At 39.3% G+C, this 130,084-nt stretch overlaps 4 protein-coding genes across 7 annotated transcripts; all 4 read left to right on the plus strand.

Moving 5' to 3' along the window:
• Positions 1-1,971: 1,971 nt before the first annotated feature.
• Positions 1,972-22,443, plus strand: LOC121901798 (neuronal acetylcholine receptor subunit beta-2-like). Its single transcript, XM_042418786.1, has 6 exons — positions 1,972-2,376; positions 13,732-13,877; positions 14,083-14,127; positions 14,498-14,607; positions 18,779-19,769; positions 20,843-22,443. The coding sequence occupies exons 1-6, from the start codon at positions 2,325-2,327 to the stop codon at positions 20,996-20,998; spliced, it is 1,500 nt and encodes a 499-aa protein (XP_042274720.1). The 5' UTR covers positions 1,972-2,324; the 3' UTR covers positions 20,999-22,443.
• Positions 22,444-33,269: 10,826 nt separating this feature from the next.
• Positions 33,270-48,907, plus strand: LOC121901681 (neuronal acetylcholine receptor subunit alpha-3-like). Of its 2 annotated transcripts, XR_006097353.1 has the most exons (8): positions 33,270-33,517; positions 43,948-44,087; positions 44,229-44,273; positions 44,369-44,478; positions 45,067-45,274; positions 45,542-46,552; positions 46,891-47,033; positions 47,839-47,917. XR_006097353.1 is itself a non-coding variant. In XM_042418588.1 (7 exons), exons 1-7 carry the CDS (start codon positions 33,460-33,462, stop codon positions 47,962-47,964), a joined length of 1,698 nt encoding a protein of 565 aa, XP_042274522.1. In that variant the 5' UTR covers positions 33,270-33,459; the 3' UTR covers positions 47,965-48,907. The 2 variants fall into 2 exon arrangements, 1 of the variants encoding a protein (XP_042274522.1); XM_042418588.1 differs by lacking the exon at positions 46,891-47,033 and having other exon boundaries at positions 47,839-48,907.
• Positions 48,908-60,397: 11,490 nt separating this feature from the next.
• Positions 60,398-69,452, plus strand: LOC121901683 (neuronal acetylcholine receptor subunit non-alpha-2-like). 2 transcript variants are annotated; one of them, XM_042418592.1, is made up of 6 exons: positions 60,398-60,689; positions 62,864-63,015; positions 65,458-65,502; positions 66,138-66,247; positions 66,520-67,435; positions 68,158-69,452. In XM_042418592.1, the coding sequence occupies exons 1-6, from the start codon at positions 60,614-60,616 to the stop codon at positions 68,320-68,322; spliced, it is 1,464 nt and encodes a 487-aa protein (XP_042274526.1). In that variant the 5' UTR covers positions 60,398-60,613; the 3' UTR covers positions 68,323-69,452. The 2 variants fall into 2 exon arrangements, with proteins under 2 accessions (XP_042274526.1, XP_042274527.1); XM_042418593.1 differs by lacking the exon at positions 62,864-63,015.
• An 8,082-nt stretch (positions 69,453-77,534) lies between these two features.
• LOC121901682 (neuronal acetylcholine receptor subunit alpha-7-like) lies at positions 77,535-116,533 on the plus strand. Of its 2 annotated transcripts, none has more exons than XM_042418590.1 (10): positions 77,535-77,584; positions 77,996-78,165; positions 94,398-94,537; positions 98,073-98,117; positions 99,221-99,330; positions 109,750-109,997; positions 110,845-111,039; positions 111,654-111,740; positions 114,064-114,173; positions 114,299-116,533. In XM_042418590.1, the coding sequence occupies exons 2-10, from the start codon at positions 78,096-78,098 to the stop codon at positions 114,920-114,922; spliced, it is 1,629 nt and encodes a 542-aa protein (XP_042274524.1). In that variant the 5' UTR covers positions 77,535-77,584; positions 77,996-78,095; the 3' UTR covers positions 114,923-116,533. The 2 variants fall into 2 exon arrangements, with proteins under 2 accessions (XP_042274524.1, XP_042274523.1); XM_042418589.1 differs by having other exon boundaries at positions 77,536-77,620.
• The last annotated feature ends 13,551 nt before the right edge of the window (positions 116,534-130,084 follow it).

The following is a 130,084-nucleotide window of genomic DNA, read 5'->3' on the forward strand; positions in this document are numbered from 1 at the left end:
ACGTCTCCAAAAGCTCCAGCAGTATAGAGCAGCTAATATTTTGATGAACACTGTCTTACTTAGGATTTATAGCCATGACTGATGCTTAAAGGAAATGGTTGACATTTTGGGAAATACGCTTATTTGCTTTCTTGGCAAGAGTTAGTTGGATGAGATTCATGTCTGTACGGTAAATATGAAGCTCCCAGCTGCCAGCAGAGGAGAGCTTCATATTTACCGTATGAAGCAACGGGGAAACAGCAAACCTGTTATTGTCCCAATTAAGGTAACAAAATCCCCCTACCAGCACCTCTACTGCTCATGAATTAACACATCACACTGTTGTTTTACAGTACATTATGTGCTGGACTATTTCTTGGTTGGGAGCAGTAACTTTGTGGAGTCTCAACAACCTCGTGGAGACAACAAGGTTACAGAAAGTCACTGCTGACTGATGAAACCAACTGTGAGCTTTAGAGGTGCCAGTGGGCAGAGACCTTTAGACAGAGTCAGGCTAGCTGTTTCCTGTTCCTACTCCTGTAACAGTCTCCGCACCTTTTTCTCCACAATGAATATATTCGAAAAACAACCTCCCCCTTCTCTTCTTCACAATCTGTAATAGACAACCTATTTTTTTTGACTCTTTATACTCCCCCCCCTCATTTGCTTCCTCCTCCTCTTCTCGCCTCTGTCCACTCTGCGAAATAAGTAGCCGGAAATCCTTTTGTGAAGCACATTTAAGGCCACGTCTTCCTCTTGCCCTTTCCTCTCCTCACATCACTGAAGGGACCTCTGGGGCAGTTATACCGCACTGAAGTGTGCAGACTAAGGGAGCCTGCAGCCTTTACACACACACACACACACAGACAGACCCATGACCCACCAGCTGTGGCTGCCTCACCACATCAGTGTGCAAGAAAAAGTATTGCCCATCATGGTCACCCTTGTTGATCTAGTGTTATACAACAAAGGCTTCAGCATGTGGTTTCTACACACTTTGACTCTCTGTAACCTGACATGAAGCTCATATGAGAGAAGAGGCTGAATCTATTTTGACTGGGAAAGGCAAATTTGACGAACAATAATTTGGGTTTGTTCTTGCAGTGCTGTCTTTGTGTTTGTGATGAATTTAAACAATTGTTTAGATGAACTGATAATGATTTCAGCCATCAGCTTTCCTACCTCATGATGATTACAAGACTGTCTTTACTTCTCAGTGTCTCTGTCTATGTTGTCCTGTAGCAGACCCTGACCTCTGACCTCCCTGTGGAGAGGAGGACAATTGCCCCACAGCGATCAATAAAATATCACATTTGCTGCATTCTTTTTATTTCAAATGGCTGCCAAGACCTAAAGGTTTTCACACGTCATGACCCCCTCACCGCTCCCACACCCTGACCAGCCTCTTTGAGGGAAGGACTCCTTGCCACAACTGCAACCACAATGTGCTTAATGCAAATAAGGCCTTTACTGAAGACCTGCTTCCACACAGCTTCAGTCTTTTCATTTATTTTCTCATAATTTAACAGATTACAGAACCTAAAGAGAAAGTTTTCTTGTTTGTGGTTTTAGCCACAGCTTAAACAAAACTTCAATTTCCTGTAGCTGCTCCCTTCTGAGCGCCTTTAAAGTGCGTTTTAATTAACTTAAAGTGCATTTTCAATGAAGGCATTCGTTTGATTGGAGAAGATAAAGTCGGTTTCAGTGGCTGATGGGTATTAAGTGCCTTCCCTGAGGGGGATTTCTAACTGTTATCGCATCCTGTTTGTTGTCACAGATGTCAAACTCTGTCGATCAAGACGGCAGAGAATGAAACTGACGCCCGACTGGGGAGCGCACTGTGCGGGCAGGGCAGTGTGAGGACCGGGGCGCTTAAATCTTTTATCTGAAGAATGGCCGCTTCGGCGATAACAGGACTGGCGTATCCTCACTAGCTCCTGACCCCGTATTCCCGAAGAAAACGTCGTTTGCATCGCTCAAGAAGAAGAGGAAGAAGAAGAAGTAAGGGCGACTGTGTTCTCTGCAGCCGGTTTCCGCTGCGCACAATCACAGCTCCAGGACCAGCGGTGGAGTCGGTGCGCTCTGGCAGAAAGCATCCTTCCTCCTCATCTCTCTCGGCTCAGACAGCAGTCAGAGCTCCTCTCCATGCCTCCAAGCCGCAGCTACCGGTCGTTATCTGAGGAATCCCTTGCAATGAAACCGCTATAACCAACCTCTTTTTTTCTTTTTATTTCACTCTTTACTTACTTACTTCACACACAAAGCAGAAAAGAAAGAAACGCAAGCAAGAAAGACTCTTCATCTGCAAGTTTTCGTGTGTTTGTCGCACTGGAGGGGAGGAAGCGATGGCAGCCCCGGTGAAAGCAGCGTTGGCTCTTCTGGTTCTCACCGTGGCAAGTGAGTAATCCTTTCAAATCCTCCCGGAACGGGACGGGACAGTGGGGCTTGTACTTTGCGTATGGAGCTTCAGCCAAAGATAGGATCACATTGTTTTGAGGCGTCTGTTGTGAAATAGCACTACCTAAATGGGCTACCCATGCCAATTAATAGTACAGTGGAGTCTATCTTGAAATGAAATATCAGAAATCTAATTTAATATGACATGTGACATTTGCAACTCAGTGCCACTCCTTTAGGCAGAAGCTTAATCTCCTCTGTCAATATCTTTAATTGAATTTTGGGAAATGTTTTAGCTTAACACGGGATACCGGAAAACAGGCCAGTGGGGAAAAGTAGTGGCGTTTCCGTGCGTCAGATTGCTTTGGCACGTGATTTTTCAGCACGCCTCAATTACTAACTTGCCTGTCTTTGCACAACAAACCCACGAAGTCATAATGACATTGGTTTAAATGCACACGAGTGTGAGATTTGAGAAGTTTGCCTGTCATTTAAACAACAAATTCATTAACTATGTAATTTTAAACCATTTAGGACTGTGGTCTTCTCATGACTCACCGAGCTCTAAATGCGGACACACATGGGCGTTTAAATCTACTTGATGAAATCTCATAATGGTATTCTGTGGCCCACATCGTGCCTAATGACCTGCAGGATGTGCCAAGGCCCTCTGATGTTAATTACAGTCGGAGCTAAATGGACTGAATCCTTTCAGAAAACCATAACTTCTATCAGAAGATGTGGGAGCCTTTTTCTCTTTTGTTTCCATTAAATGAAGCAGTTTAATATATGAAGAGCTGTCCGTGGTCCTGAACCAGGCTCAGAATCAGGCACTGGAGGGGCATCCCACTCAGGAGCTGTCCATGGTGCTGTAATGGGATCTCACTGTGTCAGTGCATGATCTGCTGTGGCACTCAACAGGGCAAACCCAGGACCCAATGTCACTGCTTCCTTCAGTGAAAATAAATAGATTTTAGAAAGTTTTTCTCTGCCATAGCAAATCTGGACATACAACAGAAACGTGATCATTAGTCCTATTTAGGTTTAATGAACTCAGGTTGTTCCAATTAGCCAGTAGACAATTAAAAAGATTACAGTATGAGGAAAACAAAAACCTTTGCAAAATTGCCCTACAGGCCGTCAGTTCAAAACAAACTCTATTTAACACTACAATTGAACACAATTTTATCTAGTTCAGTATAGATCAAAGCACTGATACTTGTATCCCCAGCAGCCTAACCTGGACATGTTTCCATTAGAAATAAAGACATGTTGTGTGCAGATAATAGAAATATGGTTCTAGTAAAAACTTCCAGGATAAAATGACCCAGTCAGTTCAAAAGAAAGTCAGCCTCATTTTTGGAGTATTTTATGCAGCTTTGTTGCTTTCAAAAAGAGAAAAAAAGTAATTTATCTGTAACTATAAAACAAAGCGGGTAATTATTAATTAAACATGTTTTATTATAATAGAGCAGGCATAAACATTGGGAGTGAGAGGTGGTGTTATGCAGATGAAGGTCAGTTTTTACTTGTATTTGTTTTCCTGCAGTGCAATGCAGTATACTCCCAGAGACTTTTATTAATAAAATCCAAAACAAACACTTTATGAGCAACTTTGAGCACATTTGCTCTCAACATCAAGTACTCCAGTGTGAGTCTTCTTCCTATTGTCCCCACTACCTCCTTCCTTCCTTGCTACCCCTTTCCTTGACCCCTTTATGCCACTTTTTGCCTAACAGATCCAGAATAGAGGCATTGCATGACTGTAGTTCTGTCACTCCTATCAAACGTCACCCTGGCTGCTACAGTAAAAATCCAGGCAGCCACTTTGCTTGCATGTATTCTTTCAGTATCAGCTGCATGCCGTATAAATGCGTTAATGTGTACTACAGCTATCCCAGATTAGATGTTTTGCTCATTAAACACTTACACAATGCCTAGGAGTGCAAGAGGGGGGTGGGTGGGGGTGAGGGGGTGTCACATGCTATCTGCATTTAGCATGTTGCACGAAACCCTCACACAGCCCTGACTCTGCGACTCTGTTGCCCCTGGGTGAAACTTTCTGTGTGGGTGGGCGGAAATCTGCGGTTCTAAGTGTTAGCCTGGTGTTATTCTCAGGCTACTGCTGTTTGGTCTCACAAGTTTAAAACCAGCTTTCTCAGAACTGCACATGTGTGTTCAGTCAAGAAAGCATGTCATCAGTGAGTCAGCCCATCATAGTAAACTATTATTCACTGGGCTGGCGCACTTGATTGGATGTTGCTGCTCTTCGAGTGAGAGACAGACAGACGCAGATGAAGAGAAGAATGCAAGAGTGGGATGCATCAGGTGTACATTTACTTAGAGGAAACTGGTGCACTCTAAGTGGTTAAACATAAGAGTGGCACAGAGGGAAGCCATTTGCCATTGTTTTTCTTCTGTTCTCATCCTGCACATGTTCCTGTCACTAGTGAGAAGAAAGGAGCAAAGCGGGACAGAAAGACACGAGGGAGGGGTTGTGACAGATAAAAGAATGGTTGATTTTATCCTCACAGACATAAGGATTATCTGTGAAGATAAAAAGTTAGAGCCAAACAACCAACACAAACCCCGTGAGACACCAAACAGCACAAAAACTCTCAGATGCATATCTACTGCCTGAAAGTTTTTGTGAACAATGCCAAATATTTAGACGGAGCTTGACCATGTGGCTGTGAATGTATATGAATGGCATGTGGGTGTCTTTAAAACATGACTGACTTGGGCAGTATACTGAGCAAAGTCAAAGACAGCTGAAGCCTAAATTGTTTTGGCCTCAGAAAGGACACCCCAGATGGTAAGACACTGAATAATTTACTTTGTGAACCTCACTACCCTAAAAAACAACCTACAGGATGCAGATTTTGGGTGCATTTTCTCTCCGTACTCTGCACTGATGGCACAGCCTGTCCATTCATCCGCATCACCCAAACAATGAGAGTTTTTTTGTTGTTGTTGTTTTACACATTCTGTATGTTGTGATGGAGACTATGTGTTGATTTCAACTGGCCGAGAAAGACTAGGAGAATAATCTTCGATTGTGTTTGAGTCTCTGTGCTTGTGAGATGATGGCATTTTTATTTTAGCGGCAATGAATTATTGAGGTGTGGAGAGTGCAGTGAGGCGGACACGAGTGTGTATGTGTGTGTGTGTGCATACATGTGTGATGAGACCTGCTGGTAGACTCCCTAATGCTCCGTCTCTACTTACATCAACCTCATACACATCTCATTTTAGCCTCATCTACTGTTTTAGCGTTTTCTCTCAAACCCAGTACCTCACATCACTTTATACAGTCCATACTGTGCTTCTTCATCATCCTCGGGCCTCTCCACTAGTCACATGAAGTCATTTGTCTTTCACAGTTTATTCATTTTTTTGTGCTGGTTTTATTTTTATGCTTCCCTCTGTACATTTATAAGGCAATATGACGTCTCTTATTTCTTGTAGAGCAAACAGAGAAAAGCAAAGGGTGAAGCTGCGTCAGCAGCAACTTTTAAAAATGTGTGTTTCAAATGTTAACTTGATTTATTCAGCCACCAAACAGCAATCATTTCATAGATTTTGCGCAAAACTCTTCTTTCTGTGCATGTGTACAGTACATATGTGCATGTTGAATCTTTGTCTACAGCTAATGACATCTTCAGTTTTACTCTTTCAGCTAATTGCCACTAATTGTTCTATAGTTCAAGAATGTTCTGAATGTAATAAAATGTTTAATAACAAAAGGAGTGTTAAAACTGCTCAGGGGTTAGAGAAACAAACATTTCAGTCCAGCTCAGTATGATTTGAGAACAATTATAATAAAAATATCACTGTTTGTGAAGTTAGCCAAAATTAAGCAGTGGCCAGTTTAGTAGCAGAATGTGTTTTTCTGAGGAACATTATCATGCTGAGATCTTGGGTTGAAGGTGTTTTTGATATGTTATAATTTGAAATGCTATACTGGATGTGATTTAGTTTTTCTTAATAAAAACCAAACAATTGAAGCCATGACAACATCATCAAGATTATTTTCTCAGAAGACATCAGACAACTGTTTTCACAGGCTGAGCAGTGCTCCTCATGACAAGTAAATTGACCTTTATATGAGAAATCAGTGTATTGCTCCCTTAATTATAGTGTAATGAGAGTATATTTTCCCACTGATTCCTTTTGTTTCATTTTAGCAGCACAGATAATGATTATAGTTCAATAACTTCTTCAACAGGTTCCTCAGAATCCTCTACGTGTTATGGCCCCTCATCTGTTTATGACTCTGCTCCTTGGTGTAACAGCTCTTGCTTTTTAACAAAGCCTTAATCCAATTAACCAAAGCACAATGACAAATAAAAAGCTGAAAGGAACACAAAGAGGAAACCCAACAGGATTTATAGAAAGTGTGGTCTCAACTCCCAGGAAGCCAAAATCTCAAAACCACACCAGTTGCTTTTAATTAGTAGAAGAATAATGCATGCCATTATGCAGCAATTTGCACCCTTATTGCATATAAACGACTTATTATTGCCAGGCTGTGATCCCATGAATCACTGTGGCTCCCCAATCACTACCGTAATACGGCATGATCCGCCTTCATTTTATCAGATGATTATAGTAATCTGGGAATTGTTCTGTCTCACACTCCTTGATGTTGCTGTTGTTTGTTTTTGTGATGTGCGTGTGCGCTCTATTGTCCTCTTCACCTCTCATGTGTCTCTGTCTCTCCTCTTGGTCTAATCCTGACAGACAGAGCTCTGTGTCTCTCAGGACATTTACCCTCAGGGTTTAGTGTCATGTCATGGTTGCTCAGATGTTGGACACTTCTCCCGTCTCTTCCTCAGATGGAGGCCTGCTGGAGGTTAATGCAGAGTGACCAAGTGTAGCACATACCTCTTGAAAGTACAGTGCCTCTTCTTTTCAGGTTGATCCTGACATATATCAGAAAACATTTTTATCACGAGTATATATTGATACCACAGATGGCACCGCTGCTACAAAACAGTGTAAATAAAGTGCCAGAATAAATACTGAGACAATATTCACAGTTGTCCAAAGCTGCTAACTGCACAGTTTTCAGATGTCAGGACACATGTACATTGCTGATGTCAGATCAAAAGTGTTGGCAGAGCTGTATGAGTATGTTTGACTTTGCACAAAATTCTGGGTTTGGACAGTGTCAAACTCTCCAGCTTAAAGACCTGAAGGCAGTTCGAGGATGCAGACTATTACATCCAAACATATCAACCAGCAACATCTTTCTTTTCACTGAAGATGAACTGTCTATGGGCAGATTTCTCAGAACCAGAGCACCTCCAAAATCTAATTAGGTTTTTGCCGGTTCAAAACAAATAACTAGAAGCAGACATCACCGGCTGCACAGTTGATGAATAACAGTTTTCTCCATCACTGAGAGGTCAGCATGAACTCTTCCTACACCACACTGGATGAACGCTCCATTCGCTGAGTCGTCACTTCACTTCAGAATCACGAATGTTTGTCTCCAGCTGTAAATCTCATCGCTAAAAGCAAGCTTGCAAGATGAAGTCTGTCAGTTTGAGGCTTAAACTGTACACAAAACTTCATGAAAACATTTTGAAGATACAGTATGTTCCTGACAGATGTTTAGACAAAACATCAAGGTCAATCCTGATCTCTTTGGTGAGTGGATGAATATCTAGTGAATCATCTGTGAAGATTCTTCTCAATAATTCAGGTGGTTGGATGTATGGAGAAAGCTAAAACTAAAATTTTAGTTCTTAACTGAAGGAGCCTTTTGGATGAACAGCAAAACATTGCGAAACATCATTTAAAATTGTGGCTCTAATCCCTGAGTGATGATGATGTATTTTGGTGTTTGTTACTGATATTTGGAACAACTCAGGTAAGCAGGGTGCAGACTCAAAGCAAAGTTAACTGGCTCTTTGATTTAAGTCAAATTTGGTATCAGACAGACAGTCAGAACAGGCAAACATGTCCAAAGAGGCATAAACAGGCAAGCAAAGGTCCAAAAGGGTAAAAGGGCAAGTGTAAAAAAAAAAAGAAAACAAGGCAGCCACAGAGCAGATAACAGGAGAGCGTACTGGTCCAAAATGGCAGGTATGCACACTGTACATTCCGGAGCTGATGACTAATTGGGCAACATGGTTAACACTGTTGCTTCACAGCAAGAAGGTCCTGGGTTCGAACCTTGGCTGTCCCAGGTCCTTTCTGTGTGGATTTTGCATGTTCTCCCCATGTTTGTGTGGGTTTCCGCAGGGTGCTCTGGTTTCCTCCCATCATCAAAGACATGTATGTAAGGGTTAATACTCTTGTCAGTGCCCCTGACCAGGGAGTTGGTCCACGGGCACTGCACTGCGGCTGCCCACTGCTACTAGTGTGTGTGTATAGGATTGATCAAATGCTGAAGATGGGAGCAGATGTGGGAGCAGAGGGGATGTGGAGCTCAGGTGATAAAAACTGACAGGAATACACTGGAGGGTATGAAATGACAGGAAATGTTAATGACTATAAGACTGACAACACAGGGAAAAAAAAGAAAAAATATTAATTGGCTGCTGCCATGACAGATGTAAAGTAAATGAGCTGCATTTATGTAGCTCCTTTCTAGTCTTCCGACCACTTAAAGTGCTTTACACTACATGCTAACATTCACCCATTCACACACACATACACTGATAGCAGAGGCTGCCATGCGAAGTGCCAACCTGCTCATCAAGAGTTCTAATGTACATACACATGCACACTCACACACCGATAGCACAGCCTTCAGGAGCAATTTGGGGTTCAGTATCTGGCCCAAGGACACTTCGACATGCGGACTGGAGGACCTGCTCTACCTCTTGAGCCACAGTGTTAAAGATAAAAGCAGAACTTAAGTTATATTACTAAAGATCAGTAAGATAACTTAAATAACATACTTTTTGAAGATGGAGGCTTAGTACTTTTGGTCGAGATATACACAGTGTTGACCTCTTATCTGTCTTTTCCTTACTGTTATCATCATCCTCCGGTTCATACTGTCCTACATGCTGGAAAGCCACAGCCAACAGTCATGCCAAGAAAGGTTTATTTATTTCAAAAAAGGCTGTCACAAAATGCCTTCCAGAAATCCAGGGACATAAAAACAAATAAAACAAAACATTACAAAAACAGAATAGAACGGAACAAAAGGCTTTTCCATTTACCGAATGTTCACCCTCTCAGAGAGACAGTAAATATTCAGTCATCCTTAAGAACCCTCCCTCTATAGAGAGCAAACATGGCTGTGAAGAGCCTTTGATGTTTAGTGTCAGTTGTCCTGCCGACTGTTTTAAATGAAAGTTTTAATTGGCCAAAAGAAGGGACTTTTTTTCACAAGTTTAAAATGTATGAAAGGCTGGCAGAGTGTTTTAAACCCACTATCACTGAAGCTCTGTGACCCAGTCAGACATTGTTCTGTGTTGATTAGTGAAATCAGCCCTGCGGTGACTCTTTGTGTGTGTGTGTGTGTGTATGTGTGTGTCTGCTCAAATGTGACTCATTATCGTCATATGAACTGGATATCGCGTGCATTGTCAACATGTAATATATTCATTGTATAGGAACAAACAGTGTGTGTGTCTACTAGTGAGCCTGGCTTTGAAGTAGGTAGGTATACCATATTTGTGTGTGTATTTATGTGTTGGACTGTTGCTAAGTACGCAATTACATCTGATCTGTTTGTGAGCATGCATACACACACACACGCATACTCTCATTACTCTCATTACACACTCATTACATCTGAGCATGTGCAGCATGCTACATTGCAGTACCAATTTGGTGAGACCTTATAGCACGAGATTTAAACATCGCTTCACCAACTTACTGCTGCTCTGGGCATGTGTGTGTGCCTCTGTTAATGTGTTTGTTTTCCCATTATGATCTCATTCAACTATACTGATAATCCAGAGTAGGTCTGCAGTGATCAGGAAGCTGGCAAAGTAGCCGGTTGAGTCTGTTTTTGTTTCATTTCCTCTATTGATTTCTGCAAGAGCTCTGAATTACCATACAGGCCACAACAAGGACATGAAGAGGATGTTAGAGGGGCAGGTGCCCAAATTCTTAAAAGGCGATTTTTTGCAAATAATTACATATGTATATGCCTGGAATGACTACTTTTGCAACACTGTTAAAGAGATATTGAAATGTATGTATTTAAAACAAACCCAGGACTGAGATTGGTTCAAACACTGCTACATGACAGTTAATTAATGATACATTCAAAGAAATTAAGTGTATTTTCAGTAAATTCTCCTCACATGTTAACCAGCCCAACTCTTACCTACTGTAGCCCTCTGACTGACATCCTCACTTGCAGAAGCTCTACTGCTGACGAAGATGCACTTCCTCTGGCTGCATGGCTGCCTCTCTCGCCTCTTACTACCTCTCCACAGAAGGCGTAACTACTTCAATAATAACAGACAATAAGAGGATGCTGATATTGTATGGCTAAGATACTATTTCTATGTGCCAACAAATTTGTTTAATATATTTCACATAACATATCATAATACTGAGGCTTGGAAGACATCATGCATTTAAGCCACAGTTCTAAAAAGCAACACATAAGCTTTAGATGAGGTGTATTAGAAACTGGTTTATAAAAGATTTTAACAGTTAACATTCTTTCATCCTTTCTGTCTCTCCCTCCAAAAATACTGAAAAAATACTAAAAAAAAGTGCTTAACTATTTGCTTAAATATATAATGACATTTAGTGCACAGTTAACATTCATTTACTGTCCTTGTACAAATATTCACCTGTTGAGCAAACATAAGACAAAGATAAGATAAAATACAAAGAAAGGAAAATGTATGCTTACTGTACATATAATCATATATTAGACGTTACTTTAATGTCTGACATTAGCAACACAAACACAATGACAACATCACTGCTGACTATAGTTAATGCAGATCAATTTGACACTAAAAACTCAGATTGACACTGAATGCACCTCATTGGCTGCTTGTTGCAGAAGGAGGGAAACATCCTTAATTTCGTCATATTTCTTATGTGTATCATATCGTTGATATCTTGTAGCTCGTGGTGGATAAAGATGCATACATTTTTCACAACTTTATACCTAACTTAAACAACTTGGAGAAATGTGTTGCATGACAGGATCCATACCCGCTTTGCATCAGATGTGCAATGACAATAATAGTATATAGTACATAATATAAGAGTATGCAGTATATAGTATATACTAATAGTATAATACCCCCTGAACATTAGTTCCACGCTACTGAGTTCTGTCAACTACAGTCATTTTACCTTGTGGTAAACTATACTAACATATACTTATATAAATTCTCTGTCAGTTACACTCAGAAACAAGATGAGGTACTGAATATATTGTTGTGTCACGCTGGATGTAAAAGGAATTTATTTATTGATTTATTAAAAATACCCCAGAAACCCCAGAAAAAGGGCACTTTCTCTCTAGGGGCCAAACGGGCAGGCGCTCGAGCCCCCTTTGAGGTCTATCTGTGCACATGCCTAGGCAACAAAGTACGATGTAATGCTCAAAATAAGGTTAATGAAGTTAATAAGATTCTCTAGCTACACCAAACTTTAACTTCTGTTTGCAAGTGCAGATTAAATGCCAACATGCATCTTTTGGCGCTGCACAAACCTTCCAATGGTTCTCTAGTCCTTGTCAAGCCTTAAGGTGTTCACACACTATTTAATTGTGCAATTATTTTTGACATTTTTGACATGTTAACTTTTTCAACTGCACTCAAACATACAGTACGGTATCTAAAATTGTAAAATTGTGATACCTCCTTCAGATATGATCCATCCCATCAGACTGTAAAGCTGGAAAGTTGAACACAAGGTCACAACTGATTTATAAACAGCTGCTCTGACATGGACTTCTACCTACGCACATCTGTACGATCAAATTGAGTCAGTGGGAGACCTCCCTTTTCATGTGGCCCCAGGTGTTTAGTCACCATATCTAATCATTTGAGACACACACATTATGCAATGTGAGGTACCCTCAACACCCCATGTTAGTCTGATACGAGTGCATCGTCTCAACACTCACTCCACTGAGATGATGAAATTAAGGAAGTCAAAATCAGAGAGCTGGAATATTTTTTTACAGGCTGTGGTTTGACATTTTTGGTATGGCGTCCAACAGAATGAGATTACATAACAGCCAGAGGATATTTTGGCCTTATGAAATAGAATAAGTTGGATTTACTGTATGAGATCTCCATGAGGCTTTGACAGTGGAGATGGGAGAGATGTGGGATATGTTGCTGTTTGATGCTAACAAAGTAGTGGTTTTTTGTTGTTTTCAGATTTTAAAATGAAGCAGTAGATGCTCATTTAGCCTAAAATATGGACACACAGTCTCACAAACATTTTCCAGTTTTAAGGCCTTAAGGTGATGTGCTAATAGAACAGACGGGAGTAGGAGATTGGCTTTTTATAGCACACACAGCATCTCACCTGTGCAATGTCACATTGTGTGAATTGGACACATTTATTGCTTTAGGAAGCACTTCAGGAAGGGGAAAAAACAAGGGAACATTTAATATGCTAATGATAGTATGTTAACATGTTAATTGTGAAATGCTAATGTTTAAGATTAAGTGTTTAGTACTTTAATATGCCTCAGGTTAGCAAGATAATATATTTAGCGTGTTACTGTTAGTGGAACATAATATAATGTAACATCATTATGTTAGGATGCTAATTTCCTTTTAGATGTACTATATCATGAACTGTGATGGACGAGTGAAAAATTTGGCCCATCCTCAAGTTTCAAACATCCATCCATGGTCACGTCAAGATAAATGCATTCATGTGGTGTCAGCATTTGGGATGATTGAGTAATGCTTTTGTTATTGCATTCTAAGATTGTTTCCCCCATTGCTATCCTTAAATGAAAATTAAGCCTAAATTAGTTATTTTAAGGTGTTACATATTTTTGGTGCTTCATTAACAAGCTCCTAATTATTGTCTGTCGATATGCAATAACAATGTCAATAACGTGAATCTCATTGGACAGAAGTGTTGGACATAGGCTAGCCAAACATTTGCCACGGAGAAACAACAGGTTTTCATTCCAACAGGCAGGCTCTCCATGGTACATCCCCCCCCCCCCACCCCCGTCACGTGTTGGCCCAATGTACATTGTTGGTGTGGTTACAAAAAAAAGAGTGTAAAACTGAAATCTGTCTCAAGCTTTTGCAAGAACCATATCTCATCTTGTCTGCATTATCTCACTTGACCACACCAAGGACATAAAGTACATGTTACTGGTCCTGGTCCATTGTGCGTAGCTGGTTTCTTACTCTGTATTATTCTGTATGTGTGCAGCTGCCTTGTGTGCAGAGGTGGAGGAGCGGCTGGTGAGTCACCTATTGTCATCAGAGCGCTACAACAAGCTGATCAGACCAGCTGTCAACAACAGCCAGCAGGTCACCATTTACATCCAGGTGTCCCTCGCCCAGCTGATCAACGTGGTGAGGAAACGCATACACACACAAGTCCAAATCCACGTTCAGACTCATAGAGGCATATTCTACTAATTTAAGATAATTCAAGAACACAGATGGTGGAGATTATTTCTACTGACAGGAGTGAGTTCAGCCGCTGCCTAAATACTGGAGCCATCTTTTAGCCATCCACATCCTGTATGTATAAACCTTCTGTCTGTGTGTGTTTCAGAATGAGAGGGAGCAGATCATGACCACCAACTGTTGGCTCACTCAGGTTTGTGTCCCTGCTTGACCTTTTGTTCTTCTTTCGATGTGTGTTTATGTTTGTGAGGTCAGGCCATGTCAAAACACAACCTCTTAGTGGCTCAATAAGTGTCTGACTCGTATTAATCATTAGTGCACACACACAAAAATATATAAAGATACACCATCATGTATCTGCGTCTTTTTGAGGGACAGGTTGAATATGCAGAGGTTTTGGTGAAAATGTTGCTGGTTCGCTGATGCGTTTAGCTCATGGCATGTAGAACAAATATGTCAGCGAACAGCTGGTTCGTATCTGTGCGTGCAATTTTGTGTGTATTCTTCATATCAGCTTTGGTGATTTTTGATGCATGTATTGTATTTTCATTTATCCTCATCAGGTATGGAATGACTACAGATTAATGTGGGACCCTGATGAGTACGAGGGAATCAAGAAAATCCGCCTCCCGTCACAACACATCTGGCTCCCAGACATTGTCCTCTACAACAAGTAAGGCTGCTTATGTGTGTGTGTGCATGTATAGCTGTAAAACTAAGTGATTAAAAGAGGATCAGACAACAAAGAGCAACTTATTCAAATAGTTACAAAAGCCCATTTTTCTAAAATGTTTTTCATATCCTCTTACGCTTCCTATCCTCTTATCTCTCCTTTTTATCCCACTTGTCACCTTTTTTAGAAAATTGAATACAATAAAAAAACAATGTTAACACTGTTAGAGGTGTCTGCAGATAGTCTCATGATGATGAGTGGTCTTTTAAGGGATGAGAGATTACAGAGAAAAAGAGATGGGGAGAGACTGAATTAATGATGAAGTCTGCAGGTAAGGCAAAAGAAACAGGGTGATTGTAGATCCATTATGAAGGATTTGACTTTTTTTTGAATGACTTCTTTTTAGGGAATTTGGTCACCTTTTAGGACTGAAAATACTTATTCACAGAAACTCTATAATCTTTAGCTTTCCATTTCAGTTTATAATAAATCTGACCAAAATGAGGCTACCAGTGAACATTTATTATGCAGCTGTGATTAGATTTCTTCCATATCTGTTGGGTTTTCTTCCTCTTCACACCTTACACTTGAACATTTGAGCACATACAAGCTACATAGACAGTAAAAATGTTTCAGTTTCTGACACAGTTCAGCTGCATTTCACACTATAGAGCTGGATATGTACATTAAAATAATACAGTCACATTACAGCCTTAACTATTGATCTTTTTTAATAGAAGTCAATGCACTATAATACCCCGACTGCACGCTCAATCTTAAAAGCACTGTTACATTGGACAACAGGACAACGTCCCTGCACATTATTGTGTGTTTTTGCATATTGAGCACAAATGCTTAAATCACTGATCTGAGAAGACCTTCACTTTGTGTAAACATCAAAAATCATCTTGCAGCTGTATAAAATGCCTGCCAGTGAAAATCAATACATGAGAATCCCAATGCTGTAATACGTTCATTCAAGGGGAAATTAGCCCTGCTGCCACTGAAGTGTTAGCTGACAGACATGAAGGCTTTTGGGCCTCACCTCATCTGTCGCCCATATAGGTCAACACCTGGGTCTCCTTTCCATCTGCTAGTTTCTTTAAGGTGAATTGTATACAATAACTGGAGGCAATTTAGTTCCATGGGACTAATGAGTATATCACCTTGTGTCATGGTTGTTAACTGTTGCTATTTTATTTACCCCTCAGTAAACAAAGCAAAGACACAACGCAAGATCTAATGCAAAAACATGACATTTAGAATAAAATCAGCGCTAGAATACTGAGACAATTTTAAGCTGTGATTATGCAAAATTTGTATACATGGTGCTTTGATTTGTCAGTTTATAATGAGGGAAAGTCAGCCATCAATTACTCTAATTAATATGAACAGCCACTTTCAAAATGTAAAGATTAGAGATATCACAGTTCTGTGCAAGCAAGGAAAAAGCCTAAAAAAGCCTGTAGCAGCTGGACTATTAACTGGTACAAATTAAAGCAAGACCCATATAGTAGCTTTTTTGGAGTGTTCAATCATATCACATGATCTTCATCAGCAGTCTACAAAAACACTCAAATAATCCACAATGGCTAATATATTTCAAGAAACTCAACTTCTCACAATTTATGGTATTAACATTTTCCAAATGCATTTATATATATATGATACAATCAGACAAACATCTAATCTTCATCTTCCCAAACATCTGACAACCAGAGGTCAATTTTCAATCAGATCCAGGGTCCAAATTTGACCCTATTATCTGGGAAGGCTGAGAAGTCCTTAAAGTGCCCAGAAAAGGGAAAGATCTACAATTCCAAGGTAACTTATCAAACTCCATTTGCTGATGAAGACGATGTGATATGATCAAAAGCTGCAGAACAGCCACTAAATTAAACTGGTGGTGTGATTGTTATTTCCATGGTCAGGAATGAACTTTAAACCTGACTGAGATGGTTTAACAGCCACAGATGTGCAGACACGCAACATTTTTGTTTTGGTCAGCAGTGTTACCCCACCGTTTATACAGGGTTTGTAGGCATTAAACTTTTACGAACACAGATTGCTGGTCAGCTAAAGACCGCTTAAAGACCTTACTGGCTTAAAAAGCAAATTGATACGAGATGATCAGCATTACTTTATGACTTCATGTCAAGGTCTCTGGCACAGTCAGAAGCAGGTGGGGCCTCTGCATTTTTAATTAGTCTGCATATTCACGCCAGCCCCAAAGCATTAGAGACTGAGTGTGATGGCTGGATTCCTGACCTACTTTATAATTGATAGGCCACTTATGTATAATGCATCACCTGCAGCCTTCGTGAGATAAAGAAAAAAAGTCAGTCTCAGCAACATTTTGGGGGGGTGGACAGTTGTTGCCATGTTGCTAGGAGTACAATACAGAGCTTTTCCTTAGGGATGATAAACACATCCTGTAACTTTCAATACATATAACTGTTGCATGTGTCACCTCTGCAGACACACATGTCATGAAAGCAAATTCTCAACATGCCATCAGTTAGACTCAAATAAATGTTTTCTTTTGATGACAGTGCTGCAAAACAGATTCAATCCATGCTCAGTTGCACTAAGATGATGAACTAGCTCAAGATTGTAATGGATTTGACAAATTATTACATATATTTTAAGAAGTGACATACAGTACAGAGCCTGTTGGGGCGTTTTCAGACCTGCACTGGTTAGTTCAGTTGAATTGGATGAATGTGGACCAAAACAATTGTACCGAGACCCTTTGTGGATGTAGTCTTGGTCAAGGTGTACCAGGCATACTGTGAAGGTTGAGCTAAATGGCTCCCATAGCAGAGTGCACTGGATAATTGAAATCATCAGTTGCTAGCAGCAAACCAGAGAGTGAATGACGGTCCGATTGGGTCCAACCTGGACTAGAGCTAATTATGTTCTTTCTCCTGCCCCAGGCAGATCTGACCTATGAGAGGATTGATCATTCTCATATGGCTTGTAGTGATGCATTTTGATTTGCTTGGATTTGTGTGAGAAGAAAGTGAACCACAGAGAAAACGTGCCAAATTTTCCAACTCATCCACTGATTCGAACCAGAACGAAGTATAGTTTCAGAAATGCCCTTAGTGAGCAGTGTAATGGTTACATAGTTCAAGCAGAACACTGAAATCGTGCTTGCATTGGCTGATTGGCGCCAGCTGCTTCATTCATGCTTCACGATCGCTGGTTCATTCTCCAGCTGCTTGGCTACCAGCTGACAAGTGATGCCCAATCATATTCATGTAAGTGTACAGCAAGTGTATTACCCTGCTAATACGCATGTGCCAATGCTGTTTGCTACTGCAGCACCCTCTGCCACCCCAGCCACTTTGTATCGTTAATTTGTTGAAGTTTTTATGTATGTTTATTCTCTCAGGAGAATCCTCATCACTGCTTAGATTATCTGAGAGCTCCCTCAAAGAGAAGAGCCTTTTACACCAAATCTAACTGCATAACCATTTACTATAAATGGTCAATTCCTCAATATTCCTCAACAGTTCCTCTGACTGAACTATAAATATTTTTGTTTTAACAATGTTTTTTTTTTCTTTAAAAAAAAACAACCAAAAAAACTTCCATCCATGGTAGCAGGCTAAATAAAGTAGGTCAGACACTCTTCTTCCCAGTCATGTCCATCAGCTACTCCTGAAAGAACCCTGAGGTGTTCCCAGGCCAGATGGGATATATAATCCCTCCAGTGTGTTCTGGGCCTGCCCCAGGGTCTCTTCTCAGTTGGATGTGCCTGTAATACTGTTCCTCCACAGGGAAGGATTAAGGAGTCATCCTAAACTGATGCCCAAACTACCTTCTTTCAATGCAAAGGAGCGGTAGTTCTAGTCAGAGCTCCTGTTGGGTCTCTGTAAATGAAAGAGTACGGTCTAGACCTGCTCTCTGTGAAAAGTGCCCCGAAATAACTTATGTTGTGATTTGGCGCCATATAAATAAAACTGGCTTGACTTGACTTCCAGATGTTTGAGCTCCTCACCCAGTCCCTGTAGAGTTACTGCATTTCTAAATATTATGTGGAAGATGATAATGATGTGTATTTCAATGAGTGAGAGATCTTTGAATAAGATTTGTCAAAATCTTTACAGTTATCATTTATCTTTCTTCTTTCTTTTGCTTTTCTCCCACCTTTTCCTGCTCTTAGTGCTGATGGGACCTATGAAGTCTCCTTCTACTCCAATGCTGTGGTCTCCAACAATGGTGAGGTGGCCTGGCTTCCACCAGCTATCTATAAGTCAGCCTGCAAAATCGAAGTCCGTGACTTTCCCTTTGACCAGCAGAACTGCACCCTCAAGTTCCGCTCCTGGACCTACGACCACACTGAAATTGATCTCATCCTCCTCAGTGATTTTGCCAGTCGTGATGACTTCAAACCCAGCGGTGAGTGGGATATTGTTTCACTGCCTGGACGCAAGAATGAAGACCCTGATGACATCAGATACCTGGATATCACCTATGACTTTATTATCAAGAGAAAACCTCTGTTCTACACCATCAACCTGATCATCCCTTGTATCCTGATCACCTCTCTGGCTATTCTGGTGTTCTACCTCCCATCAGACTGTGGCGAGAAGATGACCCTCTGCATCTCTGTCCTCCTGGCCCTTACTGTGTTTTTACTCCTTATCTCAAAGATTGTGCCACCTACGTCTTTAGCAGTGCCTCTGATTGGGAAGTACCTGATGTTTACGATGGTGCTGGTCACCTTCTCCATCGTCACCAGCGTTTGTGTCCTTAATGTGCACCATCGGTCCCCCAGTACACACACCATGCCTCCTTGGGTTAAGCGCATCTTCTTGTACCGACTCCCTTCCTACCTCTTCATGCGGAGACCTGGTAGCTCCAACATCCGTGAGAAATTTCGAAAAAAACACCAGCAGCGATCGTACTCTGACCAGAAGCTGCGTGGAGCGGATGGGGGGACTGGAGGCTCTGCAGGAATGGCTGATTCCTCCTCATCCTTCTTTGTCAATGAGGAGTCGGCCAAACGCTATGGCTGGAAGATCAGCGACATGTCAGAGAACACAGAGTTCAGGAAGAGGATGACGCTCAAGTGCAACATTGATGTGGAGGATGCAGTGGATGGCGTGCGCTACATTGCTGAGAAGATGAAGACTGAGGATGATGATGAAGGGGTAGGTGTTTCACAAAAGTGACTGAATGTGTGCACTGAAGTGTGTATGAGTCAAAACATAACATACTGATTGCCATGAAATTTGCTGCTGTTGTCCATGGTTCCCAGAGGAAGAATTCTCATGACTTTGTCTATCCCTTGAATTCCCATCTCTTACCACAATTATGTAAAATTATACATTTACTTGATGGATTGGCATAAATTCACACATTCATGGCTCCAGACAATGTATCCTAAACCACAGATTTCTCCTTTAGCGCCACCAAAAGGTTCAAATTTATGGTTCAGAGTGAAATGTCTCAACAAATATTGGATGGATAGCCTTAAAATTTGGTACAAAGCATGCTAACATGCTAAACAAAGATACTGAAGTTGATAAACTGTATACCCTCTAAATGTCAGAATGTTAGCATGGTCATTGCAAGCATGTTAACATGCTAACTTTGCATTTAACTCAAAGAACTGTTGTGCCTAAGAACAGCCTCACAGAGCTGCTAGCATCTCAGTAGACTGTCACAGTGGAATCTGTGCATATCTGATTGTGTACATATTGTTAATTATTTGTGTTTCAAATGTTTGTTTTCTAGCCACCTATGTTATGTGATGGGTTTCATTATGTAATTATATCATAAGTGTTTGGTGAATTATGAAATTGTTTTTGGAGTGAGAGCATTCTTGTCTGTATCACATTCAGTCACTTTGTCTTTATGCATATTTTTAAATATTACACAAGATTGTCATTTGTACTAAGTTCTCAAATTAACTTTGATTTCTGCATTTGATTAGATGCAAAATTTGTCACAGCATGAGGAAAAAACAAACCCAGCTCTGATACATTGTGCCTGCCCTCAGAGCAAAACCTTTAATTCAGTGACTTGAATTTCTTGAATTCATACTCCTTAGTATTATGTCACTGCTGTTTCAGCCACTAAATAAAAAGTACCAAAGATGAGAATTCATATAAAAAACAACTTTGAAACCAGATTGAATTGAATTCAGTTCACTTTAGTTCAGGAAGGTAAACACAACAATGGTAATATTTAACATCAAACTTCTCTCTCTTTCTCCCTGCAGATCATTGAAGACTGGAAGTACGTAGCCATGGTGATCGACCGTCTCTTCCTGTGGATCTTTGTGTGTGTATGTGTGGTCGGGACAGTCGGTCTCTTCATGCAGCCTCTGTTCCAGAGTTACAACACCCCCATTATTGATGACATGGACCATAACTGAAACCCGATTCCTGAACTTTGATCTCAACATGACCCAGAAATCAACTTTGAGTCCCCCCAGAAACAGAGCTCTGATAACATTTTAACACATGAACTCACACGTCCGCCTCGCACTGCACTCTCACTGGGAAATGATAATAATGCACTTTAGCCCTCTTCCAATACTTGCTCCCCTCCTTACTTCCATTACCTGCCCTTTTCATCCTCCACTTAACCTGCCATCCTCTGCTCATCTGTCGCCCACAGAAGAACCAGGATCCATTCGCTTTTGGTGAACTTATAGGATAATTCTGGTGTATTTCAAATTTAGTCTAATTTTTGTAATTTTGGCCATGATTCTGGTCAGTTGTAACACTGTATTCACCAAGAGATCTGGGAGTGTGGCAACATTGCTGTCTCTAAACCTTCAGGTTAGCCAAACATATTGTATAAGATTATTGCCAAACTATCTGTTGTAAACATCCATCACAGTTAAGGTGCTGTTCCTACAGTATTACTTTGACCTAGGTTCTTACCATAGTTTTCCAACATTCACTTTATTCAGAGATAAATAGATAATCTAGTTTAAATAGATAATCTAGTTTAAATACATAATCTAGTTGTACTGTTGGCTGGTTGGATGTTGTTGTAGCAGTGCTAATGAGTCTCTAGAACTTAGCAAATATATGGCCAAAAATACAATAATACAGCAAGTCCCAATTTGTAATAAACCAGAATTTTATTTTAATTCAAAACGTGAAGTGAAAAGCACCATTTAGTAATCATGCTCTGTCTTGGTTATCAATATAGCCCTGCAGTTCACCAAGAATAGAAATGTAGCAATTTTTAAAGAGATTTCTTTACCTGAAATGGTTGAATTGAAATTGTATTGTCTCCTTGTCACTGTTCACAAAAGGTTTACCCAACTATCAGCAACTCAGGACATGATTTTTTCTTTCTGTTTAGGCAAGACTCAATTTCACGCTTTTCTACCATACTCCCATATCTCTCTGTCGTAATCGCATCTTGATGGCCCCGATAAGACATTATGGAGGCTAGCATGCATAAAACAAGGCTCTTTACCTCAAAGAGAGAAATAGCCCAAAGATGAACAAAACCACACATAAGCAGACAAGCACATTCTGCAGATAAGGGCCTCACACTAACAGCACACCCCTGATGAAAAGATGATTCCCTTCTGTGTAGAGACATAGAAGATGATCACCTCCCTGTGTCCTCACACATACTGTACAATTCTAATATTTGCCTTGAACATGAGAGCGAGAGGGGACACAAAACAGCTTGTGTTCTAATTGTTGTATTGTACAAACGATGGATGAGGGGTGTGGAAGGTACCCAGCCTGTTTTTACCCTCACACACTCTGGCCTGACTGGATTGACTGATCAAATCTACGACAAGCTGCTGTTGTGATGTTATTATACAGCTGTGTTTTGAATGAGGGAAGGACGCAGCAATATAGTGCTTAAAAAATACAAAACTTAAAACCAATGACCATATGGCTGTTGTTGCTCACCGTGCTTCTTTTAAAAAGGTACAGTACGCTGGTTTCATCAAAGCAGTGCTCATCAGCATCCATCACCAAGGAAACCAGCAGCAATAATATTGTACAGTATTTTATACGCACTGACCTGGAGGAACAGTCTGGCTCTTCACTTGCTTTATCTTCCATCATATTGTATGCTTGATTACTGCAGTCTACTCTCAGAGACATTACTTTAATCTGTGTCCAGCAATTATTTCTAAGAGGAATTATAACCTTTCACTGTCATAACACACTCATCCGTCACCGCTACCAATGTTAGCCAAGGAAAAAGTGTACTGTACTAATCCAGCTGTATTGATTTCTTTCATCTCAAATACTTTGTTTTCTTGGTGGATGGGATGAAACATGCTTTTTTGTTCTTCCCACTGGCCAGTCATGTTGCGTGACTTGTTGAGTTTTGTCTGTCTAGACAATAAACGCTGCGAATTACAGGAAGGGACTGTGATGGGACCTGACCTTTGTAACTGGATCAATAAAGGGAAATGAATGCAACATGGTAAATGGTAAATGGGCTGCATTTATATAGTGCCTTTTGAGTCTTCCGCCCATTCAAAGCACTTAACACTACATACCAACATTCACCCATTCATACACACACACATTCATACACTGATGGCAGAGGCTGCCATGCAAGGTGCCAACCTGCTCATCAGGAGTTCTAACGCCTCGACATGTGGACTGGGGGAACTGGGGATCAATCCGCTGATCTTCCAATTAGTGGATGACCTGCACTACCTCTGAGCCACAGCTGCCCCAACAAGCAGATCTGATGAATCACATGCACATTAATTGGTCATTTTATGCTGCAATCTTTCATTCAACATTATAAACATTTTCTGTATTAAGCTCCCTTTGAGGCATTTCGTTGTCTCCTCTGCCTCTCTTATTTGATATGTGTTTGAGGTGATTTGACAAACACCCTGTTCAGGAGCTGACAAAGTAAAAGCTCAAACATCCTCCAGGCTCATTTCTCGCACCTCACACATTTTTCAGCCACGTTGAGATGATTCAAAACTAAGCATAGTCTGCGGGCATTTGGCATTTTGGACAGAAGTTTCTGGAGTGCATGTGTATGCACTCTCTCTATATGTGTGAGAACTATCCGGGGCCAGGGATAAATGTTAGTCAGCTGACTTAGGCTTCATTAGATAGTCTTGTATCCCCGGGGTTTGTAACTTCGCCTTCTGTTAGTTTAAGACGGCAGTGAGGCGGTATGACTGCTAAAGGGACACAGCATGTGAACACACACATGCACATGATCATAAATCTGGAAAATCGTATGTGTTATGATGCTTCCTCACTCTTTATCAGTTGGCAGCTGCTTCCTAAAATGTGACATGGGCCTAAAAAGGAGCCAGAAGCATCACATAAAGCTGGCTATTTGTTGGTCACATGCCATTGCTGATCAAATTTCACTCACTCTAACTTCTTTTAAGTTAAAGTTTGCGGCATATTTATTGTAGCAGTATTAGTATTATTCATAATTGGATTATCAGCAGCATTAGCTAAGATTTTAAAATGGAAAATTTCCAAATTAGATGTAATTTCAGTTTCTGTTGGCGTCTGCATGGATGTTACAAGATCCCTGATGATTTGTTTTTCCAGAACCAACAAGAACATGAGCTGCTGTTTTCCAGTAATGGCTGATACTTCCAGAAACAATACTACTGCATCTTAATTTTCTAGCAAACACAACATCATGTCAGTCACACACACGCACACACTCAAGAGTCAAAATGTGACATAATCCTACAGATGTAGTGACAGCCATTGAATTGGAGTTGGGTTTGGCAATTATTACTCATATTTGTACCCCCGTCCTCCTCTGTACATGTTCGTACGACTCATAAATTAGATTCTTGACATCTGTATCAATTTCCATTAGGAGAATGACCATATGAGGGTTTGGAGGGTTAGATAGCTTGTGTTTTGGTAGTGTGGAGGGTGGCAGAGTGAACCACATTTTTCTGTTCTCTAAACATCACACAACTTTTATTTGTATTGTTCTCTGTTGGGTTATTTTTCAGACTTATCTTTTGCATTAATGGACATTTATCCTTTATTCCTTTCAAAATTATACTTTTTTTGTATTTTTCCTTATTCTTCCAAATGTTTAATGTTGCTTTTAATGCTTCTAACTAAGAGGGTGTAGACTCCCATGCATCTTTCCCAACACCCATGAAGTCATCAGGTGCAGCCAGCAAGAAGCTTCGGTTCACACACTTTGCCTATTGCTTATCAATGGGAGGGCTTCAAATTGAAGCCAATATCTACATCCTCAAGGAATGCAAACACAAAGACACAAAGACACTCCATCCTTTTCCCCTTCAGCATATTGGTTCATTTAATGTTACATTTTAGAAGGTAGCTGACATCACTGCTGGCAAACATAATGAAAACCAAGAGATATTACCCAACCAGGGGGCCAACTTTTTAAAGGTTTTTTCAGAGAAGTATAGAGTAGGAGTGAAACTGAATTTTATTGGCAGAAAAAGAAATCTGATTGATTTGGTTTTTACAATTGCTCAGCTGTTGCCAGCTTCTCTTAGACAACAACTTTGTTGAGGTGTAAGAAAGATGGATTTCAGCAGCACTAAAATTGCCTACCTGTCTCTCTGATGTCATACTGTAGAGTCAGCGACCAACCCAGATGCCATTTAAATACAATCAAGGCGTGTATGTGTGTGTGACATCCTTTAATCAGTGAAGATGGCTGCACCACTAGGTCTATGCAGGCAGAGTTGGTGTTATGGTCTCCAAGCAGGTCTGATCATGGGGCATGAAAGAAGGGATAAAACTGGATGGATGGAAAGAGAGGGAGTGAGGGTCACAAGCTGGGTGGGAAAGGAAGAGAAAGAGAGGTATGATAGAGGGAGACAGAGATACTAAAGGTCGGTCATAAACAAGAGACACAAGACTTCTGCAGTCTGCTGGCCTGACAGAGGAGCCCACATTAAAGACCTCTTCACGCTGTACTGAAAGATCAATAAGCATTTATTCTTCTCAGCAGAACGACCCCACATACAGTACATACAGACATTCAATATGCATAAATGCATGCATATAGGCAAACAGCAAGGCGTGCTGAACATGAAGGTTTTTGAATAACACTTTTTCAGGATTACATGCATTTTTTGTTTTGTTTTGTTTTTTGATCTTGGATACCAGAATGAGAAACTTTGGAAGATAATTAATGTAAGAAATGTTTGAAAAGTTGTATTGCATGCATGTAGTACACTGGCTATTTGGAGAGAGGTGTAGAAGTTAAGCAGTACTGTAGAGAGCAGAAGGTTTTGAGGCATTCAGATATGCACAAACACACACAAACTACAACTCTGCCTACACTGAAACATTTCTATTCTATTCTGTTCCTCAACCTGCTGTAATCAGACCCTTGTACCTCACATGCAGCATGGTGGGTGTCAGCAGTTTGATGTGTATCCTGTAGTCGGCTGTTGCCCTCAATGCCCCATTATCCTCCACAGGACATTCCTTTAGGATTTATACCTGCCATTTTAACTCTGTGATCGATATTTATGAACTACATTACTGCATTACAGAATGCGTAGCTGCTGTGCAGTTGAGTCAGGGGGCCATCGATCCTCCCCTCTGAGCTGGTGAGCACTGAGATGAGGGGGACAGACGCAGAGACCTGGTCCAAACGCTTTACAGGGTTTTAAACTGGGCTCAGGGGTTGCTCTGATATGTCCCTGCTGGAGCAATATATTTCTCCTCAAGTCTGTTACCTGCTGACAGCTCAGGGTGCCTGCTGCTGCTCACTAGTGGTCGTATGAGACACTGCAGAGCTCAATGTTATGCTTAGAGTCTGTACTAGTAAGAAAAACAGTCCTGTCATTATTTTACTACTACATCTTACCATATAAAATAAGCATGGGTCCTTATTTATAATTTATTTGGTATGGCACTGCAGTAAATGCACACATTTCAAGTACATCCTGGTAATAATCAGTTGTTGTGTGTGTTTAAGTAACAACACATCACATATGTATGACTAGGTCAGAGTCTAGATCAGTGGTTCCCAACCTAGGTGTTGGGACCCCCACAAAGGTCACAACATACATCTGAGGGGATGTGAGATTATTAACAGAATAAGACCTTTTATTCTCCTGCTACACAAAGTTGTGTTAATCTTTTCTTTAATCTTTTCTTTTACTTGATCACTTTCAGGACAATCATTCAAATAACACAAGGAAAAAAATATTCTTTAGTTTAGCTGGTCATAACTGGTAGATCTATGCATCTGGTGGCAAGGGGTCACACCAATACATTGCTTTGATTTTAAAGGTCACAAGTCAAAAAGATTGGAAACCACTGGTCTAGATCCTCATTTAGATTGTTTTTGGCACAATGTCATATCATCTTGGTGAATGTGCCCATAGCCACATGTTCAATCATTATTTTCTAAAATGAATCAGATTTAAATTTCAATGCCAGAGGAGAACTTTGTTGAACACAAAGGTCACATAAACACATATTCATCTTATTTGTATAACAGTTTGTGACATAAATGTTACCATATTTTGCAATATTATAAGAAAGGGATTAAATACTCCAGTTTGACACTTGCCCCTGAGGCCACCAACTAGGATTGCCAAGACTATTAATGAAATGTTCCTAACACATTTCAAACTGATTAAAAATCACTTGGAGCCATGATGAGCACATCTGCTTTGATGGCAAAAGGAGGCCCAGACAATTGTTCAGATTTCATCTTAGGACAAACGTGAGTGGACCAGATAATGAGTAAGCGTTGCGTGTCTGTGTTTGACCCCTTAGGCTGCAGCCATTTAATCGAAAATGACACCACTGGTCATCCAGAGAGCAAGATGGACAGCGAGGGCAAAAACAGGAAACAGAATGGAGTTGTAAGCTTGATTGTAAACAAATTGTCACGATGTATTGTATGTGTGTTGACTGTGAGCGTATGTGAAAGAACAAGAGAGGGAGGAGGGGAGGGGTTTATGGGGAAAAAAAGAGAAACATGGTGCAGAGAGATGGCAGTTTAATTAACAGCAAAGGGCTTTAATCAGATAACTGTGATTCGAGCAGTGAAGGGACTTTAATTAGTTGCTGGTGGCTGCAACAGGCCAAAGCATGACCAAGCAGACAGCATATAGTGAGAACTGGATGAATGGAAAGTAGGAAGTGGTGTTAATGGGTCTGAGAGAGAGAAGATGGAGCAATGAGCGCAGGCCTGGAAGGGTTGGGGAGGGAGGGATGGGTTTGAGGACGGGAGTGCTGGAGGGTTGAGTGGGGTCACAGAGTGTAGCGTGACTGGCAGAACAGGACAAGCTGTGGGAGGAAAGGAGACGCTGAGGGCCTTTAAAACGGGTGGTGACCATGGAGTAGTAGGATTAGAAAGCGCAGAAGGAAGAAGGGGATCATGGGAAGAAGGGTAAACTGTTTAGATGGGGTTAAAGGGTAAGTTGGTCAGATGCAAGGAAAGAAAGATGGTGAGAGGTCAGTTATGAACTTTGAGATTAAATTTTAGTCATCTCTATGAGAAAAAATAAAATGCCTGTCAAATGTTCAATATTTGTTTAGCTGCAACTGGATTTTCTATAATGTTTGAAATGTTTTGGTGGGGATATCTTTTTATATGAAAAATAATAGCAAAAAGAATGGTGGACAGCATTAACCCTTAAACCTCACTGATCGCTGGTAAGTCAGTTATTACAAACTCATGCTCTGCAGTCAAACATCGTTCAAACCCACAGAATTTTATTCAAAGTTTAGCAGAGATCTCAACGTTTCCAAAGTTTCTAAATAGGTAAGGCTGAATTTTGCAGAAATATATATAAAACTATACACAAGAATCTACAATATTTTCATTTAATAGCACAGTCCAAACATGCAATCTTGTGTATGCATATTTTACTAGCTTTAATGAAGAGCTGGGACAAGCTGTTTCAAAACATATTACAGTCAAACAGCATAGAATAAAATAATTTCTTTAAGCTACCTACTGTAAGGGTAAAAAAGTGGACAATTTGAATGTTAAAGGGGACGTATGTATGTATGACGTCATGTATGTTTTCAGACTATATTTTTATTCTGGGGCTATACTGGTATATCTTTGCATGATTTACAGCTCAAAATATTACCTATTTATCTTATACTGGCCCTTTATGCAGCCCCTCAGTTTAGCCTCTGTCTGAAATAGACTGTTTTAGCTTCTGTCTCTTTAAGGCTGCCCTCCTGATGAGCCTATTCTGTCCTGATTGGTCAGCTTCTGGAAGCTGACACTCTTCCACCTGTACGTAAACAAACAATAGCAGAGGGATGTCACTTATTTTTCTCGGTCTTTATGTTCTTTCGTTTTCAAATACAGCCACACATGTTCGAACCGAAATCTGAAATATGCGAGTGAACAATGCAAACAACCCGTGGAACAACCTTACCAACCACCAAGGCTACCAGCGGACAGCCGTTTGTAGCCATGTGCAAACAATCTGATGTCAATTTAATGGGGAAGTAGAGGTAACTTTGCAAACAGAGCGTTTAGAGCAGGCTGAATCCTGGGCTTTTGACTATCAGGCAGCATTTTTACATACCTCATGTTTTGGAACTGATTATGTTTAACATAGACATCTGACATAATAACAGGGTATAAATGACAGAAAATCACAAAAAAAGCATGTTATGTCACTTTAAGGATTGAAGCTGAGGCCACATTTGACCTCTCCAATAATACAGGTTACAGATCAGACTGTTGCAACTTCAGATTGCAGGTTGTTTAAAGGCAGATATCTCATCCGTGTGAGTGATAAGTAATTAAATAAGACAGTGAGCAGCTGAGAGGAAGAATAAAATAACTAAGAATGCAGGAAAAGCACAAATGGAACTAATAACATTAATGATCTGCAATGCAGCAATTAGTGATGTTATTAGTTACAGCTGTGTTTCACAAGTCATGTTTCCTGCTGTAAAAAAAGGTCTATTATGGAAAGTCAAACATGAAAACTTTACTTATTTCAACAGAAGTGGGATGTCCCCAAACCTTTAGTCAGGGGAAAGAAGTAAAAATGAGAGGATAATATGATGTATGAAATAAGAGATGTAGAGGAGGATGGCAAGAGATAAAACCCAAATAGACTCAGTTAAGGAGAGAAGAAAAAGTGTGCAAGGTTGACGCGGATGAGCCAGGACAGTCTTGTCTGACACACACTGTTGTAACTACACTTGCCCTTTTCCTTTTCCTCCTTTGTCTCTGTTAGGCCCTCGAGGTCCTTCTGCTTTGTCTGAGCTGTCTAACCAGATGCCTGCTGTTATTTAACAGTGCGTCCAGCTGTGTGATTGCACAGAGGCAGAGACAGGACAAAGCAAGAGAAGAAGAAACAAAGTGATAAAAAGGACAACTCATTGTTTTGTACTTTTTGTGTGCTCTATTGGAGCAGTTTTGGGACGTCATCTTGGCTGGAGACTGTCCTGAAACACCAGTCGGTTGAACTATGATGCTGTGGGGCAATAGTCTCCTCCTGTGAACCTGACTAATTCCTGCATCGCTGAAGCGGCTCTGCCCCTTTTCTCTTCTTCTTTCTCTGGATCTGAGTGTGTTTACATACTGTATAGTCTACACAACTTGCAATCTTATGAGGAATTATGAGTATATTTGAGTATCTTATACTACTGTTTAAATTACGGTTTTATTTTTTATATAAGTATGTTGTCTGATTTAATACACTTTGGTTTAAATACAGAGGAGAAACACATAAATAAAGATTATATTCATTCTTACAAACAAAAGACACTTGAAGGGTCATGTTAAATTTTTATCCAGTGATGTCATTGTTGTTTTCTAAATCACACATGAAAGTCATTGTGTGTAATGGCACATTATATCATGTTACACAATACACTATATCAGTTTACACTCTCCATTATAAACACTGATAAGGACTGTTGATCCAGGTAAAGCTATTATCGCTTCTTACTTCACTAATTAGATTGAAATAAATCACCAACAAAGAAACAGAGATAAGAGGCAAATACGAAATGCTTTAAATTGAGATTGAGACAGTTGAGATGTGGATTGAGTAAAAAGGGGCCGAACTTCAACAAGAAATAAGAGGTGAAAACAATTTTGTACATTTTGTGCACAACATCTCCTTCTGGACATGATGTCAGAAAGTCAAACATTTACATTTCCCTTTGTATAATATCCAAAAAACCAATTATAGATCTAAAACTATGAGGCTTTAAAATCAATGCAGGCAAATATACACCTCGGTCACTCCATCTCTTAAAACATATAAGGTCAAGTAATTACTAGCAAAAATATTCAATAAATGGAAAAAGTCACATATTGATCTTTTAGCTTTAAAGTTTAATGCCATGGGAAAGACCTCCAAATGTTTGTTTTTTAAATGTCAAGTATGCCTCTTTAAATGTCCATCACTATCTAGAGTGCAGTATATCTCTCCCTGTGTCACTGGGAATGGAAATATTGTTATTAAGGTGGCAGTAACAAAGTGAAAGGAGACACAAACAACTTAAGAAAGAAAAAAAAATGTAAAATTGGTGGCAAAAAATCAGGGAAAGGGAGAAAAAAATAACAGAGTGAAGGAGGATGTCCTGTTTCTCTCCAGTCTGGGCCAGTGGGTGGAGACTCTTTCTCAGCTTTTCTCTGCATCTTGCTGAATCAAAAAATAATATTCTGCAAATAGATTCACTAGCTCTGTCACGCTGAGGCACATCAAGCAGCAAAAACTGGTCCTAGTTTCCCTTCTCTTCTCTTCTCTTCTCTTCTCTTCTCTTCTCTTCTCTTCTCTTCTCTTCTCTTCTCTTCTCTTCTTTTCTCTCATACGTTTCTGGTTGACGTCTATTCTGGAGCTTTTTAACATTTCATGGTCAGCTGATCGGAGTGTATATCTCTCTCACGCCCTCCCTGCACCTCTCTCTCCCATCAAACCTTTCTTTATATACTCTGTATTTTGCTGTCTTCCTTCTTTTCTCAGTCTTTTATTCTTTTCAGGGCTCCTACTGGCCAATGTGAGTCATTGTAACCACTGCAACTTCCACCCTCCAAGCCTCAACAACCTTGGTTGACTTCACTCCCCAATGACAAAACTAATTGAGCTTAAAATTGAGGACTGAGCAGTTCCACTTGTCTTCAGCCTCTTGGCTTCTGACCTGCCAGCTGCAAACATGCATGGGACTTTGTACTGTTTCAAGAAGCAGCACTGTTGCAGCGCACTCAGACCCACTGGTCCATTACACTGCTGTTAAACAGATTTTTTGTTTGATGTGGCAGGAGAACGTACAATAAACTCTGTCAAGCATAATAAAAAATCTATATAATGTTGACTTTATGTGAATATTTATAAAATGGCAGGACATGTGGGGATCTAGACAATCTAATGGACTGTTTTCCATGTACATTAATGCATGTCCACACAGATATGTGTGTGTATGTGTGAGTGTGTGTGTACATGTGCATATATGACCTCTTCTAGCAGATCTGTGCAAGGTAAGTGGGTTAAGACGAGTGAATACATGTCAGAGTACATATAAATACATCTTTTGCTGCTGGATACTAAAACACATAGTACACATGCACATACTGTACACTCCCCCATGTTCATATGTTCCACACACACACACACAGTTTCATGAAATATTGAGGGACAAATCAACTAAAAGCTATTTGTTCATCCAGTTATTTGTTGGCTTATAAAACATCACTACTGTGCACATGTAACTAAGTTTTACAAAAGATGAGGTTAAGGAATTTGGACAAACAAACAGAAGAAACCTCAGATGTTAGTTGTTTTCAACAATAGGATAAACGTCCTATGTTTTGAAGGTTTTTAGGATGTATTTCACTCCACAAACTCAGAGCAAAAATACAGATTACAGACCTTTCAGTCAGATTAAATTAATTCTGATGTTTACTTCAGTATCAGGAATTTAAAACCCACTTTAATTGCATTTTTTTTTTCCTTTATAGAGGATATATAGTTCAGTCTGGACTTGCTTGTGGAGAATAATTTCAGTTCCAATTCCATGCAATAGATCTATACATTAATAACTTCCCATTATTTGAATTGGGCAGACTCTGCAGCCTTCAAGACTCAGATTACAGCAGCTAATGCTTTAAGCTGCCTGAACATTGTTATGCGTACAAAATCAATTAAGTGACTAAATAGGTCATTTACAACTCAGCAGTGAAAATATGTGATCTTATTGTGTGTGTGTGTGTGTGTGTGTGTGTGTGTGTGTGTGTGTGTGTGTAGGTGTGTGTACTAGCATCTTCCTCTGGAGCTACAGTAGCCTATATTAAATGTGGTGATTGGATTAGAGATATTTAACTATAACTTTATATCGATTTAAATTTCTTTTTAAAGATAGATAGATAGATAGATAGACAGATAGATAGATAGATAGATAGATAGATAGATAGATAGATAGATAGATAGATAGATGGATAGATAGATTAGAATATTAATAACTCTCTTAAACAATTAAAAACATTGAAAACCTGCAATCGACCCAATTATTTTAGGAAATAAGCAGCTTGCAGGATTGAATATGAAAATGGATGCACATTTTTGCAAAACCCTGGAGCCATATTTGTAAACCATTTCACTATTCCAAACTTATCACCTCTGAATCACAGTGGTGAGTCAGGTCGCGAGGTTTGGCCCGTGGGTGAGTGGGTGGGTGAGTGTAACGCAGGGACGAAGGGAGGGAGGGGGAAGGCGGGACGTGCTGAAGTTATCCATGTCGGGAGAGCGCACCGCGAGTCCAACCTCTCCACGCTCGGGAGCGCAAAGGAAAATGTTGCACTAATCTATTCTTGAGGCTCCACAGACGTCTTTAGTAGGTTATCGACAAGATCTCATTCACTGTCATCCTCTTTTATCCACAGAAAGCATCGCCAAGCGCCGATGCATCGATGATTTTCCCCGGGAAACTAACAAACGTCCTCCTGCTGGTGCTCCTGGCAGCGCAAGGTAAGACACAGCGCGCCGTGGATCGGTGCTGGACTCACAAAGCAAAAAAGTGGCATTATACTCGTTACTATAGGTGTGACATCACTTTGAATTTATAGGTCAAGTGAACGGTTTGTTCGTTACATATGTTTTAAGTTATCTTTAGTCGTGTTACCTCCTAAAATCAGGGAAAATAATCCGTGTGTATTCCCAACCCAGAGAATGAAAAGCTTGGTAAAAACTGTGCGGATGATTTAATCTGCAGAAAACAGGCTAAACTTCACTTCAGTTTATTAACCAAGCTGGATGACATGGTTATAAACGAAACTTGAACGGAACGTGATGGTGACAAATGCAAGCACGTTTAATAGCTGCAGGTGACATATCAGTTTGTGCAATTATTCGACGTTTGCTGCTTCTTGAATATTCTGTCATCGAGAGTTCAAGCGCGCACAACTCCCAGAAAAACAGGAGCTGATGCTGAAAGTGAGAAAAGTCTCCTCCCACATTGTCATTAAGGATAGTGTGCGCGTCCTTGTGCGTGCTGCTGTTCCATCGACAACCTTTCCTATTTATTTCAGACGGACGGAGACAACTTCGTCTTCTCCATCATGAGTATTTGTTCTTATCTGAGAAAAGCCACTCGTTCCAGCAAAATATTATATCCTAAATGCTCTCAAAACTTGTAGAGTCACTGTCATATAGCAGAGAGTCCACTTACAGGACGCACGGAGTCATTTAAACAATATATTCTCACATGCACCCTGGTATCAGTTTTCTCTGGAGATGATGATCTGCGATCGTGACAAGTCACATTATAGCCGATACCTCAGGCCCTGGAGCGACTGTGAAGCACCCATCCATGCACGAAACGAGCTAACACATGCATGACATACTATATGTCTCTCCAGCTGCAGCCCAATGAGTGTCAATGCTGATTTCATCCCTGTATCTCCCAGATGTGCAGGGGATGTCCCCTTCACACACAGAGGTCAGAGGTCATTGTTAGGTGCAGGAAGGAAGAACCTGGAGCTGCTGGGATTTGTGTCGTGTTCATAAGCACTTCAGCAGGGCAGATGCTTGCCAGTAGTAGTTAGCATGTAAACTCATCCTGATGCCACATCAAATTTTAAGTCCAAAGTATAAGTAAAACTGTATGATTTCCTTGGTGGTTTAATTTAATATCAGCTAAATCGCAGCTCTGGCAAGTTATCTTTTTGTTTTTCTCTCTGTGTGTGATCCTTTTCTTTCTTTCCTCTTCCTCTTCCAAAAAAATCACCTCCATGCATTTTTTCTAGTTTCTAACTTCTTTTGTTCATGTAAGGCTGCCAGTCTCCTATAAGCTTTAAAACAGCTAGTTTTGAAGTGAGGTCCTTGAGTATGTCCCATGGGAGCTCAAGCAGAACAAATAATAGTTTAATGCTTTAAAGCTAAACTTTTGAGCTGCGTTCACATGTAACTGAATGGTTATTTTAATCTGGAATTTCATCTCATTCACATCCGCAAAGAGTACGTAGGTTCCTTGGGAGATTGTCTGTACCATTGGGAGCACCAAGTGTAATGGGAATCCACGTGGAGGATAAAATAACTCTCTTTAAAATGGTAATATGTCTTTGGCAGCACTTTTGTTCTAAGTTCTAGCTGTTGCTTCTGCACTTTCCTAGGCTGTCAGTCAAACAGTGTGGGATGTACTGAAGCGTGTTTTTCTGTTGTTGATGTTTGAGTTTCTATAGGTGCCCCTCTTTTCTCGGTCTGTTCAGGATTGGTGGGTAATGCTGCTCATACTAAATACTTGTGTCTTTTTTAGCTTGCTCCCAAAATGATGAGAAACTTTTCCTGGTAAAGAACCTACCGCTGCGTGCTTTGAGCAGAGAATGTAAGAGCTTTTAATTAATCCGGATATAGGTTGGATCACTGCTGTCTTATATGAGAATGTTGTGATTTTTTACTTTAAAGCCCAGAGTGCAGCAGTGAGTTTGTCCCGGATGTGGTACCCAGAGTCCCTCCCTTGGGAGCAGCACTAAGTGCTTTCGTATCGTCACGCTCCAGTCGTCATGAAAAAGACGCTGGCTTCACACATGCTGTAACCTGACGCAGACTCAGAGCCAAGTGGAAGGGATGTGTCTCCGTGTGACACGTGGGATGGACACCCTCGCTTGTGTCTTTCTCTACTGGAGAGATTTGCCACAGCTGACTGCTTTGTTGCTTTGCCCTTGAATTGGGCGAATTTCAAAAGGAACAAGACAATGTCAATGTGACAATGTCAATACTCTAGCAGAAGAACAGATTTTACTTATGTGAAAGGAAATCCACTCTGTGTCAATACTAGTCCGAGGCAATTCACTCTGCTATTTGGGATAAAACCCAGAGAAATGAAAAGATTCTGCCCTCATCTTCCTCTTTACCCCCATTCTGTCCTCCACCTCTTCTCCCTCCTTCCCTCAATCCCTTATTGGCTGTATGATTCTAAACAGGGCTGTGTATGCAGATAAGTGTCTGAAAAACACACATCGACACACACATGCTCCCAGTGGGGGTCTGATTAGTGAGCTACAGAAGGTATTGTCTCCTGCCATCCAGAATTGGATGATTTGTCCCCATACAGAGGAAATGCTGATCCTGCAGTCCATGGGATTGGGGTCTTTTAGTCCAAAATAGAATCTGGTTTGAGTAGCTTGGAGGTACGAAGTACAGGTTTGTACAGCATGTAGGGTTGTTATTTGGAGTTATGACACAGCCACACAGTCACAGCCTTTGGGATAGATTGTGGTGGACATCAGCATATTTCAGGACTAGACTGGTTTCTTGAGGTTTGGGATTTAGCTATTAAAATCAGTGAAACTGCACAATGCTTTTTTTGCCTGCATTATCTTTAGCAGAAACAGCTAACAGAAATGTCCAGCCATGCCGGCATTATACTGATCTGAGCCGCATTATGTTTCAGGCCTGACCCTTTATCTCACTTTGCTGTGCATTTTAATAGGCTGCAGCTGCGTGTTGACAGCGTAAAGAGGATCTGCCTTTTCCGATAAGTTCTGCAGCAATGAATGCAGGCTGCCAACGATAAAAAAAAATACTCAAAGGAAAGAAAAAGTCACCACAACTGATTGTCTTAAATCAGTGGAGGTTGCGGTGTGTGTGTCTTTTCTTTCAGCAGTATTTGAAATGGTTTATATTAAGCCTCTGTTGCTTTTATCTAAGTCTGCTTGTATGCAGTTGTCTGCTTGCATCACAGCATCATCAAGAATATTTGCTGCTCTGCCCAACTTAAATGCTCTTCTGAGCTTGGAACTACAGAGCAGCTCTCTGATTTCCCTCCCAGAAGCAATATAGTTGCATTAAAGTCTTGACAGGCAATCAGTGTGTATGTGTGTGTTAGTGTTTGTGTGGCTTAAGGACTGTGTGGTGGCTTGAGGATCCTCTTAACACGATTGTCGTGTGATTATTGCAACCGAACCCCCCCTCCCCTTCTCTCGCACACATACTGTGTAACCACCACAGGCAGAGGCCTTATTCCACCCCCTATGGATTGGCTTAAACCATCATACTTCCCCCCGACACCACCACACACACACTTTCTATCTCTTTTCACATACACACAGACATCCTCTTCCAGACAGCCCTGCTCCCTGATTCCTCTGGGACATCTTGGTCTTCAGTGCTGGCAATGAACTGAGTCACGCTTAAGTATGAAGGGAGAGAGTGTGAGATGTGGGTTGAGCAAGACAACATAGGCTTCAGGTGCAGAGAAGGACATTCAAGCATTTCATCCCCTACTTTTTTCCTCCACTTCTCCTTCTGACCCCTGTCCATTTTCTTTTGCCTCTGATCCTCTATTGCTTTGTTGTGTTCTACTCTGTCAAGCTCATAACACACAATGCAGGCTATTACAGGTTGCAGCCTGGTGTGCTGTGGCATTAATCGTCTATTTTATTAATAAATCCTTCAAAATATGCCATAGCTTATATAGTATACTGGTCCAACAGTGTAGTTCTACCTAAGTAAGCCCTCTACTATTACATTTTCCATTACTTATCCATGTCTGAGTCATGGAATAACAGCACAGCTGTTTCCTTCCTTTTGATGGATCCAGAGAAAATCTCTTCAACATGCCCTGGTTCTGCTCCAAGTACTCCTCCCATTTGGTACACCTCCTCCTTCAGAGGCACTCAGCTGGAGTGTTCTCATGCCGCGTTCACATCATATGGGACAGATGATGGAGATGGGAAAGATTCTCATGTTTACTACTCGCTGGCATTCACGTCATCAAGAGTGTTGAATGATTACAGAATCAGTCGTGTGAAGATTCAAATACTGTGCATTGACAAAATAACACCATATCCATTGCATTGAATGTTGGTCTTTGGCTAATGTGCAGAATCCACATTTCTTTGGTTTTCAAGCACTTCCATATTACTAAATGCCACGTCATAATTACGACTTGGATGTTGACTTCTTACCAGCTTGTAATTATGATAACTCTGATACAACTTGAACATGGCATCACCAGGTTGCCTGGTAGATTGCAATTGGCTGTCTATCTGATTATCACAGCACTGGAATTCAAATGTTATGAAGAGTGTCTATCGTTCTGTTGTCCTTATTCTATCTCTGAGCTTTTCTAGGGAAATTTCATTGGAACTTATGTTGACGTCTGAGTTCACTCTTTCTCAATGCCATTACATGTTCATTTCTTTTGATGTTGAGTTACAGACGACTATCACCATGTTGTCTGTTTGATACATGCAACAACATAAGCGTGAATGTGAGGGGTGACATGCTGGAATCAGACTACACATTATTTTTGTCATAGGGTCATGAATACTTGCTGTGACATGTCCAAGAGATATATTCAAGATAATTCATAGCTTATAGATGATCAGGGAAGAGGTGCAAGGGACAGACTTACATCTTGCAGCAACAGTAACATGATTTCTCCTTCGCATGCTCCTTTCATGTGTACAGATGTGCAAAGGAAAAATGTTTTGAGCTCCTGTTGGTTAACATCACAGAACATGTAGTAGAAGTTGTCACACAAAGCAAGAGAAGGCACAAAAATTCTGACATGCTGCTCTTTTTGTCGGGGTGTTGTGAGGCGTCCCGAATGCTGCGACCAGTCTTCCACCATGACAGATAAAACAAACTCGAAGATCATTTTCGTAATCCCTCATGTCTATCAGCCATTATCTGGTTGATATCAGTCAAGTTAAAAATTTCTGACTGATTAAGTTTTGTTCTGAATTTTGAAAATAAACATATTATAGGGGTTATATATATATTTTGGGCTACTTACATGAGCCGTTTCACCATTAGATCACCTTTACATATAGAGAAATGTTTCTCTTTATAAATATGTTTATTCACATATAATATCTTATTCTGACCTCAAAACGCATACACAAGTGCAAAACAGGGACGCAAGAAGCTACTGAATTTCATGCGTCAGTGAAAAAATTCATATGCTGTTCAGAGTGAGTCAAATCAAAGGTGAAAGGACATACTGGACATAAATAGGAACATATGCATATGCAGGCACACACACACACACACACACACACAGTTACATGTATGGTCTTCGTATAGGCAATCCCTCATACATGAAGACACACATAGGTTAAAACATGCAGCATATGCATAATGGGATGGCCACAGCACAGGCAGTAATCACTGTGGATCCTCTAGTGCGTCATTCACCATGTCACAGTCAGGCCATCAAAAACCCTGGAGAGCAGAGACACGCTATCTAGTTTTTCTCTGCTTGTTCTTGCTGTCACTTTCTCCCCTCTATCTCTCCTCTCACACATACTGCCAGCAGCATATTATTGGAGGGTAATTAGTTCCTTCAGAGTGTCCACCACTCGCTCTCGGGCTCATCCTGTTAAGCACATGCCTGATCAAAGAGCTTCCCGCAAGCCACAAGTCTTTCTGCTCAGCTTTAGGCTCCTGTAGTCATGAGAGATGGGAATGGACTCACTGTTTAGCTCGCTAATTCTAAATCAATGTAGCTTTTTAAGGGTGAAATGCGTGACTGCTTGACTTGGCTTCATCCGTGTCAGAACAAAGACTTGTCACTTTGTTGCCACATCACAAAAACTGGGGATGGAAAGAGTCCACGTCTGTTAAAATGAAACACGCCTGTCATGCTGATTTCATTGTTCATCATCAGACACAAATGCGGTCTTGTCTACAGTGATTAACAACTTTGTGTTAAAGCTTTAGACAAGTGAGTTTGTTACATATACACACAGTTATTTTTAGATGTCGTTTGTGGTTTCAGGAGCAACTTTGCCCATTTTTTATATGTGCACTTGCTAGACCTTTAAGCCCTATATGGAAAACATTGTTTGAATGACCTGTCTATACTTCACACTTTACGTAGTATACATTCACTACAGCATGTTACTATGTCATACAGTTGCTATAAAGAATGCATATCTTCTTCATAAAACATCCTAAACCATGAATGTTTTATCACTCACTGCTTGTTCCTCTCACATGCACACTCATAAATACACTCTTGTACCACACAAATTAAATTCCTACATCTAAAACCCTTCGTTAAATACCAGGGAGTGTGGCGAGCAGTAAAAGTATCAACTGAGATGAAAGGGCAAAGGTTACAAATAACTTCCTTTAAGTGAAGGCTACTTAAGATCTCCAGTGGCAGAATAAAGGAAGGGAATTAAGAGAGTGGCTATGCTGACAGAGTGAGAGAGAGAAAAATATTGGCTTAATTTTTTTTGTCACAGTGAACAAAAGGTCCAATTAATTGACTGATTATAATTGCCCTGGTTCCCCCTCACCCAATTAGAGGCTTTAAGAAGGTTGTGGGAATGCAGCGGGCAGTTTTTAAAGCAGGTACCAAGAGCTGAAATTACACAAGTGTCTCGGGAGAGAGGCCTTTTCATTACGCTTTAAGACTCAGCTCGCCTCTGCCAGTGACCTCAGAAAACTTCTTGAGAGTTTTGGAGTTGCTCTATAATGCAACTTCTTACTCATGTAGCATTAAAACCAGAGCTGATGTTTTAATCTTTTTTTGAGTTAATCATCTTCTTACAATACTTGTTAAAATTAAGCAAAGAACTTCACTGAGATATAAGCTTGCCTGAACCTTCTCCCATATATCTACTACTCCAAATGTTATGGCCACATTGCCTTCATCTGGGTGGTGATCCTGATCAGTGCAATGAGTCTGGTGACAGCAATACAGCTGAAAAATGTTTTGAGGAACAAAGATAACAGTGAAAAAGCTGTGTGACCTGATTTTCATTGTGTGTGCTCCATCTGAGTTTGAATTTTATAGGTGCATGTGAGGTGTTTGAAAGTTGCAACTCAGTAAAATTTAGTGGAGGGAGTGATAAAGATTTGAACTCAGATGTATGTGTTTTAATAGATATGGATGAATTAAGTCATTGCATATTCTCCCTTCTGCTGCATCATTCGGTTCATTTTTATGGTGTTAACATTGTCTGGGGTCACATATGTGAGTGTGTTTGGTCGTTGTTTTATGTGCAGCAGATGTTGTGATTATGTAAGTGTTGTGAGGGATTTTTTTTTTAGCTCAGTAAGGTGAGGTTACCACCCCTGAGCTGTGTTAGTCCCCTGTAATGTTAAATCAAAACAGTTGTTAAAATCTCTAAAAGGCCGAAGAAGTGTTTTAATTGTGTTTATCATTTTTAGACTCTAACCTTTACATGCTTCAGATTCACGTTGCCCTCGGTCAGTCAGATACCCCTTCAAATGAACTAATGAGGGATGAGTTTCACTTACCTTGTTATTTCCCTGGCCTTTTCCCTGAACATGAGCAAATGAACAGGTCTCAGGAAATAAGAAACCAGACAGACTGTAATCTGGGAGGTCGGCATGACATCAATATAAGTGTACTCCCAGTGGCAATAAATGGAAGAACTGCTTTATGACTTTATGGACGGTGCATATGAAATATTTGTTCCAGCATATAGATTCTTAAAAAAAGATGTTTTATGAAAGTAACATCCCTATTTCAAGTTCACTTTCAATGTGAATGTGTTTGTTATAGTGTCTTATGGCAGTGGAAAACATGCACATTACTAATATGAAAGTAGAGAACATATCAGAAATAAAAATACAGTTAACACTCTTGGGTAATGGAGAAGGTCCTGTGGGCAAATAAATTCATTATAGTTAATCCTGCTTCTGGTCTCTTCTCATTTTTGAGTCCACAAAAACAACAACCACCTCCTAATTAACTGAGCCTACACTCCATCCATGCTAGCATAGTTCAACTAGTTCAGTAGCTTGCCATCAATCATCAACCATTGCAGTTTATATTTCTAATTATATTTCATCAGTTTTTCAACTGTTACTGTGAAAATATTCTCTCCAAGACACATTTTGGGTACAAAAATATGAATATAACCTGCACAGTACTGCAGTTATTATTCCTCCTTGTACAAGTTTCAGTATTAAGACATGACATACACATTTTTGAGATATGATAATGAAGATGACGAATAAATTGACAGGGGGGAAAAAATGTCAGTGTAAGGTTGTCAATCAGTTGCAAATGCTACTGGTTTGTAGAGAGTTAACTGACTTGCCCTGATAGAAAGTGTCCCATTAAAGGACCATGTTTTATTTAGTTGTTGTCAAGGAAACAAACCTTTTTAGCGAAAGCAAGCGTAGCTATTTGTGTATATATGGGTTGCGCCCCATTTGCCCTTTTGGTGAAGCACATTCTTTTCCATCCATCTAATGGTTCATGCAGCTTGGTAAGTGCAAGTTTTATGGTTTGGGACTAGTGCTGAATGCTGTGTGCATCCTTTCTCAACTTGAAAGCTATGATGGGAGTGGTTGATGTCTAATTTTTAAAAAATGTGTTTTAATTATTGCTTTTTGTCCTCCATATTTGTGCCGTAGCGAAACTGAGCAGTCAGTATTCAAAACAGAGGAGCTGACAATGAATGTTTCCAGGCTTGACATGGACTGGACCAAACTTTGTGTCCATTGTGTTTAGTTAGCAGATGACAGAGGTGACAGGAAATGGAGGCACTTTATATGATGAAAGGAAAAGAGAAAAAAGAGGAACACAATGAAGGAAATATGAGATGAAGAAACTGTGATGAAGATACTGAAGGAGGCAGATAAAGAGAGATTATGTGTGTTTTTATGTTTTTTAGAGGTGTATAAATAGTAGAGAGGATTTGCAGTTTCTTGAAGCCACCAGCATTTCTGAGGTTGTGCTGGTGGTTTGAGTGTGTACTGTCCCAAGTGAGGCAACATTTTCTGCTTGGACAGGCGTGGCGTGGGTCTATGTGCCATCCGAGGCACCAGTGTTACTAGTGGCAGCTTTCCACAATATGACCTTCAGAGCAGCCGTACAAAGTACAGATACACTGCACATACACACACACAAACACACACAAACACACACACACGTCTGCAGACACACTGAGGCCAAAGGCGTAGCATTCTTTTTTTGTCAAAGCATCTTGTGTTTACAGATTTCTTAAAAGCTTTGCCTTCACTGTGTAAACATGCAAGTGCAATGCCTTTTATCACTCAATTCAGTCTGTCACAACCCTCACTCCACCCAGAGCAAAGAGACATTGATTAAACAGTAAAAGGGTAATTTCACCTAAGTCAAACTGAAACAGATTTTCCATTTTACCTCTTACCCTTAGTAGCATCTAGAGATGCAGATAGATTTGGCGTTATGTGCCTAGGATGTAAGCCATCTTTCAATGGAAGTGAAAGGAATTTAGTTTGTGGTGTTCAAAGTAAATAAGATGGTGTTGTGTGTGAAATTTTCCAACGTATTTTTTTTAATGCTTTACAGTAAACACCATAAACAGAATTTAAAGCTGAAGTGCTGGACATTTGTCTCCCCCTCTGGCAGTGAGAGTAATTACAAAAACACTGTCGGCACGTCATAGACTCCGCCTACTCAGTTGCTACTGCTGCGGCTGTAAAACAGTGGATAAATTTAACTATCAGAATTTGATCCATTTGCTCTGATTACATTTGGAAAGTCTAGAAGAGCTGCATAATTATATTATTTTATCCCCATTCAAGTTAGCAGAGGGCTAACCAGAAGTTAGCTGGCTATACCAGCGGAAATCTCTAGTGCGCATGCCCTGCCGATAGAGCATGTGCAGTATGCATTCATCTGGCCAGCGTGGGAATGTTAAACCGGACACCAGATTAAAATCTCTGTAGCTGTACTGTGAAATACAGAGAGATTTATCTGGCGGTGATAGGCTTAATCAGCATTGTGTGAACTTGTTTGGCAAGGGCTTGAATGTAACGGATGTTCATTATGTAAAAGTTCTGCACTGCAGGTTTAATTCAACTCCATTATCACAGGAATAGCACTTGCTAGTGTTAAAAAAGCACTGACTTTGTAGAGCGAAATTGGGACTTTGCTTTGTTCTTATTCTCTTCCCATTTCTTTGTCTCTTGTCTTTCATTAGGCTGTTTTTCATCTAAGGCAGAGGACAGATTATTTCGGAGGTTGTTCCGCAGGTACAACCAGTTCATCCGACCAGTGGAGAATGTATCTGATCCGGTCACAGTGGAGTTCGAGGTGTCCATATCTCAACTAGTCAAAGTGGTAAGGGTTTAGAGAATGAATACAACAACTCATTCTCTCTAAATGAAGAAATCATGTGTATTATTATATTTTTAGAGGCATGTAATTCATCCTCAAGTTCCTCATCTCTTGCCGTCTAATTTGCCTTGTCTGTCGTCACAGGATGAGGTGAATCAAATTATGGAAACCAATCTGTGGCTCAGACATGTAAGTAATGTTCATGTCTCATCCTTCATGGGTTGGCTTCAAATTATGTTTCAGTGAATTATGTAAAGACTTCATTGTTTCCATCTGTTTTTCAGGTCTGGAATGACTACAAACTGAGATGGATCCCTGTTGAGTACGACGGCATTGAGTTCATACGAGTTCCATCCAATAAGATTTGGAGGCCAGACATTGTTTTGTACAACAAGTAAGTCTGAGTACACAAATGTTAAGAGGTGAAAAGCTCTGACAATTTATCATGTAGTTCAGTCCAACCTATGTGTTAATGGATTACATGGATTACAGGACATGAAAATAATGCCACTCCACCAATTAGCTGAGCTTTTGAAAGCAGAAAAATGTTGTCAAATAACACACCTAATCTTTACAAAGAAATGTGTGCAAACTGCTGTCACTGAAATCAACTATGTCATGTGTTCACCCAGTGTGTCACTTTTCTGTGAAAAGCTAGATGATGTGTGCCATGTGTGTCACTTCTGCTCCACTTTTTGGCATTGAGGCTGTCGCAGCTGAATTTAAATAGACATCACCCATCATTAGGCACCCACTTGGCACCCACTTGGTTGTTGTAGCCATCAGTTGGTTCTGATAAATAGCTGGACAGTAGAAACTTTAATAACTTTTTTTCTCAGTCCACATTTCTTTATACTTCTTCTGAAATGCTAATGGTATTTCAGTTATTTATGCTCACCATCTTCTGACCTTTACAGTTAAATGTTGTAATGGCCTTTAAGTGAAATGGCATTTACATCCCCTTGAAAATGCTCTCTCATAGTGCTGTAGGTGATTTCTTAGTGGAAGACAAGACCAAGGCTCTGCTGAAGTTTGATGGCACCATCACCTGGGTTCCTCCAGCTATTTTCAAATCCTCCTGCCCGATGGACATCACCTACTTCCCCTTTGACTACCAGAACTGCTCCATGAAATTTGGCTCCTGGACCTACGACAAGGCCAAGATCGACCTGGTGCTCATTGGCTCAAAGGTCAGAGGAAAAGTCAGACGGCAATTTTATTCTACATGACACATTTGCAACACAATATTCCTTTTGTAATAACTTTGCAATCATAGAAATATTAACAGGAATATTTCAATACTGAGCCACAAATACCTTTTCATGTGATCACATCCTCTAAAGTGGCAATACACTTTAAACTGACTTGATTTTAAATTTTCATACACAGAAACTGTAGGTTAGAAAACAATTTTCCTACAAATAACTTCTATTTACTTCACGTTTACATTTCACCAGGTGAACCTTAAAGACTTCTGGGAAAGTGGAGAGTGGGAGATCATTGATGCACCAGGTTACAAGCATGACATCAAGTACAACTGCTGTGAGGAGATCTACCCGGACATCACCTACTCCTTCTACATCCGCCGGCTGCCACTCTTCTACACCATCAACCTCATCATCCCCTGCCTCCTCATCTCCTTCCTCACAGTGCTGGTCTTCTACCTCCCGTCTGACTGTGGGGAGAAGGTCACCCTGTGTATCTCTGTGCTCCTCTCCCTCACTGTGTTCCTGCTGGTCATCACCGAGACCATCCCTTCAACGTCACTCGTCATCCCTCTGATCGGCGAGTACCTCCTCTTCACCATGATTTTTGTCACGCTCAGTATTGTCATCACTGTCTTTGTGCTGAATGTCCACTACCGCACCCCCATGACTCACACAATGCCAGAGTGGGTGAGGGCGGTGTTCCTTGGGGTGCTGCCCAGAGTGATGCTGATGAGGCGGCCTATATACCAAGGCTGCTCCTCTTCTGCCAGTATCACAGGAGGCACGGGAGGAGCAGGAGGGGGAAGCAGCGGAGGGAACAAGAAGAGAAAGAACAGCCTGGGAGGAGGAAGTGGCACGGGAAGCGTAAGCGTTGGAGGTATCACTGGGGGTGTAGCGTGTCCACCGCTGGATGGTGGTGCAGGTGGAGGAGGGGCCTCCTCAGCTGGCGGCTCCATGAACTGTGTGGAGTATGGTGAAATGAACCGTGACATGAACCGAGATATGAACAGAAGGTGCCCCTACAGAGGCAAGGAGGTACCGACTCCTGTCCCTCCCCCAATGGTGCCCCCTCCTCCTCAGGCACACCAGACCCAGGGGCCCCAGGAGTCGGAGCTGCCCAAAGTACCGAGGCCATTGAGTGCCCCATCGCCGGTGAATGCTGTGGTTGCCTTCTCCGTGGTGTCACCAGAGATCAAGCAGGCCATCGAGAGTGTGAAGTACATTGCCGAAAACATGAGGACTCGCAACAAAGCCAAAGAGGTACCATAATAATATTTCCAGAAACGCAGGATTATTTTTTAAGAAAAATAACATTTAATCCTGAATATGAGATTGATTGGTTTGTTAAAGCCAAAACCTGTATGTTTCTTAATCAATAATAATAATTGATATAATTATATTTATCTGTCTGGCTCTCTATCCTGTCAGTTGATGGTGCTATTGCCCTCTAACTTCATTACTTCACTAATAATAATAATATTTATGTTCATATTTTCATTTCATACTAAGAACATATGAATCAACTTCACAAAGTGACAGTAGTGTGTTTTGTGAATGTTGTATTTTGAATATGTATAAGGTATTGTTTTCTATTTTAGGTTGGAATTTTCTAATTATCTAGGTTGGAAATTTCTAATTTGCCAAAGCTACTAAAACATATTCTGCCTACCAGGACTTAAAGAAGTAAACAAACATAAATAGTTAGCCTTGTGGAGACCAGATTTTTATCCCCAGATTGAAGGTGAGTCCCCATATTTGATGATATGAACATAGTGTCCCCACTATGTACACAGCACTCACAAGACACACATAGGTGCACACACACACACACACACACACACACACACACACACACACACACACACACACGCACACACACACACGCACACACACACAGTGTGTTATCTCTGCTAGTTTATACCTAGCTTGGTAAATGGTGCTGAAACCATTTACACGGAGCTATAAAGGGAGTGTAAAGCTGCTTGTTTGTTGCAGATGGAAGGCTTTGTGTACGCCTTCCTCACACTCTGGATGGTCCTGATATGTTTGTTGCTTCATCTCCATCTCTTCTTAGCAAAGCGCTGCTCTTTCTTTGATGCATGCAGAATAGCCATACTGCCTCTTCGATAGGCACACAATGGCATTATGGCCACTGCAGCCATGATCCATTTGTACACAGCTGACTGATCATGGAATACTTATAAACAGTATACCAAACACACACACTGTCCGTACAAATGAACCCAATAACCACATAGAAACATAGTAGTAAACATTGGTGGTTCTCTCTGCCTGTTTTACACAGAAACACACCTCATAGCCATAAAGCTCTGGTGTTGACACAGTGACAGTGAATGTGAGCATTTGTGTAATTGCTCAAAATTTCACAATTACCATTAAGGAAAGGTCACTTGGAATCTTTTAGGGAGGAGAGAGAGAAAAGTGCTATTGCATATGAGTTTGTGTGCCTTGGATATTTTGTATTTTCTCTCTCTCTCACACACATTTCAGAGAAAGTTCTAAACCATCTCCTTTCCTCTCCTTAGGTGGAAGATGACTGGAAGTACGTCGCCATGGTCATAGATAGGATCTTCCTTTGGGTTTTTGTGACAGTCTGTGTGCTGGGAACTCTGGGACTCTTCCTTCAGCCACTCATCAGCTTCTTAAAATGAGACACTTTGGTCTTTGTCTTCTTTCTCTTTCTCTTTTTGTCTATCTCATCCTGTCTCTGTAACCCACTTGAATTACTGTGGGAATTATCCTTCCTGCAGCTCTCTCACATCAAACACTGGACTCTCTTTATTTCTCCTTTTCTATCTTTTTTGTCCCTCGTCTTTCACTATCTTGTTCTTCTGCGGGACTCTTATCGTCAGCCATCACTTCTTAGCCCTCAGCTGTCTGTTTCCTCACATGACCTACCCAGATTACCCCAATTATCCTTTGCCTTACCCCATCAATGCACATGCAAGGCTGTTATCCAATTTCCTCCTCTACGTCACTATTTTTTCAGACATCTCATCAGACATCACCTTTCCTTTCTTTGTTTTTCTCCTCTCCTGTGCCATGCTATGACCTCCCACTGCCTATAGCTTATAGCTTATTTCTCTCCATCACTCTTATCTTCATCTCACCCACTGTGTCCATTCTACTCACTCTATGTGCTTTACTGAAAATGTCAACTAAGTCGTTGTTATTGTACAGTCTGTACATTTTTTTTATTGTAATTACTATAGAAGGCCCTCTCAGAATGAAAAAACAACAAGAAAGAAAAATCTGAATATAGACATTGAGAGTTTTACAGTAGCACTTTGTCATTGTAAGTCAGTGCAATAAAGACAATACGCTTTGGAGAAATGTGGTACAGTACTTTTTTTTTTCAATACCTGCAATCACCTTTCTTGTGTCTTTGTACAAATCTCTGTAAAATACAAGTGAGTAATGCATGGCCTCTGAGAAGGACACTGGCTATTTCTGTACACACATGATACTATGTTTTCCACATGTGGTCACAATAAGTATAAGTATGCATCGCGCATGAATTCACAACAGTGCAAATGTACAAGGTATAGAGACTCTTTGTATTGCACAATGTAGATTAAATCTGTAAAAAGACTTAAAATGGCCAAACTGTCTCAAGTCATTTCTAATAATAAAGAAGGTCTCAGACTCAAACTGTGTGGAGTTTGCGTGTTCTCCCTGCGTTTGTTTGGGTTTTCTCCAGTGCTCTGTTTCCCTCAAGCAGTCCTAAAACATGCAGGTTAGGTGAAATGGAGACTGCATGCTGGGATTGCCCCCATGAACCTTATCAGCATAAGATGTAGAAAGGAGATGGATGAATGAATGGATGTTGAAAAAAAGAAAAAGGCCATATCAAAAAGGCCAGAATCAAGTATGACAGATCAATTTCACATTAAATACTTATTAAAACAAGATTGCATGTATGTTAATGTCTGCCTGTCTACATGTTGTAGTCCTGCTTGAGAACGAAGGCCCTCTGACCTCATGTGTAATTGCATTAAAGTGTGTATGTACAGATAATGGCAAAGGGTATAAGGAGAGGGAGAGATGATGCAGAAGGAAGAAAGGAATGAGAGAGGGAAAATGGAGAGAAAATATATGAAACCATAGTGTACTTACAGTTACCAGAATAGGTCACTGGAAAGGATCGCTGGTAGCTTATAGGCGAAATGAAACTGTTATTTTCCTTTTGAGGCAAAAAATGTCCAACACAGGATTTAGATAATTGGCATGTTGGTCAACATCATTAACTGCTGTGAACATATAAACATAATAATTATCCAGTTTCCAGTAGATCACTTGCTGCAGTGCTCCTTTTTTTCATTTGCATTTACTATGTTGAGTGACAGCAACTTGCAATAACTAAATAAGAGCACTGACGTTTTAGCAACCGAGTCTTAAGGGTTGACATACAGAGGATATGTGTCGCTTTTTTAAACTCTCAAGTGTCAGATTGCATTAGCATTTCCATATTTATTACAAGAGAGAGATGAAACAACTGTGGTCCTTTTAATATTTCAGTAATAGATGACAACGAAAGCAACTGTGAAGAGTATTGCAACTGATTAAAAGAAGACTTCACAGGACCTTTCTGTTCAGCACCACAACACACAAGCAATAAGATGAGCAATGCAAATGCAGTAACTTGAATTTAATTTTTCCTGTTGTTTAGCAGCTCTGACCGGGTTTGGTTCAATGCATCATTCTTGAGTCAATGGCTGAATATGTCATAATCAGCGTGTGTGTTTTGAGATCCTTGAAAACATTTCCAAATGGATTTTTGATTAAATCATTGGCCATTTATTTAGCTTTTACTGCAGCCATTTGAAATATTTTACAAAAGTAGAATATAATTTTGCATAGTTACAGATTTGTATTGCACTATTGCACAAGTCTTTCACTTTTATCAAGCTGCACTAGAGCCAATGATCTGTCAGTGATACATGGGTGATTCTGATGTTTGTGTTTTTAAATTTTGTCAAAATTTCCCAAAGACCTGTAGCATAGCCTGTATTATTAGTATGTATGTCCATTTAATGAAGAAACCAGTGGAACTAACAGTGATAAACTTGTGACTGGAAAATCCCCTGAGAAATATTTGTGAGAAAGTGAATGGATATTGCTCAGTCATTCACATATAATGCATCTTTGAGCATCAACTTCTGCAGCTGGGTTTCATAATAACAGGACAGTGAGACCAAAAAGGTGCATATTGAGAGGAGGGCACAGATTTGGAGGATTTGACAAATGAGGCAGAAAACACCAAGAGGGAGGAGTGATAAGAGGAAGGGGTGAAGCTGACGAGAAACTCCAAAGGTCCTTGATGACTCTGCAGGGGTCCTAATTTCTATCATCATATAAAAACTCCAAGTGCAGGTACTTTCAAACTAGCATGTAGTGAACAGAACTTACAAGTACCCATGTGTTTGCGTCAAGTTCAGGTTATTTTTATTCTATTTAACATTAGTAAAATGATCAATTTACTTATTCTACTCATCATTTGGTTCATGGCTATGGCTTATTTTTGATTTATTTAATGGTTTATTTTATCAATTGTAGTTTTGGACATTGTAACTGCATATAGTTAAATGCAGTTACAATATCCAAAACTACAATTTGTTCAACAACTGTTATTTTAGTGGACAGTGTCAATTCAGGACAGTGTCAATGTGAAGACACACAGACACACGTATTGATGCACATTGGGTGAAGCGGCCCAAACCCATCTCCAAAGCAAAAAGCACAGCAAAGCATTTTTCTTTGAAGCTTCTCTCTTTTTCTGACTTATCCCTCTCTTGCCTTTCCTCTATCAAAGGTCACGGGTGAGTCTGAATGTGCCTGTCAGCACTGACATACACACACATACACACACACACACACACACACAAACACACACACACACACTGAAATTTCAGGGTGATGTAGGCACATCATGCAACTCTTTCCCCCCTGAAGTCAGATTGGAGTCTGACTCCGTCTTTGAATTGGCCTACCCTGTGGCTCTCTGCAACTCAACCACTCACACTTAATCCCCGCTTGCGTGCACTGAATGAGCGTGTGCACGTTTCATGTGTGTGGGGAAGAGGGGAAGATTACACATGTCACCTGGGGAAGTGAGAGCGAGAGTCTAAGACAGTCTCAGTGTGTGTTTATGTGAGTCCATATGTGCAGCTTGGATCTTCCTACTTGCAGATTATGGAGTGGATTGAATCTAGTTATAAATATGGAGATGCAGCAGCAGCAGAAGTAGCAGCAGCTGTACTACAGATGTACATAGTATCCCATCAGTCTCAGTCTACTGGCTGACAGGGTCACATTAGCGCCTGGCTGCCACAGAATGAAGAGATCAACCAGAGAACCAGCTATTCCAGCTATGTCTGGACAGTATTTGTATGATGCATGCAATTTTCCTAACTGGCTCTCGCCCAACTTTCTGAGATTCTCTTCAAAATTTTAACGAGGAATTAAATAGTCTGACAATGTTATTCTTAACACTTAACACACCACCTGTCCCTCCTAAACAAAGGTCCTGATATTTTTGGCTGTCATAATATTTTCAGAAAGACACACAGGATGGGCTGGGAGTTGCTTTTGAAAGCTACATCCGAATTTGTAATGGTGTAAGTTTCATATTTGAGCGCTGCGCATCTTTCTTGAATGATTGGACTTCAAGTATTTGGTGGCAGTTTGAGCAAAGCAGAGCACAGCAAAGCTCTGGGTGCTAAACTGAGGGATAATACATTATTAAGCCAGCCACATGGATGAATATTTTACACGATTCTTCGCTGTTGATGCCGACTGTTAGCATCAAGCTCCTGGATAGCAGGACTCCAAGATGATGGACTTGTCACAGAGAGTGTGTGTGTGTTTAGGATTTAATTTCACGTTTTTCAAGTTTGCTTCTTATGATTAAGCTTTTGGGAAAAAAATGTATAATTGTGTTACATACTTCACTTGTTTTACATCTTTCATGCACTTTCTAAAAACACCTTGTGTGTGAAATCAAATGGCGTTTTTTTTTGCCCCTTCTGTGTCTCTTCCTCTGTATTTCCCTTTCAGTCTTCCTACAGTAGTTTGGGGGATTGAGGATGTGTTGTGGAGACATCTGCAGTGAACTAGAGCATGCTGGGAAAAGTTGGGGTGGGGTTGGAGGGTGAGATGGGGGCATACTGCAGAAGGGTAGATGGTGAATTAGGGTAGTCTCTTGTGTCATCATGAGCAGAAGGGTACGTGCCTGTGGCCAGTCGACCATGGATAAGTAAAGGAGACTCTCTTCTAAATAATTCATTCCAATGGGAGCCTTCTGAACACACACACACACACACACACACACACACACACACACACACACACACACACACACACATATACAGGGTCCTCTCCCACACATAAATAGTTGCTTCTTGAAGTAGAATATTGCGCGCGCACACTCACTGAACACACACTCACACATGCTCAGAAAGAGCAGGCTTCTAATTTTACTCTCTGATGAATATTTATAGATGGATGAAGAAACATTGTCTTAGAATTTAAAAGAGCATTTTGGTGGAACAAGAGAAAATGCTTCTGGCACCGTGTTGGATTTGAGAGCAAACATCACAGAAATTTAAAGTTATCATCGAGAGAAATGCATACTGTACTTTGATTAAGGGGGAAGTCTGCATGTCTGTGCAGCATGTTATTTTCTTTTTCACATTAGAGAAACCATTTTTTGCCTTGAACTGTGCTGAACAAGAAAGGTGGTAGGGCATATTATTTTTTCCCTTAAATCTTCCCTAAAATGATAATACTGGATGCATTGCTGCTCATTATCACCCTCAGATAACGAATTTATTCTGTTTGTGCTGCTCATGTATTTATTCAGCGCTGTGTAAAAAAAAAAATACATATGAGGTTATGACAACATAAATTAGAGGTAGAAAATTTAAAAAAAAAAACAGTATGAAGAAATGCAACCCACACTAACTTACCATTTTAGGCTACTGTTGCATTGTCAAAAGAGCATGCTAATTCATGCAGAGGTGGGGCCCTCATGTTTGTAAGTACAGAGACTACCTGCTGAGTACTGAGGCAATTAACGATAAATAAACAAATATACACACACCTGTGGGCCAAAACATTTGACACAAAGACAGAAAAATAGAATGAGGAATGAAGAAAGAACCCTTCATTGTTTAAGTACTTTGTTATTTTTTGTGTGTGACAGCATTGAAAACTACCCAAACCCCTAGGACATATGATCCATGTGGTGCTCTATAGGCAGAGGATCAGCACCCTGGACAGCGACAGCAGTGATCAGCCCTGCAGATGCCATTTCAGCACCTTGGACAGCAACTGGAACACAGAACAGAGCAAAACCCTGAAATCCCACATCACCTGAGAGCACCGTGACATAACTTCAGTCAATCAACTTTATAATCCATTATTTGGATTATGAAGGAAGCAGTGAGGCAGTCAAAAAGTCTCCAATTCACACCCTTTTCCTGTATCACCAGAGAGACTTATATTAATACAACTCTGAGTGTTTTTGGAGTCCTTCTTTGTGTGTGTGAGTGAATGTTGTCCCTCTGACAATAAAATAATATCTTTATATTATTACGGTCTCTCACATCTGCTCAAACAGGCTTCCTGAAATGATTTGTGTAGGCTGATATGTCATGCTGTACCCAAAATAGCTGAAATTTTGGGTGATGCTCCATCGAAAATACATCAAAAACTTGAAAGGTGGTTGTAAAAGGTTTGTAGGTTCCGTCTTCATGGAGAAATTGACTGTGGGTCTGCTGAAGTCATGTCAGTTAAAAGGAATCCCAAATGTGTTACAGTTGGCAAAAAACGTCAGCAATAGGTCCTAAGAAACTTCTCAAATCTGTCATGTTACATAATCTACTTCTCGTCTTCCAATTCCTACCCTCAGTATGTTGCAAACACTCAGTTTTGTACAAATGTAGCTATATATGCTACTTCTAGTGGCTTTGAGAAGAACAAGGCCTGAACTGGAAGAGCTTCCATAGATATTAGAGTTTCACATGTACTAAATCTACAATATTTACTTTTAGATTCAGCACAGGGTGATATATGATTTTATTGATGATTATTATTAAGTGTATAGTGCATCATGATTTAACAGAGGGATAACAGATTTTTACAGGATCTGTTGGAGGAAAAAGCGATTGTACATTTCTAAATCCAACATTTTTGGATTAGGAGTATAAACTTGGTACAAATGGGTGGAGATGTTATTGTCCTGCCTACAATAAACAGCAGTTAGACTGATTTTTGGGGGCCACAACAATTGTTCTTGTTACATTATCTGCTAATGTGGTCAGCAGTTTACACATTCAACTTTCCATTTGTATGTTAGGAATCAGGATGAGGATGTAAATACAATGTGAAGTCTTTTGCCAAGAGCTCCAACAAGTCAAGAATTTTCTGATGCCATCGTTACAACTTCATGTGAATGTGACACATTGCATATGTGGGTGCATGACAGAAGGTGCCTCATTATCTGTCTGTCTTGTCCAGAGGCAGATGAAGGTTACACAACATTTCTGTGACTCTAGATGAGAAATGGAGACTAATTTCTCCCGGGACAGCAAGCACTATGAACTCCTCATGGGCACTGACACACAGACAGACAAAGAGAAAAGAAACACACACCCAGCCCATTCCTCACTGCTGACATCCCAGGGTGAAAAGCCCTGAGGAGCAACCACAGCACAAGAACACACATATCGTACATACACATATACATACAGTTGTATAGCTGCACACAGACAGACACACAAATACAGAGCATGCACAGGCAGAAGAAGCACACACAAAATTATGCAAATGCAGATTTACATACATACATATTGGCACACCACACAGGTGGACACACACACACACACACACATGCGTGCACACACACAATTATGCATATGTGCACATCACACATGCACAAATACATACACATGCAGTACATAGAGACACTCATGCATATATGCACAAATACAGATGAGACACACAAAGCACAGCTGACTCACATCTGATGTCACATCTGACAGCATCTTTGGTGTGCCAGAGTTTATTCAATCTCTGCCAACTGGCTCGGGACTGAAGTGTTCTGACAGACACACACATATCCACACACATGCACACGCAGACATACACACACAATGGGGGTGCACAATACAATATTTCAAGATGTGTTGAAATACAAAAATATGAGTATAGTTGTGGAAAAATGGATGGTATATAAATCTTATCGATTATGCCTCCCAAAGGGTCCACAGTTCATACATACAATAAATGCCAGAGGGCTCATTTAAATTACATACATCAACACTGTGACCTGTCAGTGGTTTTGATTGCTCCCTGAAATACTGTTTAGTTTAAAAGTGTGTGGACATTGTCATACCAACAAAGTACAGAGATGTGCTTTGTATCTTACTGTAATAATCTTACTGTACTGTAAATTCTCATCCAAACATCCAAGCAGGCTTCACTTTCATAATAAAAAGATATATTTTTTCATTTAAAAGATTATGTAATTTGTGTTTTGTACTGAAATCTTAGAAATGCAATACAAAAATTAAGAAACTGTTAAATTTGAATACATCATATTTGCACATTTTATGTCTAATAAATAACTGCTGCCATCACTTAGGACTTAGTAGGTCACTGGCTTACGTTAACCACCTGGAGACCCTAATTTAAACCATATCTACTGAATACCTGATCCCAACCCTTACCCATGACTTTAACCTAAAAGTTCATGTCTTTTGTTGCCAAAAGGAATGTGAGTCCTCACAATGTGATTGTGTGAAAAGATTTATATCCACACAACATGAGTTAGACCCAGACACAGACATTGCAATATTATTTTACCTTGTTGTTGCACATGATTGTTGCTCTTCAGCCATTCCTACGTTATCCGAAGGAGACAGTATTGTAATACTGCCTGCCAGGCTTGAGTTTCAAACCATCAGAGGCCTTTTCTTCTCATCTCGTCAGTCAGATGAAAACAAAAGGAAAATCACTGTGAGCCATCTAGATTGAAGTATCATGTTAGTGGTTGATAAATATTTTGTGTGTGTGTGTCTGCTGAGTGAATAAGCTTATTCTGTGACTAACTTTCTCTCCTCTCAATGGTGACTGATGTTGTTATAATTGACATTGGACCCTGAAATTCCTCCATCCAGTACTTTCCCTCTTCTTTCTTGTAACTTTTGACAAAATTTCCAGCGACTTTTTTCCTCTTAGATCTGGTCAGAATCTTTCCATCAAACTTTTGCCACAGATTTTTTTTGGCACTTTAGATGATTGAAATATCAAATAACTCGCATATTATTAATGAGTGGAGATTTTTTGCATCAGATCACTTTAAAGTTCGACTGATTTTGAAAGAAATGTATCCTCTATAAGCTACTTTGAGTTCCACTGATAAAAAAAGCTTTCAAGTTTATCAGGTTATCATTTAAAGTGCTGGTGGTAGCATTAGAGGGCTAATAGTATTAGCATGTGTGAGACCAAAGACTTTGTGTTTTCCTTTGAAGCTTTTGTGAGATTTGACTTCCTTTGCTGTATCCCCATCCTGCTTTTATCACCAGTTATTTAAAATCCTTAAAACAACAAACAGATTAAGATTAAACCTGTGGGCCTTAGGAGACAGGGCTGTTCCTCTTATTTATTCAATATATCTGCACCAAGTCCAATTATGTAGACTTTAATTATGAGCTCAACAACAGCCAGCAGAGGAAACAAAAACAACAGCAACACCACAGCGCACACTCATACACACAAACAAGCTCTAACATTTTGGTAAACACACAGAGATTCAGAAAATGTATTCTCTCACTTTCAGTCTTCTCTCTCTCAGTCACACATTAACTAACACAGACAAATGCACACACACTGTGCAGCTGCCCACAGTCGTCTGGGAAGGGACCGGCAGGTTTCCAGCCCGCGAGAATTTATGTTTCCAAATGATTAGAGGCGAGGCGGACGGGACGATCTCGGAGGCAGCAGCTGCCCGCCCCACGGCTCCAAGTGGAGCAGAAAATCAGGATAATTTCATTGTGATAATCAGCCTCCCGTTATCCCCGTCACTTCAACCCATGGACGAGAGAAGAGGAAGAGCATAGGGGAGAGGGAGTGTATGACAGAGAAAGAGAGAAAAGGAGAGAGAGAGAGAGAGAGAGAGAGAGAGAGAGAGAAGGAATAAAAATACAAAAGAGAAAATGTTTGCTTCATGCCTGGTTAACTACAGAATATATACATGTGAGTGTGTGTTGGAGTCTGCGTTCTTCTATATTTGTATGTTGCATGGTTCTCATAGGGCACTTACATTCATTCCCATATTCCTCATTCTGTCTCTTTAAGAGGTTTAGTTCACTGAAATCACATTTTCTTTTTTGCTGTATTTAGTCAGAATTTAGTGTTGATTTTACTTGCAGAAGTTTTGAGATATTGGTCTTTGATATTTCTGATGACCCAATGACCCTGATGACACCAATGTGTCCACTTTCCAGAAACAAACTGGTGGTTGTGTGGACCTCTAGAGTAAGTCATACATTGTCTCATTGTGAAAGACATGCTTTTGTTTTTTTAATTTATTTATTCACTGCTTTCAGTCCAACAAACAAATTTACTTTTTGCATCAATTTTACTGGGGTGGTGGCACACATGGACGTACGTGTCCATGCGTTTTCCATTTTCTGACACGTTTGTGTCCAGATACTTTTATGGCATATAGTGCAAATACATTACTAGTCAAATCGTAGCCAAACCTTGGATTATTATTTTATAGATCATGTGCTGTGCAGCTCAAAGAGGGTGGGTTTGCATTCCAAAGACAACATCTTATATTATACACGTCTCATATTTGATTTGAATTTGTTACTTGTGTGTGTACTTGTAATTGTGTAAAACAATGCTTTTAATATTTGTTTTATTACAGTAAAGAAGTAGTCAAGCTTGTAGATACTTAACTAACCTATAAAACTCATCAACAGCGTGTTTCTCACCTCAACTTAACATTTTCCACACTCTCCTGGAAGTGAGTTGGTTGCACAGTACAGATTTCTCAGCACACGTCTTTATCAAATGTGTTGCTATTCTCAGCTGTTATTTATAAAACCACCCCTACCATCGCTATCAGTGTTTGTTTGTGTGGGGGGATGTTAATGAGTTTATGTTTCCCTCTAATGATTTTGTCCTCGCCACAATCTATGTCTTTTTCTTGCTCTCATTCTTTTTAAAATTCTCTCTCTCTTTATTTGTCCTTTACACAGGTGGCTAACTGCAGTGTCACTCATAAACATCTGTTTGTTTGTGTCCTCCTAAAATTCACAATGTGATCAAAACATTACATAATTGATTAATTATGTAAGCTAATATCATAATTAATCTTTCCTCCTTCTCTCTGTCAGCACCAGTGACACAACATTTGGTCATTCAATCTGCTGCATTGAATCCAATACCTCACACACGCACGCACACACTGGTCTCTGGTGATGTTCCCATGAGTCTGAGTGTGAGTACTTTCACACTTGTTCTGTCTATAGGTGCGTTATTGTAGATGATCACACACAGAAACGTATCCTTGAGAGACAATATATTTCTGGCTGACACTTGAAACATCTGTGACACAAGATAGTGTGTGTGCTGGCTGAGTCTCCAGGAGTCCGTTCAGAATCAGAAACTGTCTCTCATAGCAACTGATTCACTGATACGACACAACAGACTTCACAACATGGAAAACATCTACACAGATTGTTTGTGTGTGTGTGTCTGCATGTGTGAGTGTTTCATCCTTGTGAGGGCATGTGCAAGGTGAATGCTTTTTTATATTTAAGTGTTTGAATTCTGTAGTTGTGATCCAGCCTCCACCTTCCCCATCTGTGTGTGTACAAGCTTTGAAGGGGGTGGCAGTATTTATGCTTTGATTGATGTGAGGTTTTGAATGTCATTTTTTTTATACTGAAGCAGGTGGCTTCATATGTTTTGTTCCAGAATTTCATATCCATTAAACCACTTTAATTAAATATTCTGACTTTTCTCTTATTTACATCAGCAGCATTTTGACACTGTAAAACTGAAAAGAATGGATAATTTCATGTGTCAGTGATATATGCATAGAAAATAAACTTTCATTCCTGGTTGTATTGTTGTATGTAATAGGTAGAGAACATCACCTACCTGTGAGTATCAGTAACAGCAGATGAATAAAATCAGTTTCAGGAATTCAAAACTAAATCCCACTGTAGTACGAAGTCTATAATATTGAAATTAAAACACACAAATCGTGATAATGTCACCACAAACATGATGACACTTGAGCACAAACATGCTCTGATGGGAATTTTACAGAGGTTTTTCACTACTTTCCTCTTCTCTAAACCTGTGACCATGAATAAAATCGCAGCTTTAGACCATTATCTATTTGGCTATTCGTTTCCTGTTGACTTTCCAGAAAAAGGGTCTCATATGATATCACCTCTGAGTGCTCACTGATGTGATGACCTGGTTTGCTCCTATTAGCGCTCTCCAGTGGACACGCGACGCCAGTGACATGAACATCCATCACTGATTTTGATGTCACAACATCTGCCAATTAGACTATGTCCTATTACTCTATTGCTGGGGGCAATACCGTCTACGGGGAATTAAGTACTTTATATGTCGCATGATCCTCGAGTCTTAAGCCACACGCCACTACAATTACAACTCCTCCCCACTAATATTCAACATTTCTAAAAGGAAACATTACAAAAGTCTTTTTTCGCATTTTTCGCAGGATGATACAGGACTATTGTAAAACACGCGTATGAAATTTAAAGCACAAGATCACAATGAGGTTAAGTTTCCTTCCAAGTCCAGAAATGATAACAGTATTTTTATACACTTTATGTTGTGAAAAAAAAACAGTTTATATGCTGGACAGCAGCACTACAGAGATAAAGATAGAAAGATGTTTTATGGTTTAGAGCGGCTTTTAAACTCCACCCGTGCTCCTCCTCTCCTCCTCCTCCTCCTCCTCTTCCAGAGAGCCGCCCCCCGTCCCGCTGACCGCCGCCCCCCTTGACGCCCCGACCGGAGTCACAACATACGGACACCGGCCACATGCGCCTTCACACCGGGTCCCTGCCCTCTGTAAAACGACGGCAGAGGTCTTCTTTTCCGCATGGTTTCCAGTACCTGCTACTGATGGGAAACCTCGATGTCTTTTCCATCTCGGTGTGTGTGTAGTTCTCTCCAGCAGAACAGCCGTCAGTAACGGGAGGCTGCACCAGCTGAGCTCAGTCGGACCAGGACATCATCATGAAGTTGGCGGTCCTCCTCCTCTTCCTCCTCCTCCTGTCGGTGTCCTGCCCGCTGTCCCTCGCCAACATCGCCGGTAAGCAAACTTTGACAAAAATACACGTTATTGAGTATTTTTAGGCGACAAGATCATAATCGACAAAGCATGTGGTGCAACGTTTTTTTTAAAGACTTATAAAGATTTAAATCAACTCCGCATAACCTTTGATGACCTTATCACCCATAACCTACTCTCGCTCAATACTTAGAGCAGGTTATTGCTACTTTGCAGCATTTTCTTACTTTGTTACTTTCACCATATGTCCTTTTTATGTTATTATTCTTCATTTTGCTCCTTAAAATCAAAGAGAGTGGGCTGTTTGTACTTGGAGAGAACATTTCTCTTTCCTTTAGACACAATATAAGGACAGAAATTGAAATTGTTCAGTATGCCCCTCAACTTTTGTCTGACAGATAGAGGGAGTGCTGACAAAGTCATACTGTTTCTGGATGTTTAGTTGTAGGACGTGGCAATACTGGATTTGTTTTGTTACTCTGATTACTAGTACTGAGCAAGAGTTATCATCCCACGCCCCTCTGCACTCCTGCATCAATCCTATGAGCTTTTAAGCAGTATATCAGCTCCACAATAATGTGTTAGGGCCCAGCTTTGTCTCTGTCCTTTGATCTGTCATCAGACCTACGGAAACAGGTGTCAGATATCAGTGTCCAGCACTCAGCAGCCCTCACTGAGTCCTTGAAGCCAGAGACAGAGGTGATCCAATGGGGGTGAAAACTCCTACAGTCGTTGGTTTTATCTTCATATGGTGTATACTTTACATTTATTCACCCATGAATCCAGCCAGATGATGTCAGCCAGACAGAGGTGAAACCAGCATCTCTCTTCTACCACCACTCTTCCTCCCTCACCCTCACCACACACATGCACTTGACGTCCCCTGTGTCTGACATTATAGCTGTCGCTTGTGAATGTTACTGTCTTTGTCCCCCCGGAGACATCATATTGCCTGAGGCTGACTGATGTGCTGACTGCCCAGCTTCTGGACGCAGTTATTCTATCTCTGTCTCCTCCCCCTCCGTTTGTAACTCTATACAGAGCTGTATCATTCACTCTTCATCCTCTTTTGTGGTCTGATATATCCACAATACCTTCCTGTACACGAGGCTTGAGGACTGAAGTTCTGACTGCTGTGATTTGACGGGGGAGAGGTCATACTTTATGTCTATTTAGGGATGAAGATTACCTGGATTTGGAATGAAATGACTGGTTTTATACTTTTTCTTCTGTTGAGTGACATAATTATACACAAATAAGTATTTACAAATGAGATTAATTTGCTCAATTTGTTCATTTACACCCAGCATAACACTGTCTACAAGTATGACAATAAATCCATTAGATGAATTTCTTTTGTAAAACTGCAAATTCATTTTCCTCAGCTGTCTTTCCTATTTCCAGTTAATACATGTCCAACAAGACTTGTGCTCAGTGAGAGGACTGTAAATGTTTAAACCAATTACAAATGCGCTTGTGCTGTTGGGCTAAACTTTTAATTAGCAGCCAAACACGTCATTTAACATCAAACAGAAGTTAATGAGCACAGCCACAGACATGGGTGAAAAGAATACTAATAGAAGTGCTGTTTGTTGACTTGACTCAAGAGTATCACAAGATCAACAAGAACATTACTGAAGAACAAATACCAATAAAAAAAAACAACTCTCAAGACTACACTAAACTACACAGTTTTTACTACACAGAATTAGCATATGTAAAGGCCAATAAGCACGATCAATCAATACCAATCCAATTAACTGGTGTTGTCCAAAGTTGTAACCATCATCAGCACTTTGAAAGGTCACCGAATGAGGGAGATGTTCAAGGTGAACTTACTTTGAATGTCTAAATGATGCTTCTGCCAACTAGGAATGAAACTAATGATTGTTTTCATTACTGAATAATCTGTTGATTATTTTCAATCAATTGTTTCGTCTAAAAAATTCTTCTAAGGTAGTTGATACAGAGCTTCTCAACTGGCAGTAGTGTTACTGATTTTATGATGTTTCTAGAAAATTATAAAACAGGTACTCAAATACAGCAAGTACCAGCAAGCATTTAATTCACTGTAATTGTCTGTTTTCACCCCTGTCACTGAAATGGCAGAAGCAGGGTAGTGATGGTGGAGGACAGTAATAACAGCAATGTAATAATGAGCAGTTGTTAATCCACCTCACTCCTCTTCGTTGAAGCTCCAAGTGAGTTTGTATCCTTGGCGGAGATGGAGGATGCCCTGCTGAAGAACCTTTTCCAAGGCTACCAGCGCTGGGTCAGGCCAATTCAACGCGCCAATGACACTGTTAAAGTACGCTTCGGACTCAAGATCTCCCAGCTGGTTGATGTGGTGAGGATGAATGCACATCCACATACAATAACATACCCACGCTCTTCTGTGAGGATATTTAGTGTCTTCATGCATTCCCAACCCCTTACTCTAATAGCACATACACAACTGAGACTTAATCCTTACCTTTAGGTAAACCAAACCCTAACAATGTCTTAAACTAATGGCCCCGCCAGTGGATGCATCACTACAAATATATGTTGCACAGCTGAATCTTCCACCAAACCCTCACAAACCTTCACAAATTGAGATAGAGGTAGGTAAGGTAGACTTCTAGACTTATTAATGAGGCCAATCACATAAAAATGTGTATTTAAGTACTTAATGTCATTGTGGTTTGAATATTTTGTTGAATGTAAGCATTTTATATCATCAGTGACCAGATGTAGAACATGACATACACCATGGAAAGTTATGATTTTTCTAATTTTGAAGCAACTTAAGGGGAAATATAGTTGGAGATTAAAAGGTTAAACCCAACTTCTAACCCCAACAAACCTAATCATGGCTCGGATGTTAAATGGTAAGTCTGGTGATACTCTATATTTTATGTGTTGTCTGTCACACAAAAATACCAAAACCAACAATTAATTATTATTTTAGCTTAATTATAGCTTATTCCTCTGTCCCACAGACCTTCAAACTATTAAATCACATATTGCATAGTTTATTCTGAGTCACTCCCACATACACTGCTGCTGTAATTACTGCTATCTCACCAAATCTGTGGCTGAAAATAGTCCCCATTAAATGCACCATTTACTTCTGTTTGGCTTAAGTTCGCTAAAGTGCCCAGCTGCTTTTGGAAATCACTTAGCCTTTAAAAAAATTACAATATGTACTTGTAACATGTTTTTAAATATTTAAATCTTCAGTAAGAAAAAACAGGCTTGGGGCTGAGAGTCGCAGACTGGGTGATGAAGTACTGAGAGGTGGACTAACGCATTGTTGATTTTGGTCTTTTCATGGGATTTGTTGACAATAACAAAAGAGATGAGGACTGAAAAAAATACACAAAAGAAGATAAAAGGAAAACCACTCAAATGCATCAATCAAATGGTAAAAAAATGAACAGTTTCTCTTTATAATTGAGAACAAAGGTTAGGTGTGGTAGGTTCCCATTTGATTCTAATGTATGAGCAGTGTTACTGTCCATGGTGCTGAAACCAAACAGACCACTGGCCGCGTCACTATGTGGAGCTTTCCATGGTCCTGAAATAGATCTGGAACACTCTCTTCACATCTACAACCACACAGTCTCTCTCTGGAGTGTTCCTTTAATATTTCAAAGGCTGGCTCTGATAGGTTGAGATGGTTTAGGTGTTCAAGAGGAGAAAATGGAAGATGCTAATGGAGGAGCCACGCTTCTCGGCTTGAAATATTCATCTCAACCAGTTTAGATTGAACTCTTCATCCATCCAACTAACACATATGCCGGGCAAAGACAACCAATGATGAATTAAACAAAAGTCCTTCATGGCAAAAAAGGTTTAGGTTGATGATTTGCTGGATTTTAGTAAAAATAGAGGGACAGAGAGCTAACTGCTAACAGCTACAGTAGGGTACACTTTGTACTGCATTGTCCCCAGTGTTCCTGGGCTGCTGCATGGCTCTGTATTAGATTATGGTTCACCTCTGCTCTATGTGATCACCAAAACATCCAACTCAGTCTGACAGCTGAGGCCTGGTCCGGATACACTGAGCAGCTAAACCACTCCCTGTCTCTCTGTTCACCTATGTCTTTGTATATCTTTGTATCACCTTTGCAAGATTTATTTTTCTCTAAGTCTCTCCCCAACGTCTCAAACTTGTCTCCAGTGATGTGGAAGCAAGCCCATGTTCGCTACTCTCTTTCTCTGTCTCTCTCTATTTACCTTTCACTGTACCTATATTTTCTCAGCTTGGTCCACTGCACCCACCTCTGGTGTTATATTTCCTTTTTCTTGTTTGCTAAGGAAGTGGCATAGACAGGTAAATTGAATTCCGGCTGATTTCATGGAAATGAAAAAATATGATTTATTTATTTTCGACCAAGCTTCTGATCTAGTCCACTAATCTAATCTAATGTCATGATGGAACACTCAGATCACCCATGCTTAGTGCTGTAAATAAGTTACATACATATAATCCAATCATACATATAATATAACATACATATAATTCATCTGAGCATCACTGATATACAGTTTAGTACTACTAATATATGTGTGGTTGCCATCTGTGTTGATATCTGATTTTTTTAGCCGAAGTGGGAGATATCAGAGCCTTAAAAACCAAACTTGTTGAATTTGACGGCTGACATTAGCAGTCTTTCTCACTTTTACTTTGACATTTACAAATATTACTCAGATTTAGTGTTTGTCTTGTATTTAAAGACTTGTTTGGAGAATTTTCTACTTTTCAAATATCCTTCTTTTGTCTGTTGTCTTTGTCCATTTTTAGGATGAGAAGAACCAGCTAATGACAACTAATGTTTGGCTGTGTCAGGTAAGCAAGAGACAAAAATAAACTGAGTCTACATGGTTGAACAACAAATCAATAAGATGACACATGCTAATATTTGTTTAACAGAGCAAGAAAAGGTATTTTTTGCCTTTATGATCTAGTTTCATTATTATTATCAAACTAGATAACATCAGGTCTTGGCCAATATAAAGAGAATAACAATGTGCTGATCTAAGAGAATTTTGCAATTCAAAATTTTATTGCGGCTCAATGGCTGATACAGACACATACAGCAATCGTCTGTTGAACAGGGGAACTGACTGGTGTTCTTTACAAAAATACAGAAAATCTAAATACTAAATTCAACACTACATTTTGAGAGCACCTATTGTATCATCTGATAAATTTAAAAACTATTGTTTGTATAGCAAATTTTGACCCACTTTTCACAGCATACTCTGACTAAAAGTAATTTTCTTTATAGAAAAAAAATCAAACAATCAATGTAATAATATATACAGCCTATATACAGGTGACAGATTGGGGAGACGCATGAATCTCTGGTGGATGTGATCCAAGTGTTGATGCTTATGCATTAAAAATAACATTGGTATTGTTTAGTGTTGTGTATAGGCTTAATAATATAGCACCTTGTGTCCTTTGTTTATGCTGAGCAGGAGTGGATTGATTACAAGCTGCGATGGAATCCAGACAAGTATGGAGGAATCACTTCCATCAGAGTTCCTTCTGAAAATATCTGGCTCCCAGACATTGTCCTCTACGAGAAGTAAGACACACTAAACAGGGTCATGTGATACTGAGCTTTGATCAAAAGTGCCATACTCATTCAGTCCATTAATATCACAGTTGATTGTGAGTTATTCTATATAACAATATAAGAAAAATAAATGTATATATCACAATAAAATAAAATAAAATTACAAAGGATAAATTAACATAACCAATATCACTCTCCCCGAACACAGAGGCAGAGATTCTGTGAATATGATTCTAAAGAAAAAAACAGAATTTTTACTGACTTTTGTTTCATTTTGTCAGTGCTGATGGGCGATTTGAAGGCTCCCTGATGACCAAAGCTATTGTCAAGTTCAACGGTGCCATCACCTGGACGCCACCTGCCAGTTATAAGTCCGCTTGCACTATGGACGTCACCTTCTTCCCCTTTGACCGGCAGAACTGCTCCATGAAGTTTGGCTCTTGGACGTACGATGGCAACATGGTGGACTTGGTTCTGATGGACAACCAGGTAGATCGGAAGGACTTCTTCGATAATGGGGAATGGGAGATCCTCAGTGCCACTGGTGCAAGAGGGAACAGGAAGGATGGCTTATATTCTTACCCCTTCATCACGTATTCCTTCATCCTGAAGAGGTTGCCTTTGTTCTACACACTCTTCCTCATTATCCCTTGTTTGGGTTTGTCCTTTCTGACTGTCCTGGTGTTTTACCTTCCCTCAGATGAAGGGGAGAAGCTGTCACTCTCTACCTCCGTCTTAGTGTCACTCACTGTGTTCCTCTTGGTCATAGAAGAGATCATCCCCTCCTCCTCAAAAGTGATTCCGCTTATTGGAGAGTATCTGCTGTTCATCATGATATTTGTCACTCTCTCAATCATCGTCACTGTCTTTGTCATCAACGTGCACCACCGCTCCTCAGCCACCTACCACCCCATGTCACCGTGGGTTCGTAACCTCTTCCTTCAGAAACTTCCTCGGTTGCTGTGCATGCGAGGTCATACCGACCGCTACCACTACCCAGAACTGGCTCCTGAAAGTCCTGAGTTGAAGGCGCGATCTGGAGGTCGGAAAGGAGGCCAGAGAGCGAACAGCGGAGCCCATGGACAGACGACTCCTGAGGGGAAAGAGGAAGAGGCCTGGGCGACCATGTTGGAGAAGGCCATCTATTCAGTGCGCTACATCAGCAGACACATCCGCAAGGAGCACTTCATTCGAGAGGTGTGTTTAGCTGCATTGTATTAAAATAAAGTGTATGTATGATCAAACCAGAAATATAAAGGAATATATAATTTAGGCAAGGCAAGGCAAGGCAAGTTTATTTGTATAGCACATTTCAACAACAAGGCAATTCAAAGTGCTTTACATAAAAGATAAAAGGCATCAAGACAGAATATTGAAGCAACACAAGGCAATATAATAAGACATTTAAATACAATTAAAAAGCTAAAATAGAATAAGGCAGATGAAACAGGAGAATAAAAGTTACAGTGCAGTATGAGATATTAATCAGAAGTCTCAAATTTGATTTAATCAAAGGCAGCAGCAAACAGAAAAGTCTTCAGCCTTGATTTAAAAGAACTGAGAGTTGCAGCAGACCTACAGTTTTCTGGGATTTTGTTCCAGATATGTGGAGCATAAAAACTGAACACTCCTTTTCCATGTTTAGTTTTGACTCGGGACTGGAAGCAGACCTGTCCCAGATGACCTGAGAGGTCTGGATGGTTCATGATGTAGCAGCACCATTCAGTGCTTTATAAACCAACAGCAGTATTTTAAAATCAATTCTTTGACAGACAGGAAGCCAGTGTAAAGATCTGAGAACTGGGGTGATATGATCCACTTTCTTAGTCTTAGTGAAGACTTGAGCAACAACTGCAACTGTCTGCAGATTGCAATTTAAATATTGCTGTCATATCTCTCCATTTTTTTCTTTTTCCAAGGTGGTACAAGACTGGAAGTTTGTGGCCCAGGTGTTAGACAGGATCTTCCTGTGGGCTTTCCTTACTGTCGCAGTACTGGGCACCATCCTCATCTTTACTCCTGCTCTGCAGAAGTTCCTCAAAATCCCACCTCCAACTGCAAGTGAGGATCCACCTTCAAACTAACATCTATAACACATCTCATTTGCAGGCTACTGATGATCCACTTTCAAGATGAGTCTTTAAAATCATTTGAAAGACTGAAGCAAGAGAAAGCAACCACAGGTGCTTATTGAAGAACTTTGACTGTTAGATTTTCTGTTGGTTAGGTTTCGTTCCCAAATCCACTGTGTAAAATGTGCTGTATGTCATTACGTTTCAGTTAGAGACACTATGTATAGAATATTTATGGATATTTTACCATATTTTAAATTATTATGATGCATAATGTTCTGTTGCTGTAGAAAAATAAGACAATCCTGGTGAAGATTGGTGCCAAACAATGTTGATTCATTTAGCCCATTCATTCTCAAATTTTACACATAGCTTCAGCCATAAGACACCTTGGTTTAGATTATACATGCTGACAATGCTAGTAAAGGATTTAAGATTAAATTAAATGAACATTTAAAAACGTGTAGTAAAAACACCAGCTTCAACCAAAATTAAATAAAACTGCTAAACTGCACTACAGGTTCTACTATTGACTTGATCACTGACTTCTTCATTAATGTCTGTCACAAATTTTGAGGTATTCAACAATTTCTTCATGTCATAGATTCATCAGATTCTTCATAAATAACTATTCTGGCACTCGCTCGAGGATCGCTCGAGTTATCACATACCTGAAGCACAACATACCGCTTATGGTAACTTCTGTACTTTGTAATAATGTATATATTTTAAGAAAAATAGATTATTTAATATTGCAAAGTACAAACAACATTTAACTACCTTCACTGGAGATGCAACTTTTATATGCAAATGTTTTGAAGAATCTAGCATTAAGGCTACAGCTAGCAATTATTTTCATTATTGATTAATCCATTGATGAGTGTTTAGAATTATCAAACACATTAGGTCTATAAACTTCCAGAAAAAGTGAAAAATGGCCATCATGATTTCCTAAAGAGTAAGGTGACATCTTCAGATTTTTTGTCCAAAACTTTAAGATATAATTGCTGATTAATTTTGTGTCAATCAACAACTTCAACTGTACTATTTTCTGTTCAATTCTCTCAACGTAACATGAAGTGTGATGAATAAATTAAGACAATTATTCTTTAAATTACACAACTCTCAAATGTACTGCATTTGTACTGTTTAGATGTTCTTTATCACACTAATAAAGTTGTTTTGAATACACAATGCCTTATTTCTCATAACTAACGCCATGTTTATGTCGGTTTATATGAAAATTCCATGTTTATAATATCAGCAAATGTTCAGTTAGAAAATTGCAACACTTCAAGCACTACAAACAAGTCAGGGACAGTTTATTAGCAAACTATGCACACGTCAGGAGAAACTGAGCTACATATAAATAAGATTTATCAAAAAAGGAAAGTAGTAAATGATGGGTGAAATGGGTGAAGTAAGGGGATATCTGCAGTTGAGAGCACCACCCAGTGGTCACGCATACAAACAACACACAATACAAAACACAAACAGGATGTTTTCTCCCCAAAGAATTTTCTGAAAGGAAATATTCTGATGTCTGTAAAGCAAACACAGTTTCTATTTTTCTATTTCTATTCAATTTTTCTCATCTCAGAACAGAAAAGAACAGTTTCTCTCTTTTCTTCTGTCAAAACAAAGCCGAGGCTTGAACTACCAAAAGCACCGCATGAAAGATCTGTTAAGAATGGACATGAAATGTAAAACTTTGCAATTACCTGTTTAAAAAGCGCGGTTTAATTTTATCTATCACATTTCATTGAAGTTAATATTTGATTGCAGGCATCATTGTTCTAAAAGAATCCATACTTTCATAAAAAGCAACATCCAACTAGCAAAAAACAATTCAAAAACTTTTATGACTTTATTCATTTTCACTGATATTATGAGTTGTTATAGAATAAAATGAACAATGGAAGCAGAGCGTTAATATGAGAATTCTTATTTGTTTGATTATTTTCATCTCTCATTTGTACTTAAAACTGCTACATATTGTATTTAATGACAAAACATATACATTCCATTATAAAAGCATGTGGTTGAAGCTCAGAATACATTGAAATGTATTTCCTGTTGACTCTGTAAGTCAAATTAGTATAAGCACGTCTACACTACATTATTTTTGTCTGCAGTGTGATGTCTCATCTCCTCAGTTTTCCTCTTCTTGTTTTCTATTTGCGTTGCCCCGTGTGGCTGTCCAGGTGAGCTCGAGCGTTGCGCAGCATCTCCATGTACATCCTGTTGTTTTCACTGCAACATAGACAGAACCAAAAAAAAAAGAAAGAACATATACATCAACTAAATGTGATTAAAGATGTCACTGGAATAGCATGTTAATAGGGAGTTTTAGCACTCACTCACACACACCATTTAAAGCACAGGGTGATTTGGGCACAAATCACCCCAAATAGCAACTCCAAATGGCAATAGAAGTGACTGTTTAGTCCTTGGTGGACAAAATTAAAAACAGAGCGATTCAATAATGAACTTCAGAGGATGGACATGTGGTAAAATAGGCAGAATATGGCACTTAAATTGTGTTTACCCATACAAAACAAAACTACACTACAAATCTATATTGTAAGGACAATTAGATAAAAAGTGGCACATGCTGTGCTTCTGATTATCTCACTCACTCAGCGACAGAGCGGTCAAACATCAGGTGACCCATGTCCATGTAGTACTGGGCATCTGTTCGAATTGCTGTCCAGTACTCGTTAGCCTGAGGAAGAAAGACACTCTGTCATATAAAGCCTCTTTCATTCAAAGACTTGGATTTTGCATTTACTGGCTATGAATTATGTTCAGACTGGTGTTTGACCATAATTCACACCACAGTGCTGTGTCTGTCACCTGTTCTTGAATGGTGTAACCCCATTGGTTCTGAGAGTGGTTTGGATCCCAATATCCTGACTGTCTCTTCAGCCTGATAAATCGCTTTGCCTGCTCTTCCTTCATGAATGGGGCTGCAAAAACCCCTGAACACAATATTAAAAGCAGGTAAGGAACAAAATACCCTGAACACAAGGGCATTTTCACGGTCGAAGACTAATGAATTATCCTTGTAATGAAGGTTTGATTAAAAAAAAGATCAAGTAATTCTTTGACATTTAAAATAACATTATATCATTTAAAATGTACGTAGAAATCATGTTACAGAATCACACTTAAAGAAATTAAGAAAGAAACGCCACATTTTCACAGAAGAAAATGTGTTTTTAGAAAATGTTTGGACATCTTAAATGGCTGAATGTTAATAGACAATGTAAAGGCAGCATTAATGCAAATTTTTTGGGGTAATCATATCGCATTGCTCAGTCTGAGTACTGAAGTGACTTACACTGCTGCTTAAAGCATAATATTATCATGGACCTAAATCTAAAACAACATGCACCTACATTAACTAAACACACAGACTAAAACATATAATTCATGAAATTGTCTGACTTACCGCTCAGAAGAGCAAACAGAATCACAAACTTCATGTCTGTAAAATGCAAAACAAATGTTATAAAGTCAAAGTACTCATAAAAAAGTCATAAATAATAAAACGCAGAAACACACACACAATATATTCATGCAGTTATTTTGATTAAAATTAACAACTGCTTCATTCTATCTCTTGTTCCTTCATTCCTTCTGTGATGTAAAACTCAGATGTACAAATAAATCAAACGAAGAAAGTAATTTGAATAATAAGGGAAAAAATATTAAGGAAAAAAGATAAGATTTACCTGCAGAGTGACCAGTGAGCTGAATGTGCAAGTCTCTCCAGAGTTCAGAATCTCACAGATGAATGTAAAAGTGAACAAGAGTTTCTTTCACAGGCTTTACCAGCAACCAGAGGAATGAATGAAGTCAAGCATCAGGCAGCCTGTCAAGGTAACCACTTATATGGGTGCCAGAGCTCTAACTGACCATCCAAAACAACACGACACACACACACACACACACACACACACACACACACACACACACACACAAACACACACACACACACACACACACATACACACACACTCACATACTGGTGCTTCCCCCGCAGGAACAAGTCAGGCTCTGAGCTTCAACATAAAGAAGACTCTGTATAGACTACCAGTCTGTCTGTAAACAAATTCATTGCAAAACTCTTGATTTTAGCAAACGCAATTCTCTGTTTTTTTTCCCAGTTGACATTTTTGTTGACGTCTATGGGAGCAATATGGTTTTTCAATAAAAAAAAAAATATTTCAATAAGAACTATCTGAAATAAATAAGGTTTAGTGCACAAAATATGCAAACAAATATATATTTTACATTTAAAAAATATTATATCAGCTTATTTTCAGAAAAGCATTCCAAATGTAAAGATATTGTTATATGTTGTGAAACTTTTCTCACATTATATATTTAAATTGTTCAGTTCTATAGTTTCCACTTTATACTTTGACCCACTGAAACTGTATTCTTGACTTACTCAGATTTTACCATTAAGACAGAAATATGTGGCATTTGAATAAACATAATTAAGACCGACATGATTTTATGGTCATGGAGGTATAATGTGTGCCGTTACAGTAATATAGTTTTGTGTACATCAACATTTCCTCCACTGGGTGGAGTGCTTACCACATTCATGGCTGGTAGACACTTCACTGTTTGAGCACCAGGCATTTAAGCAATGTGTACAATATATATGTATATGTAAAATAAATGGAAAACGATAGATTTTTAATGTGTTGATGGATTTAAAATATCAGATGATGAATTTAAAAAACAGTTGTTCAAATGTAGACCTTTACAAAACAATATGTAAGCAAAGTGCAGTGCAGAAAATTGTGGACAGAAATTCATGAAAAACTTGACAAAAAAACAATTAAAGAAATTAATTAAATTGTGTAACATGTCCAACTTGACTAAACAGGCACACTGAAGCGACACAGTACCTAATGGAGGGGAATTCAAAGCCTGTTTTTCGAGTGAAGAAAGGCTCGCTAAGACCTTCAAAATTTCAAAGCAATTCCCTCAGGTATTAATTTGGGTCTCCTCTCTTTAAGGTGCTGCATGAAATCTCTCATCCTTTAATATATGTGCAGGAGTGTTCCTGTGAATTTCTTTGTGTGATGTAATATTTACACTCTTGCTCGAACAGTGACGCGTCGCACCCACTTATACACAAATGACCACCTAAAAGCTGAAATGAAAATAAGAGTTGCAGTAATTCACCGAGACAACGACTTAAAGTCCAACAGAACAAAACTACATTAATAATTCAAACTACTTCTATTTATGAACCTACGCATCTCTAAGTATGTGTATATAACATATGTGTGGTGTGTGACCATCTTTTTTTTGCATGCATTGTGTGAGGCCTTTGTAGAAGACATAAAGTTCTCTTTGTTTTTTGTACACCCACACAATGCACTCTATATCTCTTTTTATTGTGTTTTGTTGGTGTTTTTCAGACTTTGTGACTCTCCCTCACCATTGTGTGCACCGCTGACCTTTTCTAAAGTGAACTCCTAAGTGTGTGTGAGAGGTCTGACCTTTCTTTGACATCCCAATAATAAACTGAGTAGCCACCTGCACAGTGTCACAGAGACAAATTGCTGGCTGGTGGCAGGGCAACAGAGGAGGAGTTGTTTTAGGAGGACCAAGATGCACTTCATCATGTGGGCAGATATTCACACACACACATAAGATTATGAATTGCACAGAGTATGAGAAAAGTCTCATATTCATTGTTGCTAATCTTATTTTACTAATCATCAACCACTGTATATTTATTCAAACTTCCTTATTGAGTTCCTTGTTGCTCATTCAATCATTTTCCCCAACCATGTGACATGTGCACAAATAAGGAAATGTATGCACAACTGCAGACATAAACATGTAATATGCACACTCACACACATACACACAAATGCATATCAAGATTAAAAACACACACACATACACACACATATGCACGCATGTAAACACACACACACACACACACCTTGGGTAGCTCTGGGACCTGTGTGCTCTCTGCCACAGCAAAAGCTTTGCGTCTTCCACACATCAAAGGTAGCGACTCAGACAAAAACTAAAACTCATCTGACCCCATTCTATCACACACACACACACACATATGCTCACATATGCACCCTGCTGGGACCGGCGAATATTTCACATATTTAATTTAGAAACTTGGAAGGAACGTGAGATGGATGTTTAACAACGTATACTAAAAAAAATCATTCACGCTTTTGTCATTTTAAAAGCGTCGATTAACATAAGAGGACTGTATGTGGCCATTTTGATTTAAGTAGAAGAGGACAAAAGGGGCGAGATAGACAAGGAGACACACAGAGAGAAAGAGGACGAAAGGATGGAATGATAACTCCACAACATTTAAGTCCATTAGCAGAACAGTCCTCATTTATAAAAGATAGAGAATTACTGTAACAGCCCCCTCTGGTCTTTGCACCATTCTCTGCGATTAGTCTTGCCTCTCTGCTATTGTTCACCTCAAGTACAGTAAGTGGATCAGTGCGTTTAAAAATGCCAAACCATGATGCAGATTCCATCACTGTCCTTAATCAGAGAAAGTTGGAGAGATACAGGCTCCACCTCAATATTGAGAGGTTCAAAATCAGCAAATCTCAACAGCTCAGTGTGTTCAGATTCACAGGGACGGGAGGACTTATCATATTCTTTCGCTGATTTTTGATATTTAGATAACACAGTTTGGCTGGCATCTGCACAGGTCCTGTGGGTGCCAAGCATCTATGCTACTGCTGAGACATCTTCTTGCTCTGTTATTTTACCTGATAATTGTCATTTGTTTCAAAAAGAATGAAGGGCTTAGATTTAAGTTAATTAGATTCATTTCAGTATCTCAGCAGAGATATTGAAGGAGGAGGGATGAGGAAAGGGATGGGGCTTTGTTGTGTGTGTGTATACAGTGTGTGTTTGTGCACTTTTTCTCTAGCGTGTTAGTGTTTGCAACCACTCCCCCCAAGGGGCAAAATAATGTAGAGAATGTAGGAGGAGGTAACACATAGGGAGAAAAAATATATTTACCATGCACCAGATTTATAGACTCACTACATAAATACTCACACAAAATGTGTTTGCGAATGCATACCAAAAATATTAATATTGATAGAGAAGTTTCAAGTCATTCTCTCTAATGCGATACTATGTGCCTACAAATGAGACCCATCTTCAATGACAGCAGCTCTTTATATTTCATGCTGTCAGACAAGTACTTGTTGCTTTTGTAGTTCAAAGCCTTTTCGTCAGTTTTGAAATTGATTGAAATTTTTTGTCTTCTCTGTATTCTTATTATACATGTCATTTTGTTTCATGCCAAAACAAATCTGACACTTCTAACTACAAGCTCCTAAATCAGATGGGTCAAAGTTTATAAGTCTGATGCCAGTCTGACAACAGTTAGGAGACGATTGATCTGTACAGATGTTTGATTTCCACATCAGTTTAAAACTTCTGCATATCAGGTGTTGGGTATGTCATGTGAATTTGTCAAGTTGGACAAAATAAATTACGTTTGTCATATTCCTAGTATAATTTCTTTCATACCTGTTGACATCCTTGTATCAATGCTGCTTTCAGCACAACGGACAGCTCAGTAGTGATTTGTAGATATTACACTCACAAAACTTTCAGCTTTTAGTTCACAGTTTGCTCAATATAGTAACCAGAATGAGGTCTCTAAATGAGGATTGGTTTTATGCCACTGCCTTTTCTCTGACTGAAGGTCTGCCCTGTGAGAGCAAGTACAAGGATGAAGGTGGTGATCAGAGGTTTTGCTGTGCCCACTGTGGCTGTTGGCCCACCTACAGTACAGACAGATATTGGATTCTGTACAAAATCACATCTAACAGCATGAATTTCCTCTGATGGGTCTCCACGAGACGGAGACATGTGGGGTATGAAAAATAGCAGGAATGGTCTAATACTACTGGCACAAGACTGCTTCTTAGATGATACGCCCCTGTTCCATTGAGAGGAGGAGAGAGAGAGAGAGAGAAAGGGAGCCATGCAGTGAGAACATTTGGAGAAATGTGCAGTGTTCCCCCTCATCGCCTGTCGGATCCCATTTCCGACTGAAATTATTTATGGACTGGGATAAATAGGTCATTTGATTATGAGCCAGTCTGGCACAAAAAGGAGACAAATATGACAAAAATGCAGTTGATGAACCTCTTTGTATCACCGGGAAGTGGGAAATTGCAGTGTGACACACATCACATCCATAAAAGATAGTCTACAGCTGTGGGAGAAGGAGGGTTGTGTGGTGATCTGTGCCAACTGTATGAGTCTGTGTTTCAGGCCTAGTCCTGTTCAGCACTGAGACAAACAAATGATTCAATATTCAATATTCATTGATTTTTGGTCACTTGAGGAAATGTGTTTACATGTGTTAGGGTTAGGTTACAACAAGCTGTAAACATAACATTGACATATTATCAATTCATAAAGTTGATATGGCAAAGGTGTTGGCCAGCAGTTGATTATTTACACTTTCAGCAGACACAAAAAAACATTAGCATGCATTTGGAGTCGTCTCTTTCTCCACATGATGATCCATTTTGTTCACCAGCTAGTCTCTAACTTTGTTGTTTTAAAAAATATTGAATAGAGCAGCCTTAAGAAATAAGGTTACAGTGATTTTAAAATGCTCAAGGTATTGTTGAGAGGTAAGTCAACAACAAGTCACATAAGGTAGAAAACTGCTGCACTGCTCTGTTTGGCTTGAAACTTACAAGCTGTTTTGTAAGTGTTGTAACATGCTGTTTTCCATGGATCATCCTCCAGACATGTTTAAGACACATAAAGCTACTCTGCTTTGACTAATAATTTGTGTCTGTTTTTTCCAGAAAAAAAGTTAAACTACACTGTTAAAAATCCAGATTCTATGCGAATGTTGTTCATTTCAAAAGTTTACCTAGAAAGGAGGTCAAACACCAAAGTGAAGCAACAAAACAAACAACACAATTTTGAGTGGAGGAGGACTTTAAAGACTTAACCCTTGTTGTTACATAATTGACTGGGGCACAAGACCTACATGCCAAAATATTTGTATAATGCTAATAATAAACCTTTATTTTCAATGATAAATTCATTGCCAGTAAAAGGTTCAGTGTAGTTTGTCAACAGCTAAACAAAGTCAGTTTGGCTCCAGACAGATGGCGCAGCATTATGACACACCCTCTCTGTTTACGTCACACGGTAGACCTGCTGCGTGCCCCCAACTTAAATATAGGTGAACATCGCTAGGACACAGGTGAGAACAGGAGAGTCAAAACAACTGACGTTTGAAGTGAGTCGAGCTCAATTAGACACTAAACTAAGTTGTTACACTTTTAAATAGCCTATGTAGCCTGTCTATAAATTTTAGTGAACCATAGTAAACTAAACATAAACACCGTGAAAACATCGACAACATCGACCATAGAATATTAGCCTACATAAACTTTATTGTCGTCATTATAATGGCTTGGGGATGAACTGTGAAATATTCATCTTGTTCTGGCCAACTCCAGCTCGGACGCGCGCTCCCGTGCAGCGCTGTCTGTTTGTGTGTGTGTGTGTGGGAATGTGATTCTGAAGCAGCGTGAACGCGCCGATCTGAACTCCACACTCATTCAGGTCTGTCAGTCTTTTTTAGTATCTCACACACTCTGTCTCCTTCCAGCCTCATGTTCATACCACCGCCAAGCCGGAGCAGAACCCCGGTCTAGTCGACACTGAGAGCCCGCTGCCGGTGGCGCCGGCGGAGTCTGAGCGGTGCCAGGATGCGGTGCCACAAGTTTTGGGGACCATGTTCGTTTGGATTTTACATGTGGACAGCCATCCTTTTCAGAGGTATGTTTTGGACAAAGTCGCTCTGGAGGTCCGCGTATACTTAAGTTTTCTCCTTTGTTTTGTTTTTAGGCACTTTCTTAATGGAAGATAACTAATGTCCGCGTACGGGTTTAGATGTAATTTGGATATTCAGGAGTGAACTGGCCTTCATCTGTTGTGTGGTAACATTCATATTCGTACTAATTCGCACTAATAACCCTTGATGTGGTTTTTAGAAAGCATTTCTCTAGGATTAAAAACTATTACAAATGAAAGGATTTAATTTTAAAGATTTAAACCTAAATTGTTTTGGTGGCAAATTCATGCAGCTTTGTTTTTCTCATATCATAATTAACAAAATAGACTTTCATGGTTTTCACGGTGGGATGCTCACATTTTAATATTTAATTGTGAGAATGAAGCCCACATAATAACAGCCTAAGGTCTGAATCATTTTAAGTTGTCCCAAATATTCTATTGAATAATAACTGACACTGTGAATTAGTTTTTCCCGCTTCTCTCTGCACCCTGAATGTTTTCTGCACTTTCCAACAGTTTGGTCAACAACACTTTTTTATCATTTGAGAATTTCTCAAGAGGTATTTTTAAACACTGCAGGTGTGCGTGTATTTATGTGTGTGTGAGTGTATGATAAGAGTGTGCACTTTAATGTTTGCTCATTCGTGTGCAATGAGATGTGCATGCATAACTCTAATTCTCTCCTAAGCCCCATCCCATCATCATCATCATCAGCATCATCAGCATCATCATCTGTAACATCTGCGTTGTTTACTTAACAGTTTATGACACAGCGGCTTTGCTTAAGATATGCCCTTAAATTCTGTGTGTGTGTGTGTGTGTGTGCCTACAGTATGTAAGTATGTCCACTGAGGGCAAACCGGCCACCTTCCACTTTCCTCACCTCTCCATACTGATCCAGTCATTGGTCCTCTTGTGGGGACAGAGGGGGGGAGGAGAAATGGCTTTAATGACTGAAACAAAGACTGAAGGGAGAGATAAAGAGGATGGATTACATGCTAAACCATGACAGGAGGCCTCTTATGTCTTTCATGGACAGTGCAGTCACATGGTGGGACAACATTGCTGTCTTGTCTACTGTCAAAGTTGTGAGGCCACTGCAAAAGACATACAATACTGTATAGAAATCTCAACAAACCATGTGAGTTAGCACTGAGAAAACTGACAAAAAAATTATTTTTTCCCCAAAGAACTGATAAAAATCTGCCAGCAAGGTGAGAATGTGTCGGTATTGGAAATTAACCATTTAAAAGAATTTGCTGCATTTTTTTAATCTTGAGGCTGAAATTTAGAGATACATATGTGAAAATGACTGGAAACAATAGCAATAAATAGATAGATAGATAGATAGATAGATAGATAGATAGATAGATACCCCCTACAGTTTGTTTTTTCTACATGTGGAAGAATAGATGAATGTTTATGGATCTCCTCATTATTCAGTGTCATGTTGTGTCACGTTTGACTGTTTGAAGGAGAGTAGGCATGCTCATGAGGATTGGGGCATGGGGATTAAAGAACCAGCTAGCCGCTTGTAGTCCTATGTGAATATTCATTCTGCTATTGATAAGCAGCTTAAGGGGAAACACAAGACAAAAGCCCAACGAGGAGAGACAGGACAATTTAGCTTCCTTGAAATGCAAACATGATTTTGTGACAAGTTGTGCTCCACACAGCAAGACATAATGTGTAGACAGATGATTGAGAGAGGTAGACTACTAAATCCTTAACATCTGCAATTGTTGATTTGAACAGCCTCTTGTTCAGGCATACCCACCAAAAATACAATATGATACCCTCACATGATTTCTTTTCCCCCTGACGCTCACTCAGGATCAGACACTGGTACGAGTGAAGTTGCCTAGCGCAGATGCTGTACTAACATCTGCTTCATTTCAATTCAGTGCCTCATCTCTCCCCTCGTGTCTTCCACTATCTCTTTCACTCTATGTCTTCATCTCTTGCAGACTCTTTCTCAGGCCGTCTGTCTCTTATTTTTTCCATGGTCAGCAAGACTTAACACGTTCGTAGACTCCATGCTCTTTAATCATGGAGTTAATGTAAATTAGACTTTTTATGCCTCGTTCAGAATTTCAATCATGTGTTAAGGTGGTTTAAGTGCTGCTGTTCATTCACTGACAACACTAAAATGAAGTTTGTGCTGCCTTCATGTAACCTCGAAAGTAAAAAACAATGGAACTATATAGTTGCCGTAAACTAACATATAAAAGTTTTGAAACCTTTGTTATTTTTTTGGTGTAGACTCTTTAAAAATGTTCCTCTTTTCATAACAGAGTCTACCAGATGTAATAACATCATTTCAAACATATAGGAGCTTTCTTTGAGCAGTTTTAGTTGTAGAAATATATACAGGACTTTGCAGGAGGTTGTCTTCAACATGGCTACGCACTCAGTGTTGCAGAGGTCTTAGCCCCTGGATTAGGATTAAACATCCAGTGGTTTTAGGGCTTGCTTTGAGCCGTCGACCATAGATTATAAATCTCTCCTATATGAATCCATCCGTCCAAAACTCCATTAACACACAACACCATACGCTCTGATCCCTGCTTGCCACTGTAGCCCGTCACATGTTGCTGGAGATGATGTGTTAATGGTTGAGGCAATGGCTCATCAGTCGCTTTAAGCATCAGTGTTCACACACACACACGAAATGGTAATGAGCACATGTACATCCACATGGAAACCCATACACAGAGACTCAGACTTGCACAAAGAAATGATGAACATCACTAGTAAGGTATAGGAAGTGTAAAGGGTAGCGTTGCTTTTGAAGTCCCTCATGTAAAATTGATCTTTTTCAGTGTTAATTCATCCCTGTGGTCTTCTTTCCCGTCTCTCATCTGTCTCTGTTTCACTCTCCCTCCTGTCTCTTTGACACCCCCTGTTACCCTCATCATTATGGATTTTATACATTACTGCTTTGCAATTGACATGCTGCCCTTCTCTTGTCTTTTTGTCTATTTTAGTTTCTGCAGGTTTAGGATGCCCTAATTTGAATCCTTACAACTTTTGTCTTGTCAAGTGAAATTGGATGGAAGATATAGCAACACAGCATTAACATAGCAAATGAAAAATAAATAAATAAATAATTAAAGGGTACAGAATAATTAAATATTTAAAGACGCAGTACACAGTGTATCTGATATATGAATCCTGTCCTTAATCCTGAAAAAAAAACAACAAAAAAAACCAGACACTACAGCTAGTCTCATTTTCATCATTTAATGAACATACAATAGGTCACAGCACTTGTTTTGCCTTCACAACCCTTCTTCAAGGAAATCTCACAAGATGTAAAACTTTGTTGCATCAAAAGTAAGCGTAATTACAAACCTGTGTAACATGATAAAAGATAGTATATGTATTTCTTTATAGAATTATTCAAGATTTTTAAGGACCCTTGGATTCTCTGGGTGTTCTCACATAGCTGCCCTCCATTGTCATCTTCATCTGACTCAAATTCTCTTTCTTTTCCTTTCTGTCTTCTTTTTACTTTTCTTCTGTCTCCCTTGTTTTGTGCCTCCTGTTATCAACCTGTATCTCTGTCTTTGTTTTTAAACAGGTTAGGTAATAGGCTAGCCACCTGGGTATAGGTTTAAAGCTGCTGAACAGCTGGGATGCTTCACTGCTGACCTCCCCTGACTCACTTATTCTCCTACCAAATGATTGATAGTGAAATAATGAGGTGCTACACCATTGCCAAAGTAGATCAATGCACACTTGGTGAGTTTTAGAGGCAGAACAGTGTGTGGGTTTAACACACATGAATACAGTACAAATCCAAACACAACAACAGAGGAGCCAATACAAGTATCCTCTTTAGTCTCCTGTCTGTTGAAGGACCTGTGTTCCTCACAAGCATGAATACAAGACAATGCACACAGACATAGACACACACTTTGTTGCAGCGCACCAGACATTATAGTGTCAGGGTCTCATTATTTCTTCACCTTGGGGGCTTTCCTTACAGACAGTTAAATGACAGTTGTCAAGGTCCTGGTCATAATCTAAAGGAGAGATAGATGGCCTCTGTTATGGCTGGCATCCATTTACAAGTTTGAGAAGTGAAATTGTCAGAGTACACATTTGGCAGGGTCTTGATGGCACATTACCTTGCAAGGCAGCTGGACTCTCAAGATCACAACATCACGTGAGAATCCATCTTGTCAGGCTTCAAGTTATGCTCTTGTGTCTCAACCACTGGTTGTTCGGACCAATCAGCGTCATGAATCCAGCTGCCTCGCAAGGTAAGACTGTGATAGAGACAGAGCGCCGTTATGTTCCACCCACCCCGGAGGGGAAAACAATTCATTACTCTCCACTGACTTTGTATTGAGTGAAGGTGCCTCCTTGTCATTTCTGTCTGCAAGCAAACAACAGAAAAATGTCTGAAAGCTGCTGTGTGGTGGGATGCACTACCAACAGGCTAAAGAGAGAGTTTTTATAAGCTTCTGAACCAAAAAACTGAAGAAGACAAAAGTGTAAATGTAAAAATAGAACAGTTGTTTCATTGACAGATGTGCAGTCTTTGTAATAGACATTTAAATCACTAGTAGCTAACGCGTATTCAGCTAAAATGCTAACTATAAAAGGAGCCTGAATTGGAAATCATCGCATGTCTGTGTGTGTAATTTCTCCGCCTATGTTTACAAACTGTACTCGCCATATCAGCTGTGAAAAGTGTCATTCAAAAGTGGCATTCATGTATTACATCTTAGCATATACAATGTGACAGGTCTCAGCTTATGCTATTAACTATCTTTTCCTCTCTGGTAGACATATGGTGCTAAAATAATCCTTTGACTTGCTGAAATCTAATGTTTTTAATTAGCTACAGGCATTTTATTAGCGTTTCGGCCCTTCGTTGCATATTACTGCGCCGGTTGTTTTCCCCTCCGGTGGGTGTGGTTTTCAGAGCATGACAAGTTGCACTCTGTCTCTATAGACGGTGATAGACAGATGGTTCATCCATTCACCTGCCAAGTATTTTTTGAAAGTGCCTGCCCTTTCCAAAAAGTTAACAAGGACGACTTCTCATATGGTTCTGTGTAACAAACCATCTGGTGCGTCAGGTTAGATGGTTTCATACATTCATGTGAGGTCGTCCACACTGCTACCGTGGAAGTCCAATTTGTGCTGCATGCTTGATATTTGTAAGACTCATTGCAAACTTCAGCAGTGTCTGTCTTTAGTATGTGATGTACCTGAGTGTTTCTGTTGATATTTCTAATTTAGTCAGAAAGACCAATTAAATGATAGTCATAGCTTTCAGTTTCAGGTTAGTATTGTTTTCTCATGCACCCACTCTGTTTCTCTCTCTCTCTCTGTCTCATGCATGATGTCTTGCTTTTTTTCTAACTGTTTTTGAAACAAAAGTGTATCATGGGTATTTGCAAATGAACTGCATAACTCCCTTAACTATTCCAGCATGTTTATTAGTACAAAAATGTACTTGTAGGAGCTTGGCCTCAGTCATATCAGTCTTTCAATGTCACCATTAGATGGTGTATGTGTAGTACTACTTATTTCTGTTTCTCCACACACTTACACGTAAACTAACACACAATATTTGCATCAGAATGGCTGTAGATGTGTAGCATTTGTCATGGTGTCAAATCTTTGGGGCCTCAGGGAGTGGCAGGCTGTCAGCAGTTTCTTTGTGCAACGCTCTTATCCGTCCAGATTCATAACTGGTTCCACTGTCCCAGAGCATTCTGGGATCAGAGCCCTTTTATGTTCCAGACCAAATAATAGATTTGGCTTTTCACAAGTATGGCACCAGTTTTTGAGGTTTAGCAGGCATGTTTATCATATGAAATAAGATACACTACCACTAATTGAGGAGTGGATTTGTCTCAATAGTAACTTGCTGTCAGCATGTAAATTAATGTCATTCCAAACTGAAATTAAATTAATTAAATGGTGTGTCTTTTCTTCAAGCCACTAACCTTGCTAATCTTTTTTTCTCACCACATTCATCAGGATTCATGTTACATTAATGTGAACCTCAGAGGCCCAAGCTAGAGGCCCCATGTTAAACCTGTCTACAGGGTCTATCTACCAAGTGACAAAGACAATTCAGTTGTACCAAAACATGGACGTAGCATCTTTGATGCGGCCCTTAGATTTCTGAAGGTATGTTTAGAAAGTTGGAGTAAGGAGCCACCAAATAATAGTAATAGGATGAGACACCTGTCAATCAACCAAACATTTTTAGCCCCAACTACAGCAGTTCATTGCTGCCACCATGACAAAAACTATTTGCTCAGTTTCTCATTTTAATGACACTTTGCATGTTATAACAAGATACTTTTTGTGTTATGTAAATATTATTCTATTATTATTATATTATATTATTAGTAGTAGATACCAGATGATTCTGTTTTTACAAGAAATTATTCATGTAATAACAACATCACTTTATCTTGTCATAAAACTATCTTTTTGTTTTACAAAATGAAAGTATCTCATTAAAAAAAAACTTGAGTTTTTCAACATGAGCTGGTAATAAAATTCTATATGTTGTTAAAACAAGAAAAAGATCCAGTCAGTGCCATCTTCTTCATTAAACAATAATTATGTTTCTTTTCTAAGGTGCAATGGAGGGATAGTAACACAAAGATGGAATCTCATAATAAAAGATAAGAAAATATGCACTTGATTTGTCTAACTTAGACTGCTGAAGCCTCATATTAGCTTTGGTTGAATTTGAGAGGATTATTCAATCAGTTATTTCAGAGATTTGTTGACATTATTTCCTCAAATCATGGTGCTTAATTTACCTTGGCAGAAAGAGACTGAGAAACAAAACCATGATCATTCCTCTGCATCATATGTGTCTGCATGTGTGTTGGACAGCGGCTCAGTCTGGATGGATTTAGTCTCATCAGGGGCACTAAAACACCCTGATGTAAGAGGTGGTCATTTAGTGCTCTGCCTAAAATAGCATTCCTGTTTGTTTCTGTGTTTGGGTGTGTGTTTATGAGATGGTGTGTGTGAGAGAAAGAGAGAGGGAGAATGGGTCCCTCAGGCCGTCTGTGTTTGGATAGCCTGTGTCTGATGAGTGTGTTTGGAGGCCTCATCTGAACACATTGACCCAGTAAAAAATATTCAGATGGGACAGATTCACCTAGCTGTCTTTCTCAGTATATGTTAATGTGTGTGTGAGAGTGTGTGACAGAGAAAGAGAGAGAGAGATAGAGAGAGAGAGAATAATAAAGTGCCTGTGTGCACAGTTCTTCTACTTTCAGATGCAACCCCAAACAAAGACCTATATTTTTGACTTTACAGATCACAATGTGGCACATAATTCACTTTCTACTGCTATATTTGGCCACAACTGTCCTCTACCCAAAGTGACATTTTACTAAATTCCCTCCATTCATTTGTAGATGACCCCAACCAATTGGAGACTGTACTGATCATGTTTTTCTGGCTTTTTGTTTATTTCCTCACAAACTAATCTAGAACGCATTCTAATCCACTCTAGAATTCACTCATTCATTACAAATAAAAATAAAAATGTTGACAGAAGAAAAAAACAAGCAAATTCGAGGTAGACTAAAAGACTGAAAGGGAGGACTAGAGGTAACAAGAGATAGGTATATATATAGAGGGAGATCAAAAGAGGGGATATCACAAGATTTGGAAAGGCTTGTAAAGGGATAAAGCATTCATAGAGGAAGAGAGGCACATACAGAATAGAGAGGAACAGAAAAGGTGCAGCAGAATGGGGAGTTTGCAAAAATTGGAGCTTTTATACAGACGGTGTGAGGAATTGAGATTAGTGCTGGTATAAAATGAACGAACAAACCCAAAGTGATGACTCATTTGTGGGTTCAATATGTATTGGGTCTGTACTGGTATGTATTGCCTCTGGGACGTAGCCATATACTCATATACAAGAGCCCTCGCTTTCTCCTGAATACTTTCTGTATATACTGCTTTATATGTCACCAGCCTAGGTGCCAGCGATAAAAATGAAAGCATTACAACCTTAAATTGTGTTAAAACTTACTTGAGTACTGTGTGACAACATTTAGCTTGCTTTAAGCAGTGCAAGTGGTGACTGACTGACACGTTTTGTCCCTCGAGTATTGCTGTAGCTGAATGCGTTCGCCTTGCTGCTGTGCTGAGGCCGCTCAGTACTGAAAACCCGCAAACTCAACTCAACTCAAGTTGACTGCTGTGCTGAGACAGTTCAATACTTAAAACCTGTGTACCAGACTCAACTCGGCTTCTGATACTGATACCAGCTCTCATACAGACTTGCTGCCCTCGACACATCCTATGCTGATCTACTGCCCGTATACTGAAGAATACCGAACACCACCCGAGGCTCACCAGATTCGTTCATTTGTTCCAATGTCAGACAGTTTGTTAGCCTGTTAGCCTGGAGAGAGAGGACTCAGGCCCTGTTCACACCTGGCATTAACATGCGTCTCCACATGCGTCTTGAGTGACCATTTGTGATTGGATCTCACTTCCCCATCCTATATGGAAATAAACATCTACATCATTTCCCATTTCTGTTTGCAAAGACCAAATGTGTTGTTGTTTTTGACTGGCACCTCCTGTGCCTAGTCTGCCAGAAATTAAAAAAAGAAGTCTGTAAAGACTTTTGCGTGCAGGAAGAATCAAAACTCTTTGGCCCAAATGGAAATCAGACAGCATGTTTTGTGTGTACTCCATCCACGAGAATCCATTTTGTCTGTTGTTGAGACTTCTTCTTCTTCTTTTATACTTTAATACTTCTTCTTCTTTTAAAACTTCTCATGCATAGGACATCAGTTGAGTAGGTGGTGTGGCTCAGGACACATTTGCATACACACTGCTAAAAGGATGTGGCCATATGTGGCCCAGACCACCTCCAAATTTGGTCTGAGCGATCGGATCTCAATGCGTCCTCAATGTGTCTTGGGTACATTCACACCTGTACTTAGAGCTGTCCACTTGTGATTGGATCACCCAAGATGCATTTAATGCCAGGTGTGAACAGGGCCACACTGCTTATTAACCTGTGGATACTTCACTGCTTGCAGACTTTTTGAGATACTCTCTGCTGCAGTTTAGTTGATACAGAGTCTAGTTTACATTATTAATTTCCAATTGACATTGTGGGTGTATGTGATGTGCTGTTGTGTGTAACTTTGTATTTTGTATGGTGTGCTCCGTGTGTTTTTGTTGTTGTTTTTTTTGCTTTGTATTGTTTGTTGTTGTGCTGTTGTATGTTTTGATTGTGGGGGGCTCCGATGCTTTAATGTTTAAAACTGCACACTGTCCCAATGATTTATTATCAAATCAATCAAATAGTTAGACTACTTTAGTGGCTGTTAATAATTGTTTTGCATTTTGATTGAAATGTCTTTATTTTCTCCATATAATTTCTTATTTTGTCATGGTACAAATACAAGTCTGTATTTTTCTTTATTTACTGTAAGAATCATACACATGTAGCATCACCACAATTATCACTGTAAGTTAAGTAAAAAAAGAACTGATGTAAAAAAAATTATCAGCTGTATTTAGCATGCAGCCTAATATTATGGGAGGACAATGAAGCATAAATGTATTTGCTACCACTTGATACACCTCTGGTTAGAGTGTCCTGCATTATAGTGGTCCGAGAGTTGAGCAACACCCAGTACTAGAAAACTTGACAGTATGCTAAATACTTGGTACATTTAGATGTCTGTACTGGAGTGTACTGCGACAACTCAAACACTTGAACTTCCCAGCACTGATCTTCTATCTTTACTTATTAGAGCCTCAACTCTATAAGAAACTCTAACAGAATTACAAAATGTTATAAGCATTGCATTATACATAATTGTAAGTCCGGTATCAAATATTAAATGTAAAAAAGCCCTTATGTTTACAAGCATTAACATTTGGGTCAGTGCTTGTAAATTCTGTTTTGCGAGTTTATACATCAAGGCCTCTCTGTCTCTTCGGGTTCACTCTCGCCTGCAGCAAACAGAAAGTTAAGGATACTTAAGCTATCAAATGTGTTGGGGATACACATTGGGTTGAGTTGAAATAGTTGCCTCAGAGCATGTAAAGTTAAACATGCAAACACAGAACTAAATGTACAAACTTGCAAACTCTGCAAAGTTAAGTTTGAAAGACCTTCATGTCTATCATGGCAAAATGGAAGTTTCAAGTTACAAAGTAAATGTAGAAACTTGAAAATTATACTAGCAGGCTGAGTTAAAAAATTCCAAACTAAGTTTACAAGCATGACTTTAAGACAAAAAAATAAATAAGTATGAACAAGTATAAATAAAACAAATTATGCTTTATTTGTAGATTCATGGCTCCAACAGTCCCATCCTGACTCAGGGTAGCAAAGTGGGAGAGGCTGCTTGGTCTGGAAATGTCCTTCCTCCTTTTCCCGTTTTAAATAGTTTTCCTCATTTTTGCTTAACAAAGAAATATGATAGTCTGCCAGATAATGTAATGATCATATAGCTTTACGTCATGACCACCAGAACTAATTATTTCATCTTAATTTCTGGGAAATCATGTTATTATGTCATTTCAGTCGGGCAGTCGGGTCAAAATACTACAATACACATGAGCTTGTGCTGCCGCTGCTATGAAGAAGAAGCCAGTCAGAGATGTGAATCAGAGCATTAGCGAATTAAACGCTTTGTCATAGAATGATTTGAGAACAAAGCATGCTGAGCAGAACATTTGAGGACAAAGTTGCTGAATTAACCGAAAATTGACCTAGAATCCACAAGTAAATTGATTTAAGCTGCAAACTGTATTGCCTGTTTTCTCAATAGCATAACCTTTAGCTTCTGTCCACCATTAGCAGTGCCTGTCACAAATTTCAAGCTCAGTGATTGGATGTTTTTTTCCCGAATTGTACCATGGGACTCATAATTCTTCTTCCTCAAAGTTTTTATGTACACAGGTATTTACATTAGACATTAAGAACCAGAACTAGCTGTTCCTCTATTGCACTGATGATAAAACTCAGTTTTAATGCCAATCCAAGTGCTCCAACTGTGAGTCACATAAAATTTTCTATAGGGAAAATGAAACCAAGGGCGCCTGATATATCTCCTTCCACTTTGCAACATAATTTATGTTGTGGGTGTTATTTTAGTATTTGAACATCTTTAAAATTTAACATTAGGGGCTGGAAAGGCTCTCAGACTGATTGAAAGGCAAAGTGACACATTCTTGGACAGATTATCACACAACCACAGGGCATAAAGCATAGTGCATAAAGATATACAGACCAAATTTACATCTCTACATGTCTCACATTTTCATTTCCTCTTGATTCACCTTCAATAATCTCCTAGAAAGCTCTCATGTCCAATATTCTTCTAATAAATATAGATGTCGAGGAAACGCGTGCACAAAGAAAATTGGCTTGGTCTCAGAGGAGACCTTGTGAATATGTGAAATGCATTAATATTTTGCGGGGTGCTGCCGAGCTGAAATAAAAGCTCCCCCTGGGCGCTGATACCCTTGGGGTCTTGAGGTGCCCAGAAGCAGTTTGGTTCTGCTTATTAAACTTGAACTAATTCTATACGCAGACACGCTGGAGCTCAGGGGCAACCTCAGTGTGCTGGATAACATACACACATCAGTGTACACAGGCTTTGAACACACACACACACACACACAACTGTAACTGTGTAGCCATTTGCTATAAATAATCAATTCCTTGACGTTACTGTCTCTGATTGAAGTAAGACAGGCTTCTACAAATCCTGACCATTTCTTTCAAAGGTGTCTTTCACTCATACTGTACTGACAAGTACAGTTAGCTGTTAACCGAGACAGAACGACTAAGCACTCTGATTTTTTGTAGCAACTTCATAATCCACAGTAACAAAAATAAGTTACACTTATCTGCTGTTTAGGATTGGACTATGGGTTGTGTTCAAATGGCACATTTGTGACCTCATTAAAAGGGGCAGGAATTTATTCTCAGATGACATCACCAGGCTAGACGTCTGAGTTTGCTGCCCTGAACTAAGATGAATGTTTCCTCTTCCTCCAATGACAATACATATAAAATGTTTGACCTTTACATATTGAGATATTTATAAATAATGGATATATTCTCTGTTGTATGTTTTACTGTTAATTGATCATGTAGATAATTCCACTAATGAATGACCTTCTCATAGACCTGAACAGGGCACACTGGTGACCCCTGACATTTCCTGTAATGACCCACATGGTGATAGAGTATTGATCTGCTTTAGTTGCTTATTGTTAGCATGTCTGAGTTTAGCACACACACACACACACTTCTAAACACAGATATACTAATGATGACACTCATCTTTCTTCTCTTTAGCAGGGAAGTAAGGTTAATAGTGCAGGTTGTGTGTGTGTGTGTGTGTGTGTGTATAAAAGAAATTAAAGGTCAGTGCAGCTATAATAAAGTGACATCTAATGACGAAAGAAACAGTGATTTAGTTTAGTGTCAAAAAGGCAACTGGGTCAGAGGACAAATGCAAAAACAAATTGCTTTTTTTAAACATAACTCTCAAAAGTACTTTTTAATATGATACATATTGTATATTTTTCTTCATCTTCTGTTCATCTTCTGTTAAGCCATGGTATTTATTTTGCTTGTGTTTGACAGTCAAAGCTGTCATGAAATGGCTTTAGGTTTAGTAATAACTGTGGGACAAGATAAAGGCGCAAGATGGACCACAATCCTACATTTCTATCCAGTCAATTTGCTTAATGTACATAAACACATAGGTGGTACCAGTAAAGGGTGGAAGAGGGTAATAAAGAAGATTATTTAGAAATAATTAGTAATAGTGCTTACATTAGTTGCATTTGCTCCATAATAGTTGTTTAACTTCTCATCAATGTTTTGTCACATATGTTTAGGTACTTAAACAAGACAGCTTGAAAAGAATTACAGCACTGTGCTACAGTTTGTTATTGGCCTAAATCCATCTAAATCAAAAGATATATTTGATTAACATAAGACTGTTAAAAGTTTTCTTGACAATTGACTTTCTTACCTCCCCATTGAGGAACAGTTCTCCAGAGGGTTTTCTGTCATGCTCTTTAAACAAAAGGACAAAGGTGGAGAACAGGGAGATAAACAGAGAGGGTGCTGAACTAGCGACAAATTGTCCCACTCCCCCGCTCTCATTCCCTCCCTCTGCTGGAGTTTGTTTGATGAGGCTTCTCGCTGCGTTTGGAAAATGATGTCTTCTTGCCAGCTTCTCATATCAGCTTCATTAGTGAGATGATTAAAAAAAGAAAGGCATGGATCTATCCCTTCATCCCTGGTGTACGCTGCACACTGTTTGTGAATTAAAGTTGGCACAGTGGCTTATTTTATTTGATTATTTAATTCCTTCCGAACATGATTTTATGAGACAAGCTTCAACAGAGAATTCAGTTCTTCGTCACTGACTTTATTAGTTTAGTTATGTTTCTTTGGACCTCAGTTCACACATCACAGTGATAAATCACAAACACATAGGATGGAATACATGGTAAAGCAGCTGTAGTTGAGGCTGTATTCAAATTTGTGTGTGTGCATGCACATGTGTATGCTATATTTGTTGTGCATAGATGCACAGATTTATGACTTTTCTGTGCTGTGTATTGATTTATTGAGATTGTGTTTTTGTCTGTGCTGAACCCATGAGCAAAACAGCTATTAGATCACTTGCCTGGGTGTCAATTCAAATATGTTTATAGACTTAACATAGTCAAACTTCCACATGAGGAAGTGGGACCTGGATAGATGGCTGCACGGAAAGGAATGAATAAAGTCTGATCATGTATTAATCAAGATTGGGGTGACTCCTTAGGAGCAGTGAAAGGGATTCTGCTGCGCTGAGCAGCTTCTCGTAGCTCCTCTCTCTCTGACCTCAGGCTCAGTCCTGCCATAACTCTCCTCATTACAGCCTTAATGGGCCAATCAGCACCATGCTGGGCCAAAGGCACACTCCACTCCCCTTCACAGCTTTACAGGGCTGTAGAGCTCTTTCCCTACTTCTCTTTAATCCTCTCTCCTTATTTCTCACCCACACTGCATCTTATTTTTCTCTCTGTCTGTTTTCATATTTCACTTTTGCCCTTCGCTTTCTCACACCGTGTCCAAGTGTACTTGTACTGTATGAGGAGTGATTATACTGTCTGGTCATGGGGTGACCTGCTGAGCACTGTGTCTGCATATCAATGACAGGTTGTGCTCATTCAATATGTTAGAGAGTGAATTATTGTATCATGTTTTTTATGTGTGCCTGTTGTCCGCTACATTTCTTTGTGTCTGTTTATCATGTATCTGTGTACATGGAAAATGTTATGTGAATGCTCTTCCGAATCTATATGCTGTTTATGAGAGTGTGTGTGTATTATGTTTTTTTTTTGTCATCACATGGATCCAGGAAGTCAAAGCTGGATATCATGAGACTCTTTGCTCTGACATCGCAACCACATTTGCCTGAGCTCCCAAATTAGAATTAAAAAAGACAGATTCATGTGATTCTCGTGTGATTTGATCCGCTCATAAAGAAACAAATGTGTCACATATGAAGGGAAAATTTAGATCTGGGCCTCTGCCACCTGCAGTGTGAACATTGTCCATATTACGAGTACAAACTATTGAGCTAACTAATATGTGAATGTTGCAGATTCCTATCTTAGTTCCAATGAACCCAAGATCATGTCATGAATTTATGCTTTTAAGGAATATGCTCTCTTTTGCTTCTCAGAAATAAATAAGGTCTTTGTCATTAGTGCTGGAAAACAAAATCCTGGGACATATTTTTCTTTAATTGCTTTGTTTGTGGTGCAGTCTTATTTGAAGACACTGACACCATTTTCTTGAATATTTTTGGAAAAGTTGAAAAAGGGGAAAAGGAAACTACACCAGAAATAATGCACTTGGGTCTCAGTGCCCCCCCCCCAAAAAATGTCTTTAAGGCTGAATATGAGCCTAAATAACTTGTAAGAGAGAAACTTTTCTTTAGTGCACTGTATTTATTTTATTTCTAAATGTCAATAAAATGTTTTTTGTGTTTGTTTGTGTTTGTATGTGTGTGTGTGTGTGTGTGTGTGTGTGTGTGTGTGTGTGTGTGTGTGTGTGTGTGTGTGTGTGTCTTTATTTTGGGACAAATGGAAAGTACTTGATGTCTGTGGAAGGTGAGGTGGAGAGGATCAATAATGGTGATGAGAGTCAGGCCAACAAACACATCATCCTAATCACCCTGCACCATAGACCACACAAGCTTACTTCTGCCACTCTGCGTTTGTGTGTGTGTGTGTGTGTGTGTGTGTGCATGCTTCAGTCTATGGATGTATGCAGATTTCAGCACATGTGTCAAAATCGTCAGCTCTGCAACTGACTTCCCTCTTTTGCATTGTTCACACCAAAGGTCAGTTTAAAGAATTTACTGTATGAATCAGGGACCATTAGAGCAAATAGGTGCAATATATATTTGAAAGACCACTAGGCAAATTATAATCTGGCCGCAGGCTGGTGCAAGCAAAGCAAGGTTACAAGGTTAAGTAGACTATTAAAGCTACTTTCTGGATTAGATTTCAGCCTCAGTCCACAAGAATATGTGCCAAGGTACAGTTTGCAAAAAAAAGATAGCCTAAGCCAAAACACTGATAGCATTTTAAAAAAAAATCTGCTCCTGAACATAATTATTTCAACACTAGATTTATTGTTTAAAAATGGAAAGAGAAAGACTATGCACATTGTGTCTGTAAATCAAGAAGTGACCTTCCCAGACTGACTGTAGTGACTGGAGGGCTGGCCTTTCAACTCTGAAATATGTGGTAACTGCTGGTGCTTATCTGTGACAAAATAATCTGAAGTCAAAGATCCACTAACCAGCTTTATCTTTGCATTCAACCTCTTCACACAGTATTCGTCATCAAATGGAGCTGGCTTAGGTGTTATCATATGTCATAAATTCCACACCAAAGCTCTCTGGCTTCCCACTGACCAAAATCAACCAGGAGTCAGTGGTTAACTGGAGAAAGTTCAAAGAAGACATTTACAGGGATGCCAAAAACAATCCAGAGACAAGTTTACAACTACTTGTTATCATGTTGCTAAAGATCCACACTTCCACAGAGGTTTTTTTTGAAAATTTTTTAGTGAATATGGTGCTTTTTATTCCAAATAATCACCACACAAACCACTTTTCCTCTTGTTTCTTTTGTTCTCCCAGGGTCCCTGCAGGGTGAACACCAGAGGAGGCTGTACAAAGAGCTTCTGGCTAATTACAACCGGCTGGAGAGACCTGTCGTCAATGACTCAGCCGCCATCCTGGTGGAGCTAGGCCTCACACTGCTGCAGATCATAGATGTGGTGAGGACAACAGTATTTGTTGGTATTAATAACGTGTGTGTGTGTGTGTGTGTGTGTGCATCTGTGTATGACTTTCAGGGACATACACCAGACATAAAAGCAGTTGATTGCGGACAGCTTGAGCAATTGAGGCAGAAGCTGTGTCCCCAATTGGTAAAATGCAGATTTTTGGGTAAGTGGTTAAGGTTAGCGTTAGAGTTAGGTTTAGGCAAGTCGTGGTTGTGGTAAGGGTAAGGGTAAGTCTCCAGGAAATTAATGTAAGTCTATGTAAATAACCCAAAAGTGACTTAAGTAAACTTGTGTGTGTGTGTGTGTGTGTGTGTGTGTGTGTGTGTGTAGGTCTGTCATAGGCTACTTTTGGGGACAGATTTCTGACTAAAGACCAGTTGATTGGGGACGGCCTGTCCAAATTTGAACAACAAAACAACAAAAGCTGTGTCCCCAGTTGTTAAAATACTTATGTTTGGGTCAGTGGTTATGGTTAGGGTAAATCTCCAGGAAATGAATGTAAGTCTATGTAATGTCTCCATAAGTGACCTAGGACAACTTGTGTGTGTGTGACAGAGTATTGGGCGGTGGAAAGTGTACATAGGTGGCAGGTTATGTGGTTTGTGTTATGGTGGGCATGTGTTGTTAAATGGAAACCTCAAGTGTGCTTCCGACTATTGCATAATTTACATTTTAGTTATTTAGCTGATGGACTCTATATGATGGCAACAGGAAAAAAACCATAAACACAATCATCGCAAGTAAGGGTCAGCATCACAGTAATGCATTGGATCGATGAAAACACATTCCATTGTCACTGAATGATGATGTATGGCGGACAACTCTTTAGTAAAGAAGTCCCAGAAAAAGAGATTGAAATGTTTGAAAATGAAAAACTAAAAAAAATATTTAAATGTTTTTAAATCAAATTACATTGTAATGTTTAAAAAAGTTGGATATACAGTATTTTTTGTTAGGTGACAAACTAATATAACAAATAGTTTCTGTGAATGTGTTTTATTCGGATGAGTGTATGTTTGAAGCTGTGAGCATTCATGGAATACGTGACACATTCAGTGGACAGTCTGTGCTTATGAAACAGTAACATTTTGGTGGAAATAATGCACTTCTGCTGTCTGACTTCTATTACATAAAGACCCTCTGGACTGGGACACATGATAATTTTTGCCACACACACAAGCACACTGGGGACTTTGAGATCTTCATACACTGTTTAACTTTATCTCTTTAATGCTCTCTTGCAGACTAAAATCATAACTAAACTGAAATCTTGTATGTCTGATTTCTCTATTAACACTTTTAAATCTATATTAATCCAGGGAAATCTGGCTGAGAATGGTTGCTTTTCTGCAGCGATTCCAAGTCTTCTTTCACTTGGCACTGATTATTTACTTTTCCCATCCACATTTTCACATGTTGTTTAAACTGTAGATCAGAGATGTCAACCTCTGCTCCTCACTGTCCTGACAGTGCATGTGTCTACCTGAGCTTGACACCTTGACACATTCCCAGTTTATGAAAATTACCATCCCTTCCTCTGTCCTTCAACCCATGACCTAGAAATCAATTCAGGTCAGAGGCCAGCAAATCCTTCAACTGGTTGGTAAAATATGTTTTTTACTTTCACGGACGCTTTGAGTGAGATACTTCAGCTGCAGTCAAACCAGCCGTTCAGATGTTTATAATAGTTTATATGAACTGTTTCTGTAACATGACAAGGTAAAAATCACACCCCTCAATTCACTTAAAACATCTTTCATCCCATCTCTCAGCAAATAGCTGAGAGCTGCTCAAAATTAACATGTACGCTGGACTTTTAATGTACAGATGTCATGGGAGCACCGATGGTTCGTTCATCTTATTTATTCATCAGCTTTAAAGAAAACAGTGTTGACTGGCTGGTGTTCACATGTTTTTAGGTCAGTATAGGTAAAATCCTTCATACAGAGACACATAGAAAAAAAAGAAGCACACATGCACACATTTATCTAACAGAAATATAAAAGTAAAGAAGTGTTTGCAGATGGTTCACTGTGATTGTAGAGAACACAAGGTTTTAGTTTCCTTTTTTATGGGTGGAATCCACCCAGGATCAGTTTTTCTGCATTGATAGGCTTTTCATTGCCCATGTATACTGTCAAATAAGTGTTCCTGGAAATGTGGATGAACACTCATGCCTGTATAAGAGTTACAAGCTTGGCCTTTTGATAGTAGAGTGATGGACAATAAATATTTTACTTCAAGTGGATTAAAGAAAGTGAAGTCTGTGTCAGTGTGTATATTGTGTGTATGTTCACCATCAGCAGAATGCTTCAGGCGTTCTAGTATTCTGACCTTGAATAGTGAGGTAAAGTTAATATTTTCAAGTAATAAATTTTACACGACCCACAGTACTATTTTTGTCATTTCAAAAAATTGCAAACACACACACACACACGCAAACCACTGGGGGATTTGAAATCCTTGAGGAGACACGCATTCCAATCATTACCTTCAGCTGTGACTTTTGCACCATCATCTGGGTCATCTGCTTTCAGAAAAGACATTATTAAAGTGGTTTCCATATGTGTCACATTTCCAACTCCAAACTCAGACAAAAGGACTTATAGAGGAGGAACAAAAGATGGATGTACAGCGGATAAACCAATCCAATGCTTTGAAATAGGAAACCTTTTTGATCTCATGCAGCCTTTCTGTTTCTCTTAAGAATCCATGTAGGTATTCATCTTCACACTTTTTTTACTCTGAACTGAGAGATAAAATTCTGATGCTTGCAAAAATGCTAATTTCTTTAAGCTTTAAGCTTTAAGAAAATGAGCAGCATACTGTAATTTCCCAAATCTTATGTAAAGTAGTTTGTCCATTTTGAAAACATGTTTATGTTAATATGTTGTTTATATGAAATTTGATTGCTTTTGATATTTTTAATGCTCTGGATTACTCCTCATTTATGGATAATTAAGGTCTGTTTATGATCAGTAGGCTGTTTGCAGTAGTGCTCCTAAATTGATACAGTGATGACAACATTCACTAAAATTTCCAGACTGTGTCTAAGTGATAACGTACACCTTAATGAAAACTTACATCTGTGAGTTTAGAACAGAAAAAGTCAGAGCATTACTTTTGTAATTGTATTTTTGTCTGTGAATATGATTTTATTCATCTCATGTTTTTTTTGGTAGAGACACCATGACATTTTAAAGTTCATCACCACAGTGTAAACCCACTAGGACTTTTGTATTTTAAGTTGCCTTAAAAGGGCTGTAATTTGTAAGATGGCTCCACTGTGAAACTGTTCAACAGAGCTACATTTGGTTACATAAAACCAGTTTTTACACAGTTTTAAATAGCCTGGTTTGTTCTTTTTTGGATATGCAAAACAACTGCACTGACTTGCTGATGACAAAGCCCTTTCCACTATATTAAACTATATTAAATATGGATTGGCCTGGTTGTCCTCTCTTCTATAAAAGAAAAACTTATTCTCTTTTTTCCTCCTCTCTTTCTCATCTTTTTCTGTCCTCAGGATGAGAAGAACCAAGTGCTCATGACCAACGCCTGGCTGCAGCTGGTGAGTGGCAGCTCATTATCACCAATTTAATGTTTTTAAATCATATTCATTGATTTTATTATCCAATTATCTTCTGTGAGTGTGTCTCTCATTACTAGTACAACTACATTAGATACAATTTTAACAAAACACATCCAGAGACACTGTTTATTTCCTGGATTAATTATTTGTACTTGCTCACAGTCTAAAAGCAATATCCGTCCATCCATCCATCCATGTGCATATGTGTGTGAGAGAAATAGAGAGAGAATGCATTTGTGTGAGCATGTTCAACGCTGGCATCAGCATACTCAAGAAAGCTTCACTTTAGGCAGACTGTCAAGCAGAAGGAGAGGAGGAGAATAATGAAGAGGGAGGGAGGAACAGTGCAGCATATTTAAGCAGCATATTTAAGTGGAAGTCAACTTGATTGTTAATGCCAACGGGCCAAAACTTCTACAGATAGATTCATAGCCTCGAGCCAAAATAATCTGTGCATCAGTTATAGGTTTTTCAAATAGGACACAATTTGCGCAGTGCTTACTGTTAAGTGCAACTGAAATCTCAACTTGATGCTTTGAGAAGTCGTGGTAGCTTGAACAAGTAGATTACAAGAAGCAGAGAGAAGAACCATCTCTAGCTAGTTGTACTGGTGGTTATTGGTTGTATACAGTGCTGCTATCCAGAGTTCAACAGAAAGCTATACATGAGGATCTGTTAGTCAAAGCAGATCTGAAAGTAGAGTATGTGTGCATGAGATCCACAGTAGCTGTTTCACATTGAATGTAGCTGTTTTATAACTGCAGAAAGCTGGTCAGAGGCTGCTACATTTTAAGCCTTGTAGTATACCTGTCATGGTTAGAAACATGTTTTCGAAGAATTAACTTTTCTTTCTTTCCTTGATCACTTACTCTATTTTCATTTCCAAGATATGACCCTTCTCATTTCATCTGCCTTTTCCTTGTAAAATTTAATTAGATTAGTTCAAGTAGCCGTTAGAAATTAAGGGATTTTTCAGAGTTGAAGAGTTTAAGAGTTATTGCATACATGTAAAAAAAAAAAGAATAAATAAAAAAAAGGAACATCATCTGAAAGTCTCTTATGAAAATTTCTCTCTGTCTCAGTATTGGACAGACATCTACCTGAGCTGGAATCCAGAAAAATACCCCGGCGTCCAGAACCTCCGATTCCCTTCAGACCAGATCTGGACCCCTGACATCCTCCTTTACAACAGGTCAGAGCTGCCTGCTGCTACTCATCACCACTTTACTTAAGTTGGAAAAGTGGTGACTTTTTTCTTTCCTTTTTAAATATTGTCCTATATATGTTTTGTTTTTGTTTTGTTTTTTTCTTTTTTGGGTAATCAAGTGTAATAAGATAGGTGTAATCTGACACTGTCACTCCTCTATAGCAGATAAACACACCTGTCAGAGACGGAGTGTTTTCTTACTGTTTTTATTTTTGAAGAAGTGTATCGGGGGAGTGAAATATCATTCTAATCCTTCTTACAAGCCACTATTTTATTAAATTCTGTCTTTAATCTCTATAAACTGTAGCAGTGTCAGGGTTACTATAAACCAGACTGATAAATAATCACACCCAAACACAAAAGCCAGTGACACAGGCAGCAGGAGGAGAGGCTGCATTTTAATAACTTAAACAGAGATTTCCCTGCATTTATGCAGCTGATGGATTTGCCCACTGATAGAAAATTGCCATGATAAATACTTCATTCACTCTTTCTGTCAGTGACTAAATCTCAGCTGTCTCAGCTCAACCTGTTGATGTAATGTAGTAGCTGATAAAGTCTGTCAGTCTCTTTGGGAATAGCCTCGCCTGTTATCATTAAAGATACTAATGTCATAAATAAAAGCAGGTAATTTTTCTTCATATTAAAACAAAAAGTCGCTGTTTTTTAAGGAGGCATTAGGTCAAAGTATTTTATTTTTTATAAGTGTCGCTGAGTGAGCTCATTGCATTTAATGATTCAGGTCATGCTATTGCTGTTTGCTAATCAGCTGTTCGTCACGCTTCTGTGTGTGGCGCTCTCAAGTCAATTAAAAATGTGGGCCAGTTGTTTTTCTCCAAAACAACTAATTGCACTGGGTTTGCGTGCTTGAGTGAGAGATGGATGATTGGGTCTCAGACAGAGGTGAGATGGATAGATTCAGTCACAAAGAGAAAGACAATGACACAGATAAAGTGTGTATATAGCCCTCCATGGAAAGAATATTGTAAAACAAGGGAGATAGACAGCTTTGCTTTTGATCTTCACTGACATTAAGGATGGATGGAAGGATGGATGGATGGATGAATAAAGGAACCTCAGATGTTTCTCTTCATGCCCGTATTTCCCACACAAACACACACACATCATTACAGGGAACACGAGGACAAAACAAAGGTTTGGGCGTATTAACCCAAATTTTAAAAGCTCAGCTTTTAGACCTGCCAGGATTACCCATCCTAATCTCTCTGCTCTCACCCCTCTCTTTCCCCATCTCTGCCTTTTACCCTCTGCCTCCCTCCCTTCCTCCCTCTCTCCCTTCATCATCCATCCTGCCTTACCATCTCTCCTCTCCTCTTCTCTCATTCCATTTGTGGCTCCCTCCGTCTCTCTTTCATAACTCACTGTCTCACCATAATTCACTCTATTCAATCAACTCTTTCCCTTCATATTTTATCGTTCCCAGCCTTCAGCAGTCCTCTCTATAAATCATCCCATCTACCTGTCTCTGTCAAGGTGTCAGCATGTTACTCTCCTCCTTTTATGTCTCGCTAGTTTCCTGACTCTCCTCTCTGTGTGTTACTTGGCTGCCTGCTCAAAGTCTGTGCCCACATGAAAACAAAAACTCTGTCTTCTAAAAAATGCCTTAAGATATTTCTAATTTGCTTTGCCAAATATGCTTGGATTATGTTCAATGGAAATATGTTATTTTTTTCAGGAAAGTGTACAAAGCACCGAACTTTGTTGTTTAGGTTTGTGCTTCTAAAGCTAAGGCTACGTTAAGGAAAGGAAAGTTCTTCATTTTGGTTAAATATTGTACATGTTCAGACCAAAAATGCCAGTGCAGCATTATAGTGCAGGGGTGTGCAGTGGTGAGGACCCAGTTGTGTGATGTAATGCTGTGAACTTTAATCCCAGACCCGGCCAACTTTCCTCCATTTCCCTGCCTGCGAACCCAAACAAATGGACACAAATGGAGTCTAGCCTGTAATTAGGCACAACGATGCTTTGTTTTTTTGCTAATGTTAGCAGTCTAACATACTCACAATGACAATGCTAATGGATCATGCTGATGTTTAGCAGGTACAGCATTTATGTCTTGTAGGTATTTGGTCATAAACCAGGACAGGAAAAATCAGAGTTTTGACCTGAGGATGGCGCTAGATTTTACGGTTATCCTGTGGGTTCATCCTGTGTGGAACCAATTCATCTAGTAAATGTTGAGATATTTCACTTTAGAGGTGAAAATTTTGATCTGTTGCCAAATTTCCCAATAATCTGTCCAACAGTTGTTGAGATATTTAAGTCTGAACCAAAATGATGGACAGGAATAGGTTCAACGTGCATTTTCTCAGTATGTTAAATTAATAGCATTACGTTTTCTATTTGCTAATGTAAATAAGTTGTATTTATTTTTTAGGAGACAGGATTGAAAACCAAAAAATACATTCACAACAACTTGATGAGATCGGCCATTTCTATTTCAGTATGGTTAATTGAAAAAAAAAATCTGTGTTGATGTTGCTAGTTTTCTCCCTCAGGCTGTTGGTAACCTTGTTGAAGTTGGCGGATATGAACAATAATGTGAAGCTGGAGGGGAAGATTCAGTTAACAGTCGAGCCAGAAGGTTTACATGCACCCTGAGGAGAGATGAAAATTTATAGCAATTCCAGCAATAATATGGATCGCTGCTGGAAACACACACACACACACACACACACACACACACCAAATTAATGACACCACTCACCTCTAAGCTCCTCTTCTCCACCACATCCACTAGTGCACAGTAAATATCTATGCACACACATGCACACAAGTTTAGTATGTGATGCAATCCAGCTCAGGGATGCACAAAAGTACATGTGTGCAGGCAGTACACACTTCACCAGCACACTGCATACACACACATATACTCTGTCACACCATTACAGGCAATAATGGTAGAACACACGCCATTACTCAGTGGGCCACCAGTGCGCAGCCAATAACACGGTGCTACACTCTTTTTGTGTTGAATAGCGGATACATTCAGACTTAATACAATGCTGCTCAGGTGAGAGCTTGCCATAAATCCATTCATAGGTTTCTATTGTTTTAATATGAAGTTAATGATGTTTAGGATGTCAGATACCATCTCAACATGGAGTGTGTTCAATGAAAAGAATAGAAAAAATCTGATATTGTCTGTGATGAGTCATTCAACTCATATTATCCCAGTGTGAAATCTCTCATATCACTCTCATATTGCTTTTCATATTTTCAGATCATTGCACTCTCACTGAGTCACAATGATGTTTCACGCATGGATAATACATATTGTGAGTCATGGATTTACCATCCAGACCATATCCGGGCATACCGCCTGAGGAGAATATTTTCTTATTCACTATATTTGCAATGGTTTCATACGGTGATTGACAGCAGCCATCTTCCAATTCAGATCAAAAGGCTTTTAACTGTATGTCAAGGTGTTATTAGCATGGCTCAGACTAATTGGCTATTTTTTACTTGACTCTTGAAAAGTAAACCCTCTGGTGATATGAGATTATCCTCCCATTCCAGTCTTCTGGCTATCACCCCCTTTGTTATTGAATTTATTGCAAACATGGGGCAGGACACATAAGAAAATCCAAAGAACTGAATACATCAAGTCTCAAAATGTTGTTTTTTTAAAGGACAAATGCACTTGGCCTCCACTGAAACAGAGTAACATGTTTATACTGAAGCTGCTCCACTTCTTTCATGAGAACTGTAAACTTTCATGTTGGTTGTTTGGCTCCATCTCGTTTGTCATAACGGCTGATAAGCCACGAGGGTTTGTGCATGCATGTGTTCGCATGACTGTTTTGTTTAAGCTTGTTCTTGTGCATGAAGTGGTGCATGTGGGATTGTGTTTGCATAAGGAATAGACAGATATAAAACAGATATATAAGCCATTGACCCCCTCTCTGATTAGAGGTAAAAGTCAATGGTCTCACTTGACTGAGGATCGATGAGGCACATGAAGGACGTCCAACTCAGGTAAACCACAGACAGAATCCTAATGCTGGCAGCAGGGAAGGTGGATGCACAACACAGACAGAGCATTGTGACAGGCCATAAAGATGAAAGGGGAAATAATCAAATAAATGGGTAGTTTGGGGGATTTTTTTTGTATTTAGATGGATGGATGGTTGAATGACTGGACAGATGGACTGATTCGATGACTTTTCTGTAATTACTTAAATGAACAAACAAAAGAAAAAGAAAATATGGAGCAGAAGCATAATTTCCATGATATAACATACATTTCATAGAAGGCAGACACATCTTTTTATTGATTTGTATGTATGTATGTATTCAAAGCACATTTTCTTTTGGAATATGTGTTTTATAAAAGACCCAGTGAACATGAATGTGATAGTAAAAACATTTTTCTGTAAATCTCTACAGTAAATGATGTTATACTTAAGATTTGTTTAAAATATAAAACTAGCTGAACCAGTCACTATTTGCATGTGTGTGCATGTGTGTATACAAAGTGTTAAAAGAGTACAATTTGGGGGTATCAAGTCCAGTACTGTCCTATGAATATCACTTTTACTTGAGAAGGTGAGCACCCAGGAGCCTAATTAAGTAAGTAAATTACAGGTGCAATGATTAGTAGATTAACTGATTAGTCGATGTCTTCTACAATAATAAACTGAATATATTTGGGTTGTGGACTATTGGTCGGGAAAACAAGACATTTTAGATTGCATCTTGGACTTTGGTAAATAGTGATTGTCGTTTTTCACCATTTTTCTAGAGTTTTATGGACCAAATGACTAATTGATTAATCAAGAAAGTAATAACTTAATGGATAATGAAAATAATTGTTATTTGCAGCCCTGAAGGAAAGATTTTGCTTAACATTAAAAACACTGAAAAGCATGATAATAACAAGATTTATATTTAGAAAATAGAACATAAAGATACAATGGAGTTCCTGTTCACAATTGTTATTCTTCTTATCAATAATATGGGAGTTTCCATCATAAACATGTTTTTAGAATTTTATCAATATCAGGTTCAAGCTCAAGTTTAATTAGTGACATTACCATTTGCCTATTTGCTGGAGTTTCTCACAAGATTAAAAAAAAAGAATTTACACTTAGAACAATTATATAACATATCATTATCCTAACAAAATCATTCCAGTCCTCCTGTTCCATCTTTCCTTACTTACTTGCTGATTTGAAGATGAAGATGTTTTAAGTAATCTATTCCGCATGGCTCATTATGTGTATTTGCGCTCTGCCTGTATTTCCTAGTTATAAATATATCCCACTGTAAAATGGAAATATACTGTACTTCTTGCCTGCAGCTTCCTTGCCCATCTAGTTAACCACAGAGCCTTAAGGCTGTCAAACAGAATGCCTGATGTCAAGACCCCCTGAGGCTGTTTAGTTGAATGCTTCATTCCTGGGATATGACATAACACACATGGATGGATAGGTAAGGAGGCACTGACCTGTGTAGCTCTAACTGTGAGTCGCTAACAGCTTCAGGGAAGGTGTTAGCTTTCTCCCCATGAGCGATAAGCCTTATGTTCTTGTTTAGCGGAGGAGCGCTCTTTTCTTCTTATCTGTCTTGATGTGGAAAAGTTAAAATAAATGTTTACAATGAAAAAATATCACAGCTAAGGGCAAAAATGTACTCTGTGGTCCTTGTTGCTCTTTTAGCCTGAGAAGCCTGAGGTATAAAAATCAAATCACAACATTTAAGGCACATGATATTATTATATTATGTATTCTTGCTTAAAGACTTCATTTTAAAGATAGTGCATTTAACATATTTTTAATTGTACATGATAATTTATTCCACCCTGCATGGCTTTCTTTCTATCACAGATACACTTCTTTATGTTAGGACTTCCTTCTTTTTGTCATTAGTAAATCTGTGTGCGTGTGTATCTGTGTGAGGACATCAGCAGGTGTTGAGTGAGTGAGATGAAAGCCTGGTGACTCATGTCCCATGGTGCAGGAACCTGTCACTGCCACCATTGTCATTGTTGGTCGGTCTCCCCCTTACCCACCTCTCACATGTCCACAGTACTCTGTCTTTAGTGTGTGTGTGTGTGAGGGTGCATTGTGCAAATATGACCACTTTCCATTCTCCCAGGGCTATCGCTTGTCACACAACACATACAACTTGTCACAAATGTATGTATTTTTAATAATTAAAATGTGAACATTGCAAAAAAAGATCATTATTTCAAAGTATTTTGTCTCAAAATATTACAGTATTTTGTCTTAACAGGAATATAAAAAATATTCTAATGTCCTGATGAGATAATTGCATTTGCTTTTAGTCCATCTCTATCTTGAAGAAAGCTAAATAAAGTTGTGGAAAACAACTCTTCTCACTCTTCTGGCACATTTCACATTTTAAAACAGGGAATGCGTTCCACTGTCTCTGTGTGCATGACCTAATGAAAAAAAAGTTGTGTGGTACTGCACATCTCTACTTACTGCTCTGCACATGTGCATATATTGTACAGTATGTACTCAAAATTCAAAACACACACACACACACACACACACACACACACACACACACACACACACACACACAGACACACACAGACGCACACGCACTCTGCTTTGATGTGTGTAAGCGCTGATTGCAGGAAAGCGCACACCGTCAGATAAAGTAAGGCCCAAGCTTGAATAATTCATCGCATGACTCCGCCTTGGCAAACCCACACATCCCTTCCCCCGGTACCCAGAGCCACAGCTGATAACAACACACACAGAAGAAATAAATTACAACACTTAACCCCACTGAAAAGGTAAATCACTCAATCTCAGGGAAGGCAGGGACAAATAAAATGGGTCCACCTACAAATTCTCTTAAGATGTAGGTCATGTTCTTTTCTCAAGGCTTTGAAAGAAGCTCTAGGATGTTTCTGACAAACTGGCGTTATCTCTTTTGCTGGGGACTGAATTGAGTGTGCTGATTTGTGAGCGGATGTATAGATGTATTGTGTGCGCCTTTAGACTGTATGTATGTACAGCTGACAATGTACGTCCAAGTTGGTGTGGATAGTGAAAAACTCTCCACTGGGTTTTTGTATGGTCTTTAATGACAAACGCTGCACTTGGCTGATAGGAATGTGTGTGAGTGTGCATTTCAGGGGCATTGCATAGAATGAATAAAATCTCCATGCTACTATACTACTAATATTTATTATTCTTTCCCACTACTAAAAACTGACAGGAGCCTGTAGAGGGGGGATTTTGTCCTCACTCAGTCATTTCCCTACCTGATTATTGAGTTTTCTACAGTATCAATTTCCTTTTTTCTTGATGTGGTGTTGTGTGGGGTTGCATTTCAGCAACATTTCCTACTGCTTTTGCCTCTGCACTCAATTATTTTCTGATGAAAAACTACTAGTTTTCTCAGTCAGAACATGCTTTAAGAATACCACATTTATCACCCACAGCAACCCGGGGGGATACTACTTAACTTAACTGCAACTTAAATGTGAACATACTGGATCAAATTACAAGTATAAATCTGTGAATGTGTTGTTTATCATTTTTAATTTCATGTGATATTTATAGCATCCAAAATAATTATTTCCCTTAGCCCTAAACTTTGGACCATGTTTTGCAGTTTTTTCGGTATTTTCCATGATAAGTTTTTCCTCTTTTTGCTTTCTAGACCAAAATGTTGTACATTTTTCAAAATGCAAAACTTGGCTTTAGCTGATGAAATTTAATTCAGAAAACTGAAATTAGTTGGGGGCTTTAAAAATGCTCCTGTTCCCTAAATGTTGCATGATGTGGTATATGACTGTCCTGTGGAGGTTTTTATTCAGTTACCTCCATGCAGACTGTCAACAAGTGAAAAATCTGCTATGACTCCTGGGGGTAAACTGTCTCCTTAGAAAAACAACTGACAAAGTGTTGTGCCTGTTGTCTGGCTGATGAAAACAGATTTAAAACAAGTGTTATGTAACTGTAAATGGGGGCATGTAAATCCAGATAAACTTTGACATTCAATTAAATAACATTAGTTTCTCTGTGAGGGGAAAAGGTTAATCCAAAACACATATAGCACAACAACAAATTGTATTTTCTATATTTTTCTGAAGTTTCAAAATAATCACTGGTTAATGTTGAATATAAATCATCTCTTCTCTTCGGCTTCCTGCATGGTGTCCCTAAGGGTGTAACAACAGGGAAGAAATAAAAATTAGTGATAAAGAAAAGGAGAGAGCTAGTTGCTACAGTGTAGAATCTATTTGTATGAGATTGTTGGCTATATACTATACACAGAAACAAAACAGAAGGTACTGCCTAAATTCTCTCAAAGTTCACACATTGCCTCTGGCACTTTATTTAAGAGTTCACACTCTCACCAACACCAGAGGAGCGACTCTTTAATACTTAATTAGAGTTCAGCTGGAGTGCCAAAGCTGAAGTAGATCTAGGGTTAGATGTCTTGAGCATTTCTTTTTAACTGTAAGTGTACTTTGTGTCCCCAGAATTTCAGTACATACAGTTTCTACTACGTTCAACAAATTCTTCAAGTTACTTATTGACTTTTGAGGTTTTTTGAGAGCAATGTTAATTCTGACAAGAATTTTTAATTTAGTTTTAGTCTTTGTTGCTTACTGAAAATTTTAGTTGGTTAAAGTCACATTTCAGTCCTTTTTGGTTTTGTTTTAGTCAGGATTTAGTCAGTGGAACACAGTTTTAATTGTAGTCTAATTTTAGTTAATGGTTTAGTCATAATTTTCTCAGACAGTTTCATGATACTATAATGGATTTTGCCGAAGGACATTTCTCCTGGCTGTAAAAATTCCGTTTAGAAGTAAGCATACCTCAAACTACTGTGCGTGTTCAGTCATCTACCGTTACCATACTTCTTTCATATATTATATGAAAACAAATGCCTAAAGTTTGTTAGAAAAAGTGCAATACAATCATATTTCCTTCATGTCGTATTTATTTCTGCATATATCTACAACACATAGCTACTTGTACTTTTTCCCCATTTAATTTTTTATTAGGGCATCAAAAAGCCGTCAAATTTAACTGTATGCCCATTTTGATTAAATTTTTGTTATTAGGGCATCAAAACACCCATTAAACAAGCATTTAACTGTGTGCAAAACGTGTTTGTTTTCACAATTTACAATAATCCTACTTCATAAATAGAAAGTACATAAAACAGTACAAAAAAGACAAACTAACTAAAGTTAAATTGCTTCTTCCCCTCTCCCAGTAAGCGGTCGATTATGTGGTTGGACGAGTTGCATAAATTAGTAAGAAAATGCATAAATTAATAAGATGTTTAGGATGGTCTGTGTGTGTGTGTGTGAGAGAGAGAGAGAGAGAGAGAGAGAGTGTCCGTAAATGCATGTGTTGGTTATATGCCGAAGTGTGTGTGTACATGTGCGCATGCATGTGTCGGTGTTGCGAGTGTCGGTTTTATGCAGGGGGATGCAAACGTGAAGAAAAACAACCAAGGCTTTAAGATGGCTACTGTGATCTAGGTTGTCCGCCAGCTATTTCATCTCATCTTTACTCGTCAGGGCATAATGAACAGAAATTTCGCTGTAACTTTTGTTGTCAATATTTTTTAATTTATGCTGTCATTACAATTTAGTCATGAAAATAAAGGTCGTCAATGAATACTCATCATCAAATTTTAATTGGCAAAATGAACACTGTTTGAGAATCTGGCAAGTCAAGTCAATTGCATCTCAAACTTTGAATATTATAAACTTTGCACAAACAAAGCCTGTCCATGGCAGCAGGTTGTGAACTGAGGAACCTTGAAGGAGGCATCTGTGACTTTTTCTCATGTCACTGATTTGGTTCCTGTCACTGCTTATTTGGCGTAGCAATGGAAGTAAATAATTCATTTTCCATAACCATGGATTTCACTTGGGTTTTAAACGTCTGTATGTGGGTTAGAGGACCGAAGCCGCAGGCTGGTTGATCCACAGGTGGCTGGATAGATACATCAAGTGCCTGCTCACTGTGGTGGCAGGTTAATTTGAAACAGCAAAGAGACTCTCAGGCCTGTTATACTTTTTTCACACAAACAAATGACCTCAAACATACAGATATGATATGCACTAAAAACCAAATATCTACTTTTCATAATACTTAATTTGTCTTTACCAAATGTGCAGACTATTGTTGATTGGAGCAAACAAGAAAAAATGAAAAATTACCCTCTTCTGACATCGTCCATCACAGTCTACATTCAAACAAATTGACAAAACCCATTTTGAAGTAATTGCCAGCTTGTGGTACACGAGCATGATGTCAAAAACAATTAAAAAGGCAATAAAGAGATTTAAACAAAACACACCTTTAGCTCACAGCCAGATGATTAAATGTTTGAACACACACACATTGCTCTCTGTTAATCTCTCTCCAGTGCGGACGAGCGCTTCGACGCCACCTTCCACACCAATGTACTGGTGAATGCGTCAGGTTACTGCCAGTACATCCCCCCCGGCATCTTGAAGAGCACCTGCTACATCGATGTGCGCTGGTTCCCCTTTGACGTACAGAAGTGCGACTTGAAGTTTGGCTCCTGGACACACAACGGCTGGCTGCTGGACCTCCAGATGCTGGATGTGGACACATCCACTTACATATCCAACGGCGAGTGGGATCTTGTCGGTAAGTGGGTTTTTCACTGCAAGTATAACTATCAGGGTAGATGAACGTACTTGAGAATCCATAGTGATTGTATAATTCAATAAGAGCACAAACAACTTTGAAAAAAAGAGTATAACAATACACAACAATCCCTTGCCTTCTTTAATCAACATTTTTGATGGTTTTTAAATATTATAAGCTGAAATATTATGGCACAACTGACTGAGACCCTCTTTTAACGTCTACACAAATAAATTTAGCCAAAATTAAAGAATTACTGTTATATAAATTTCAGTTTTCATTGTGGGACATCATTTCAATGGTTGTAGCTGGATGAACTGGAAAGGGGACATTTTTTGGAAGACCTCCCAAGTGGGGTGTTTCCAGCTGGGACAGAGTAGCAGCAGATCCAAGTGCCTGAACCCCCGTGGGTGTTGGTTAGCTGGAAATGGGTGTCAGACATGAGCAGATGGCATGCAATAGCAATGTTTGACACATTGGCAGGCAAATAGCCAGACCATATGTGAGAGCAGCACACCACATCCCCAGAGTTGGAGTTCAAGGTGAGTTCTACTATGACGAATCAAAAATTATTAAATTTTTTGTTGTTTTCCTCTTGTTTGGCTTTTTACTTTTAGTATGAACTTAAAGTTCATCAAAATAAAGGCAAAGCAAAATTCACTCAGATCCACTCCAGTCGATCATGTCATTGGTGCATTTCCTGTTGTCCATGAATTATTTCACCCATCTTTACATTCATCCTTTTTTCCATCCATCTATATGAATGGATACATGGAAAGATGGGATCATTTCATTTGGTAATTACAGGAATTGGTGTACTACCTGTATGTGTGTACTCGTCTCTCAGGTGTTCCAGCCAAGCGTAATGAGCTGTACTATGAGTGCTGCAAGGAGCCCTACCCTGATGTGACGTTCACGGTCACTATGCGACGCAGAACCCTGTATTATGGACTCAACCTGCTTATCCCCTGTGTTCTGATCTCTGGCTTGGCCCTGCTGGTCTTCCTGCTCCCTGCTGACTCTGGGGAAAAGATCTCTCTGGGTGAGGGGATGCTGAACACATATTCTTTGGATGAAATGACAACTTAAATGAGTTTTAAAATGTGTTATTGATTAATGAAAGAAATATGGAAGGAAGGTTTTTGTATTTTATTTTAAAGTAGGCCTACAGTGCATTTGGAAAGTAAAAAACAAAATCAAAACACGGAGTAATAAGGTTTTCATATACCAGTTTGAAGGTGCTCATACAAATACTCTTACAACTATAAACCAATACATAAACATAATGCATTCTTGTCATTATGAATCATATAGCAAGCCATGAATAAACGCATGTCAAATCCCCTTGGAATAATTGAATTTTAAAATAAGAGTCTTGCCACTAAATTCATTTTGGTATTCTATCAGTGCCTGAGTTTTGATGAATAGCCATCCATAGGTGAGCAGTCACAAGTTACAAAGTGTTTGAGGGATTTCTGGAGCTGTAACCTATCTTGGACACGTCAGAGCTGACAAATGGCTGTAGTCATAAGAACATAACTGATTATATACATAAGTAATTACAAGAATAATTTCACACACCAGTGACCCTGATCAGATAATTTTGTATATGCTTATGCTCTCTCTCGCTCTGTCTCTCTTGATCTCTGTCTCAAGGTATCACTGTGCTGCTTTCACTGACTGTCTTCATGCTTCTGGTAGCAGAGATCATGCCGGCCACGTCCGACTCTGTTCCTCTCATCGGTGGGTTATAATTTTGTGTATGTGTGTCTACATGTAGCATATTGTAATGTATGAATGTAGAAACACCATGTATGAAGCGGCAATTATGCTTCTCCAGGCTGCACATATGCAAACGTACACTGGGGTCACTCTGAGATGTTTATGTTACTGTTTCTTTTATACTTGCATGTAGTATGTTTGTTTGTTTTCATCTCAGTTTTGGACCTGCCTCCCAGCAGAAATTGAATCTGCATGATGCGTTATTGAGAAGATGTGTGTGTGGCTCCTCTGCATGTTTCTGTGACCTACAATTACTCATAACACCCTACTCTGTGAAGGTTCACAGAGACGTTTAAGTGTATCTTCGGAGAAGCATAATTCCAGCTTAAGAAGGGAAGTCATTTTCCAGACAGGTGTTCATTTTTGAACAAGAGCTCACCAGAGCTATATTTGGCACTGTATTACTGCTCAAGCATGGTTACTCCTTGTGAAAGGTTTAACCGATTGATGGAAAAGGGTTTCTTAGAAAACAGCCAAACAGCCTAAAGTGACTATAATATTGATTCAGTCTGTCAACACACAGACATTACTGGCCAGTTCACAGTAACAACTTGACTATCCCTCAGAGTATTTCTTGCATTTCCAGTAAACACCAGTAATATAAAACATGCATTATTGTTGAGTTTTTTCAATGTTGCCAGTTGCCTGACCTCTAAATACACTATACAGTATATGGTCACCTGAAAAAATAATGATTTAAAACCCATCTTACGGTTTAAGCTGGGGTTTGGTTTGAGTAGCCTGAGGGCATCTATACATCATTCACACTGCCCCTGGACAGTGGCTGGAGTAAACTGGGTGGCCAGAACTAAAGCTGTCAGCACCATTAATAGGCTGTGAAACATCTGATTCTCTACTGAGGAGGAAAGAAAGGGGAAAAAAGGAGGATGGAGAAATAAAGGATAAAGGGAAGAGGCAAAGAGACAAAGAGGAGGGAATGAATAACCTTTGGGACTAAAGTTGTCAGAGAGAGTCTTCAAAGGCTTTGTGGAGCAAGTGAAGAGGCAGGCGTGTTAAAACTCCAAGCACACAACAAATACTTTGAATTATAACTGCTGTTTTACAAAATGAAACATGCCATACATAGTATTAATATACAGTACAAGTGTATTGATCCAAGTAGTGTTTAGCTAAGTGCCCTCACTGAGCAAAGCTTGATAGATGCTTCATCAACAGAGTGATTATTATTATCTTTATTTCCCACACACAAGGCCAACTGTGACACTTTTAGTGGGCTTGTTAAAATGACTCATGCCCCTTTACAACACAGTGACTGAATGTGGATGTGAGTTATCGTGGCTGCTTGAACTCAACTGTAAATATATGAAACACTGCTGCCTGAATGAGAACATATGTCTTTTATCATCAGCCCTTAATCACCATATAAGCTAAGTGTGTTCAACTCATTGAAGTTAATTTAGTTAGACCTATCTAATGTGTTTCAAGACAATTTGGCTTAGTTCATTTTAATTCTGTTTAATCCTAATTTTTAATTTAGTCAGTCAGCCATGAACAACAATGAGGTTCGTGACTGAATGTCTCACAATTATATTTTGGATTATTTTATATCATATCTTTAGTCTTCTTTTGACACTCCTCCCAAACAAAGTGATTAGTGATTTATCGTTAATCTTCTTCCACCTCTTGTAAACACATCCTTCAACACCATTTTCAGTGTTATGGCTCTTATTTCTTCACTCGTCTCTCCTCCCATCTCATTGTTTTATCATTTTCTGCTCCACCTCTCTTTTGATCTTCTCCTTCTGCTTAAGTCCCCCTCCCTTTCTCCTCCCATCTTTCTTTCCATGACCAAACAAATAAGGTTGTTTGTGTGCTTGTGTGTATGTGTGTGTGTGTGTGTGCAGGGAGAGAATAAAGTGTTCAGTTCAGCACTCTCTTACTGTTCCCTTAAGTGGGTGAAAACATCCCTCCAGAACCAGCACTAATCTCTCTGTCTCCTACTCTTTTTTGGTTTGTTTACCCCTATTCTCTGTTTTGTCAGAAATTTTGCATAGATTTGTTTCCCCTGTTTTTAGTCCAAGTGTGCATCTTTGCCCCTTGGCAATGTAACTTATTACACAGATTGATCACATTTACTTTCCTTTCATGTTAGTGTGAAATCAACCTATTTTTTGGAATTAATTCAAGCTTAATGTTTTACCTGTTAGTACATGTTAATTAAATGACCATGGGGTAGTTTAAGAGGGGCTAAAAAGTAAAGAAATACATTACCTTATATGTAAGTTAGGGTTTTTATGGTTGATGTTTTCTGTGTACTTGGCAGCTCAGTACTTTGCCAGCACCATGATGATTGTGGGAATGTCTGTGGTGGTGACTGTTATAGTCCTACAGTTTCACCATCATGACCCTCAGGGAGGCAAGATGCCCAAGTGGGTAAGTGACTGAAACTGATTTAGTCAGATTATCATTACTATTGTCATTGATAACATTTAGCACAAATGCCCAAGTTTGCAGGATTGTGTTACATTGTATGTGTGCCACTGCCTCTCTCTTCTCAGGTTCGAGTGGTTCTGTTGAACTGGTGTGCCTGGTTTCTGCGTATGAAACAACCTGGTGATGAGCGCAAGCGCCCCGGTTACAAGTACCGTCACGCCTCCCAGCATCACTCCAGCACCAGCTCCATTGAGATGGGTGCTCTTCCAAGCCTTACCGCGCCGCTCTCCCAGACTTCCTGCCCACCTTGCCCCACAGGCACCTCCAATGGTTCCATGAGCCTCTACTTCGGCAGCTACCACCCCATAGATAGTCCACACTGCCCACCTTCTAGCGACTCAGGAGTAGCGCTAGGGGGACGTGCCCATGGCTCCATCAGTGAGGAGGCTGGGCCACCTGGAGGAGTTGGCAGTGGTATTGGAAGCCTGGGAATGGGTGTTGGAGGTGGGATGGGAGTTGGTATCCCCCCACCAGAGATCCAGCGCATCTTGGAGGAGGTGACCTACATAGCCCAGCGGTTCCGGGACCAGGATGAGGCTGAGGCCATCTGCAGCGAGTGGAAGTTTGCAGCAGCGGTGGTAGACCGGCTGTGCCTGGTGGCCTTCTCTCTCTTCTCCATAATTTGCACCTTCACCATCCTCATGTCAGCACCCAACTTCATAGAGGCTGTTTCCAAGGACTTCACATAGCTGGATGCAGCAGCAGGAGAGAAGTAAAGAAGAAGGGGCAAAACGATAAGAGATAAAGAAGTGAGAAAGTGGAAAGGGGAAGGAAAAAATGTAAAGAGCAGTAGGAAAGTGGTTCCCAACCTACAGCCTATATGAAAGGAAGTGGTGGGTTACACAGATTTTTATGAAAAGAAGAAAACTAGGTTCAAAAAAAGTAAAGCCTTGGGGTTCTGCCAAACTGCTGAATCATGTAGTAAATTACACCAGTCAGGAGACAAAATCACAACAATTGATGAACAAGTAATTACAAAGACACATCATTATTTTACATGATCACATTCTAAATTAATTGAAAACACACTGATTCATAGTCCCACTTATTCTTAATGTCAGTGACAAATTGTTCATATCTAGAAGAGGAGAAGAAGGCAGAAGGCTGGGAATCACTGGAGCAGTCGAGGAGGGCACAGTTTGAATTTTCTTTTTCACATTTGGTAAGATATCAATAAGGCGATGATAATGATGCTTATTGCCTTATTGAAAACTGTGTATAATATTGTAAAAATATTGTATTATCTGCACTATTCATTTAAAAACTATGTTCATACATTACACATTACAATGACACAAAGGCCCACTTCACTGCATCTTCTCTGGTTGATTTCAGTCATCTTAATTATTGTTGACCTGTATGTGCAAATCCACACACATATGTACAAATACTGCCTCTGTCACACACACTCCAAACGTTCACTCTCTGAACTCTCATAAAGAAGCTTTTTCTGATGATGTACCATCTCTGTAATAATGTTAGGTTAGTTACTAAAATGAGATGTTTCACTGTGAACTTTGTTGTTTTTTTGCTTTCACTTTGACCACTAGACACAACTGTATTGCTTTTACACAAATGTGGAGCCCTTTTCATTATTTTTCAGGTATATCAGAGTAGGAATGCTTATTTGGGATCACTTTTCACTTCATCTCGCCTGTTTTATTTTAAACTATCAAATCTGTAATGTAATAAGAGTAGTTTGGAAAAGAGTAATATTGAGAACAATTAGTATATTGTATCAAAATGCAGTGCTGACTGGAAGGAAGCGGTGTTGACCAGTTAAACAAGATGCACAGCTGTCAAATACAGCATGTTGAATATTGTATTGTACATCTCTTAACCATCTGGTCTGACACTATACATGCTAAATAATTTTAATAATTTTCTGCAGAAACATTGTCAAGTATTGCTGTAAAAATACCCATATTGACGTACCTTAAAAAGATGAGCAGGAACATTGAACTTCTTGGAATTCACTGTACATAAATGATCACTGAAGATGAAGAGCAATGTGACTTTTGAACCTCTGACAACACAGACAACAGTTAAAGGCTTGACAGGAAGAGGAATACTCCACAGCTCAAACTTCCAAACTTTCATGAACTTCCATCACTGGAGAATATACTGTAGATTTATAAAAGGCCCCCGTGTCAGTGTGTTTTGTAGAGGGAGCCGAGTGACTGATGTACACAACAAAGTTGTTAATGTATTTAGTTTTCACTTCCACTTCCCAACCATCTCTTTGTTGTAGGTACAGTCATTGGTCTCTTTTTCTCTTTCTCTGTCTTTCCAAGTGTGAGTTTTTGGCTTTCTATGTTAATAAAAGTCTATTTATTCTCTGTATAACTGACTCTGTATAGATCTGTGGAGGGAGGGGGATGTTTGAAAGAGTACATTGAGACAGTAACCAGTTAACATCCATATCTTCATAGTATTATAATAGCCCAGCCTTACTCCAGGTTCACTGTGGTGAATGACCTGACATTAGAGCATGTTATGTGGTGGAATTTACAGCATTATCCCAAAAAGTGAATAAAACCTGAATTCTCTCCTTAGATTTATACAGTTGCAGCGTTAAACAAACTGACCACACATGTCTGTATAAATCAAAGGTGAAAACATAAGCTAACTTAGTTTCAAGCTTGTTAAACTCTATCCACAAAGTACAGGTTCAATCAGAGTGCCAACTTGGAAGAAAACGGATCATCTTGATGTGTGCAGTGCAAAATGTAAAGGCTCTGTTAATGAGGAGGGTAAATTAGAATAAGTAATTTAACTGGTTGTGACGAAGTTGAGTAATAGACACGAATTGCATATTTAAAGATGAGCACATCAACAAACAGAATGTCAACATCAGTGTCCCCAGTGATAATTAGGCAGATGAGTGAGCCATTAATGTGTCTGGTGTTTTTGTCTCCAGCCTTTATCTCTTTGAAATACTGACTATGCCACTATTTTAATAGGCTGAATCATGCTAACCTTGATAGAAATGCGAAAAGATAAACATAAAGTCAGCCTTAACTGTGAGTCTTTACCATGATCCTCAAGGCAAATGTAATGTCACCCAATTAACAAGGAAAAGTGAAATTTAATTGTCTTTGGTCTGATGTAAGGAAAGGAAGTAAAATATTGAGTGGGAGAGGAAATCTAATAGAAATCTTAACTGAAATAGGCCAAAAAAGCATGGAAGATGAAGAATGTGGGGCATGTTTTCCTTTTGTGGTCTAGGAAATGTGCTCTGATTTCTTTTTTGTGTGGCCAACAAAGCCTTCCTCTCAACTTCCAATTGTTTGATGTTTTGTGGATGAACTCCAATCTATAAGACTAGGCCCACATTTCAGGCGGAATGGTGCAATTATTCCTTAAAGAGATCGAGTTTTATTTTGGGATGTGTGCAGACTGGAGGGATATCAAAAATTCCCGAGTGGATCCCTCCCAAGAGACAGCTTTCAGTCATTGCACAATATGTCCATCAACTGAACTCCATTGTGAAAAGAAAAAAATTCACTTGAAGCTACAACTAGAAACTAATCACTTTGGCATCACCTTGAGTCCCTTAGCTGCAGCATTTTACAAAATTAAATCTTGTTGACGTGTGTCTACTTGGCCACTAGACTGAGCAAGGTTTTACTTTTTATTATACAGAGCTGCAATTTATTAATCTTGTTAAATGATAGAAAAACATTTTGGCTAAAAGGCTAAGACTGAATGATAGCTAACCTGGCTGACATCAGTCAATGTTTCTTTATGGAAAATGCACTCAAGCATGATGTTGTGATCCTGATTATTCCAGGACTGCAGTAACTTTACTTCCAGCAACAGTTGATGCCATACATCTAGAGACCAGGGTGATGTAGTACCGTCACCAAATTGTATTTGGGTACAAAGAAAGCAAAATGTACAATACAACACACACAATTTCAACACTATGCTCACTTGTTGACATTAAAATATAATAGTCATACAAGAGCCATATATGCTTCAAATAAGGTTTTATAGATTATTGCAAAATCTGCCCATGACATGAAAAGTTTCAGCTTGTTTCAAGGCTTTCCTTGAATTGAGACTCCCTTTGTTAATTCTGGAGTTATATGTCTGATCTGACTATTGTCACTTGTTTCATGAAACCTGGAAATAAGTTAATCTTCAACTGAAACAATGAAAAATGTATCTTGATTTTAAAAAACAACTTCATTTAAAAATATTCAAGGCCTAAATATGAGATAGAACTGTTCAAATAACCATATTTAAGAAATGAACCAAAGAAAAACAGGTGTACTCAACTGATACTTAAAAGGAGAATTAGTTGCTTTTCTGTGGTCGGAAGACTGCCCACTGAGGACTATACGCGTACACTTTAAAATGTAAATGTGATGTCTAAAAATGTGTATACACACTAGGTTGTATCATGTGTTTCTATGTGTGTGTGTGTGTGTGTGTGTGTGTGTGTGTGTGTATGTTGGTGGGTGTGTATATGTGTAACACACAGGGACACTAAAGTGCTGAGCTATGCCTCCTGCACTGTCAGTAGTCTAATCATTTATTAAAGGGGCATGGGAATAAAAATGAGTGAAACAGTCCATGACGGAGGCAGATGAAAGTACTGCAGCTCATGGGCAGAGGGATACGCAGCACTTTGAATTGGCTTTTTAAAGAGAGCATTAGTAGGAAATTCTGAATGTAGATCTATCAAACTGTATGATCAGACATTGCTTAATTGTTATAACAGTTGTCATCCGAGGGACCAATCATACTGCAAATAGCTAAACAGCTATATTTGCTATGCAACAGTGTCCTAATACAATTGCACCATTAAACTTAGATGCCATTTTAAATTTAAAAGCAGAAAAAGAAGGCTGTGCTAACCCTTCTGTGATTTTCATGACCCAACAGTATGTGATCTATCCACACTGTATAAGCGCTGCAATGTCTGGCCCAGTTCTACAATTTTAAATATGGGGTAAGGTAAAGTCACATTTACGGTGGAGTAGACAGACTAATTGGGTGCAATATGGATAAATTCAATGTGGTAGAGGAGGAGAGGTCTAACAAGAAAGGAATAGACAGAAAAAGATTTCTAGGGAGTAACAGTAACCCAAAGAGCAAAGAGGTTAAAATCAAAACCAGATATGCTGTCATGATTCCCTTACATTCTGGTTTAAATGGACGGTTAAAAAGACAGAGAGAGGAAGAGATTGGACTGAAAGGATGCAACCAGTCAGAAGCCACACATAAAAAATATTACATAACAGAGGATAAACAGGGAATCCCTGCTACAAGGCTAGATTATAGGTTAAGTATACAAATGGTAAGGTTGCGATGAGGAGTGAACTCTGGCAGTCCATATGTTCATATATTTGTATACATGTGTGCTATGGTCATGGTGTTTTAGGAACAAAAATCTGTCTCAAGCTGTCCTATATGGGGATTCCATATTTTGAGAGAGAAATTTAATGGCACAATGTTAAGATTTAACACTTGTTTTTAGAGATAATCGTGGAATTACAGGCAGGTTAAGGGTAGGGTAAGCCTCCAGGGAATTGCTGTAAATCTATATAATGTCCTCAAGGAGATTTGGCTAGACAGACACAGCCTCATTTTAAAACAATGCAAAGAACCGTGTTGGTGGGGGTGTGTTGCCTCAGGTACTAATGAGCCATGGAACGAAATCCAAGAAGTCCACATTGAGTGACAGATCCATGAGAAGACTGAAGGTTTATCAGACACTGTCGGCAACATCTGACCACATCAGAGGACAAAAAACTGCTTGTCAGATGATGATTAGCCTCTGAAACTCCCTCCAACACACACTCCTTTCCAAGGCCTGAATTTAGCGGGCTGTACATGACCATATAAATAACTTTCTGAAACAGACAATCTGACATTCTCATCCACTTAAAACCATGATTGGCCAAATGTGGAGAGGGGAAAAAGGAACCAGGATTTGAACTTCTCTCTCTATACTTTTTTTCACTCTTAACACAACAATTTCTGTCACTTTTCATGTGTACAACTGAGTGAAGCACTATGAATGCCTTCCAGGAGAGACTGTCTGAAAATGCATGCTGTTATTCCCCACATCTACCCATCTCTACGAAAGTGGGATTTGAAACAGCACTTTTGATTTCCGATTTGATTGGACAACATGTCTTATGTTCTAGTTCTGTTCAGATCTCCAGAGATTTTGGCTCAAGACAAGCAGCCTCTTTTACTATACTGTGTTAAAGGTTAATCCCCCTCTCTCTGTTTCTGCAAGACAGTCCCTCTCCTTTTGTTCTGCTTGCCTTTGCTACATTCTTGATCAAGTGTGTGTGAGAATATAAGGGTCTTTATGTGTTCTGTAATGTACTGAAGCCTTTGCAAAATACATACAGGTAGAAAGCATGCAGAGAGGATGTGCCCCAAGTTAGGCTGCAGAATCCTCTAAATTTGTTAAATTAACAATAAAAATGCTTAATTTAGATCAGGATCTGTATCAAGTTCAAAATGTTCACATTTGGCAGGGGTCATTAACTCCACTATGGTTACCATCCTCATTATTGTCATCACAGGAACAAAACCCAACACAGGGACATCAGTAGCATCTTGGTACACATAAACAACAACCATCACTGGAGGCAGGCACAGTCAAGGACGCCCAAACTACCCAACTGCAGCCACAACCTGAAATGAGAAGGAAACACACCCAAACAAACCACAGACAAATTAAACTCCTGCCGGCAAGAACCTGAACTAGTTAGTAACCTAAACCTTACACTGCCAGTAAATGCACAAATCTAAGTCTGACCAAATTATAAGGACAACAAAGTATTATGGCTATTTATTCCAAAGATAGGAGGTATGGTAAGAAAAATCTCTGCTATATACAGTTTTGTTTTTGTTCACTTGTTGTTGGTTTGGTTTTTTATTATTGGTCAAAGAGCTTGTGACACTTTATAGGCCTAAAAAGGTATGAGCAAGTACATGCATGTTATATTGTATGTCAAGCACAGATGATTTAGGAACCAAAGGCAGCATCCTGAGTGAAAAATATACTGATGACTTTATTTGTGATCATGGGCATTTTATGGGTGAAAATATATATATTGTCTGTGTAGTGTCTGTGTGCACCTGCAATGCATCAGATTCTCTCATTATCATTTTTATCTTTGCATACCTCAGCTCTCTGTGGATTCCCACAGTTTGAGAGAGGAGCCTCTGCACCATGAATGCACCGTGGGCCATTATCGCTTCATAATACAGGACCACCAACTCCATGCAATGTCGAAAAAAAAAAATAGGAAATGACAAAAAGCAAGACAGTTTTATTTGAGAAAGGCAACAGAAACAGAAAATTTTGATTCAAATTTGCTGTAGGATGTGAGAGCACATGCCTCATTGATTTTGTGTGACTGTAGCAAAGCTTAACACAAGGATGTTTGTCATAAGGGAAAAGTATGATCTTCCAAATTAGGTTTACCCATGTAATTATTCAGGAATTTCGGGAATATATGCTGTAGCAGCCACTCAACACTTTACACACTGTTTAATTAGAAATCTGTTTGTTCTCATATCCCTCTGAGAGGCATGTAAGAATTTCACACATCAGGGATCAGAACTAGAACAGTTTTTTATGTAGGTATTTTACTTATGCTTCTCCTAAATGGTGCAAATTGTTTCTTTTTTCACATTAGAACCCTCTTCATCAATTCTCTTAAGTTTTGCCTCTCCTCACTTACTTCCTTTGCCTGATATGGCTTGGATTACATGTATATCTTACATTATGAAAATTAGATAACAGTGTTAGGGAAAACAAACCCTTGGAACAGATGCTGTTACCCTAATGTCATCAACACTGCCTGGTACACACAGCAAACCCCCAGTGAGGAAGAGCATCTCAGCTGCTCCTCTTCAAATGCTTGAAATATTGCGCCAGATCTCCACAGTCAAGGGACTTCTGAGATGACAACATGTCAACATATGTTGTTGTTGTTGTGTCTGTTGTGCTTGTTGTTGTTATTTTTATGTCAGGCCCAGCAACAGGAAGCTCTGAAGTGAGATTTTGATGATGTAAAGCAAAGGTGGTAAAGTGGCACCTGGATGTCTCACATACACAGGTGTAGAAATTTACAGGTGCCACTTTCAGACACACACACACACACACATAAACATAAACATGCTTGTACACCATAAATATAATTCGCACACACTGTGCACAGCAGGGGCCTGAGAAAGACCAGATTGCATGTTCAGAGAGTGTCAAACGGTTAGATTGCTGAGCTCAGCATGGAGCTGATGTATACTTCACAGGGTATCAAAAAGTTATGAACCAATACAGATGCTTTCCTTTTTTTTCTAGGAATACAGATTAAAATCTAATCTGTGATGGTTAATAATGCAACTACAATAGATGGTATACTGTAGGTGAGTTATTTTGAAATCCAAACCATAAACAGGTCAAGGGAGCTATAGGGCAAAGTAAGGAAAGGGCAGGAAAGTAATGAAATCCATAAAAAAGTTATGGGTTGAAGCTCAATCTTATTACCATCCAATATGGCACTGACGTCTGCCTCCTGAACTGCTGGCCCAGCATTATTAGCTAAAAGAAAAATGAAGCTCTGTGTGTGTGTGTGTGTGTGTGTGGGTGGGTGTGTGTGTGTGTGTGTGTGTGTGTGTGTGTGTGTGTGTGTGGTCTGTCATGTTTTGGGGACAAATTTCAGGCTTAAGACCAGTTAATTGGGGACAGCTTATCCAACTGAGGACAAAAGCCGTGTCCCCAGTTGGGAAAAAGCTGACTTCTGGGTCAGTGGTTGAGGTTAGGGTTATTGTTATGGTTAGGCAAGTAGTGGTTTTTGTTAGGGTTAGGGTAAGTCTCCAGGAAATGAATGTAAGTCTATGAGGCCCAAACAATATTCCACCCACCTGCAATCCACCAGCCACACACACACGCACACACACATATACAAAAACACACACACAAACACAAACGAATCAGCTCCCAGGCAGAGATACTGGATGTCACCTCTGGCCTTTACCTCCTCTCTCGCTCCCTCTTCACGTTTTCTCATTCCCGTCCCAATCAATCTACCACTCCCACAATCCCCTGGGGATTGGAGTTGAGAAACAACCCTGCTGGATGCTGCTGCCACACCAGATGATCGTCTCTCCCCTCCTTGCCCTGCATGTTACCAGGCCACCTGTTCGGTCCTCAGGTTATAACAGTCTCTCACACTCACACACCATCCCAGTCTAATCAGTGCCTTGTCTAGAGGATTTTTCTGCTCTTATTTCATTTGTTTTTGTTGCTGCTCACTTACTTACATCACTTTTTGGTCAGTTGGTTGGTCTGTCGCTCCACCACTTTGGTCCGAAATAAAATATCTTAATATCCACTGATTTGATTGGCACAAAATTTTGTACACATGTTGATGATTCCCAGATCGATGAGTCCTACTGACTTTGGTGATCTCCTGACTTTTCCTCTTGCACCACCATTAAGTTCACATTTGTAGTTTTAAATAAAATATCTCAACAACAATTGGATTGATTGCCATCTAATTTGGTACACACATTCATGTCCCCCTCTGGATTTATTGTAATAACTTTGCTGATCCCTTTACTTTTCCTCTAGCGCCACCATCAGGTCAAAAATTGTATTTGCCCAATACTTTGGATTATGACCAAATACCTGCAAAATTAATAACATTCCCTTTAGCCTCAGTTGTACTGTGTTAAGTGGAAATTAGAAATGTTAATATGTTAAACTAACTAAGCTACTGAACATGGTAAACATTTTAACGGCTACACATCAGCATGTTAGCATTGACATTGTGAGTATGCTAGTATATTGACGTTAACATTTAGTACTGCTTTCCCAAGTACAGCCTCATGGCCTCCACATCACTTTAGCTTTTTAGTGTTATCATCTTTTCTCTTCTGGTTTGTTTGGTTCACTTCTGTTCTGAACTGTTCTCTATGTTCTGTTTTTTGCCTGATTGATAATTTTGTTTTTTCCTGTGCTCTCTTCTCTTCTCTTATTGTGTTCTGTTTTTGTATGTTCTCTGCTGTGCTATTCCGTCTCAGTAATTAATTAAGGCATTATTTAATTAATTCTGGCGTGACACTTTCATTACTGTAATAAGCTGTGATTCATTTCAGTGGGTGGGATAAAGGGACAGCCTGAATGCTAATGTGACGCATCCCCAAATGAGAGAACGGCACTGAGGCTGGCTGGAAGGGGAGTGCTGTCCTCCATCAGTCTCGATTCCTTTCACTTTCCTCTGGGTTTCCTGACAAAGCAGAGCCCTTCCTCCTCTCTGTGGGCCAGAGGTCTGGATAGCTGTTTACTTGGCTCCGTCTGCATGCTGGAACCAAAAAATAAGTTTTATATGTGAGACGTGTAAATCCCCCTGAAGAGATACAGCAGCAATTAAATGAGTCAAATGATATTCATATTCATGGCACACACCAACAAATGAGCACAGCCTTTGCAAATATGTACAATAAAGTCTGCCAAGAGATGATCTTGCCAATTTTCAAGGACAACCAGAAAGAACACCGACTTCTGAAACAGTTATTAAGTATTACAACCTAGATTCAACCAAAATGAAATCTACATGCTTTGTTTTAAACAGGGAATGATGATAAAACCAAACACATCACAGGTCAAACCTTGTGAATTAAATATTTGAAAAAAAAGAAAGACAGAAAGCATCAGAGAACATGATTAACATACATGCAAGTGCACAGACAGCCACAAATTTTAAAAAAGGAAATACACACTATAATGCACAAATACCTGCATGAAAACAATCAGGGACACACAAACATAAAAACAGTACAAGCATTCATGAATCGTTCCCTTTCAGCAGCAAATATGAGATAATCCGCAGGCATGAAGTAATCTGAGTGAATGTGCATTTGGATTATCAGTCTGGAACAGTCTAATCTGAAACACTTCTCAAACTGGTTGACTGAGAGGTCATGAAAGAGCTTCAGCTATGTGGAGATGCAGCATGTCGGTATTCACAGCAGTGTCAGGATGATTAGTAGCTTGGAGACCCATCTAGTTGTTGCAGCCCAGCTTTGCTGTACAGCTTCAGGTCCAAAACATTCATTTTTGGCTGCAAACAAAAAAACAACTGAAGATACGTATTTGTTACTGTGGTACAAACTTAGTGAGGAATATAAAGTGCTGTGGCAGTTTAAGTTAGATTGGTTGGTAACTTGGGTTTTGAGTTTACCTCTGCTATTGGCACTTGTTAAGTATGCAACTTGTTCCTGTTTAGGTAATCATTGGCTGCTATTTCAAGTTCTTCTGGCTGCTGCCACACATTACAGTCAATGTGACTTTCTTCATCGTGATGCATTATATGACAGCTGCTATGAGAGATCTACAAGCTCCCTGATCAGGTTTCCAATTTGTGATAATTTACTTTTCCATTGTACCACCCTTGTTCTGGCTCATCACTACACTACTAAATTTATTCATGTCTTACATCTTACATTTTCTTTTCCAAAATCAGCATTCAACTAGGGCTGGGCGATATGTACAAAATCAAATAAAACGATGTTTTTGATCAAGTAACTCGATATCGATATTGCAACATTATTGCAGGGATGACTGTTGGTGTTTTCACTAAATATTTACACAATGAGATTTTTGAGAAATAATCATCAGTAATGTGGATATAATGACTAAGTGGGTAAAGGCAATCACTTTACTGTGATGCAGCCTTTAAAACCAGAAAAAGACAACATTTATGCCATATCATCTAAGTGATATACTGGTTTAAATCTGTAGAACAAACATTGAATATTAAGAGCTTTGGTGTGAAATTAGCAACCCAAGAATAGCAACAAATTAAAGTCCCCCTCCAGTCAAAATGTGTTTTTCTTCTTGTTACTTCAGTTGGATGTTTGAGCTTCACTGTGCAGAATGATGTATCTGCAGAGTTTGACACCAGAAGTTTTCACTTTGATCTGGTGAAGGGGGAAAATTTCTCTGTGCTCACTGAAAATCAGATTTTGAGGCATCTACCTATGAGCATGATTTGTGACATCACAAATAGTCTGGAACCAACTGTGGTTCAGTATATAACTTGCACAAATGTGATATGTGTGAAACATGAAATCTCCAATGCACATACACTAAGAATTGACTTTACAATAAAGGAGGAGACATCTTGTGTCCAGCAGTCAAACTTTTGAAATGAAAAATATTTGCATAAATTCTGGATTTGTCAACGAGTTAATTGAACTTTCTTTGTGGAAAAACCACATCGGACACAAATTATTTTTCAAAGCAAAGTATTTTTATCTCTTAAAACATGTCCGGAGGGGAAATTTATACCACTTATGGTTTAGAATTAATGCTTTGTGAAGTCTCCATAGCTGTGAACTTCTTTCACTCACCACATGAGGAACAAGAAAGGGAGTTTTTCCATGAAAAGTGAGACTCATCTCCTGCTTTTAAAACACATTTCTTAGCAACATTACATTCTGGCATATTCAGGCTGTCAGTGAAAGAAAATGTCAGCTGTAGACAGAAGCCCTGTTGTCAAAATCTGATATTCATCAATGATGATTTTTGGGAATCTTTTAACTGTACAGCAGTGATAAGATGACACATCCCCATGCACGCACACCAAAAATTGTTCCACTGTTTTACCATTACAACCTCTTTTCAAAGAAAGTTGTGCCTTTTTGCTGCTCATCCTCTCTGTGTCGCAGCTGTGTGAGTGCATCTCAGTGTGCTTCGCATCTCTGATGCACAGTCTGTCGGGATTTAGACTCCCAGATAAGCGACAAGTAGCCACTCTGTTACACGGGAAATTCAGTCAAGCCAAACTAATGCAGATGACCCCAGCTGCAAAATGCTCATAATATTCTTATTCAGTACAGACGCACACACTTTACTGGAGAAGGTAAATTACTGTGCACACACATTAACACAACTGCATGCGCATATGCAGACTTGCACACATGCATGCTCGCACACGCATATTCTTAACAGGAACAGACACATTCTTTTCACAGATGATAATGGTCTCATCCTCGTGTCTGTCTGTTTGCTAATGTCCCATATGCGCTTGTTTGGTTAGAATTCAGCCTTTCTGCCTGTCTGCATTCTCTTCAATGAGTCACAAAGTACAAGTACATCCCTTGTGTGTAAATAGAGCATGCATCTCAGTAAAAAGACCATGCTAAAATAGTCTCTCTGATATAATCAGTTCGTGACAGTCAGTATATTTTATTATTTCCTATTTATTTTGTAATCAAGTGCAATGTTCTTTTTTCATGCTTTGCCAAATTCTACTTAGTTCAGTGATTTTATTTCCCTTAATTAGTTTTTAACAAACCCTGTGGGCATTACCCTTAGTAATGATGATTTAAATAAAATTGGTTGTGAATGTGCTTATACAGTAACTGTAGGTAGGTAGCCAAAAATTGCCAAATACTTGATCATGAACTGAATCATAGTAGCACCAATTAATCAAAACACATTTCTTTACTGTCTATTGAGGCTGCTGTGGTTGAGAAAGTGTTGCCTGGTTCGAAATAAATTTTCTGTGTTTGCTGAACACTGATCCATAGAAACCATTATTCCTTGCTTTCAAAGATTTGTGTTCATTTGTCAGATATGTGATTTATTTATTTTTTTTTAAATAATTTTAGCTGCACTGGAAATATACATGACATCACATCATCTATGTTTTACCAAACAGTTGGAAGAGTTTTGAACACTACACAATAAAGAGAACAAAGCTGAACACACAATTTTGGGCAGAACATCCCTCAAACTTTTTAATTTAATTAATTTTTTTCACTTTCCTTTTTTGAGCCACGTCCTCCTCCTCACCTCTGCAAGTGTGAAAGAATGGAAGAGTTGTTTGACAACACTCATAGTTTAAGTGGACAGGTTTCTCTGAACACCCAGCAGAGGCATCAAAGATGAGAAGCACTTCTTCCAAACCACCCCCACCCCCCCAAAAACAAACGCTTCTTATCTCTTAAATCTACGTGGGTTGACTCCAACTGTAGGAAGTCTGGAGACTGTGCAGACTCAAAGGGATGTCAGATTTCCAACAAAGAACACATGCTGAGTTACAGGGATTAAGCCACTTTTCTTTCAATTGAATTTTTAATTTAAGTATCAGCTTACATTCTGTCAGTTTATATTTATTTGAAGGAAAAATGGAAATATGTCTCACAGGAGTGATGTGATTTGCAACCAGCAGACTGAAATTTTCCCCCAGGAAAACCATCGGTTACAATGCAAACCATAATAAATACAAAAAACTTCAGACCAGAGTCCAGTCTCATTCTTTTAAACAGCAGAAACAATCACTTGAGCCTCATCTTAAATCAAAATATTTATTTACCATAGTCATCATAAACTTTTCACTATTATCATTATGGTTAAGATCAGTTTTATGTAGTAGTTTAAAGAAGTGCTTCTTACATGTTGTTAACATACATATGTATAGTATTGCTGCAGGCCCCATTTTGGAAAGATTCAGTCTGGGGTTCTGCATCCCAGAACCCCACTTTAAGAACCACTGAAGTCTACTCAGATGAAAGATGTCTTAAACCTCTTGCTACTGCTCTTTGATTTAATATCCACACGCAAGTTAAACTTCATAAATGATGTGTAGTTCACCAATCTTCTCTTTCACTTGACCCACAATCTCACTGTTCCCTCCACCTCCTCTGCAACTAACTCTCCTCTCTATCAAGCCCTATGTAACGTGTGTGTATCATGGCAGGTTTAATCTGCCTCACGAGAATAAAGACACATCGCCAAGCCTCCCCAGACTCCCATTGTAGTCCGCAACAGGGATAAAATCTTATTGATTTATCCATCAACATACCGACAGACTACAATAAGAAACGGGTGAATGCCACTGCCTGAAAGCTGTTTAACTTGTTTTCATGTGATCGATGCCCACAAACAGTAGATGTCAGAAACTATCTATTCTATTTTATCCTATTCTATTCTATTCCAATCTTGGTGAGTGAAAAACAGGGCAGCTGCAGACCATAAATTACCCTTGTCTGGAGCCTGCTGTCTCCTTTTAATACTAATAGGAGACATGGAGGTCAGGAGGGTTGATGCTTAATAAGGAACTGTAATAGTACATGAGCAGTTCCTGAGACATATGACACTTTATCAGGGTGAAAAGGACGGGACAGGGAGAGGCCCAGGGAGGAAACTGTAAATGAGATGACCTTTAATGTCAATGGATATCCATTCACATAGTTTAACAATGTGTCTCAAGCTCTGTCTGAGGAATTAAATGTGAAGACTCCCCTTCCACAGCAGTAAATATCCAGTATGTATGGCTGTCTGAATCTGAATGACTTTCTGTTCATCACTCAACATGTTAAAACTGATACATCAGCTGTGATTCTTTGAAGTGAAATCAGTTATTTGCAAGAGGTCTGTTCATGAGTAATTCATCTTAAATCAAATGAGGAAGGTAGTTTTTGACACATACATGCACACACACACACACACACACACAAAATAAAAAAACAAGAGCAGGGGTGCTCTCATTGCAATCCAGTCTGTGTAATTTGGTAATGGTCAGTCACACATGCACACCAACGTTACTCTTCTGGTGACGCCTGGAGTCCCGTTTGACTCGTATCACTTTAGATATCAGACAGCACAGGGATGTCAGCTTTAAAAGTAGGCTGTCAGAGGATAAACTTGGAGAGAGGAAGTTGTGTGGCACACAGAAATGAGATGAGGAACAGTGATTCATCAGATTTAGTATTAGTACTCACTGAAAAAAGTTTTTCTTTCTTGTACATGGTGTGTGGGTTAGTCTCTCTCCAATGTGCAGCTCTTGTTTGATACATGTCTC

Source organism: Thunnus maccoyii, chromosome 8 (genome assembly GCF_910596095.1).
Source record: "Thunnus maccoyii chromosome 8, fThuMac1.1, whole genome shotgun sequence".
Classification (NCBI taxonomy): Eukaryota; Metazoa; Chordata; class Actinopteri; order Scombriformes; family Scombridae; genus Thunnus; species Thunnus maccoyii.

What these genes read in the sequence shown, in the direction of transcription:
- LOC121901798 (XM_042418786.1), top strand. Translation starts at nt 2,325, where the DNA reads ATGGCAGCCCCGGTGAAAGCAGCGTTGGCTCTTCTGGTTCTCACCGTG. An exon ending in TCGCCCAGCTGATCAACGTG is followed by an intron (nt 13,878 to 14,082) that starts GTGAGGAAACGC and finishes TGTGTGTTTCAG; the next exon opens with AATGAGAGGGAGCAGATCAT. An exon ending in GACATTGTCCTCTACAACAA is followed by an intron (nt 14,608 to 18,778) that starts GTAAGGCTGCTT and finishes TCCTGCTCTTAG; the next exon opens with TGCTGATGGGACCTATGAAG.
- LOC121901683 (XM_042418592.1), top strand. Translation starts at nt 60,614, where the DNA reads ATGAAGTTGGCGGTCCTCCTCCTCTTCCTCCTCCTCCTGTCGGTGTCC. An exon ending in GACATTGTCCTCTACGAGAA is followed by an intron (nt 66,248 to 66,519) that starts GTAAGACACACT and finishes TCATTTTGTCAG; the next exon opens with TGCTGATGGGCGATTTGAAG. An exon ending in AGGAGCACTTCATTCGAGAG is followed by an intron (nt 67,436 to 68,157) that starts GTGTGTTTAGCT and finishes TCTTTTTCCAAG; the next exon opens with GTGGTACAAGACTGGAAGTT.
- LOC121901681 (XM_042418588.1), top strand. Translation starts at nt 33,460, where the DNA reads ATGATTTTCCCCGGGAAACTAACAAACGTCCTCCTGCTGGTGCTCCTG. An exon ending in GGTGCTCCTGGCAGCGCAAG is followed by an intron (nt 33,518 to 43,947) that starts GTAAGACACAGC and finishes GTCTTTCATTAG; the next exon opens with GCTGTTTTTCATCTAAGGCA. An exon ending in TATCTCAACTAGTCAAAGTG is followed by an intron (nt 44,088 to 44,228) that starts GTAAGGGTTTAG and finishes CTGTCGTCACAG; the next exon opens with GATGAGGTGAATCAAATTAT.
- LOC121901682 (XM_042418590.1), top strand. Translation starts at nt 78,096, where the DNA reads ATGCGGTGCCACAAGTTTTGGGGACCATGTTCGTTTGGATTTTACATG. An exon ending in GACATCCTCCTTTACAACAG is followed by an intron (nt 99,331 to 109,749) that starts GTCAGAGCTGCC and finishes ATCTCTCTCCAG; the next exon opens with TGCGGACGAGCGCTTCGACG. An exon ending in CGGCGAGTGGGATCTTGTCG is followed by an intron (nt 109,998 to 110,844) that starts GTAAGTGGGTTT and finishes CTCGTCTCTCAG; the next exon opens with GTGTTCCAGCCAAGCGTAAT.